General features: G+C 39.3%; 2 protein-coding genes across 14 annotated transcripts; both read left to right on the plus strand.

The window, feature by feature from the left end:
- The first annotated feature begins 925 nt into the window (after nt 1-925).
- Nucleotides 926-72,766, plus strand: ABCC9 (ATP binding cassette subfamily C member 9). 12 transcript variants are annotated; one of them, XM_048953286.1, is made up of 42 exons: nt 926-1,100; nt 2,463-2,502; nt 6,596-6,669; nt 8,155-8,320; nt 10,674-10,815; nt 11,199-11,320; nt 12,374-12,540; nt 13,939-14,181; nt 19,836-20,030; nt 23,203-23,361; nt 24,692-24,847; nt 27,747-27,881; nt 29,047-29,209; nt 29,813-29,853; nt 30,853-30,995; nt 33,614-33,722; nt 34,743-34,853; nt 35,820-35,892; nt 36,975-37,080; nt 40,799-40,837; nt 42,483-42,584; nt 43,875-43,959; nt 45,307-45,387; nt 46,338-46,475; nt 46,984-47,109; nt 47,686-47,782; nt 49,475-49,722; nt 50,691-50,839; nt 50,995-51,064; nt 51,851-52,008; nt 55,680-55,772; nt 58,404-58,506; nt 60,716-60,817; nt 63,580-63,700; nt 64,668-64,798; nt 66,183-66,261; nt 68,894-69,002; nt 69,216-69,319; nt 69,898-70,031; nt 70,390-70,452; nt 71,211-71,390; nt 72,533-72,644. In XM_048953286.1, the coding sequence occupies exons 4-41, from the start codon at nt 8,176-8,178 to the stop codon at nt 71,346-71,348; spliced, it is 4,680 nt and encodes a 1,559-aa protein (XP_048809243.1). In that variant the 5' UTR covers nt 926-1,100; nt 2,463-2,502; nt 6,596-6,669; nt 8,155-8,175; the 3' UTR covers nt 71,349-71,390; nt 72,533-72,644. The 12 variants fall into 12 exon arrangements, with proteins under 12 accessions (XP_048809243.1, XP_048809169.1, XP_048809159.1 ...); XM_048953212.1 differs by lacking the exon at nt 71,211-71,390 and having other exon boundaries at nt 2,367-2,502; nt 72,533-72,766; XM_048953202.1 differs by lacking the exon at nt 71,211-71,390 and having other exon boundaries at nt 72,533-72,766.
- An 8,788-nt stretch (nt 72,767-81,554) lies between these two features.
- KCNJ8 (potassium inwardly rectifying channel subfamily J member 8) lies at nt 81,555-89,678 on the plus strand. Of its 2 annotated transcripts, none has more exons than XM_048927720.1 (3): nt 81,555-81,914; nt 82,777-83,225; nt 86,823-89,678. In XM_048927720.1, the coding sequence occupies exons 2-3, from the start codon at nt 82,861-82,863 to the stop codon at nt 87,721-87,723; spliced, it is 1,266 nt and encodes a 421-aa protein (XP_048783677.1). In that variant the 5' UTR covers nt 81,555-81,914; nt 82,777-82,860; the 3' UTR covers nt 87,724-89,678. The 2 variants fall into 2 exon arrangements, with proteins under 2 accessions (XP_048783677.1, XP_048783668.1); XM_048927711.1 differs by lacking the exon at nt 81,555-81,914 and adding an exon at nt 82,274-82,505.
- The last annotated feature ends 13,027 nt before the right edge of the window (nt 89,679-102,705 follow it).

The following is a 102,705-nucleotide window of genomic DNA, read 5'->3' on the forward strand; positions in this document are numbered from 1 at the left end:
GATTTTTTAATAAAGAAACATATATGTTGGTTACTCTGAAAGCAATGTCTTGTCTTTATTTCCACAGAAATTATAACATATACAAAGAGCACAGTAACACTATTTGATAGAGCAAATTATCAGCTACAAAACCCTATTTTGCAACGTAGTCTCCACTATTAGCTGTGCATTTTCACCAGCAACCAAGAGCTGCATGTCCTTCTCGTAAAAATTTGCACCAGTGGAGGTGACCCACGGTCACTGTTGCCACTGCTAAGATACAGTGATGTCATGGGCCAACATAAAAAAATGGGAGGTATTACTTTCAGAGCAGCCTTTGTTCAAAGTAGCAGCTTTCAGTCCTGCCAAAATTGTAAATAAGGGCAATTGTGTGGAAGATTTTATCCCTGTAATAAGCACAGAACTTGTTTTGCCTTTTTTTTCAAGCTTAAAAAATAATCTATTTCAAAATAAAAAGCTGTCCAGTGCCTCAATTACTCTTTTCACTGTGATTAGTAGACAGATTTTAAGGTGAAGAGTATGGAGGAATCTAGGGTGAATGAAATATCTGAGTAGATTTACGCTTTCGCTTCCGCTCAAGATGATGGACAATATATATAATTATGTTGTCAAATTCAAATTAACTAAGCCAAATTCAAAAAAACCCTCAAAAGCTGAAGCTCCCATGCCTGCCAAAAGTTAGACTACCTTGTCCAAGTCAATTACGTTAGGATACCCATCTGGCCATAGCTTGTGCATTGCAGTGCAGCCTCTTGGATTCTTACCACTCCAGTTTGTAAAATTGAAAATAAAAGCAAGCAGAAGAGATCCCAGGGGACTGCGGCTGCAGGAGGCGAAAAATTGGTGCTTCTTGCTTGCCTGTCTCTTCCCAGCTTCCTGCCCCTTTTCGGCGTGTGAGAAAGACGAGCGGAGTTTGTGCGCTTTGGAAACTCGATAGGAGGCAGCAGCTGATCTCCCCATCACCAGCCTAAAAATAATTCACTCCAGGGCTTGGAGCTGCTTCGCTAAGTGGAGGAAAATCCTGCCGCCGGGATGATATTGATCACATAGCACAACCGAGTGAAAATTGGGGTTGGTATTTTGGTTTTGTGTTTGCAAAGGTAAGCTGCAGAGTTTGCTCTAACAGCCAGCAGGCGAGCGGGGCATGCAGTGACCCCCCCGTCGTCCCCACTAACTGCCTCCTCCTCCTCCTTTATATCTGTGGGACAGGGCTGCTCCTCGTTCTTTCCTGGGATTACGACTCAGATCTGTTTTCCTTTTCCTTTTCCATTCTCAGGCATTCTCAGGCTTTCCAGTCCCCTACCGCTGATGTTTTCTTTGCCGCTCTGCTCATGGTTCTGTTTCTTTTTTTAAACCGTCCTGTCTTAGCATGTGGAGTCATAGGTTTTGCAGCCGGCAGCATAGCACGTCAATGCGTGAAATTGAATTGCCTTAAGGAGCTTAAGAAAAAAGAAAAATAAATGTTTTGGATGCGTGAGAGCGCTGCTGATTTTGGTGTGCGATGCTTTTCAGAGTCAGTACCGCGTTTAGCCGTTTTGCTGATGGGATTTTCTCTGTGTTTGGGGCCTGATCCAAAACCTGCTGAAGTCAATGAGATTCCTTGCATTAGTTTTAGTGAGGTTTGGATCATGCTGCTGGTGTATGCCAGAGAGCGATGCAAATGCTGAAAAGCATCTGAAGTAATTTGTCACCTTAAGGCCCAAGGTAACCGGGACAGTGCTTAGTGAGGAGGCAGGGTCTATCTAGGGCAGTTGGTCACAGCTGAAATAGAAATGAAAAAGAAAACAATATTTTGTGCTGGACCATTTGGGATAAAAGATTTTTAATGAACAGCATTTTTTTGCCATTGCTGTAGTGCTACTCTTTGCAAATAATCATTATTTATAATTTACAGGTTCCATTAGATCAGGTGTTTTTAGGGAGGTAGGAAAAAAAAGCCAATAGGTTTATATCAGGCAAGGGAAAGATTCAGAGCACTAGCCTAAAATCTGTGGCAAGGCAGTAGGCCTTCCATAGGGCTCACCGAACTTCGTCATTTGAACTTTGGTAAAGTTTTCTCTGTATTCAGGAAGGAAAGAAAAAAGCTTGCTTTGGTGAAGACTCCATTATTCAGAAATTAAGAACCAACTACTTTTGCAAAACTCTGAGTACTTTCTCCGTTCTGCATCTCTATGTGTACACATACCCATGTATATATGTATACTTGTATATATGCATATGTGGCATATGTGGGCATATAATGCACATTATAAGTAAGACCAAAAAAAAAATTATGAACTGAGACCCGAGTATGCTCTGTAAGCTGATGTATTTTAATCGGGAAGTGCAGCTATTGATTTTTTTTTATTTTTTATTTTTTAATACAGACAGCAGAAATACTGAAACAAAAACTTTTCAAAAGTTTCATATTTCCCCCAACTAAGGTCCACCTGAGGACTGTATTTATGCTCTTTCCTTTTCAGTTGTATCTTGCAGAGCGTGCAGAACAGAGTGATAATCCAGGTAAGAGAAAACTCTTGAATATGAAGGCTTTAAGCCCAATTTAAAAGACCCTAAGATAATTAAAATATATTTAACTAGAATTCTTGCAGTTTTGCACTCAGTGAGGATGTTCTTATTGTTTTTATGAAAATTTACATTATCTGCCACTTTCCCATTGTATTCTTTTCTATAGCTTAGGTAAAATGTATCTCAGGATTTAACTCTATGCCTTAAGAATTCCATGTTTAAGTTTGTTAAAATTAGATTTGTAAGTGTTTAGGCTAAATGCTACATCACATTCATGCTTAATACTTTGTCCTATTTTTTTCTTCCCAAAATGCTTTTTGTTCCTGAAACTCTTTGGTACCTATTTCTGTTTACTATATTATGAAAATGTCTGTACACCTTAACCCACAACCAGAAAATCTCAGTTTGCCAGTGGTGAAGATCTTGGGATGAAAATGTAAATGCTTAAAGGGCATAAGTTTTTTTAGCTATTTCATTGCAGGGTGAGCTGCTGTTCAGATAGTTCACATCCCCATTAAATTAAACCAAAAGGGAATCAGATTCCCAAATGATGTCAAGGAGAGCTGAGACTCTGTGCGCTGGCACCATCATGGACCCATCCTCCTGACTGTTCTTTCCATTTCTCTCCTCTACAAAGTTCTGCTTTTTACTGTAACTTGCAGCTGGCTGCTCAACAAAGGCTGTTTTTAAGGGGAGAAAGAAAAACCACCCCTGATAATTTGTTACTAGTTCTAGTGTTTGTAAAGATTGAGGTTAAAGTGAGTGATTTGTCATTAATTTTGGAGAACAAAATCCTCCAGTGTACAAGAGATTAAAAAAAAAAAAAAATTACCTGACATTTGGCCACCTTATGGGAGTGCTGAATGAAGCTGGTACCCTGAGAGAGCATGCACTTATTATCAGAAGATCTTTATCACCCTAATGCATTCCCCCTGATTGAAATGCTAGGTTAAACCTAGCATGCTTGGCAACATTATTATGAAGTATAACATTCCTTCTATAATTAGCAGTGAAGTAGTGAAATAAATAGGGAGCGATATACTTACTCACTTTGGCACAATCAGCTGAGCACAATTTGATGGCCCACAGTGCTTAATAGAAAGAGAAGTTATAGCAGGGAAATCCTTTTTTTTTTTTTTTTTGGTAATAGCTATGAGTATTTTTTCTTCTGAAATGTGCGTACAAGGATCTCAGCAGATATGCTGAAAAGCTAGTGCAACCTGATCAGAAATAGTGGTCAATCACTTCAGATGGCCAACAAATTTCAAAACAATCTGTCCCTTCCTATATAGTCAAGTTTGGGTCATTTGTTTTGTTGTTTTAAAGTGGCTGTCAGGATTAACTTAGTGCAGCCATTGTTGATCAACAGACAAAGCTGTCTGCCTGTAAATAAGCCAACAGCTCCAAACATTACAAACTGGGCATAGGCTTAGAAAAAGGCTCTTGGTAATCTGTATGGGAAGACAAGGGCTATGTGCTTTCCAGTGGCAGCCCCTTCCTTTGAGAAATACAGGCAAAGATTTGCTAAGGAGCCAGTGGGGCCTTTTGCTGTGACTTATAGGTCCCCAGGTTTGTCTTGACTTAGGTAACACTGAAATTGAACTATGGCAACTGCCACAGCTCCGCTCTGATCTCATCTCAGGCTTGCAGCAAGCAAGGCTTCTTATCTAGGAAACAGTATCTAGCTGATAGAAGCCAGTTAATTCTGAGAGTTAATATTTGCATGGCTCCCCATTGTACTGTGTGGAGCTCAGCGTAGCAGGCAGCTGCCTAGAGCTGCTCCTGACGTGATAAGCACCTGGCTTTGCTACTTAATTCATCTGGTTAGAGCTCCTATAAGAAAAGTTCAGTGCTGCTTCCAGCATCACCAAGGAAGAGTTGACAGGCGGGTGTAGAAGGGAAACTGCTCCTGGGGAAGGTGATTACCTTCTGGAGAGTTGCAACAAGCCCTGCTTTTCTCTGTACTTCTCCTTGCAACATAAATCTCTTCAAATCACTCCTTTACCTCTGCATCCTAGCTTTCCCTCTTTGATCTCTCCCTCATATGCTCTGTAGTGTGAAAAGTCTGTTTCCACATATAAAAAGTCTCAATTTAATTATGTAATTGCATGATGCTTTGCACCAAGTGAAGCAAACAGCACTTCCTCATATAGGCAATATACATCCATTCACCTCTATACAGGAATTTTTATGACAGAACTTTGACATGGTCTTACTAAAGCCAATGGAAGAGAAGCCTAAACTATTACTAAGAATCTGAATTTGATCAAGTGTCAATCATGTTCCATTTTCTTTTCTAAATCTAGCTGTAGTTTTTGAGAAGGCTCCAAAGGGACTTCATTCCAGCCTTCCATTACCTGAAGGGATCTTACAAGCAGGAGGGGGACCAATCTTTTACATGGTCTAATAGTGATAGGACAGGGGGAATAGCTTTAAACTAAAAGAGGGGAGGTTTAGCTGAAATGTTAGGAGGAAATTCTTTACTCAGAGGTTGAGGCTCAGGCAGAGGCTGCCCAGAGAAGCTGTGGATGCCCCATCCCTGGAGGTATTCAAGGCCAAGCTGGATGGGGTCCTGGGCAGCCTGACCTGGTGAGTAACAGCCTTGCCCACAGCAGGAGGTTAGAATTGGGTGGGCTTTGATGTCCATTCCAACCCAAGCCATTCTATTATTCCATCATTTTGATGAGATTCAGCAGTAGGCAAAACTGAAAATTTTTATGATATTGCTAAATCTGATGTTCTTCCATTTCAAATTTCCATTTTGTGAAAAGAAATCTTATGGTATTACAGAACAGAAGAGATTAGAGCCTTTTCTTGGTGATATGTTGTCAAGATCTTCTGAATGGTCTTTCTTTCCAGTCTCAATTTTCTGAGTGGAAGAACATGTATCACCAGGAAGGAAGGAAGGAAGGAAGGAAATAAGGAAGGAAGAAAGGAAGGAAGGAAGGAAGGAAAGAAGGAAGGAGAGAAGGATCACAGGAATATTAATCTTTCCTACAGTTCTTATCTCTTCTGCTCCCTAACACTGCCATGTGGCACTAGAGATGTCCTGAAGTGGGTCCTGCTAAAAAGGGAAGTTGGACCTGTTAAGCATTTTATGAAGATGAAAAAATATTTTATGAGATGAAATCGCAAGCTGTATTGGGTCAACACTTTATCACTACACTGTCAGGAGTGCTTTAATAGATTTTAAACCAGGGAGACATTAATAAAGGTGGTCACTGGATGTGTGCTGCTTATGCATACCCTTGAAAGTAATCACCAGTATGATGGGCACTGTCTTTTTATGTTGATATCATTGACTGGATCAGATTCTCACCTCTAAAGGGCATAAAGGGCAGTGTTTTTTTTTAAGGCACTATATTGTCAAATTTACTTTATTCCAAAACTGGGCTCAACAAAGGTGCTATGAATCTTTCTTGATAACTTCTAGGGTCTACCACTTGAGATGTGAGGTGAAACTTCTACAGATTGGTGGTTAGGTGCTCTCCAAGATAAGAGAGAGTACTCTCCAAGTGGTCAATGATCCATTTCCCTTCCAGAAAAATGGAAAAAAACAACAGTTTCCATTAATTTCTCTTAGACTCAGTTTTGATCCTTTCTCCTAGATTTATTTTTGACTCTAAGCCAAAAACTACAATGGAAGTCAGTGATTCAGTGTTTGATGGAGCCCAGGATCCCCCCTGCTTTTCAGTATCAATCCAGCCACTAGACCAATAGCATCTATGCTGTCTCAGAAAAGAGCCCTATTTGTGGGAAAGGGAGGAAAATTCCCAGCAGAACTCCCTTGTACTTCTGACCTTCAATAAAATTGAGGAAACAACACATCTGATTTTCAAGAGATTATCATTGCCATTATGACACTCTTAAAGGAGACATGTCAAGCTTTTACAAATTAAAAACAAATAATCTCTTTGAAATATTCTAAGTTCCGAATTCTTTCAATAACTCCTCAGCCTGTTCAGAAAGAATTTATGTTAACATAATGCCTACTTTGCATTATTTACATCTTTTACTATTTTGAATATATTTTATATTAAAATATAATGACAGATTGATAGTGGTCATATCATGCTATTCATTCTAGGGAATGGGGCACATTATCTGTCAAATTTTGTTCCACTGAAATTGAATGAGTTGTCCATCAGCTCTTGCACCACAGTAAGTACATGTATCCATTTCTGCAGACCATGTCCACCATATAACCTGGAGTTATGCTCCACGAATCACTAATGTATTTGGAAAAGGGGCTGTATTCATCACCTTCTTCCCAATGAGACTAACTTTAGAAGTTTCACTGATGTGTTTCAGCATGAATTATGCTTTTTGGACCGAGCAAAAAGCTATTTAAAGTAAAAAATGGGGCTTAGCAGTGGCTCTTTGAACTCCATATTTTTTTTGAAGATCTTTATGTTTGTGTTCTCTCTAAGAGAGTAATTTAGCAGTTTATACTTGCCTTTCTATGCTTGTCTTTTTTGAACAAGTAAACTCATAAAACTAGTCTGAACTATTTGAGGAAATAAGGAAAACACTTTTCCCCATTGAACTAACTTTTTTTTAAAAACTGTATTGTATATTTTTTGCATGTATTGTTCTGATTCCACAAATCAGATGCCCATATTATTACAGAAAGATGTGTTCATGAAAGTATACAATATGCTTTGCTGAATTAAAGACATTTTTTCCATTTAGTATGTAAATCTGGAAAAACATGTTGTAAGAAAATAAATTTACACAACATATTCTACAGCACTATATTGCTAACTGTAAGTTTGGGGAAAATAAACCACCAAGAAAACATTTTGATTTGATCTTCCTATAAAGAAGAATGAATACAAGAATAATGCACAGATGAAAAACCCAGAAGCTGGCCATAACTCTAGATCATGCTGTGGCCCACACTGCATAAGTATGAATGTGTGAGTTTATCTTTAATTCCAAAGATACTCTCATAAGAGATTATGGGAGCCAGAGCTTCGCTTAGCTGAGACTAAGCACATGCATTAGGATTTGCAGGATCAAGCACAAATGCTGATTTACTGTCTACGCAATCTTCAGTACAACTCACTTTAAGAGCTTGGCACTTTATCTGGAATGAGTAGTCTATGTGACCATTCTTGTTCTATGAGATGGTACAAAAATGTAAAATGTTAGTGAATCCAAAGCTACCAAATCACAAATATCAAAGATTCAAGCTACAATGAAAATGTCATGCAACAAATTATGCAAACAGAATTACACAGTGTTGGCTTACCAAGGTAGCAGTAACACACAGGATTCAACTAATGTGAATTTGAGTTTTCTTAATACAATTGGAAATAGTTATTTCCAAACTCCCTTGTTTCAGCCTAACACTTGTTCATATAACACTAGAAGACACTGAAAGGTATATTTAGTGAATATGTACTCATTTAATATATTTGATAAAAGCACAGCCTTCATTCTCATGCATTTATACATGATCAGGTCACAAAACAATTTCAAAACACAACTAAATTATTCTCTGTCAGATGTTCGATGTGTGCTCCACATGTATCTCTTCATTTTATTTATTTCATGTTAAGCTAAAAGAAATGCTAGCAGTCTTGGTAGCCAGCTCGTACTTCAACACATCTCTTACATTCTCTCTCTCTTTTTTTTTTTTAGTAGGCAGACCTTCTGGAAGCAATGAGGCTCTCATTTTGTGGTAATGACAATGCTTCAGCATACAACATCACTGCTGGTGTGCTTAGAAATGTCTGCTTTGTGGATGCTCTCAACTTGGTTCCCCACGTCTTCTTGCTTTTTATCACCTTTCCAATTTTGTTCATCGGTGAGTTATTCAATGGAGCCATGCGATCCTACAAGCACTTGAACATGTATTTAAACTCATTTACTTGTTACTCATTTAAAACATTTACTTGTGATTGGAGGCCTCTGGTGCAAGCTATTAGGTGCTTTGTATTTACTTATTTTAAGAAAAGAAAGAATGGCTTAACACAGAGGACCTGAATTTTAGAAGTAAACAACATAGGAAGATCAATGGGATCCAGAGAAATCAGTTCCAAATGCTTTGAAACTTGTTTCTGGGAAAGCTTTCTTCAGATTTGAAAGTAGCAACTTGCAATCTTTGCTATTACTGGATGCTAGAAGACTGAGGACAGTGAGTCAGAATTCCCTTGAAGTTATGCAAATTTCAGAGAATGTCTTGGATCAAAGGCTAGGAGAAGCAGGAATAATTCTTTCTTTTGCCAACATTTGGTAACAAAAGGAGAGCAAAGGAGATGATCTTTTCCATGGGAATGAAAATAAGAAAAAACAAATCTCGCTCAAATAATTTAAGGTATTGTAAGAGCTCAAGTTTACATACTCTCATAAAAAAACTGTCTAAACTAGGACTCTAATTACATTTTTTCTCCACCGTTGTCTCTTTATCCTATGTATATGCAGTGGTGAAATAAATGCAGTTTAAAAATTTTTCAGGGCTGTCAAACATCATTCCATGTAATCAACTTGTATCAAGTTCTAATATTTTTGCAGATATTACCCAACTAAGATTGAAGTAGCATTGAAGTGGTCACTAAGAATTTACTCTATTGTCTATTAGTTGTAGGAAAAAAAGCATGATATCTTAAATTTTATGGAACGTATGTATGTATACAATTATTTTTCTTCTATTTTGTACCATGATTGTCAGGATAAATAGCTGTTGGAGAGAGCCTTAAGAGGGCAGAAGGAAATAAAATTAAAAGCAGCTTGGAAGAGACAAAGATAGGAGTAAGGTCAAAAAGTCTTGAAAGTTTGAAAGTTTGAAAGTCTTATTAATATAGGAAAATCTTTGAACTCTTATAGAGAGTGTTTGAGATAAACAGAAGGAAGACAGAAAATTTTGTTCCTGCAGTACTTTATGTGTTAAATAAGGATTAAACAGTGATAAACTATTTCCAAGAACTAATAAGCATGAATTCTTGTTTATGTTTCTGAGTCTCCTGATGAGAATGTAGGCATTAGGATACACTGTCTTTCCTCTAAGGGAGGGGATTTGGAACTAGGTGACCTTTATGGTCTCTTCCAACCCAAATCATTCTAGAATTCTGTGATCTTTGTGTAACAAAATCACATCCTGAATTTTAAACTCAGTCATGCAGTTACTGAAATACTGATGCTCACTATTTTTTTTTGTTTTGTTTTGTTTTGTTTCTTTAATTCCCTAAATTAGCTACTTTGGGGTCCATCTCCATGCTTCAGTAAGTCCACCAGTTAGTTATAGAATTTGCCTTACAGCAAGAGGGACACGTACAGGCCAAAGCATTTAGGCTAAGTTGTTCAGGACAGACCTATAGCAGGATGAGAAGGGACAGAAGACAATTTGCCTTACAGAGAAACATGCAGGACAGGCCTTGACATGCTAACCTCTCCTCAGCCCTCATCTCTTCCCAGCAATAGCACAGTTCTTGGAGTTCTGCTTGTAATCAGGGTGCTGGCTTCAGAGACAATCTCGTCTGAAGTGCATAGTTGATCTTTGAGGTGATGATTCTGAAATAAGCTTCAAAATTAATTCATTGATTAAACCAGCTGAATTCTGATGATCTACTGGGAGATTAGAATATGCAAAATGGAAAGAAAAAAAAAAAAGAAAACACCATCATTTCAGTTGTAGAATTGTAGAATCATTCAGGTTGGAAAAGACCTCTAAGATCATCCAGCCCAACCATTAATCCATCCCCACCATGCCCATTAACCATGTCCCCCAGTGCCACATCTTCTACCACGTCCCTCAGCAGCCTGTTCCAATGCCTCACCACTCTTTCTGAGACGAAATTTTTCCTAATGTCCAACCTGAACCTTCCATGCCAACCTCCATTTTGTGAGGGTGTAACTGAGAGGTTTTTATTGTCTTTCTCACCTTTGTTCTTGGCTAGGGGCCTCTTCCCTTTGATTTCTATTTTAGGAATTCTTTCGTCTAACTACAAAGTTAGATCTAAGTTATTAAGGGCTACCTGGCAACTCAGACAATCATGGATCATGTCTGGGTAATAACAACAGCCTCTCTCCATGGTCTCGTAGCTCTTCCGTGCTAATTCTAGACTATGAAGCATAACCTATGGCTTAGAGAAGGGAACAAATGACTACATCTCTGGCTGGCTGTATGATAACCTTCCTCCTCTACTACTATTATTTTCCAGGCTGGGGAAGCCAAAGCTCCAAAGTCCAGATTCACCATAATACATGGCTGCACTTCCCTGGGCATAATCTGCGATGGATTCTGACATTCACTCTCCTGTTCGTACATGTGTGTGAAATAGCAGAGGGCATAGTTTCTGATACGTAAGTGACAGTAACAGGGGGATATCCAGGCTAACTGAATTTGTCAGTGTACTCTCTTATCATGTGATATGCTTGCAAGTAAGATGTAGAGAGTTTTTGTCCTTTTTTTTTTCCCCCAAAAAGGATGGAGCACCATTTCAGAATCCTAGATTTTAATGGGACATTGAACCGATTGTTCTTAGCACTTCGTTATTCTTCTGTCAATATATAACAGCTAGTAAATATTGACAGAAGTTAATGCATTCACTTGGAAAAAAAACCACCTTTTTGTCACCAGTGAAGTCATATTTGTCATCTTAGTTACATTAGCAGAACACCTAGGAATGTAACAATGGTGTTACAATGTAACTGAAGTCACTAATTTATGTCTTTTCTAATTTCAGACAAATGAAATCTCGACATCTCCATCTCTTTCTACCAGCCATAATGGGATTTGTGGCTGCCACTGTATCCATAGTCTATTACCATAACATTGAAACATCTAACTTTCCAAAGTTACTGTTAGGTAAGTCCAAGTCTGATTATGTCCTTTTACAAAAACAGTAGTTTTGCCGGCTTAGATTGAAAAGGATGATAAAATGCAGGAGAATATTAAAAGGCTGAGGATAATTTTCTGTTCATAGAACTTGTATTATTGTAGGAGTTATTTTGCCTTTTATTACGTACACATTGAAAACTACTTTTAAAAATGATCACAGAAGGGAGAACACAGTGAGCCTATTGTATTTCTAGCATGAGCTTTGGGGTATTTTTTAAACACTGCTCATTATTTTATGTCCAAGATTTGTATTCATTCAAAATAGATATTTGGAAGGACTTCTTGAAATAGTAATCTGTTCAGAAGACATCCTGTGAAGATTGCTGTTTTTTTCTCAGCATCCTTTGCAGTTGACTCCAAGATTTTCCAGTCTAATGATTAATACCACCCCTTACTTTACCCAAACAGTAGTGGGGATCTGGAGGTTTGTCTTCAAGAAACACAGCTATCTTGATGTCTATCTCAGTCAGGAGATGGTCAGATGAATTTGACTAGACTTTGCAGCATAATGTTTCATGGGAATATACTGCCAAATTACTTACAACTCAACAGCCTGAACCAGTCATACAAACCAGAGTGCAGGATGTAATTAAACTACATGGATTCTTTCAAAATAAGCATGTTTCCAAGTGCACACCTGTGATGAATCCTACTTTTTCAAAAAGGCAATATGATATTTGTCACATTAAGTGACATTTACTTCATTTTAATAGTAAAGTTTCCTATCAGATTGTCTTCAGTGGACTTTTGTAATTGTGTGAAGATCCACAGTTGTGGATGCTTTTGAAAGGTGGCAACCCAGGAAAGAAAACAATGACTTGGAAAAAGAAAGTGGAATACAAATCTCTCCATTCTGTATTCCTGACTTCGTCTGACATCAGCCTGGGCCATCCTGCAGGCTTGTGATATAGATGGTTGCCATGTTTGCATTGAATTAAGCCATGGAATATTTCTGCTTGAGAGAGCTGCAACACAGCTGAAATATGTATTTATAATGATGCATGTGCATGTGTTTTACAGCTCTCTTTCTTTATTGGATAATGGCCTTTGTCACCAAAACTATCAAGCTAGTCAGATACTGCCAGGATGGTGTGCCTTTTTCTCAGCTGCGTTTCTGCATCACTGGAATTATGGTGATTCTCTACGGGCTGCTGATGGCTGTGGAGATCAATGTCATTCGAGTTAGGGTATGTGGTTTCTTGATCCATATCTGAATAAATATCTACAGATCCTGGGAGATGAAGATGTCATTAGCCCCAGTAACTGTCTCTCATCAAGTTTAGGTCCAAGTTTGGTGTCACTGTGAATGTCTAGTTAATGGATGCAATGCTCAGGGACACGATTTAGTAGTGGGTTATTAGAGTTAGGGTAATATGGTTAGGTTGCGGTTGGACTTGATGATCTTTTAAGGTCTTTACCTGAGCAATTCCATAATTCAATGATTCTATGAATTCTATAGATGTGACATCTCTTTAAAATATGTATCCTCAATTTAGGCCCTGATCTGGGCATGTATATGCATACAGACAGTGCATATGTATTTGTGTAGATAGATATACATATGCATTTGTGAATCTATAGCACCAATACAGTATGTGTGGGAAATTGTGTAATCTACACTCTATGTTAAGAGGTGAGGTGAGGTGAGGTGAGGTGAGGTGAGGTGAGGTGAGGTGAGGTGAGGTGAGGTGAGGTGAGGTGAGGTGAGGTGAGGCCCCACCTCAAGTACTGTGTTCAATTTTGGGCACCTCAGTTCAGAAAGGACATTAAAATGCTGGATCAGGTCCAAAGAAGGGCAACAAGGCTTGTGAAGGGCTTGGGTAATATGCCCTATGAGGAGTGACTGAAGGAACTGGGGCTGTTCAGTCTAGGGAAAAGGAGGCTGAGGGGAGACCTTATTGCTCTCTTCCAATACCTGAAAGGTGCTTACAGCAAGGGCAGGGTTGGTCTCTTCTCACTGGTGACAGGACGAGGGGAAATGGCCTCAAGTTGCACCAGGGTAAGTTTAGGATAGATATTAGTAAACACTCCTTTACAGAAAGGGTTGTGAAGCAGTGGAATGGGCTCCCCAGGGAGGTGTTTGAGTCACCATCACTGAATGTGTTTAAAAACCGTTTGGATGTGGTGTTCAGGGACATGATTTAGTGGAGGGCTGTTAGAGTTAGGGTTGTATGGTTAGGTTGTGGTTGGACTCGATGATCTTTAAGGTCTTTTCCAACCTGAGCGATTCTATGATTAATGCAGTTAAACTATATATGCAATGAAGGCATAAGCAAGCATATGTTTTGCCCACTGCAAATAAAAATATATCCCAAGAATTCTTTGTTGTTGTTATGCAGAGATAGATGGTACTTGGTAAGCTAAAAAACAGTGTCCACATCCCACAGTTGTTGATTTCTTAACAGTTACATTATCAGAATGGAAATACTCATGTTTAAAAGCAAATTCTTACCTAAATTCAGTGTATTATTACCTCCAAATACAACACTGTTTTTGTGACACTGCTGTTATATTATTATACATACTTAGAATTTCCTATAATAAGATATTTTCTGAAAACATGCTGTCCATTTTCTTCTCTCCAGAAGTATGTATTTTTCATGAACCCTCAGAAAGTGAAGCCACCAGAGGATCTACAAGATCTCGGAGTGAGGTTTCTTCAGCCATTTGTCAATTTGCTCTCAAAAGCAACTTACTGGTGGATGAATACACTTATTATATCTGCTCACAAGAAACCTGTGGACCTGAAGGCAATTGGGAAGCTTCCAATTGCAATGAGAGCGCTGACAAATTATGTTTGTCTCAAAGAAGCATATGAGGAACAAAAGGTAACCAAAGATGTCCATGTCACTATTTAGCCTTAAAAACTGTGGTGTCACTTTGAATTTCTTCTGCTTCATTGAAATCCTAGTTTTAGGAATTTTTAACTTAGGACTGTTTGTTCCAAGGTGAAATTTGTCATAGGAAGTTCTGGTGCCATAGTCACTGTTGGATTTTAAGTGAATTTACAGCAGGAAAGAGTTGCCAAATTGAGAGCAACTAGAAACCAAAACCATAACAGAATGGTCATTTGCTAGATTTCATTTTAAAAATAAAAGCTTTGTTTAAATCTTAGAGATTCATGACAGCATTTTAAACTAGAAAATGTCCTACTTTTCCATAGTTTCAATTGGAAACACTCATCTCCACTTTTTCTTCAGAAATCCTGTCTTATAAATATTGCACATTAAAGTAATTCTTGTCCTTTGCATTTGCAGGAGGGTACAAACTTATGGACAAACATGTCCATATTAGGTAAGGGCTTAGTTGTGATGTTTCCTCTGAGATGCACACTGGAAGGGAAGCGAATCCTTCCTTCTTTAGACAGTGGTATTTCAACAGAGAAATCTTTGGGCATAGGCAAGCATTACAGTAATTCTCTTTCCAGTAATTCTACCTTCATTTCAAAAACACATACCAAGAGAAGCAGGTGGATTGGCCCCAGGAAACAGCTAAGCACTCACCCAGCTGCTTGCCCACTCTCCTCTTGGTGGAACAGGGGAGAGAAGCACAAGAGCACAAGCTAAAAACTGGTGAGTCAAAATAAAGGCAACCTAAGAACTGAATCAGTGCTGTGTGAGCAAGAAAAACAGTACAGAGTTCACTGCTACTTCTCACCAGGAGTTAGATGTGTGGCTACTTTCTGATAAGCACAGTCTCAGCACGTGTGAAGGTTACTTGGGAAGACAAACACTATAATGACAAATATCCCTCCTTTCTTCTTCTTTGCCTAAGCTTTTATTGCCAAGCACAACATGATATGGAGTGGGATACCCCTTTGGTCAGTTGGGGTCAGCTGTCCTTGCTATGTCTTCTTCTCAAGGTCTTGTGCACCCCTAGCCTCACTGGTGACAGAGTAGGAAAAGGGGAGTCCTTGGTGGGATGTAAACATGGCTCAGCAACAGTTTGGTGTCTTAACAGCCGACTTTAGTTACAGATCCAAAAGACAGCATCATGAAAGCTGCTGTGAGGAAATGAACTCCATCCCAGCCAGACACAGTAAGAAAAACAAAGCTGGTTTTTGTTTACCTTCTGACTCAGTAGAGGAGATGTTTCCAGAGAAAGTTCTGCATACATTTAGGCAAAACTGTGAAATTTCATTTGTGGAGCCTGTCTCCCTGATTTGTACATACTTGTCAGTTCTTGAGCATAAACAGAAAGGATACGGGCAGTCAGAAGCCACTTTAGAAATATAGCACATAAGATTAAGGCATGTAAATCCCTTTCTTGTGCACACCAGGTAGATAGACTTATTAAGCAGTAAACAGTTCAGAATAGCAATGCAAGAAGAATAAGGCAAGAGCAGCTCTTTCCACCTGGTAGCTGGTGGAGATGCAGACTCTTTTCCATGCCTTCTGAAATGAAGCCCTAATGAATGCAATTATTTATATTCTAAATAGACTGAGGCTGCTTTGCATGCCAATGTATTTATTATTAGAGAGTCCAAGACCCTTCTGCTTAAAGCAGAAATCTACTAAGTCATTGGAATTGAGCTTTTCGCACCAAAGGAGAAATGCATCTCTTAGGCCAGATCCTCAAAGCAGAATTTGGTGACCATATCTTACTTAAAGAGGCCAGTGAGGCTTAGGCACCTACTTACCCCTTGGAACTAGAGGCTCTGTGCCTTTCTTTATGACAAATGTGCATGACTGAGTGCAAGCACTTGTCTGTATCTCATTTATATCTGCAGATACAGCATGTGTATGCATAAGTATGTGGCTCAGATGCCAAAAGGCAAGTGAACTCTGTTGTTGCTCATGTGCATTCACTGTTTAGCTTCACTGAATGCATGTCATGCACATATGAATACTTGCAATATTTTACCCATGGTAACATTCACCTACATTTGCAAAAACTGGCTGAGATCAGATTTCTTTTCTTCCTGTTAACCTGCATAATATCTCAAGATTACCATAACCTCCATTTGTGACAATATTCTAAAACAGGCAGTAACCCTGAAGTAAATGGATATTTTACTGATAATGTTGAAGTAAACTGAAAGACTAAAACCAGTGCAATGTTGTTTTTGTGCATGGCTGGGTTAGAAAACAGCCACAGAATTAGTTAAATTCTTCAGGGTGAGGCGTGATTGTAGTCTGGAAGAGATCCTTTGTCACTGTCTCTGCTGCCAGGGTGTATTTTACCCTGATCTTCCACAGCTGGGGCAGAGAGCCCCCCCAGATCCTCTGGATTAAGTTGGTTTACTCCTGCCTGTGCCTCCAGAGAGCTTATCTCATCTGCACTCCATGGCCATGCGGGATGAAGGATGTTGTTCCTTTCCAATCCCCTTTTATCACACCTTGATAAAAGACACTGAACATTAACATGGATGTTCTGTACTGTAAATTACCACTGAGACAGCTCACATGAAGTGTGTTGCTTTTAAGGCTTTTTCCTAAACCTTCTGCCTGAAATGAAAATTGAAACCAGGTACTCTACCAAAAAAAAAAAAAAAAAAAAGATCAGGGAATTCAGGTTAAATTTTGATGACTGCTTCTCAAAATCACTGTTTCTCCTAACCTGTGTCCCAAGCACAGGGACCAAACACTGAGTGGAACCTACTCTTTTTTCCTTTGCTGGCAGTAGGATTTTTTTTGAAATCTTTTTTCAAAGCACATTCATGCTGAATTATTGTTTATAGAATCTTAAAGTCAGGTAATTTTGTTTTAATAATTTAATAGTGATGTTATAACATAATATAAAGTAACATATTGAAAGGTAAATAATTGGAGATCAACATTCTAATTGTCTATTAATCTGGTAGTTGCTACAGCAGAAGGCATTCCAGCTCCTACAATAAGACACAGGTCATTTGTTACTGGTCTTGTGAGTAGTTTGTGCCTGGCAACGTACACAGCATATTGTAAGACAACGTCATATATGTCCTTTGAGATTGAAAGATACTATAAAATGACAGTTAAAACGTGTTTTCTTGGTAATCAAGCTTACTTACATATGCTGTTTGAGATTTTTCATAAACAACATATTGCCAAAATATGCATTAGAATTGGCTTTCCTTTCCATTTATTCTGCCATCAGAAATAAAAGATGAACATACTGCATTTCCTTGCTTTTTTAGATAATCTACCATAGAAATTGAAACACCTCATCTTACAGTATTTTTATCTCATCTTTCTAAGTGCACTGTATAAATTCTAACTGTGGATAGGGAGGTTGCTTTTGCAGAGTAAGCTGTTGTGTGTGTCATACGCATAGAGTTACACCCATGATCTTAAATTCATACACTCTCTTTAATACATGTTCACAGTTCCCAATATATTAAAGGACATTTTGGCTCAAGATGAAGATTTTTTTAATTTGATTAAGTATGTAAAGAAGTCTTAGAGATATGAAAGTAAATTCCTACAGCCAAAGTTTTGGATCAAAGTATTACACACCGTCCTAATGCTGAAAAAATTCCTGATTTCTGCTGTCACTTCATGGTGTTTTTGGGTTTCTCTTCAAGTGGTCTAGATGTTTCAAATTGCATATTGACGCATGCATCCCAGATTTGCACCACATAACGTAGTACACTGCAAGCCCACTAGAGGAAAATGCTGCAAAATTTTTCACCACTGGGAAAAAATCCACTCTTCTTTCTCCCCTCTTCACTTCAGATACTTCAGCTATCTTAAATTCCTGGTCAAGCAAAGAAGAAACAACAGTGTTAAACAATGGAATTAACAGCCTGAAAACCCACTCATAGCATTCAAATCTTACGATGTTTCCATCTTCCTGTTAATAACAAACATCTTTTCTTTAAAGACAATTATTTGAAGGCATAGGGAATGATTTCACAAATGTAAGTGTCAATATGTCAAGGAAAGAAAAGATTTGCAATTTTTTTCCAACCAGCTGGAGGGATGCTCAGGAGCGCTTGTATGCAGGAGTATCCAGCACCTACCAATGCAGTCAGGGTTGGTCCCAGCAGCAGGAACGCTGGCATGCTGTAGGGCAGAGCATGTGTAACACTTTCAAACCAGACCACTCTGTCAGTACTTTGATCTTAAAAGCAGGGAGTTGCATGCTAGCTCCTAGCTCTAAATTATTTCAATGAGAGTCTTGTCTGTCAGATTCTACCTGTATTTGTTTTTAATCTGCTTGTTTTATCTTCAAGTGACAAAATAACTTTAAAACAAGGTCTTTTAATAACCTTTAATAATAAGGTACTGAATAACCCATACCATTTCTATGCCATCTCTTCTTCTTGCCTACAGATGAGAAAAAAATCACTTCTGTGAAATGATGAACATGGAAACAACCTGTTAACAGTTTGTCCCTGGGCTGGCTATTTCCCTATACTGTGCTTCTTGCCATTATGCTGGTTATGACCAGCCTGGTCTAATCTCTAGAAACCAGGAAGCAGTTATCTGGCCCTCCCATACATCTGTACATTTTTGGCACCATGTGCATATTGTACCTCACTGTTGAAGTGTCATAAAAGGAAGAACTGTGAAAAGAGAAAACAAGACAGGGAGTAGCCAGACGGGGCACATACATGCTTGCCTTTCGTTGGATAATGTGTTGGGTCAGGGGCTTGTTATTACTGAGCTATACTTAAAATGTCTCTGTGAACACTCAAGAGGGCTTGGCTTCAGTTATAACTTGCAGGCATCTGTGCTACTTGAAAAATGACAGATGATTTTTTACTGTGTCAAAAGCTGTTGCCTGAGGCACAGGAAACCACTCTGCAGACCATGGATCTGTTAAGTAAAACTCTTTCTTCTTTAGATTAAAAGGACCTTGACAAAACCAGCACCCCTCTGACCGAGTTCAGAGATATGCATTGGTTGGTGTTCCAGTGCATGGGTGAAGATAACGCACAGATTCACAGAACTGAAGGCCCAGAAGGACCATTAGATGATTTAATCTCATCTCCCAGTACAGTTCATTACTTTTACCTTCTTGAGCCCAGTAATTAGCTATGAGCTGAAGTGTGTCTTCCTAGAAGGCATGTAAGAGAAAAATCCGGATAAATTAAATTAAACTATATTCTCATAGCTATCTCTCCATGTTTCTTCCTTCAACCTTTTTCTCATACCAGAAGCCTTTACTGAATGAAGTGGTTTCACATCTACTGTGAAAGTAAAGATTACCCATAAGAGTAAGGACTTGAAATGTCAGATCCTTTTCGGAGCGTGCATGTGACAAAGAGCAACATCTACATGGCAGTATGCTTAATCTATATTCACATTCTTGTGTTCAGAAAAGTGTCAGGATTTAGAGGGGAGAAACCACACTTAACAAGAGGAGGCAGAGTTTGGATTTGCTGTGAAGGGTGTCTGAAATCTGCCAATACCAACATCACATTTGCTGCTTCCTCTGCCCTTACAAACATACAGGAAACATTTAGGCATTCAGGCAGCAATGAAATGGAAACTGTTGCATGTTGCCAGGGAAGCCTCTTGTAGATGCATTGTCAACCTGTTTCTCTGTTTTCCAGAAAAAAGTAGCAGATCAGCCCAATCGACGTCCCTCGATATGGTTGGCGATATACAGTGCTTTTGGACGACCAATTCTTCTTAGCAGCACCTTCCGTTACTTGGCTGACTTGCTGGGTTTTGCTGGGCCTTTGTGCATTTCTGGCATTGTTCAAGGCTTCCAGAACACAACCTATAGCACAAATGCAACTGATGAGGTAACTTTACAACATTAATTGAAAGATTTTGTTTAGTGTTTGTTCTTGATTCATATCAGATATTTAATACTGTGTGTGCCCTAATATCTATGATCATCATAGTAAGTTTCATTATTTCTTTCAAGCAAATTATTTTTTTGTTAGAGACCATCAAGTTGAAGACCTAAGTAGTGAAAGTCTTCATCATGAATGCAACACAAGTAGTGCAACAGAAACGAGGCAGGCTTCCCCCAGTTGGAAGAGCTGGCTCTTCATGAAGTCAGTTCTGAACTTCCAAGGATAAGTAATAGCTTTTATGAATCTCTTCTCAGCTGTGCCTCCTCATTTCAGGCAGGATACCTGCTGGTAGCTCACCAGTGATGGATCCAGAAAAGAGGAATCTGTGGGTTCTGCCTAATTTCTGTCCCTCTATCCATTTGTCATTCATTGACAGGTTTGAGCAAGATGTAACCTTGTTTTCATCTGGGATCCGAGAGTATTCGCTCTCTGTGACTGATTGCACTGCTTGTTGCTATGATTAAATGCATTGGGCATGCAAAAGTTGATTATTCAGTGAACTCCTTGAATCTAGAGATGCACATTCAAGCTTCACTGAGACTTGTATTTGCAGAGGTAGTCTATCAGACAACTGAATAAGCCTCTGATACAGAACATTTTCTATCATAAGAACTAGAATTTGTTAAAAACTAGTGAAAAGATAAAGGCAAAATTATTTTACAAAATGACAGTAGACAAGACACAGGTAGGAAATTTTTCTCTTTCTTCTGATATGAAAATATACCATACACTTTATACAGTAAATGTTTATTTGAATTATATTTGAATGAGTGGATAGGTATGTAATGGAATAAAATTTTCCCTTTCAGATAGAGCACTTCACTGCCATCACTATCCAAACATCTTCTCCTTGGCTGCTTGTTCCCAACATTCATTTTTTTGACTGATACTCTGAGTTGGGCTAAATTTAAAGTCTAAATTTCAGCCATTGTGCTGACAACATAGAGTTTAATAACACAGCTTATCGAAAAAAGCTCTTTATCATATTTGAGCCTCAACATGTTGGATGTGAGCCACAGAATCAAATAGCAAAGTACGTCTTTTGCCTCAAAAATAGAGTTTTGGAGTTTTAGTTGCCTTGCTATAGAATTTTGTTATCTTTTTTTTTTTTTTATGTTGAGCATACAAGATAGCTTTGCTTGAAAATTTTCATTTCTGGATCTCCAATTTAGAAATTTGCACCTTTTCATTTTGCACTCTTCATTGAAGTGTTTTATTTTTAAATGTTTTAATCAACACTGGCTAAAGGGAAGATTAAAATAAAGTGGAAAACTTGAAAGCACTTCAACATTCTGGCTTTGTGACAGATAGTCACTATTTCTCTTGGATACATTTCAGAATACATTTGCTTTCAATTTGCATATTTTGATAAACTTTCCCTTGGTTGTTCTTGCCATTATGAGTCTCTCTTTAAATTCTCTCTAGCTTCAACTAATGCAAATGAATTTAATTTTACGGTTATTCCCCCTTAATTCCTTGTAATTCTATTTACATTGATAAAGGTGGCCACAAAATTTAGTTTGTTACTGTTATCCCTGCTATAAACTCATGGGAAAGTTAGATGATCCAGGATATTAAGAGAAATTGTATATGTATATATTGAAGCAACCCTCATTTCCAGGATTCTTTAGCTGATGAAGGAACCCTGTCCTGTTATTCCAGCAGGATTTAGATACTTTAGACTTTGGCACTTTTGAAATGTTTTTGGCTCATTAGGTGTTTACCAATGTTTGACTGCTTATACTGCTTTGGAAGTTTTATGGCTTGATTATTACAGCAGACAGGGATGGGAAACAATTCCCTGCAAGCCATATGACGGGTTCATCTCAGACCCAGACTACTCAGCCATTGGGTGTCTTTGATAGGTGGAGGAGAGTAGAATGAGATTAAGATGATAGGATGGGATGGGATGGGATGGGATGGGATGGGATGGGATAGGATAGGATAGGATAGAATAGAATAGGATAGAATAGAATAGAATAGAATAGAATAGAATAGAATAGAATAGAATAGAATAGAATAGAATAGAATAGTCCAATTTCCTGACCAATCTAGGGCCAACTGAAAGTTAAAGCATGAGGACATTGTACAAATGTCACGAGAACACAGGTAAACAGCATTAACCACCGCCTTAGGAAGCCTGTTCTGCTGCTTGACCATCTTCATAATTTTTCCTTAGTGCTCAGTCTTACCCTCTCCTGGTGAGGTGCCTGTGGTGAAGCAAGCCTACAAGCTCAGGTCTCTCTCCTGCCTTTAGTCCTTTTGCAGATGACAGTAATACAGAATGATGAGACTTTGAGAGTGTAGACATGCAGTTTATCTTCCAGTATTTACTAGACCTTTCATCTCAGCATCAGATTGGGCATTTCAGCAGAACAGGCTTTTCTTTTCTTCTTTTTTTAAGAAATCCAGTATATCCTGCTTCCAGCTGGATTGGAAATGCCAAAGAAACAGCCTTTCTAGCAGTATTTTGGTACATTTGTTTCCTCCTCTGACTGAAGCCAAACAGCACAGTGAACATACAAACTAGAAAAGGAAAACAAAATTATATAAACAATAATTTTTTCCCTTAGAGACATGTACATCTCATTTCATGGGAAATATTTGCAGATACATTTTTATATTATTCAGAATTCGCAGATATCATAAACTATTTCTGGAAGGAATTATTCCTACAATGTACAAATACAACATAATCAATATTGCAGTATCAATGCAATAAACCAGTCATGTTATCAAAAATAATTTATTTGTAGCTTCTTCATATGCAGGCAAAATTGTATTTCTATCCACCAAATCACCAGAGTTCCAATGAAAATCTAAGGAATAAGACAGACATGGCTGTCCCTCTCACTGTCCCTTTTCTGCTAACAAAAATTATTTCAGAAATGCTAAAAGTTGCACTCTTAAGTATTCGGAACATGAGCAGAGGGTTTAATTTCTATCCAATTACATAATATGTAGAACAGTGAGATCATTATAATTCCCGCAACTGTCCCAGAATACCATCAATATTATATATTATAAAGCAAGGACTGAATTTCCTAATATCTAGCATCTCAAAAGATAATCCATCCTATGTCGTTGTCATCATATTTTTCCTTTTCATTTGAAGGAACCATCGAATTCATATCTTTCCTCAGACGTTTTCCTCAAGAATGTTTATGTTTTGGCAGTTCTCCTCTTCCTGGCCCTTATCCTGCAGAGGACATTCCTGCAGGCCTCCTACTATGTGACTACAGAAACTGGCATCAATCTACGAGGTGCTTTATTGGTGAGCAGATCTGTTCCCATTATATGAATATGCTCCTCCTTCATTCTTTCATCTATCTTATCCTTTATGTAAAAACTCAGTTAACAGCTATAGTTTGAGAGAAGATGACTATATTTTTATGCAGAAAACTGGAAATGGTAATACCACTGCTAAACTGATGGCAGCAATTCTTTTTACCCAAAAATAGAACCATTATAATGATATGCAGAAGTGTAACACTCACTCTGCACACCTACAAACATATATTTGCAAAAAGTGTTAGTAATCTGGAGATAAGCAGCATTATTTTGCCTCTGTATTTACTTATGAGTTACTCTATCTGACTGCAACAGAGTTACCAGCCATATCCTTGCCCTAGCTATGTTTTACTGGGGCACTGTACGTGCAACATGATTCTGAACATTTATGCCCTTTTACAGAGAACCCTGTGTTTCTTCCCCCAAACTGTCTAAAGCCAGCATCCATTTACCCTTTATAAAAGTCATGTTTATGAACAAGAGCCAGAATTTCCAACTCAGTTTGGGCTGTAGCCAGGACATCTGCAGACAAAACTCCACAGACAGTAGCAGGAATTTGTGCAACACTGAAGTTGGAACTGATGTTTTCCCAGGTGTAGCTAACCACAGAATACTGTACCAGTGTGAAGGCTTCTCTCTGTGCTTGCACTGTGATTGATGCAGCTGTTTCAACAGAGGAGGGTACACTTGGTGAAGAAACAGCACCTCATCATTTCCTTATGCTTTTATGATTCCCAGTTGTCAAAATGGGAATTCTACAGAATCTACCCTGCTCACAGATAAAAGAGGGTGAAGAGCAAAAATCTTTTCTAAAATTTCCTTGAAGACACAACTGTGATACTTGATCATAGCTGCAACTAGTCTCACAATATTTGTCTTTAAAATTCTGGTAGATAACTAATTAACCTTAAACCCTGTTGTGCTCCGACATATTTTATGGAAATAGATGACCAGGTAAAGGAGAGAAGTATGAAGGAATATAAACTCAGCTATTGCACTGGAAATAATAATTTCCTTAACAGTGCCACAGAAAACCAGCCTCACCAAGTGTTTATTAAAAAAAATTCCTTGCTCAGTCTCCTGAACGTTCATGTTTTGTTGTCTTTGTTCTGTTTTGGATCTGCATCAAACAGCAATGCTTTAGGAGGTTTTAAAAGTCTGTTATCTCTCATTTTTTTTCTTGTTTTGCCTTGTCTCAAGTGAGAGAAAGGCTGTGCTAGGTAATTACCAACACTGCAGCTTGAAACATCCTGCTGCTGCTATTGTTTTCTAACGACTTCCTTTTCATAGATACCATTTTATTCCCTCCACAGGCAATGATATACGATAAGATCCTGCGGCTTTCCACATCCAACTTGTCCATGGGAGAGATGACACTGGGACAAATCAATAACTTGGTTGCCATAGAAACAAATCAATTAATGTGGTTCCTGTTCCTGTGCCCCAATTTGTGGGCTATGCCTGTTCAGGTAGAGCATCAAAATAAGGACATAATGCTGGGATCCTCCAGCCCATTAGAAAAGAGTATACATCTGTGAGACTACCACCTAATCCAAAAGGGAACCTCTAACAATGGACTTCACACTCATTTGCAAGGAAGAGAACTAACAAGCAGAAATGTGGCCCATCATCTCCCAGAGCTGGGAGATTGTCTCTCAGAGGGCTGGTAAAGTGAGGATTTTTTTATTGGGATTTTGCTGCCATGGGTACAATCTGTGACTTTATGGATGATAGATGATAGCCTGTTGTCTTTTCTCTGCTCACCCGTCTTCCCCTACTGACACAAATTGTTGCTTTTTCTTCTGCCGCGTGGAAGCAGCATCTCTGCAGTGCCAAGCATTGCGTTTGCAGTGCCTACTTGTAGCTGTGCTTAGTGGTAGGAATGAAAAGGAATTGAATTCTGCTCTATTGACTAATGGAAGGTCTGTTGGGCTGAACAAAATGCTCAGAGGAGCTCTGATCTAAACAAGCTTAGCTACTGCAAACATCTACAAGGCAGGGAAAGAAGGAAAAGCATGTGTGAGAAGGCAAGGTAAAAACTATTAATCTAAAGGAAATATTCAGAAGTGGCTAAATAGCTTAAGGACCTGAGCCATACTTATTTTCCACAGTGCCTGAACCCTATAACAACTCCAAAAGTTCAGTTTCTGGTGGAAATGGAATGGTTCTAACCTACGTATGACCCAACCAACTCCAAACAAGTTAAAAAAGGGGCAGAAGCCACACTTTTGCTGAAACTCCTGGAACTGTTCTAATAAGCTGTTGTAATAGTCAGCAATATGATTACTACTAATGGAAACAAATATTGCTTTTATGTGTATACTTTAGGATAGGGTAAGGTTTAGGTGATAAAATAATTCATGGAGAAAAAGACAAAAGAAGTTTGCGTAGTAACAGAAGTTTGAAATAATACAGAGGATTCTATTTTAAGTCATAAGTCAATAATGAGAGGGCTTATTTGGTTTCCTCAGGTTTATTTGGAAGTGTTGCTGCTAATACCGGAGTGTTTCTAAATGAACAGGTGGTCTGTTTCCTGTAGCTAGTGAATAATTGAATATACATTCCCATTAAATTTACCATTTACTGTTTCTTTAATAAACAGTTTCTGTCTCAGCTGCTGAAGAAATGTAATGGCATTCCTCACCAGTACTCTAACAGGTTTTTTTGAGGAAGTTTCTGTTTATTTTACTGGTTCCTGTAGTTCAGCCCCAGGGAATTAGAAGACTGAGCACAGGGACAGCTTGACCACAGCTTTGTTCAAGAATGAGCATAGCTTCACCCATGAATTTGCGCCTAATGAGTAACTTAGTGAGCATCTGTGACCTGGGCTATACAGGGCTCCTGCACTTAAGCTCTATTAATTGTAATGGTTATTTTACAGCTCTGCTTCAACAGTAAAAATAGAAGGAAAATATGCTACTATTTCCTTCTTAAAGTATTATAAAGCTGATGTCAGTGACACTTTTCTTGTTGTAAGATGTCAGAATGCCTGATGAGCTCAACTATCTGCTCTTTGGAAAAAAAGAAAAAAGGAAAAAAAAAAAAAAAAAAAAAAAAAAAGAAGATAAGGAAATAACCGTTGGTAAATAAGGGCTGGATTAGAACCATACTGCTCTTAAAAATAAATAAATAAATAAAAATGAGAGGACTATCCTGTCTTGCCTTATGCAAAGGAAATAAGCTTCAAGGAACGTCCCAAGAAACAGCTACTGTCAAATCTGTCCCCACCTCAGGAAGAACAAGCTATAGCAAATACCAAACTTTTATCTGCACAGCATGCCTAATGACAGTGTAACTGTCCATAGAATGCTGAGGACTGGTTAACCTTAGGAAATATATTGTGCATCTACCAATGTATGGCCTGTTGTCAAGGGCAACAACACATCGTAGGATGAAGCCCACTGTAAGAGTTAAGAGTTGAGATTTAAGCCCAAGTAGAAATGACCTGTAACCTTGTAGTATTCTGCTAAGAAAAAGGTATCTAGGTTCATTAGCTTACGTTGCAGATGCCTGAAAAGCTAAATAATGCTTTCAAAATGTCAAACTCCACTAGTAACTATTTCTGATACTGTCTAACAATATGGACTTCAAGAGAGATCTGACTCAAAGTAGGGAACTAATTCCAAATGTCCTGTTACCACTGAGGATATCTCTGTACTTTGAAGTGGAGCTTTATATAAAAATACTTAATGCTGTAGAACTTGTGTTAACTCTGTCACCAGAATCACAGTAATTGCATCAAAATCACTCCCAAGTGAACCTTTGTGGAAATTGTTCCTATCTTCTTTGTAGAGCTCAGCCAGCATCTTGGTACTTTCCTACAGAACTACGTAGTATTGAAGTAGAAGATCAGGGTTGTGTCACTCCCTGCACGTTTGTGCAGCTCTGTGCTTTGATGCCTGTCTCAGACGCGCCTCTGTCTCCAGTTGAAGAGGACCCAGAGGACAGAAGGCAAAAGTGATTCATGACAGTATTCAAGACCTTTGAATGCTTCCAGAGTGATGTAAGGAGATCTAGTGTAAATAAGACTTGAGGCCAGTGGTTCTGTCAAATGCTTAGGGGCAAGAACCAACCATTTTGATGCTGCTTCAGTTCTGTAGAAATATTGTCCAGAATCAGTACTGACAGGTACTAAAACAAAACATGTAGTTTGTGTTCAAAAATAAATATGTTAATTTTCTTTCTACAATTCAATGTTAATTTCACTTTCTAAATGTGAGCTCCTGAAACAAATTCTCACTTGATTCCTGTGAATCTTTTAGCTTTTTTCTTAGAAGAATATATGCATATATAATATTTGCTATCATTTGGATGTATTGAAATGTACATTTTCTTCCATGCTTCTTTTTTTTTTTTTTTTTTCCATAGATAATAATGGGCGTAATCCTACTTTATAATTTGCTTGGAATCAGTGCTTTGGTTGGTGCTGCTGTAATTGTACTGTTAGCACCAATACAGTACTTCATAGCTACCAAGTTGGCTGAGGCTCAGAAGAGCACACTGGTGAGTAATTTATTCTCGTGGTTCTTCTGATCTGGAAAGGACCTGTTCCCTGTGTTTGTCAGATAAGAATTCAAAAAAGTATGTTGGCCTTGACCTGCCTTCTCTGCAGAGACTGTTTTCTCCCAAATAGCACAGATTTATCTGAGTTCAATTCCATGAAAGGATATTATTCCTGAATTAAAATGTTGTATGTCATGGGATGTTACCAAATAGTACAAATGACAGATAAATTATGGGAGCACATTATTAAAGAATGTGTACAGTCCTCCTCTGAAATGGCTAGAGACTCTATACTCTCACTCCAAGCTTTTGCATTCTCTGAAACTCAGATGACATTGTTTGATTAATATCTATTGTACACTTTTTATCTTCTTGTCTATGTCACCGATTACAAATGTTTTTTAATGCTTTGTCCAATGCTTAACCTTATTCTCACAGTCTTTGAACTTTTTTGATCAACCTTTGATATGTGAGTCTTCAAATATGTAACGATCTTTGTTATCTTAATATTCAGTAAGCAAATTATAGGCAAGTAGGTTTAATTTTCAGTACGCTTCAGTTCTGTTGAGCTGCAATATCAAGAAAGGATTTATCTTCTATACTCTTTCAGAAATAGTCTCAATCTTTCTTTTTGTTTGTTTGTTTGTTTGTTTTTTCTGATTTCTGACTCACAAAATAACTCGGATTATGATTTTACCAAAACATATGAGCAATGTTTTCTGGAGAGGGGCAATTAGCTAGATTAGATAAATATATGAATAAACATCTCACCTACTTTCATGATCATTCTGTATGAATCCCAAAAGGAATCTTCTATCAGCAATTACACGTTTATCTATTCTTATGGCTATTCTTTGAATATCATCAACCTATTCTACCTTCCTGAGTTTCAACTTCTGTCTGAGGGGGTCAGATATTTTACTTCTCTACTTCTAATAGAGTCATTTAATTTCCCCTCTGATTGTAGGTATTTTAATATCTCCAAAGAGCCTGAAATTGCATGTTATTTTACTCAGTGTGACAACTGCCTGTGCAAATTCATAAACAAAATATATATATATATATCTTTAATGAACTTTACAACCAATTAAATGGAAAAAAAGCATTCTCATTAAAACTACAAACCATTATTGATTACTTATCCTTGTTTTCATTTGAAATGAAGGACTATTCTACAGAGAGATTAAAGAAAACCAATGAAATACTAAAAGGCATTAAATTATTAAAGCTGTACGCCTGGGAGCACATATTTTGTAAGAGCGTGGAGGAAACAAGAATGAAGGAACTCACCAGTCTCAAAACCTTTGCACTCCATACATCTCTTTCCAGTAAGTAACTGTTTTTAGCTTTCAGAAATGGATTCTCCATGTCGGCATTCCTTCTGACTTCAGCTAAAACAAGACATAACTGTGCCTATGACATTTTTTGAATGGGGAACATGCTTGAAACAAAATATATGATAAATATGTAGCATAGAAACTTGACAATATATCATTTTCATTTCTTTAGAAAGTTTTTTGTCACCTTAATTATGGCATTACAAATTGTAATAAAATCAGAAACTCAGATTACAGATTAGCAGATTACAGATTAGCAAAGATAAATAATTGTCAGATAGAAATTGTATTTCCTGTACTGAGGAAGAGCTGATAGGTGATTTAGTTTTGTGACATAACAATTATGCACATAAAACTTTTTATCCTAATTCACTGAAGTATACAAAGGAAATAATTATTTGGCTTGTTCATTTGTGTGTTAAAGATTTCTCTCTGTCATGGAAGGCAGTTTCTTCCTGCAGAAGGATTTTCATTTTTGGCATTTTAAGTATTTGAATTGGAAATAGACAGATTTTTCTTGTGTCATAGAACTAATTGTATGGCTATTTTATATATGTCATGTAAATCTGATGCTTATTCTTTTTCCATTCCTAGTTTTTATGAATGCAGCCATACCAATAGCAGCTGTTCTTGCAGTAAGAATTTTTCTTTTCACTTTTCTTTAAAAAGGGGGAGAGAAAAAGAGAGGGGAGGAAATAAAAAGACACTACTGCCACTGCAGGACCATTGTTACTGTTAATAAAACCAGCAGAAGAGTGCACCCACTGGCTGGAGGGTAGCGTTATTAGAAATGCCCATTCCAATGTACTGGTATTTCATCAGTTGGGATTTGGGTTCATAAACTAACTAACTAAAGACTAATGGAAATATAAGCTTTAATTGACAGAAAGAAAAAAAAAAAGAAAAAAAAAAAAAAGACCAGCTCAACATAATTGTATCAATTTGAAAGAAAACCTGTTTTTAGAAGCTCTCATTTTGAAGATTTTTAAGGTGGCTTTACTTTCCTGCTGTCTAACCATGAAAATCGTTCCTGTTACGAAGTGTATTGTAAGCCACCATTTCAGTATTCACGAAAGCATACTATGGATTTTAAGATGAAATAAATTTTTGATTGTACTCCGGCCATTTAAATCTCAATCTAACAAACTAGAGGGAGTACCGCCTGCTGTTCAGTAAGAATTCTTCATAAACCAAACTCTGAGGGCATTCCTCAGGTTGTGTTGGTGATATTTACCAGGATTGAGTGAAATATATCTATGGTGCTGTAACTGTGGGGAAAAAACCACAACATTTAGTACATTTCTACTGATTTGTCTGCATTGTATGCTTCCTCAAAACACTGAAATCAATTACAAAACTTCACAGTACTTAACGGTTTGACTTCACAAAGCTGAATGCTTTTATTTTATTAAGAGTTTTTTTTCATTTGCAAATGTCTGAGTCACTTGAAATCACTGGCAAGCTTTCTGAATCTTTTTTATTGTAACAGGAGTCACTTTTCCCTTCAATTTTCTGGAATTATGTCAGAGATATGCAGTTATTGGCCTTATTTAAGCAAAACATTTCCTTGCTTTCTTTACCCATCTTATTCAAGAGTCTTTATACATAATTTCCTGTTTCTTCTGACGTGACAGACTTTTGTGACTTATGCATACGCCACTGACAAGCCTCTGCAGCCTGCCCAGGCCTTTGCATCACTGTCGTTGTTCCACATCCTGGTCACACCATTGTTTCTGCTTTCCACTGTGGTTCGTTTTGCAGTCAAGGCTATCATAAGGTAAGTGGTCCCAGCTTACTGTATAAATAGTTTCTCTTGAATATCTACATTCAGTAATATAACAAGGAAGGTGTTACAGAAAAGGTTTTTTCTACTTGCTCACCTGGAACAGGGTTTAAAGGTGAGACTCACAATGTCCGTTGACAATATCTGAGAGAAAACAACAACAGTTTCTCTTCATTGAATGATACAGAGACAACTGAATGTTCTGTTCCTTTTATAATCCCCCAAATTTGGATGTCTAGATTCAGAGCCACACTGTTCTCTCTTGGGATGAAGATGCTTCCCTTCTCACATAGTGCTTCTATGGGCTATAGCCAACACAGAAGAAGATTAGAGAGGCTGATCTGAGCTGTCCCACAAGATTTGCCCTGGTGGTGCAGGGAAGAGCAACAGGCTAAACTTGACCTCCCCACAAAACGCATGGTGCTTTGAGTAAGAATTCAGTATTGACATACCTCTATTGTCCAACAGTAGCATGGATTCTCTTTGACAGGAAGGTGGTTGGAGGAACATTAGGTGCTGAAGGACTAAGTACACAAGAGAAACAGCACTACAGGTCTTTTTCTTATAAAGGAAATTCTGTTTTCTCCTGAATGGCAGTAGAGAGGTGCAGTAGAGGAAGGATGGCAAGGCAGACATTTGGGAGTTTAGTTGCTGAGTGCAAGAGATCTGCATGGCAGGACAGCGAAGATACTGGCACAAAGTGGAAAAGATTTCAAAAAAAGAAAAAGGGACTCATAAAATATGTTGCTTCATCAGAAGCATGTATGTGCCAGGCATTTGCTTCTGCAAATAACTTGACAAAACAGATTCTTGGTTATAGACCACTTAATATCGAGGGACCATATTTGTAGTAAGACAAATTTCAGACCTTCACTTATTGCATCAGAGGATGCAATATTCATGGTTATGTATGTAAATACTGTATGGAAGTAGTCATGGTTATGGGGCATTTTTGTAGACACTGCCAAGCTGTCCCAAGAGTAGAATCTGACACCTGATTAGCAGTAACGTGTCAGATGCCAAGCACTAGCATGACATGAAGATCATACTAGTCTTCCCAACATTTCCTTGGAATAGTAGTCAAGGGGACTTCAAGCTTCGTAGCTGTAATTTACCAGCACCACATTCACTCATTAAATAAAAAAAAACCAAATATTATTTATCAAAGCAGCAGGGGAATCATGTGAGAGATTTTCTCTATGCTGAAAATGATTTCTGCCTAGTGGAAAATACCAGCTCTCCCTTATAAATCATACTAGCCTCTACATCTTTGCACTACATTTAGCATAGCCTTGATGTCAAAATTGTGCTGACGTTTTCCTTATCACTGCTGGCCATCCCTCAGAACGTTACTTAATACCATATTTGCCTAAATAAACTCCAGCTTTTGACAGCCTTCTTTCCTGTAATCTTTCTCCCATGAGCATCACATCCTCCAAGTGAGGAATGAAGAATGTCCACCATCAATCAAATATATAACTATGCACTCATTTGTGTTCTAATTAAGCCCTAATATTTTGGTCCAAATTTCCATTTCATTTTAAAGAGTACTTCCAGTAACATGAAAGCTTTTGTACCTGTCCTCATTCAAACACAAAGTAATGATTGTTGTGTTGTTAGGGTGATGATCAGTGTGAGGTTTCTTTTCTACTTGAAGAGAAATTCTTGCTTGACACAGATATCCTTGCAAAAGACTGAAATACTATTACAGTAGTTAGACATCTAAGTTTTCTTTTTCAAAACAGAAGATATGAACAGCTATAATGGCAAGATGAAATAATGAATGTGTCTCCATAGCTTAAACAGCTATTGATAATTTCATGCAGAATAAACATACAGGCCTTGCAACAGGTCTACTTTCCCATTTTCATATTAATATTCAAATTGTTGATCTAAAGCCATATGTTCTCCTGCTTTCTCCTGCACCTTGATTTTAGTTTTTGCAAAGTGACATGATTTCACCATGGTAGGTGATTTCTTATATTGATCCCTTCTTCAGAATGATAGAGCCCTATACTTAGGGCTTACTTAAAGAAAATGGGACAGAAGGAGAATTATGTCCTTCTATGATGAAGAGTGCATTGAACATATGTGCTTTATTTCCCATGAAAGAGTTTTATGAAGTAGATTGAGAGAACTCTTGCTGTGCTGCTCTGAGGCTGGCTATGGCTGTGCAGTTTTGTGCATTATCCAGTCTTGTTAGAATGCTGTTTATGCCAAAGTTGTATTCAGGATGCACCTACTGCATTTGCATTTTCAGAGGATGTAGGCAAGTAAATTACTTTATGTAAGTCCTGTGTGTAGACATGGAAGAAGTACAGCAGAGAAAAATCTGCTGAGATGGAAATAATTCCCACAGAGCTTAAGCAGAAATCATATGACTTTAGATCTCCTCTTCAATTCCAGCTCCCGTACAGTGTTTAGTTATTTTCACGTGTCCTTTACTGCATATATAATTTTTCACTTGGGTAACAGATGGTCCAAAAGGCAAAGGAATGTATCCTGCAAACTTTTCTTGGAATACTTTTGGGTGTATCCTGCTGTCTGGGCTGGAAATGTACCCTTAGTATCTTGGGCTTATTTAACCATCCTGTGTTTGCTTTTTTTTTAAGTGTACAGAAGCTGAATGAGTTTCTCCTCAGTGATGAGATTGGAGATGACAGCTGGAGAGGTGGGGACAATTCTGTAGCTTATGAATCCTGTAAGAAGCACACAGGACTTGTAAGTTCTGTTTTTTGACAATGAATTTCAAACAGAGAGGCCTCAGAGCCCAGTGTGAGGCAAATGCCCTATTGATAGTGCTCAGGGGCTTGGGGTTCTTGCTTGATACTGTTCTTGACCAGTTTTGCCTCTTCTGTTTAGGGACTTGTGTTTCTATGGCATGAAGAGTCCTCAAATACATTGAAGCTCTACTGAATTGCCAATAGTAATAAAAATACCAGAACACACCAACAAACTTATGTGGGGATGATTCAGCCTTCTTAGTTTTCAAAATTAGTTCAGGTGCATTTTGTATAGTTATGGGGATTGTAGTGTATATTGTCAGTACAATCTCAGTCAGTACTTTGGATATTTTTAAGTAAGAACAATTCTTGCCTTGGGAAATGCAGAACTGGAGATCAAAAAAAACAACAGTAAAGTTTGTGGAATAGAAATTCATTCCATAATGCTGTTTCTAGATGTGCTAAACACAAGTGAATTTGAGTAAAATTTGAGGAATCATTTTAGCCAGAAACCAACTAGCCAACCTAAATACATAAATAAAATAGGCATTAAAAAAAACACCCACAAAATTTGGGAAAACACTTCAAATTTTTTCTAAAGCTAGCGAACTCAACTGTTTAAAACTGTATGTAATGATGTAATTTGAGATGTGACTAGAACTTGACAAAAGCAACCAAGAGCTAAGATGGTAGATCTACATGTCATTACACTTTTACTGATACAGCTTTGTTTGAAGCTACCTCAGGTAGGGCAGACCTACCTAGTGCTTTGAAGAGGCTGAGAGAGCTGAAATGTGAGATGGTTATGCATGGGAAAACAGCATGAAAAGATCAATTCCTGTGCTTCAGTTAAAAATATTTAAAATTTTGCAGTATTTACATGATAGATATTGAAAAGCATTTTCTTTTTGTGACCAAGAGTGTTGGGAGAAATGGGAACAGATTCTCTTTTTGCTAAGAAACCAAATGCTGTCCTTTCTTGCAAATTCCAACTTTTTTCTTTGGCTTCACTATGTAGCACACCAAGGCCATCAACAGGAGGCAGCCCTTAAGGTATCAGCTTGAAAACTATGAACAGTCATCAAGAAGGCAAACACGCCCTGTGGAGACAGATGACATCGCAATCAAGGTGGTCTGAAAACATCAATACAAACTTTACAAACACCAGATTCTTCTGCTCAGTCCTACAGCAGTACCAGAGAGAGTGCAATTGCTGCTGCTTTTCCAAAGAAAAATTGTCCAATCCAAGAGCAAGCCAAAAACCCCTAAATAAATTAGCACTTTAAACAAAAATGAAGTGAGAAGACTTCAGACCAACTCTTTCTACTGCTTCCTTATCTTCTTGGGAATAACAGGCAACATGAGTCTAAAGGAACAAAAACTAGAGAATCTATATGCAGAAATTAAGAGATTGTTTAGAGTTTCCCTTCTTATACTTCTATTTCGCTCATAGAATCAAGATCAAAACTTTTATGTCATTTTCTGTCATTTGTTATGACACGTAATTTACCATTACATTATTTTAAGTCATTTTGGACAGTTTTTTCCCATACATGTCCTTGTTTTCTATGCGAATAATGCTTCTTACCTCTGTTAACTCCAAAGGACATATGCACACAAAAACAAAACAAAACAAACAAACAAAATCAGCAGGTGTGTCCAGCATAAACCTTGAGAATATTCAGTTAGTGCTTTAGGAATCCATTCAGAATAGGCCATAATATCACAGTGTGCAGAATGACACGTTGCTTGATAAGCTATGGTATTTAGACCGTCACCTGTGAGATCCTATTATCTTTATTTTATTGTTTAATCTTTTACTTGACAAAATGAAAATGTCTAGCATAACAAAGTTGAACTCAAGAATACTACCTTATTGCAGTTCATACTGTATGTAATTTACGTGTATAGCTTCTTATATTCCTAATTTTGGCTGCCTTTGCTCACCTATCTTGCATTTTTTTGCATGTGTTTGAGCATATGTCATCATACCCCTAAGGCCTATGTTTATTAACATATTTTAAATCCAAACTAGACATTCTATTTTTCACTTCTCACATTTTTCTATGTCTGATACGTGACAATTTCTTTGTAGGTGACCAACGGATACTTTTCATGGGGAAGTGGTTTGGCTACCTTGTCCAATATAAATATCAGAATCCCAACAGGTAGTATAAAAGCACATCTTAAATATGAAATACATAACAGCAGAATGCTACTAATTCAATTTCTTAACATTACTACAAGCAATAAAACACTTTTTAAAAGAAAAAAAAATGAAAATCAAATGTTATACAAGGTTATAAACTATATTGGGTGTATAACTTTATCATTAACCTAGAATGCTTTTAATGATAAAAAAATCACATATTTTTGTATAATTTTATTGTTAATATTATATTTATAAGAACAGAAAGATCATAAACATTAAGAATAAATTTTAAAATGATAGTTGCAGAAAATGACATTATTATTTTGAATAAAATAGTCAAAAAAAAAAAAAAAAAAAAAAAGAGAGAGAGAAAGAGAGAATTGTAGATTCATTCAGGTCACGAGTACATCTAGTCCAGGATTTTGGTCAAAGCAGCAGGCAAAAGTTAGTGCACAAGGATACAGCAGTCAACTAGTATACTTTTCCTGCCTTTCTTCAATATTACAGTTTCCCACTCTAGAACTATTTTCATCTCAGTGCATTCCTTGACCTTCATGCCGTGATCTGTCAAGGAGTCTTTAATGAATTTATCTTTCAAGTTGTTCAGTTTGCCCCTTGTAAGGTTAGTGCCTCCACAATATTTTTTGGCTAGGAATTCCACATATTTACAGATTTGTTTCGGGAGACCTACATAGCAAGTGTGAAAACTATTATTTTTTATTTTGATGATGGTGGTGATGGTGAATGCTGTAAAATTCCTAATGCCACTGTAGGAAAGAACTGCAGGTAGGAAAGCAGAGCTGGGAAGAAGGAATAGTACAGCAAAGCAGAAAAAATAGAGGATCTTTCAGTTGCAGATTGTATGTGTCCAAACAATATTCTCATCCTTTTAGAGCTCAGTGTGTACTTGTATTTTCCATTAAAGTATATATCACAGATGAATTGATGCAATGTTGCCAGGTTACACAGTGGATGCTAACAATCTCATGTGCTGTAGAATTGGATCTAGCTATGTCTTGTAGACTTGAGAAGAATTGATTTTTTTCCTGTTCTATTGTAGTTGTTTTTTTTTTAAATTTTTTTTTATCATTATCATAGGTCAGATGACAATGATTGTGGGTCAAGTTGGCTGTGGCAAGTCCTCACTTCTCCTTGCTATATTAGGAGAGATGCAGACCCTGGAAGGAAAAGTTCACTGGAGCAAGTATGTATTATATAACTACTAATTGTTTGTTTTCAGTAAAGGAGAAGTTGGATTTTGCTGTGAGAAATGTAAATTTCATGTCTCAGAACTGCTTGTTAAAGAAATATCTATTTACATTACCTAGATCTTTTCCAAAAAACATCATCAGCAAACTCATGCTTTTTGTTGCTGTTTTGTTCATGGCTTAGAGCAGGTAGAGCAAAGTCAGAGCAGATAAAGTAGGGTGCCTTAGGAAGAGAAATAATCTAATCTGGTAATTAATATCTAGTATACTAGCCCTAGCAGGTGACCTGAGTAGAAAGAATATTTTACATAGAAAGAACAGAAAATTATCCAATCACCTTCTGTGATGGGAGTCAGCTCTAATTTACAGTAGTCATTATATGTGAATCTTGTTCACATCAAGATTGCAAAATCTTGTTGCAAAAAAACATGAAGTAAGAACAATAAGGTGCAATTCATATCTGTTGTGTTTCATCAGAAGTGTTTGTTGTCTAGTAACACTTTACATAATATTTTCAATGCAAGTTGTGCAAATAATGAGATTCTTCAAGAAGCATTGGAGGGATGGTAGAGTTAACCAATGTGAAAGGAAAACTGATGCTCTGATTTGGATTCCTACCTAGATTGTTAAATCAGCTTTGTTATGCTGCAACTGTACATAAGTAAGGGAATTACAGGTTGGAGCTTCTTTAGTTGAGAGGTATTATTTGGTGTACTGTATAGGAAAGGCTTACTTTACCACTTTGCTAGCTGAAGGAAAAAAAAGGATTAAATAATAAAATGTGAGGAATGCTGTCTCCCCTTCCTGATATCTGCCCAAGCCTCTCCTGTTTAATTCAGTGCTACTTTTTACAGTATGCACACAGAAAGCAGACTGAGGGTGCTAAATACTAAAGAGCAAAGGTTCTGAAAAAGTTATTGCTGAGGAGGGAATTGTGGATGGAGTCAGGCCTCTGGTTCTACATAGATTCAGAGTCAATGAATGAAAACTATGGGAGACAGCAACCTCCTTTCCAGCATAGTCTAGACAGAGGTTATTGTAGAGATGTGTTGTAACCCCAAGACTTTTTCTCTGGTTTTAAAGATCAGTTCTGTTTCCTTGAATCTACCAAGCCAAACTCTTCCTAAATAGCTCTTTCAGTTGAAAGGATGAATTTTGTCACAGAGACCGATATTATTTTTGCCCATATTGAAGTAAGTAACCTGCGTCATTATCTTTTTTCTTACAGCAATGTTGAAAGCTGGATATTTTTGCTTTCCTGTGTTAGCATGCATGCCATTTTCTTGTTCTCTAGCCATATTTCACTGTCAGCTATTCTAAACATATGATCTCACTGGAGTAATAGGTATAGTTGGAGCCAAGGCAAGACTAACTTCAGTGCAGACACATGTAAATTTCAGCTTTGATGGAAAAAAGAATATGTGACTTGCCATGGTTAATTTCTTTGAGATACATCATGGAAACACTGACCTCACAATGAGGTGGATTTTTTTCCTGTGTAAGTTAAGAAAAAAAGAAATCAGAAGAGCATACATAACAATTATTCCCACAACTGTTTTTTAATATGTGTTTGAGAGACGCAGATCAATTCCTATGGAAGGATATGAAATCTTAGATCAAAGAAATAGAGCAGTGTTTGAAAGATATGCATAAGGAATATGAAATAATGTTGAAGCTTCACAGTGTTCAAGAGGGTAGGATCATAGCATCAGTCTGCACACAACCAAATGAGTAACTCAAGTCTTTGCAAGCATCTCAAGCCTTACCAAGTATCTTTTTCATTGAAAACTATGACTTGGTACTGTGTCATAGCTGATGCAAGCATGGTTTTTGCTGATAATTTCAGACTGCCTGACAGGGAGATTAATACCTCAGTTATTTACCTGAGTAAGTGGACCCTATACCTTACAAAACCATAATAAAGATCCTATTTACTTCCTTAGATCCTTCTCCATGTGATTCAACATGCATGAATAATGTATCTATTGATCCAGGTAGGAAGTGCAGTCTAGGTGAATTCAGGTGTAACAATACAGTATAGTAATGATGTATCAGACTTCAGCCGCTGTTAATCCTGGAGCAATCCTGCAATACATTACTGTGAAAGTCCATCATGAGGCTTGAATGCTCTGTTGCCATCTGAACATATGGCAAACATAATACTGGTAAGGGATTGTAAGGGTTTTGTAGGGACTGTGCCCATTTTTTCTTAAATTTTACTTCTGAAGTCATCCCCAATGCATTCATGAAAGCATTATCCCTTTCCTTCTCCACTATTTTAATGCACTATTGTAAGTATAAAAGTCTGTGCTTTTTTAATAGAGGAAGTTTAGGTTTTCTTTTTTGTTTGGCTTGACCTAATTTCTGATCTCTCTTTATTCTCTCATTAGTCTTCATCTTTTGCTTCCCTTTAACTTTTTTTCCACTGTAGAGAAGGTGGGAAACTTCTATCATAAAAAACCAACTTTTATGAAGCAATATCTGTTTTGTGTTTCCTTTTGTGTCTCTCTGACTCTTCTGAGATAATCAGCAGGGCTAATCTAACATATTTTGTGGCAGTTGGTGCATGAAGAAAACACAGTGATTGCACACTTAAAGAAGCCTAAATTATCAAAGTTCTTAGAGAGCTGATGTGCAGCACATGAAGCAACGTGTGTCAGTTCTGGCACTTTGGGAAGATGCTTTACTGTGTGAGTCTGTCACAATAAGGCTAGAATTAGAATTTTTCTGCCCTCTACAAGACTTGGATCCTCTGTTTATAAGTGCAGCTGCAGTTATGGCATTCCAGCAGGCTAGCAGACATTTCCGTTGCAGTAGCAAAGTATTTCATGTGGAGGGTTTGTAGATTTGGGAAGAGAGGATTTGTTTGTTTTGCTCATTCAGTAGTTTGTTTTAAGTGAGACAAATAACACAACAGTATCATTTTCTTAGTCCTTTCTCTCTCTAGCCAATTTCCATTCACCTGGCATAAACTTACTCTTTAAGGATTTGCAGTTGCAGCGATGTGCCATCATTCCCAGCAGCAAGCATCTTTGCTGGTCTAGAACTCTTTTGGCTGGCATTCCATGCCCTTGACACCATTAATAAGTCAATTAATGGGCACAGAACACTGCAAAATCATTCATCAGATCCTTAAGAAATAGAGGCTGACTTCTTAAGAAAAGTCTAGGTGCTGCAGTGCTGTGTGGAGCTTGATGCAGTCTCTCTGCTACAAACCAGTTCAAAATTAGTGTTGGTTCAAAAGCAAAAACGTGTCACGTGCACCCTGCAGAATTTTATCTGCAGAACTTCTCTTTGGTCCAGAAGAAATCTGACATTAGAGTTGTTGCCAGCTTCCACGGGTCATTGGTGGAACAGTATGGAGGAACTAGTTTATTGCTTGTCAACCTTTCATATGCGTACGCAACATTAACAATGTCAGTTTGAACAGGCTGTAAGACACGTTTTTCATTTTTAATGTGTTTTCTAACAACATAGCTCGCCTGTTAAACCACTATGCACAATAGATATAAAGCTGTAGTACTTCCAAAACCTCTATGCCTTTGATTGAACCATGTTTATTTTCTCTTTAGAAGAAGAAAACACACATACATAAAAACTGATATTTTATTCTTAAAATTTGTACTTAACTAAGTTCCCCTGTATATAAAACTTGCACAGTAAGCTAGTCTTGGTGTTTTCTGCTTACTAAATGTCATTTGCCATAACTTGCAGTGTAAATGAAACTGAGCCTTCTTCTGAAGCATCCAGAAGGTATTATCTCTGTTTTTAGTGTGTCATAATGCGCTCATTTTTCAGAATTTCCTCAAACCTTCATCTTTGTACCCTCCAGCCATCTCTGTTTCCTTCCTGTTGATAATCATTTATTACAGAAATAACTGGCAAATTGTGCTAAATCCGGTGGATCCCGATCTTTCCCAGCCACTGTACCACTACCTCAGTCTGAAGTCCAGCACTTCAGAAAGGCCAAAGTCTTGCTTGAAAGACATTGAGCACTTCCAGCTCTTATTCAACATCACTGTGAGTTCACTGTGCTCCATAACTCACAAGATAAGGCCTCAAGATACAAGTCATCATTATGTGTACCCTCCCATGTGGGCATGTCTTCTGTTCAGCACTGGGTTTTGTGCTGCTGCTAACCCAGTTTGACAGCTGTGTGACAAAGCAAGGCACACGGTGTGCAAAGGGAGCTGGCTGTGGTCTACCTGAAATTAGCCTGTGATTCCAGCCCTGCTTTCTGTGAGATGGCCTGCAGGTTTAAAAGAAGGGCAAGCTAAATCAGTGATAAACAAGTAGTGGCACAGGTAGCTGTGGTTGGGACCCACACCATTATTTGATATCTGACTGTCCTAAGGACATATTTCATGCTAGTCCATATTGAATGCCTATGAACTGCTAAAATTTTGGGAACTACTGACTGTTTCTAACCAGCTATTACTCATACCCTAGCACCCTCTCTCTCAACAGCAAATCCTAGACACTTACATTCAAGGATACATCAAATATTTGGTCTGAAGCAATACAAAGAAAGATAAGTGTTTAGATTTACAAGCCATTAACAGTGCTTCCTCACACATCTCAGCATATCAAAAGAATGTCTAGTATTCACAAAATTTTTAGCCACAGTACATAGGCAAAACAGACAGAAATAAAGAATATTCATATTCTTACATATTTTATGAGGCTTTTAAACACAATGAAAAGTAAGTCTATTAAGTTCTTGGGATACTGTAATTGTAGAAACACAGAATCATTAAGGTTGGAAAAGACCACTAACATAATCAAGTCCAATCATCAGCCCAATGATTCCAATCATGCCTAATGATTCCTTCCAAGAACATATTGAACTGTCTTCTCTACCAGTACCATGTCAGTCACTGAGCAACTAACAGACTTAGAGGAAAAAATATTACCTGAAAAAAATCTGTATTTCATATGCACAGCCTGGTACAATAATCTAAAACTTCAGAAAGCAGTGAGTCAAGTATACTGATTACATCTGAACAATGCCTTTTCATTACCTATTCTAACGTTGGAGGAAAAGAAAGAAATAATCTCTTTTCTTTTTTTTTTTTTTTGTGATAATTTAATTATTCTGAATATTTGTAATCCTCTTTTGGATTGAAACTGCGTTTACTCAATTGAGGTAGGTATCAGCCATGTGTAGTAGAATAAAGTACATGGGATAACATAGGATACAGACTGTGCCACTAGGGGAGAGAGTGGGTGCTGCCCTAACAAAAGCATCTCATTTGCAGTTCTTCCCTTCACTTCTGTAACAATTGCTTTGTCTATGTGTTTCTCTGTATTTTTTATGAACACTTATTATTTCCTGATTCTCAGACACTTCATAATGTGGGTGCTCTGCTTTTTGCTAATGCTCTTTATTTATCTACAGTAAAAACAGATACTCAGTGGCTTATGCAGCTCAGAAGCCATGGCTATTGAATGCAACAGTGGAGGAAAACATTATCTTTGGGAGTCCATTTAATAAACAGAGGTAAATATCAATCCAGTCACAGAAAAAAAACAAACAAACAATAAACTCTGAGTGCTCCTTTTAAGGGGTTTTGGCTTCTCCTTCTGGCAGTGCGTATCTAAGATGTGTGTGAGGAATCACATGGCAGAAGTCATTCTCGTGGATACAGCAGAAGACATATGTACATTTTTCAAGTAGCTAAACTTAGGTGTTTTTAGAATCATTGAATCATAGAATCCTTAGAGTTGGAAGGGATCTCTGAAGGCCATCTAGTTCAACTTCCCTGCAATGAACAGGGACACCAGAGCTAGATCAGGTTGTCCAGGGCCTTATCCAGCCTTGCCTTTTTTTTTTTTTTAATGGAGCTTGAGGTTGCCAAAGGCATGTTTCCAGGGAGTTTATGTCCTTATCCTGCTGTGATCAGCTTGATGGAGCACTCACTTCACAAAAACAGTGCACAAATGCAGATAGGGTGCCTCCAGGAAATAACCTTAATTCTTCCTATAGAAAGAAGTACAGGAGAAGGGAATGTAAAAGCTGAGGTGTGGTTTCTGTTCTGCCTGACGAGTACTTGTGTCTTATGTCCTTCCAAAAAGGCCAGCTAACAAATGCAGTGGAAAAAATGACTTCAGTAAAACAAAAGCAATACTCGCTTTGTTTTAAGTTCTTAAAAATACATTTCATTCCTCTCAGTGTTTTCTTTGATAAGCTGCTTGGTTCCATTCCCATTTATGAAAGTTAAGAAACATCTCAAAATCCGAATAAGCTTCCAAAATGTCAGGGACTAGATTCTTCAGCTAGTTCATCAGCCTAACTTCATTCATATCAAAGGGGCAAAGCTGAATTACACCACTCAAATATTCTGATCTCAGACCTGATTCTGACCTGAGCCTAGCAACTTCACAACAAATTTCGAATATTTCTGAGTGGTTTTCTGATTCTGGAAAGATCAGAAGCACTGTAAGGATCCTCTGCCCTTTAATATCACACTGAAGCAAATGAAAAGGGGAAGAAAAATAACTCACTGAAAAATGCCTTCAAATACTCCAGAGTCCAACAAAACTGCTCAGTGGTGAGGAAGAACATAGTCAGTAATTGAGGTAACTGAATCTTTAAACAGCAAACTTGCCGATAAAGATCTCCAATAAATATGCATGTTAATTTTTACAGTGTTTTTGACTTACTTATTTTTGCAATTATCCAAATATCACAGAGCCATAGTAACTTAGCAGGAAATTTGAGTTGGAGGGTTTTTGTGTTAATGAAGTAAGTGGCTGGTTAAATAATGTAATGATCATATTGGTTTTATAGGTACAAAGCTGTTACAGATGCGTGTTCTCTGCAGCCTGACATTGACTTACTACCATTTGGTGATCAGACAGAAATTGGAGAAAGGGTAAATAACCTGAAGGCTTTCATATTTGCTTAGTCTGTGTTAAGAAGAGTCTCCCTGATGCTACTCATCTGTTCTGTGTTACACTGTCTGTACAGTGGTCTCGGAGTCGTGACACTGAGAAAGGTGTTATGGCACTAGACAATATTGTTTTGTAATCACTTATCTGGAGAGGACAGATGTAAATTTAAACAATGTCTTTTGTTTAAGAGATCATATTTTGCCTCCATATTTTGCATATATTGCTTTTTGTTGTGCCACGGAATGACTACACTGCATGTTTTAATACGCTGTGGAAAGCAGAGATCCTCAAGGGAATAGGTTTGTGCAGATTTTATAAGAAAATTGGGAAAGATTTATACTGGAGTTATTTCAGTGTGTTTATTGTTCACTGTGTAACAAACCTACATCTCTAGCCATCAGTAACAGAATAAATAGACTTTGAAATGAGGGGGGAAATGGCCTTTTATAGTGTGTTTGTATAGCAGAGTGCTGCTGCTGTAAGACCACATGAAATTTATACTCTGGTTTTGGTTCTACAGAAAAATAGGGTTACTTGGCACTGATCTTAAGTCAGAAGGGCTGTATTCCCAAAATCTTGGCAAGCCCATATCAACTGTAGTCTGAATATGTGTGAATGAGTTTATTTTAAAAAGCTAATTCTGGTATCCCAACAATGTATACATGGCCATATAAAGCTTGATTGAACATCATTTATTAAATACTTGAGCATCTAGACATGACTGAGTCCTGTACACCTACAGCACAGGTCTCAGTACAAAAACTTGTGAGTTTACTAACAGCTCAGGGTTGTGCATGACTGGTAGGTATTTCATCCTTGAACTACAGGGTAGACATGCTTGAAGCAAAAGTGCCATTTTAATGGTTGAGAAACTCTTGAAAAACAGAGAAAAAAAATCTTAGTGTGCTCCTTTTAAATAGCTGCACTTTGATTTTTATTTTTTTGACATTTAAAACAACATTTTGAAAGTCTTTTTTCCTTTTTCAGTTGTCTCCAAGGGGAAATTTTGATCACAGTCTCTCAAGTTTTGCTTGCAGAATTTGATGCTAGCACCAGTTGGATTTCGCAATCTAAGAAGCATACTGTGCTTAGAGAAGTTCTTCATAACTCATATTACTTATACTATTAACTATCCAAGATTAGTTGATTAATAGTCATTTTTTCTTTGACTTTTATGAGAGGATTATGTTTGTTTATCAATAGGATTAGCAATTTAACTCACCAATTGATTTTTATTGGAATTGTATAATTGTTAAAAACTCACATTTTCTAATTTCTGTCATAATGTTTACTCACAGTTGTGTATTTCTGATCTATTGCATCATTAGGGGATTAATTTAAGTGGTGGCCAACGACAGAGAATCTGTGTGGCTCGAGCACTCTATCAGAATACCAACATTGTCTTCTTGGTAAGATTTTTCTTTTTCATATGGAACATGAATAGTTCGTAATGAAGCTGTCATTCATTCTTTGTATTTACCTTTAGAAAAGTTTACATTAGCTCTAGAAAACTGTAGGGAATTATATTTGACTAAAAATCCAACTTACGGGGGATGAGAGATAAACCACCAAGAGACAATATCAAAACATATTGATAGAGGGAGACTGATGGAGGTGGTATCTACACTAGAGGAGATCGTATTGTCTTTTACTAACTCACAGTGGTACCTTGTATCAACATAATCCTGCTGAAATCAGCAGGATTTCTGTATAAGGAGAAGCACCATAATGCAACTAATTCTGAGCTATAAACAGACTGAGCGTGTAACAGTCTGCTGCAGAACTCTGTGGATTCAGGAAGATTTTCCATTCTCTGATAATAATTCCAGGGCATGCCAGAAATTTTAGAAGGCTCCTGTTCATGCAGGGCTTGGTCTTCTTCTTAGAGAGGCATTTGCACATCTGAGTATTATTTTATTACTGCTCATACTCACGCTAAGTCAGGACCAACCAAACCTACAGTTTAGATTGGGTGAAATTAGTGTAGTTACTGACTCAGCTTTACCTTAATAGGTAAAGTTGCTGGGTTCCAGCAGTTTCAAATTTGAATGGGAAATTTCAGATCTACCTGAAACTTCTGATCTACCTATTAGATTTACTCCACACTATTGGTGTGGCACCAGCACTGCAGACATCTAGACACAAAAACTCAAATGAATCTATTGCTATGAATTGAAGAATAATGGATTCTAGCTCACTGTTTCATCCTGCAGCCCTTTAACTAGCTCTTAGTTATTAGAAAAAGTTGAAATATTAGTAATGACAAATACTTTATACTTTAAAAGGATTATTGAAATTATAAATATATATTTTGCAAAACCTTGTTCTTTTTTTTTTTTTTTTTTTTATTTGATTGCAGGATGACCCATTCTCTGCTCTGGACATTCACTTAAGTGATCATTTAATGCAGGAAGGAATTTTGAAGTTTCTTCAAGAAGACAAGAGGACTCTTGTTCTGGTGACACATAAGTTACAGTATCTACCACATGCTGATTGGGTAAGGAAAGAGATATCATGATGCAGATTTGGTAATGGACAACATACATTTGAAGTTAACACTGTCAGTGCTTAACAACTCCACTATTGCACTATTGCTTTTGGTAATAGAGTGTCCCCTTAGTTCTATATATTTCTATGTATCATGTGTCTAACTGCAACATTACAAAATATGGATCTTACAATAGAAAAAAACACTTCTACTATTTTTTTTTTTTTTTTTTAATTGAAGCCACCAGAGAATTGTGACTCAATTGCAGTCATGCCTATAGCTTATTATGGCTTATCCATGTTTTTTTTACAAGTACAGATAAGACTGGTTTATAGAAGTTTCAGTTTTTGGGCTGTGTCAATAAACTTTAAAAATTATTATTGAATATTGAATACAATGAATACCAAAATGTGCATAATGGTAATGTCACCGATTCTAAGACATTCTGGTAGGATTCACATCAGTGATTATGCTATACATGTTGCTGAGTAGACTTACTGGATGCTTTTTCCCCTAGATCATAGCGATGAAGGATGGAATGGTGCTTAGGGAAGGGACTCTAAAGGATATCCAAAACAATGACATTGAGCTCTATGAACACTGGAAAACTTTGATGAATCGCCAAGATCAAGAATTGGAAAAGGTAAACAGGCAAGGATGGCAAAGAGATATTTTTCAGTTAATTAAAAAAACAAACAAAACAAACAAACAAACAAAAAACCTTAACATGTCAGGAAGCAAGTTTTAAACTAGGGACTAAGAGAAAAATACATGAACTGTGAGGAGCTTAAAGGAATGGAATAGATAGTCTGGGAAGTGTGTGGTACACCCATCATGAGCGGTTTTTAAGAACACATTAGGTTAACGTCTTTTTGGAATGTTGTACCAAACTGATCTACTTCAGCAAGGGGCAGACTAAGGGCTTTCCTAAATTCTTTCTTAGCTTTATGTTCTGTTATTGTCATAATCATTCAGGATTCCCTAAGAACTATTTTGAAAGGTTTTGTCATACCAGAATGAGCAAGGACAAGAGAAGGAATAAAGTGGTCAAATAAGGATTTTCTAAAAGATAAATTCTAAAATACTGTGCCTTTGTGTTCTGTGGCCTAACTGGTCCAAATAAAGTCTCTTTGAGGTTAATGTCAGTGCTAAGACAGTGGCAGACAGCTGTCTTATTTTTATTGTTTCTTATTTATATCTTTAAGTTTTCTTGTTACAGAATATGGAAGCTGACCAGACTACTCTGGAGAGAAAAACTCTTAGAAGGGCCATGTACCCCAGGGAATCCAAAGCACAACTGGAAGATGAAGATGAAGGTATGTTTTATCATTTCGTTTATTTATTCTATTAACATGTACATCATTGCCTTCCCACTTGAATATCCAAATCCAGAAGTTCATAGCAATAAAATAGGAAGATGTTACAGAGTGGCTGGATATCAGCAGCAGGCAACACAACCCATCGAGAACATCCTTGAGATGCCACACCAGGTGTAAATGGAGTAATTACTTTTGAAACAATTGGATGGTGCCAGGTAAAAGAAAAGGTGAACTGCAGTCTTCCTCTTAATAAGAGCATTAATCACAGGGAGTCTCATGGCAATGTTGGCTGGAATGACTGCAGAATGCAGATTTGCTATTTGCAGGCTCTTTATTGTGTCCTTGTGTTTAATCAGGCAAAATTCATGATAGATTGCCATTTAGGTCATAGGTCTCTGGGGCTTGGACAGCTGCATTTTGAAGAGAATCCCAATCATTGAGCAATAGGCAGAGCTGGATACCAAGTCCTTGAGATGGAAATATTACGGTGTCTTCTTATTTCTTTGGCAAATATGAGCAGAACACCTCTTACTATGTGCAATCATCAGTACACTTTATCAGTTGAATGCTTGGAGGAGTTTAAATTGAGGTCACTTTCAAGCTCCTCTGTACAGGAAAGCCTTGCCAGCAACCTAATCTCAGAAACTGGAAGCCATTGTCTCTTTGTGGAATGAGATAGAAAACACGGGGAAAAAAGATATGTCCTGACAGTCCATAGAATGTCTACAAAAATTAGACATCATTAAGAATATAAAACACACATCAGTAACTTCAGGGCTAAAACATAACCTGACAATAAGTTCTAGGTCATCCATACTTATTATGAGACTTAGGGAAAGTACATGAAGTCTCTGTGTCCCAAGAAGTATACAGTCTTCAAAAGTGTGAAATAGTAATAACAACTTTCAAGAAAATACTTGATGATTCATTTTTAATGTTCAAAGTCAGATGTAAGTTGTATTTCAGCTTGAGGCTGCCAAGAATTGCATTTACTGTTAGTTTACAGCTATCAAGCAAGAGCAGGTAATCATTTCTCTTTCCTAAGTGTGGCCTGGAAAAACTGTCAGATGCATTTTCTTTTTATTTTGAGAAAATATAAAATGTAAAATTTGTGCACATATGAAATACATATTTCCCATAGCAGGAGTCTACCATCAATTGTGTGATGATGTGAAAACTATTATACAGTCTATGGTAAGGCCTAGAAGAAACATTAATCCTAAATCTACGCTCTTTTAAAAAGACAAAATTTTAGTACATCTAAATAAAATAAGAGTAGAGTTCTTTCATGCAACAGATGACACAGCCTCTTGATTGGAAAACTTGAGTGAGCTTTCTGTACTCTTGCATATAACCCAAAGAATTCTACTGACAGTACAACAAAAGCTGCAGAACAGGTTGGATAAGTTTCTAGTTTCTACTATCAATACAGTCAGTACTGAAGGCTAGAATTATAAAAATATTTGATTAGCAAAACTGTCACTTGTCAAAGACAGTCTATAGATTACTTAAAGAGTATAGGGGAAGTCTTAAGAAGATACATCTAGAGCATTTTCTCTTTTCAAATGACAAATTGAATTTTGCCATTAAGAAGTAAAATTCAAAGAAAAAAAATGTCAACCACATACAGTAAGACCATATATAATTGTACTGAATCCAAGCTAACTTGATAAAATATCTGAGTCACAGAGGAAGAAGAGGAAGAAGATGAAGATGATAACATGTCAACTGTCCTGAGGCTCAGAACAAAGATGCCATGGAAAACCTGCTGGAGATATCTAACTTCTGGAGGATTTTTCTTGCTCTTTCTGATGATTTTCTCAAAGTTGTTGAAACACTCAGTTATAGTGGCTATAGATTATTGGCTTGCTACATGGACATCCATGGGCAATGCAAATGAATTCATGAATGATGATGATGTTCGGAGCACAGAAAAGGTGGGTCATACTTTGAGCTTGACTGAAAAAAATAATTTTAAAAAGAGAGAGAAAATGTTCTTAAGTAATTATTTGCCATTATCTCAAAACCAATTGGACTGGAAAGACAGATAGATATCGTAAAATCAATCATTAGATATAATGAATGAATAAATTATGCAAAAATATAGGGCAATTCAAATTTTATTAGTCTTTTCAAAATGATAAAATTGAACCAAAAGCATGTTTGAGGTTAGAAAAATGGTTGAAGAATGAGCAATCTCATACTAAACTTTTTCATCTGGATTTTTTAATTCCTATGACAATTATTCCATTTTTCTAAGTACTAACTATACACTTATGTCCCGCCAAAAAAGCAAGCAAACAAACAACCAAACAAAAAACAAAAAAAACCTCTTAAGATGTACTACTTATTTAGGATATGTTTATTGCTGTAAATTTGACTAGTCTATAAATATCTTATTAAAATCCATTTGCTAATTTTTTAGAAGTCTTAAGCATGTTATAGCCCTGACAGATTAATTGAGAATTTGCTCTGGGAATTTTAGTAATGCTTGAATTTAATAAGTGGAAGTTTCCAAAGTCTCCTCAGTGCCTCAGTTTGTGAAAGGTTCTACTCTGGTTGTCTGAGCTCCTTGGCTAACCATTTGCATACTTTTGTATTTACCCAGCTAGTCTATCTTCTCATAGTTTCATCACTTCAAGGTCGTGAAGGATACTTATCCATAGTTTGAAAGATCTTGGAACTGCCAGATATTCTAAATATGTGAACTTGATGTATTTCAGTTTCATGATAGCTCTTTTATTTCCCCCATAATGATATTAATATAATCAGAAAGTATTTGCAATGTGACAGATCAGCTATTTAGTACAAGGTAGTAGTTCCACAGAGCAACACCTTGGGAATTTCATAGCAGAAAAAATACTTGCATTTACTTCTATGACTGATGTCTTTGTCATTTTATTAGACTTACCATGTAGCTGTCTTCAGTATCCTCTCTGGAGCAGGGATTGTCCTATGCCTCATCACGTCTCTGACCGTGGAGTGGATGGGCCTCACAGCAGCCAAAAATCTACATCATAATCTCCTCAATAAAATCATCCTTGGACCAATCAGGTATAGCAAAAATAATGCTCGCCCTGCACATTTATTTCTACTGCTTAGCTATAGAAAATGTCTGTACACAGCCTTGTGTTCTGCCTGACCAAGACTTTTATCCAAAACTGGAATTCCAAATCAGATAACGTTTTTGTTTTTAATTTATTCCACAGGTTCTTTGATATGACTCCACTGGGGCTAATTCTAAATCGCTTTTCTGCTGATACAAATATAATTGATCAGGTAGACGTATCAATATATTCTATTTATTATATCTTGGCTTTGTAAATTTTCATTTAGCTAGTGAATATGACACATTGAAGTATTAATGAGGGAAAATAGAAGCTCTGAAATTGTATTAGACAAATTCAAAATATAAACTGTTTGCATATTTGTAGTAATGAGGGCATGCAAGTAATTAAAAGCAGTAGGAGATCTTAGTTCTTAATTTCTTCAAAAACAGACTAGTTGCTTCTGTTAAGAGATCTGAATTAGCAAAATACCAGATTTGGGGTTCAAATCAGGAAAACAGAAAATACAATATTACTTTTACTATGAGGAGTACATGTGAGGTAAGGAGATGGTCCATTGTGGCAGTAGCATATATGAATTTGGAGTATTCAGCTAAAGGAATGGCTACTTTCACTATGTCTATTTCTCAAAACATTTGGATGAGCTACAATCCTGAATATAAGAGTGATGAGAACATGAAAATAAAATTGAGAGGTTCTGTGAAAGTGTATGCTGTTTCTCTAAATATTTTATATGTCAATATTCACTTTCTTCTCTGTTATATAATTGAGGTGGAAATGGTCTTTGGACTACTGACCTCTAGAAAAAAAGAAATACTAAGTTATTTTTTTACTTCTGCACATACAGGCTCCTGGTATGAGGCAAGAATCAGTGAACCTATAGAAATGTCATTCCACTTTCCCTATGGCACTGAATAGGAAAAAGCATGTAGTGGTACTATTACGGTTTTGTTTGTTTGTTTGTTTTTGTCTTATACATTTTTTCTTTTTGCTCTAGCACATTCCTCCTACCCTGGAGTCTCTTACCCGGTCCACATTACTCTGCCTATCAGCCATTGGAATGATCTCATATGCCACTCCATGGTTCCTTGTCGCCCTTGTGCCCCTTGGGATAGCATTTTACTTCATCCAGAAATACTTCAGAGTTGCTTCCAAGTAAGTATTAAAAAACTGCCCCAAAAATTTCCTTCATAAAGTTGATACATAAGAACTGTATTGGAATGTGAGGTTATTGGAACTAGTAATGGGATAAAATGTGATAGTGAACATAGTGTCAGTGCATCTGATTCTGAGGTGTGAGTTTGAGCCATACGTTAGAGGATATTTCCAGCTGACTTGATGTCAAATACAGCATTTTGGGAAGTAACTAGTTGCTTCAGTTGTTTACATTATTCACTATGGAGATCAATGAACATGAATTTTATTAGTCAACTGAGACAGCTTACAGATGGCCAAAGCCTTGCTTTTGATCTTTTGAGAGTTAGTAGAGAATGGAAAATAACTTTCTGGATTAATGTCAGTCATTGCTTTTTCCTTATATTGGAAAAAATTTCTGCAGAACACTATTTCTACTCTACAGCAGCATCTCATATTCAGAATGGTCTGGCTGGTTCTGAAGAGTACATGGTTTCAGCAAGAAGAGCCTTAGAGTTCTGTTTTTAGTGCCAATATGTAGTTTATTAACACATCTTAAGCAAGTCATTCAAAGGTTTTTCTTTAATTCACTCAGTCAAGTTTCTTGTTTTCATTTTCTTCTTTTAATCAGCCAGACGTCTGCCTGACTTTACTCCATTTTCTGATACTTAAAAATGCACATCAAGGTGCCTGTTGACATGAAATGCATGGAAGCCATAATGACCTATGAGACAGCATTTGTCACTGCAGACCCTGTACCCACAGGAGGTACATGGTAAAGCATTAACTTGTTCTGTAGCATCCATCTAAGAGAGAGAGTGATTTCCAGAGAGAGTGATCCAATACAGCTGATTTCTTATTAGGTAGCCTGAAAAAGAATTGTGCCAGTTATTTCTGATTTTTAAATCAGTGCACCAGAGGGGGCATAAAGCAACATGCCAGTAATTTAGCTTCACTGTAGCCTACTTGTCTCCAGCTTTTCTCAGAATTTCCAAGGATGTTTTTTTCATAAGAAAATTCCATAATATCAGAATTGATAAAATACAAACTGTTTATTTCTGAAATGATTTGCTTAATTTGTGTAAGATTTGGTGTAAGCCTTGTTCTTTCCTCACTGTGTTTCCAACCTATTGCTGTGCAGGAAAGACCCATAGGTCTCAAGGTGGCTAAGGAACGTGGAAACCTGTATTTCTTTCATAAATTCTTTATGATCTTCTGAGTGTCACCCTTTCCTTCTACACTACATTATTTAAATTTCTTACTTAAAATACATGAGAGGAAACAAAGCCTGATGTCTTGGGCCCTTGGAATGTACTATGTTGTCTCTCTGTGATTTTATATAGGATCCATATATCTCCATCCATCTCCAGACCTGGTTTTTCCACAAGCTATATTGATAGCTGCAACATACAAGCCAGCAAGAACTTGGTTACCCCTGTAGGTCAGCACACACACACATATGCATCCATTGGCTCTGCAATTGCAAGTCTATAACAACCTCATTCATTTTATCTCCCTACAGTTTTCTGGGAAAACGTGCATCAGCAAGTGCTTTTTTGAAAGTGCTTCTAAATGAAATTATTTTAAATCATTTGTAAGGCATATAAGTTTTTGTTGTGTTCTTTCACTTCATTATAGAAATGAATAAATGCGATGGTTATTTGTAGAAAATATATTCGTGGGAAATGGAGGATGAATTAATAGCTTAGTCCAGTATTTATAACATACTTGCATGCAGTACTTTCCAGACATATAAGCTTCACTAAATTTTAGAAATGCAAATATTTACAGTATTTCTTACAGCACTTTGACTCTTTCTTGTATTTTTCCATTACATTTCTCAAAACTCTCTGTGTATTTTCCATCATAAATCTGAAATAGAGCATATTTGTCACCAAAACATAAGCAGCAAAATCAGTTCTGTATATTGTAACATTCAGCATCATGGAGCAGTTATTTCTGCTGACCTATCTAATATAGTGTGCAAACATAGTAGTATTTTAATAAGGAGTTTAAATATCTAATGTTCTGGCCTCTGTTCTGTTTATACTTCTACAGCTGGCTGGTATGCCAACAGTAGTGTGTTAAAGAAAGATGTATTTGTTTCTGTGCCTTGGAAAACATTCCTGTTCCGGGAGACTGGAACTTTTAAACACCATTGCTGTATTCAGGTTTTGAAAATAAGGAAGTTTCTCATTCACATATTTTCTCTATTGGTGCGATCTCTATTTCAACCACGGGGGCAGCCGTTGAAATACACTACAATTAGATCAGTTATACTCTGCCATTTTTTATGTTCAGCATGTTTTTGTACTTACAGATACTGAAAGTGAGGAAAGGTTTACTTGGAAAAGCATTATCATTGTCAGGCCAAGTGGTATGCTTACAATGAAATGGACGAGCTTGAAGATATACAAGCTCTGTTTCAAGATTAAGAGCCACAAATAATGTACTATGAAGTTTCAATTGTTCTGAGCTGATTATATTAATTATATTAAACTAGAATGTTTGAGAGTAAAAGTTGCTAGTTGCTGGCTACAATTGAAAGCAGGGTTTTACCAGGAGAGAGCTGCTGATGTTGCTGACGAAAGAAGCTTAGCTATGACCAAAGACTGGAGCCATGGAGATGGCTGGGATGTGATTCATAGAATCATAGAGTCACTGAGGCTGGAAAAGACCTACAGGATCACCCAGTCCAACCATCCACCTATCACCAATATTTCCCACTAAACCATGTCCCTCAACACAACATCTAAACATTCCTTGAACACCTCCAAGGTCAGTGACTCCACCACCTCCCTGGGCAGCCCATTCCAGCTCATGGCCACACTTTTGGAAAAGCAATATTTCCTAACATACAGCCTGAATCTCCCCTGGTGCAACTTGAGGCCATTTCCTCTAATCCTATCACTAGTTACATGAGAGAAGGAGCTGACGTGCAGCTCACCACAACCGCCCTTGAGGTAGTTATAGAGAGCAACAAGGTCTCCCCTGAGCCTCCCCTTCTCAGGACTGAACAATCCCAACTTCTTCAGCCGTTCCTCAATAAGGCCTGTGCTCCAGTTTCGTTGCCCTTCTCTGGACACGCTCCAGGGCCTCAATGTCTTTCTTGCAGTGAGGGACTCAAAACTGAACACAGTACTTCAGCCTTACCAGTGCTGAGTAGAGAGGGATGATCACTTCCCTCCTTCTGCTGGCAGCACTGTTTCTGATGCAAGCCAAGATGCCATTGGCCTTCTTGGCCACCTGGGCACACTGCTAGCTCATGTTCAGTTGAGCATCAACCAATACCCCGAGGTCCATTTCCTCTGTGTAGTCTTCCAGCCACTCTGCCCCTAGACTGTAATGTTGCCTGGGGTTGCTGTGTTCTATGTGCAGCACCTGGCATTTGTCCTTGTTGAACCTCATCCCATTGGCTTCAGCCCAGCAATCCAGATCCCTCTGTAGAGCCTCGCTACCCCCAGGCAGATCGATACTTCCTGCCAATTTGGTGTAATCTGCAAAAGTCCTCTGTAGCAAAAGAGAAATGTGAGCTTTCTGTGCCAGACTATAGAAATTCACTATAGAAATTGTAACTTGTGCAATTCTGAGAAGAATATGTACAATACAAAAAGTGTTGACTGTTGTCCATTATGAGGTGCTTTTTCTATGGACAGAGATGTAACAGCTGCTGTTTTGTTTTCCTACCCCAGGGATCTCCAGGAACTTGATGACAGCACCCAGCTACCATTACTCTGTCATTTCTCTGAAACAGCTGAAGGCCTTACCACTATCAGAGCATTCAGGTGAAAATGATCAGAGAGACGCTTGTGTTCTGCTATAACTCATGTAGCTTGCTTGGAGCATATCAGAGGGCAACTTATTTGATTTGGTAGACTTTAAGCAATCTTATAAAAGGGTAGCAGGGTTTGTTTTATTGTTTTGCTACACCTCTAAACACTTGTGTATGCACTCAACAACATAAGTATCTGTATTGGTTTCCACTGAATTAAAGATGATAACATTTTTAGAATGTGTTATTTAAATTTTTAAGATGTTTAGTCTAACCATGATTTACTTAGACTGTAAGAAACTCTCCTTTGCAGGGCAGGCACAGGCATCACTCCTCCAGTATTTGTGCTATATCTTATAAGCCTGGCACCTCAGGATGCACTACTACAGTACTTGCTAACTAGGAGATAAAATTTGCAACTAGAAAGGCTTTACATGAAAAACTATGGCAGAAGAGATCTTGATATTCTAAGACCTAACCTTCTCAACCAAATTCAAATATTAAATTCCAGAACATCCTGAGAATCTTTCTATTTGAATATGCATATATTTTTTCTAATTATTTTAGGAATTATAGACTAAATTTTCCTTGTATATCCACTACATCACAGCTAGCATAACTAACATACTTGATGTTGGCCCCTGATAAGCATAACTTGCACTTATTCTGCACACAGTAGAATTTCAACCTAGAGGAGATCATACTAGTGCTCTTTACACACATATTACATCCACTTCATCTCAACTAGAGACTTGTGATATTCTTCCCAGCTCTACTGACACCTGTACGTTTTAGACAGCATTGATCAGGCTGAATTTAAATAATGTGACACTTTCCAGCAGGAGACAATTGGGCAGTGTGGGATAGAGTCAAAAGTCTAGAAGATCAGTCTCATCTTCTCAATAAATTACACTGTTTCTGTGTAATTTCCTGTCTCTGTTTCATCACTTCAAGCTAGCTTTAGGACTATTAGTTCAGAGTGCTGCAGAAAGAACTGTAGTAGGACAAGCAAAAATATTTGCAGTGTGTTGAAGAGATGTGAGCCAGCAGTCAACAAAAAAGTGGCTTAACAAGACGTATCAATCAGAATGAAGTATTAAACCAGTAATTCATAATTAAAGCCTGATGCTGATGTGCGCTGAGTGCTTCTCAAGTCATTGAGAGTGGCCCTTCATCACACTATCTATTGAGAAAGATGAGGAGCTTATCATTTCTTGGGAGTTGTTCAACTCCTTGTTGTTTTACAAAACAGCTCTGTCAGCTTGGATGTCAGAGAGTAAAACACAGTCTTAGAAAATGAGTAGCCGTCATAACCATCACCTGAGTTTTCCATGAATCTCTGGTACAAACTAATACCATTTCATTTCCCCCTCTGTGCTCCTCTGTTAACCAAACCTGAATTATTCAGTGTTTTTTTGTCAGCAAGCTCATATTTACTAATAAACCCATTAGTCATTCTCTGTAGTTTGAGTTCAGTATGTTCCAGGATAAAATAGAGCAGCTATCCACGTAACTTACCACAAAGTAGCACAGTTGGATCAGTAAGCAAGTAAGCAATTTAAGTGACCTTTACTGTTTGTCATCTGATAGGATAAAAGTCTAAAACAGCCCAGAAGAGGAACTGGAGGTGGATGAAAAGATACAGATTAAGCATGTCAGATTTTCCATTAGGAAAACAGGAGTTTTGCTGCCAGGAAGGCAGACAAGCAGAATATTCAGTGAATCTTTGCTCCTCCCCACGTCATTGCTGTTACCACTTGTTGCTTTGGGAAGGTTGCTTGCTATGTTTATAAGCTATGCAGAGAGAAATGAAGTATCGCCAGGAAAAGGCAATAAATAAACAAATAAATAAATAGAAGAGGTTTCTGGCAGAACAAGGATTACAGGTGCTTCATGCCACAGCCATGAAACTTTGAAATATAAGAACTTTCCATGATAAAACAGGAGATAAGCTGCTGAATCAAATTTGGCAATTTTTTTCAAGTGATGGTATTGAATAGACAGTAGAATGTAAAACAAGGAAATGTTGTCCACCTGACTGCAGGCCAGACTCGAAAGTACTGTCAGGCATCATGAATGTGATGCATTTCTGTCAACAGAGACTCTGCCTATACCGTGCTTCTGCCATCATGTACCTTCACTTTCAGATGCTCTGATATTTTTCACCTGTTTTTAAACATGACAGGCATTACATGGGTGCAACAAGTGACAGTGGAGGTGACATCACTCATTTTTGTCATTCAGAAGCGATCTATGGGGATTGTTGACTACATGGGATCTATTCCCTCACTGCAGTTGGCTAAAATGCTTAGGCAGTTCATGGCTAGCTGAGAAAACAGCTGAGCAGAGTAGTTGAGAAGAATTGGTCCACAAATCAATCTACAGCCTACCAGTAAAACTGAAACCTCAGAGACATCACCCATGTCAAACATTCTAGAAGCTGCTAGGTAACTTCTACCTGGCCTGAAAGAGCCCTGGCAGAACGTATGGGTCCTCAGGGAAGAGCTTGTAACACGAAGCTTGGCAAAGACATAAGGACAAATAGCCTGTGGTTGAGGGAAGGAGCAGGAAAGAAGAGTTCAATGCTTCATCGTTTTGTGTTTGTGTGCAATGTGTTGTAATATAACAACTTTGCTCTTGGCAGGCATGAATCCAGGTTTAAACAACGCATGCTGGAACTAACAGATACGAACAACATTGCCTACTTATTTCTATCGGCTGCCAACAGATGGCTGGAGGTCAGGACGGTACGTTCAGTTTAGTCCCAGCCATGGTTTTCAAACTTTGGAAGCAAACAGAGACTTAGCCTGATGTGGAGGATAAGACAGTAACGGGAATTAATCTCGCGTTGAGATTATACACACTGATACTTAAAATAGATCAGGATTGTTTATGTTAAACACATTGGATTTTTTTCAGCTTTCTTGGACAGAAGTAAGAAAATATGAGCCTCCCTCATCTTTTGCTGTTGCGATGTCTACTGTCTGAAGAGAGTGCAAGAACAAACATTTACATAACTTGAAATAAGGCTTTCTCTACTACTGTGCAGCATCTGCAGACCTGCCCCTGTAACAGCTACTTTCAAAGCAGAGTGTGGCTTTTAAGTAATTTTGTGAGCCATGCAATCAGTCAGCCAGGGCTGTTACAGGCACCACAGTGTCTCCCCAGCAACAGGTTTAATCCCACAGCTGTGATTTAGAGGCTCTGTTTGCTGTGCCCTTACTTCTGCTGTGAGCCCATACTGTGTGTAATGTACAGAACTGTTCAATGTCACAAAAGACATAGCAGAGCTTGACTTCAACTTAAAAATGAATGACTCCTACCAATAGCACAGCCAGTGGCAGTGAGACAGGCTTCTGTTTTTTATAGTTCTCCAATAACAATGTGTGAGGAACTTCAGTGTGGCATGAGGGCAAGCAAAATCACTGTGTTTCCATTATATATCTGATGCTAAAAGAGCAGTGAATGAACAGAGTTGTGATTTGATTTTGCCAGGCACAAGTAGTTGAAAGGCACGACTCGTACTCACATCAAGGCTGTTATCCTCACCTTCACTGGTAGAGCAACAAAGTTGTGCTCCATTTCTTAAGATGTCAGACTTTCCCATTGTGCATGAAGCTATCAGCATGCGAGATCATGCTGAACTTGTTTCCACATCAAAGACAGATAAATAACAGACGCATCCAATCCTTGAATAAGCTGTGGCAATGCTTAATGTCTCAGTCTCAAACTTGCATATGTGTGGAGTGAAACTGATCAAAGAATATGCATTGCTTCATCGTCACATCAGAAATAATGTGGTCTCACCAAGGAATAGTTCATTTATCTCTGCCCAATAGTTCAGTGGTACTAATATCACTGAGAACTTCAGAAGGAATCAGTAGCAACTCGTCCCAGCTGCTCTTGAAGACTCAAGAGCACTCTACTTCTATTTCTTTGCAGTTAAGTTAGAGTCTATCATCTGATCATGGACACATCTTACAGATAAATGAACAACAAAGCCTTCATTTCAAATCTCTGAGGGAAAGACTCCAGGCAGGACATTATCAAATAGGAGGAAAAAAATGGATGGAAAATGCTAACTTTGTAATCCAAAGTAAATATCATGCAGGGAACAGTGGGAGAGTAGGAACACCAGCAGTCCCATGAATCAGGTACCTTCATGACTGCATGAGACCACTGTGTATCTGGCATTCACTTCAGAATGGAGATACACATCAAGAAAATTGTCTGAAGCTTGTGAAAAGCCTGAGAAGTCAGATCTGTCCAGTTCAATCTCCTCAGCAATTTCTGCAAGAGCAAGGCTTAACAGACCAGATGCAGCCCTACAACTACACTATTCTAATGCTTTGAGCTACTGCTACCAACAAGCAAATGGTTTCGCTGCAGGCTATGAGTGTATAGCAGGCTTAGGGATGTCTTCCCCATGCACAGTGTCCCACTACATAATGTAGACACTTTACACTTGTCTGCCCAAAAAACATGTACATTACTCATATAAATCGTGCCAAAATCCTTCATGGACTGATACTTCTATTTTGGAAGGTAAATGCATGTTTGAAAAGATGTGAAAGAGAGTGGAAAGGAGTGGAATTCATTTGCTTTAAAAGTTTGTAATTAAGGATGTTATGCCATTCTTATGATTTCTTTTCACGTGCTCATTACATTTTTTTATACATCCTCTTCTGGGAGAAGCTACATGGAGACACCTCAGCCCAAGTGGTTTTGCAGAAAATACTGGCCTGTTTCATCTGTGTCCAGCAAGTTCCTGTAGGCTGTTTTAGACACCAGAAATCCTGGTCTTTTCCAGGAAAAACAACCCAAATGTAAGGACTAGGTGTCATTACAGAAATAATCCTCAGTAAATTGAATGTGCTGTGCCAACAGAAGAAATTTTATTATCAGTGCATTTTAATGTTGTCTAGAATCTTACTCTCTCCCTCTGTCTCATTTTAGGATTATCTTGGTGCTTGCATAGTTCTTACTGCAGCTATCACTTCCATCACCGAAGGGCCAAACTCGGGGTTTGTGGGGCTAGGTCTCCTGTACGCTCTGACGGTAAGTATCAAAGCACAAGAACTTTGAGACCCATTATTCATTTTATGGTAATTTAAAAATTACTTATACATGATTATCTTCCAGCTTTCTTAATTGTTAAAAAAAAAAAAAAAAAAAAAAAACAATCTTGCAAATAATGGATTCAAGCCAAAGTTGAAAGAGTTCAGAGCAACTTGGACTTGCTTCAGATTTTATGAGCCAATTAAAAAAACACAACCATTCCCAGGCCCTGTGTGCTCCCAAGCAGAGCAGAAAAATTTAAAATGCGTAAGAGGACCTGCTGTGCACTTTGTTTTGCACAAGACAGTGTTGGTTGCACTTGTACATGGCAGAACCTGCCAGACGCTGCTACCTCACAGGCTGTCATAAACATTGGTAATGTTTAACCAAAGACCAATGTAATCATTGCTGAAGAAGCTGAAATGCCTGCTCTGCCTTTGGATGGATTCTACTCAGATACCCAATATTATTTGTCCAATTCTGAATCAATGTGGAGATTGGGATCTTTAAGGCTAGAAGGCATGGTCTATCATGACAAGTAGCAGTAGGAAAGAGGAGGTGGGGTTAGGAAAGACAAGATTTTGGTGACACAGTAACCAAATCATTTTAACTATATTGTGAGCAATTTAAGGTGAGTCATGGAGAAGTCCTTCATGGAAAAGTCCTTACAGGAGGTAGTAAAAGAGGCTGAGAGTGCATCATGGGCATAGCATGACTACTGTCATCACAGAGAGGCAAAAATATAATTGAATTCACCAAAACAGTGGGGATAAAAACAGGATGAGGATAGTGGCAGGAAGAATTTTTGAAGTCGTGGTTGGCATGGTACAAAGCCAGCTGCTTCATGCTCCAGTAGGTGGAAGGTGGTGTCATATAGAGGATATGGGTGTGGGTCTAGCACCAAGATTTGGCTTTACCCTTAAATGCTGGTAAGCCCATCGTTGCAGCAGATGATTCCTGGCAGCTGCCTTAGGGTGGCCTTAGATCCCCTTTGAGCCACTGTTACATCACTGTGAGCATCTGCCAGCAACTGAGAATCTGTCCCAGACTTTCAGCTTCATTCTGAAAACATTCCTGGTAATCCTGCTTCATTAGCAGAGATCTGGAAGCGCCAAGATGTCTGCATTGCCTTGGCTACTTTATGCTTAATCTGTATTTGCAAACAGATCATTAGCGCAAATTAGCCATTTACTGAAGTCTGGCAGAGTAGCAAAAGTGGGAACCTGTCTCTCTCCTCCCTCGCAATAGCACTAGTGAAACCATGGATGCAGCTGGATCATTGCCTGTCTCCTGACAGGTTTTGTATCATTTCTCTTTGGAGCTAAGAGAGGGATGATGTTTGGACCTGGATAAGTGCAAGCTTTGTAGTAACATGGTGTTTATAGTAGGCGTTCAGAAGCTTATTCTCTTCCCTTGTATAAACACTGCCAACTCTATTGCACAGCTGTGAAGAAGGCTGAAGCTATGGGTGGGGCCTTTGAGATGCCAGACTCTTTTATCAAATTTGACAGAACTATGATTGTAGATACATTTCTGAATCAAAAGCTGGACAGAGATGTGTGTTTCTGAACAACAAATAACTCACCACTCATCAGCAAGACAATCAACTAAATCCTCTAAATTCACAACAAATTTTATTGTTGACTCTTAGTGAAAAATATAAGGTATAAGGTAAATGGAAAAGAAGTGAAGCTGTGTGATTTATTCATAATAAACATCTTATTTGGCAGATTTAACAAGCAAATAAATGACAAAACCTTTCTCCAAGTGTATTTGTTTGTAGGGTGTTCTCATTAACTGAACTTTCTAAACCCTTATTCAGGTACCTAAGTGGCTCAATTTTTAAAGGTGCTTGACTATCAAGAGCTTCTAATAAGACCAGTTTTTCTTTTTTTATAGGGGCTTCTACATAGAGACTTAGGAACATTCATTTAGGAAATTGCTTTACAATTATCTGTCTTGACTTGTCAGTCCTCACTAGGAGTCAGCTTCTCTAAGCTACTGAGTATTGTTCAACAATTAATTATCAACAGTTAACTTGTTACTACAAGCAACACATTTATGATTTATCAAATCCTGCTTGACTACAACTGGTAATAAAAATAAATATAATAATATATAATATTATATATATATATAATCAAAATAAGATAATGAAATAACAATGAATTGATAATATATTTTTTCTCATATATTTCTATTAAAAAAAAAAAAAAAAAGCCAACAAGTTTTCCACAGAGATAAATGAATCATCTGAACATACACAGAAGGAAATAGAATTTAAGTGACCATCACATTCTTTTCAATATACTTGCAAACAGTCAACTTTCTTAATCTTTAGTTAGTCTTTGAAAGATTAGAAACTGCAGCATTTACAAACAGTGTTGCCAGTTTTGATTTCTTCTGTGTCTGTGTGCTTAAAGAAAGTGCCTTACAGTACTAGGGAGCAAATGACTGTCCTAGTCAGTCTCAGCTTGACTCTGGGGGTATGATGTTTCCATCCTTCTCCTCCAAAAAAGAAGGATGAGAATACCAAGCAGTAAATTAATATGTCAGGGTTGGTTTTTTTTGTTGGAGTATGACTGGTCTGTTATGTATGTGATGCTGTTGCACTGAGTCTAGGACTGTTGCAGTGTCAGTAATTGACCCATTGTTCTGATCAGGCCGAAGACTTTCACAAATTTATCTGACTTTTACTCACAAACATATAGGTGCACAGACAGAAATCTGAACCCTACCCTTTTTCTCTTTTTGTGATGTAGATAACCAACTATTTGAACTGGGTGGTGAGGAATCTGGCTGATCTGGAGGTGCAGATGGGTGCTGTAAAAAAAGTACATAGCTTCTTGAACATGGAGTCGGAGAACTATGATGGCTACTTGGGTACTGCACTCTAAATTTTTGTGGTTTGGTCTGTTGTTTTGTGTTGTTTTTTTTTTACTATGGCTTGTTTTTCCTCTAGGATTGTTAAAGCAAGGACTGATTTGAATGACAAAGGTAGACAAAAGGAGCCATAAGACATACAGACCAGTGCCTGTCAACAGAAATCAAAATGCAGGGATAAAAAGCATGACACTGAAGTACAATCAGAATGTTTCAGGGCAAAACATCTATGTAGCTAAACAGTAAATGAAAAGACAGATGAAAACTAGAAATGCATGAAAATCCCTTGCTTTCAGATGCATGATCTTTGCAGCAAATGGGGGCTACAAGACAAAGGCATGGTGGTACTCAGATTTCAGCAATTCTTCCCTGAGCCATTTTGCTACTATTTATTTTGCACATATTTCAGACTGGCTTTGTTGTTTCAGAAGTGCAGCGATGAAAAAGCTTGCAGGTCAGCAAGCTTCCTTGACAACCAAACTCCTTAGTCGAGACAAAACCTATCTACATGTTTGCAAATCAGGATGACATACGAGCTGTGATAATGTCAACAGCTCAAATTGTCATGCAGTAACAACATCCTTCCTTGCACTCTCCTTCCTCTGCCGGTTACTAACCTCAGAGCACGTTTACACTGCACTGACCTTTTCTGTTTGCTTTGCTTCTCCCCATTTCATTGCCAAGAGCTCCTTAGGCATTCACCCTCTCATCTTAGGTGCCATGATTGGAAAGATAAGTGCTAACATGACCATCAGGCAGTCCGGAAATCCCTTGGCAAACAGCCCAAGCATGCCATCCTAATAGAAGGCACTCCTTTACCCTAAGTGTATTTGGCATGAAACTGAAGGCTAGGTTTCTCAAATGGTTTCATGAAGGTGTCCAGAAAGAGGGAGGGAAAAAGGAACTGTCATAAGAAGTGACCTTCTGATAGCATTTGTTTTGTTTTATTCTGCTGTAACCATTCCAGACCCTTCTCAAGTCCCAAAAGACTGGCCCCAAGAGGGGGAAATCAAGATTGAAAATTTGTGTGTGCGATATGAAAACAACCTGAAGCCTGTTCTCAAACACGTTAAAGCTTATATCAAACCAGGACAAAAGGTACTGTACAATTTCATATGATCCTCCTTCTGGAGCAGGTTGCTCTTTATTTTCTAACATAGCAGAAGAGCAAGACTAACAATAATTTGCAGTGACAGTTATATGGACATGGGTCAGGAAACACACTGAGGGCATCATTTATTGGCTGAGATCTATTTTCCTTCCTAGACACCCATCTCTTTCCATGTCCACCCCCATTGCACAGAGTGAGTGTAGATGGTGAGATGAGAACAGGTGAACACTGAACAAGAGCTGAGAAAACACACAAGAACATCTTAAATTTCAGTATATAGTGTCATTGAAGTTCAGATGAAGAGTTCTGGTGTTTCAAAAGTCTTCCTGGGATCAATGTTTCCAATCATTATTTTGCCAAAGAGAACTATTTTGTTTAAGCATTTTTGCCTAAATATCCCAATATACCTGAAAATCTGTTATTATGTTAAATTTCAGCTACTGAATTGTTATAAAATGTTCAAATCAAAGTAATATTAAATGTTACATTGCCTCACAGATTGATTCAACAAGCAGAAATAATGAAATTCCTCATGAACCAAGCAAAAAATATTTTCCCCCATGTTTAAAATTGCATTTATTCTGAGGACAATACTAACATTGCAGAAATTGGAGTTTACACAGTAAAAGAAAAATTTAAAAGACAATTGCTCAGCCAAGTATATATGTTTAAGTTCCTTGTCCAATCAGGACATCATTCAGGATGCATACATGCAAACACATTGCATACAAATGAGAAACCCCACTGCATGCAAATTAGAAACATCATAAGGTCACACTGTGAAATAAATAGCACTCTTTTTTATCGACTTGAAACACCTAGCTTTTACTATGTGATTGATAGGATTGTTTAATAGGACAAGTGGGAATTTCTACCATGTGTTACATGAGTTCTTCAGTGCACAGATGAAACCGCTTCACCGTTCAGTTAAAGGTCTCTGTGGATTTCAGCACTGCACAAACCACAGGGAGAAATTAAACAGGTTTTGCTTTATATTATTTATTTCTGAGGATAGGGCATGGTCCATAGCAGCTGAAGCATCACTTTAAATTAACATTTGTTAAATTATGTGGGTTTTTTTCTGTTGTTGCCTTCTGCCTGGAGGACAGAGCAGTGTAATAATCTCTGCCTCACACTCCCATCAGTGACAGCCCACCCCCAGCTTTTACCTTTGTTTTACAAATCCTCACAATTCAATAACAGAACAGAGAGTGTGCTTGTCACAGTCTTCTGTTTTTATTCTAGTGTCTGCCACTGGCCATTGGGAAGAAACCTTTCTTCTCACTAGCAGCAGTCCAGTCCAGCTTTCTTAGAACCACAAGTCTGACTTACAGCTGTCTTTTATATGGAACATCTTGTTTTCTTTTGCAGGTTGGGATCTGTGGTCGTACTGGCAGTGGCAAGTCATCCCTGTCTTTAGCATTCTTCAGAATGGTGGACATATTTGATGGTCAGTTTTCATTGGAGTATATGTCTCCTGACTCACTCCCTTCTTATTTCTTCAGAGAAAGCTAGGACACTTTTTGATAGATTATATCCTATCTCTCAGTCTCAGAAGATACTCAGTAAGAATGGGGCTTGTTGTGCCTAATCACTCAAAGTACGAAGTGTCCTATTGTGAGTAGCACTTGGTTCTTCCAGGAAACATCATGTACAGATTATACTTCCACATTAAAAAAAAAATATATTTTTTATTTTTGGCATTTGCTCTAACAAAACAATATGCCATTTTTGAGATAAGAGGGAAAATATGCAACTCTCTAGAGCTCTAAATTTCTCCCTAAAGAATAACTGCATTAACTTGTTATAACTGTGATAATATTAGTGGAGTAGAAATGAACTCAACAAATCCTTTCCCTTGATAATTATTTTTTATTTTATAGCATTTTCCCACAACTACATCAGAAGCTGAATAAAGGTTTTGGAAACTTTTTGCTATGTTTCCATTCCTGCAGCATTTCACTCTCCTAGCTAATTGAAATGAACTAGTATGCAGCAATAGGCACCCTGCAGTTATAATAGAGATACGTGTGAGCTGTTGAGGCATATGGAAAACTACTGGAAATTCACTTTTTTTTTTTTTTTTAAACAAAGATTTCCATGTTTCTAATTTGGTCATTGTACATCAAATGTTTGCTAGGGAAATCCCAGTAAGATGTGGGAGGATAAATAATACTAATACTTGCTTTTGTGTGGTTCTGTGCCTGTTTGTATCTATGGCAATAGGTTTCTGATTCATGACTGGGGATCCTGGATATATAAATAGTGCAAACAATTGTATTTGTGCCCAACTTTCAGTTTCTTCCTACTTTAATCTTTCTTCTATATCTTTTCTTTATTCCTTCTGTGTCCCCAATTTTTCCCAGTGGGAATGCCTAAGTCTTTTCTAATTGACACCTGTTTGTCCTTTGTGCACAACCCTCTCCACGTCTTGGCTCAATCCGTATTTAGTTTCTAAGCTGGCTCACTTCTGATTGGAGTCCTGATTCTTAAAAAATTACATAACAAGATTTTGAGTAAATTTACTGAAGCCAAAATTTCATTCACGGTACCCACTTTGGTTCCATATGTCTTTGTTATTTTTTTAAAATATTTGTATTTTAAAATTTTTGTACGTTCCATGTTATTCCCCTATTCTCACTTCTTTATTTAGTGTGTTCCCTTTCTTGCCCTCTGTTTGAACCACCTATCTGTCTTCCTTGAGTACTTGTTACTTTCCTGGTTTCCCAACTCCTCCCTACTTCTTCCTAAAAGTCCCCTCTCCTTGGTTTCTACCACAAATACATTACCTTTCTCCCACAGCATGCCACAGTAACATTTATCACAGAGTAGCCTACAAAATGCAGTATCATAAAAACTTGGAATTACAAAGTGCCATACACGCAGCTTTGAAAATCCATGTATTTGCCAGTTTGTGGTTAGGTTCTCCCTAACAAATGAACATATTGCAGGCGCCTCCCAGGGCTGCATGCAGCCACTCCATGGAGTAATCCACAGGGAAGAGTTGAGCCTGATGAAAAATACCCCTTACAGTATCTTTATTCAATTTCCTCTGGTCCATTGCTGCCCCATATACAAAGGGAAGTTTCTATGTCCAGGGGAAGTCACTGACTTTGGTAGTTCCTGATTTTTCTTTAAGGAGCCAAGGAAAGAGCTTCCTTCTACCCTTCCTACTTTCTTCTGCTCACAGAGTACCCATCCCCAGTTTCTCTGGTACGTTTCTCCAGTCTCTCCACTCTGAATATTTGCAATTGCCACAGCTAGCACACCATAAGTCAGATTTTCAGATGAGATCCATATGCTCTTTGACCTGAAGTAGTGACTAGAAACGGAAAAATCTTACTTTACTAAGTCTCTCAGCTGTTGCAACAACTTCTTGTGTGGGAATGAACTACTGGTTTAAGGAGTGATTAATGTGACTTCTTCCAGTAATCTTATGCTAGAAGAACACTATGTAGCTAGTTCACAATCAAATATTTAAGTAAAACTGATATGTAAGAATCACCATGAATGGTATTAAAATGCCTTGGAGTATGATATCCTTTTTTTTTTTTTCTGATCTGCCTCATGTTAAAAAGTTATGTTGTCCTACTCAGCCTTGAGTTCCAAAGAAATTTTTGGCTCCTAATGTATTGACTGTAGATAAATACATGTATTATGCAAAAGAAATAAGCACAGAGATTACAGACCTCCTGCTACTGTTAAAGTCAAGAACAGAGGAAGATACAAAATGTGGCTAATTACTGTTACTCTTATTCTCACTCTGGCTGTAAACATTAGGTTTCCTCATAATAAATTATCCTTCCAGTGCTACTATTAATTACATAACACAGAAGCCACTAATTTCCTTTAAAGGAATTTTGGGGGGGGAAAGAAATATGGAAAGGCAGCAATGTCACCCAAAGGCTGGATTTCCTCTGGGTTGTGTTTCTACATGCATTCACCTTCTCCATGTCTGTGTAACGACACTGAGAGAATGCAGGGGCATGCTGTCTCATCATCTGGAGCCCAGCCAAAGTATTTGCTTTATCTTTCTGATTGTGCAATTCCCTCATATGCCCTCTGCTCGTTGTTTTAAACAGGGAGGATAGTGATTGACGGAATAGACATCAGCAAATTGCCTCTTCACACTCTCCGTTCCCGACTCTCCATTATCCTCCAGGATCCGATACTGTTCAGTGGTTCCATCCGGTGGGTGTATGCAAAAAGAGCAGCAGTGTGTTTGTGATGGGTGATGTGGGCAGGAAGGGATGGAAAAGGGAATAAGCCTTCCTAGATCACCACAGTCTAGCCATAGTCCATGGGGAATTAAGTGAGGTACACAGTTCCACTTTGTTCTTTTGCAGAGGACCTGCATGAATTGTAACTGTAGTGACAAGACCCCTATTTTGTTTTTCTTTGCAGCTTCAATTTGGATCCAGAATGCAAGTGCACTGATGATAGACTCTGGGAAGCTCTGGAGATTGCTCAGCTGAAGAACATGGTCAAATCATTGCCAGGAGGCCTTGGTATGTCCAAATCACTAGGAATATAGATCAATAATGGCATTATACATGCATAAATGTGTACACATGTAAATAGCTACATGGGATCTTACACTCTGAAACATCATGTAGCAGTTAACAGGTACCTCATGAATATTCTGTCTCTATGCCAGAGCAAATAACCTTACTAAAAATCGGAACAAGAGTCTGGTTTTCCATTCACTGCAGACAAATCCTGTGGCACCTCAACATTAAAGATGGGTAATTTGTCAGAAAAGAGTTTTAAAAAAGAGTTTCTTCTTTGGCTCCTTCAATAGAATCTTGCTTGGCCAGCAGAGTTTTAGCTCTTGAACACAAAGCATTTTCCTTTTCATTTGAGACCTGGCTCATGAAGAAAGCTCGCCTATTTCCTTCCATAATGTGTGTATGACATTACTAAGATGATTATCTTGTATCCTACTAGATTTAACTATTTGGGTCATTTGCTTAAATACATTGGCTTTTTCAGGGATTTTGTTTCACGCTGGAGTAGTGCACAGAGCTTTCATGGTGCCCTCTCAAAAACATTGTGTTCTGATTTTACTAATTGGTTTTTATTATAGATGCAATGGTAACAGAAGGAGGAGAGAACTTCAGTGTAGGGCAAAGACAGCTCTTTTGCCTGGCCCGAGCCTTTGTTCGCAAGAGCAGCATTCTTATCATGGATGAAGCCACAGCATCTATAGACATGGCCACAGTGAGTATAGCAATTTGCTCCATTGCCACATGGATCTACTGGGAGAAGAGGCATCATCTGACCCAGAAGTTAGCCATGAGATCTATTTAGCAGAGAAAACTGTCAGTTTGCCATGTGTTTAGTTTCAGTTGTTTCTGTTGGTGTGTTTGGGGTTTGATTATTACTGTGAGAGATTAAAAGAATAAAAGTAATATTTTAGAGAGTCTGCTTTTACCTATGCAGCATTTCATTGCTGGGATTCTGGTTCACAGATGAAAGGTGGTGTGGAATATGAGTCTGACTTTTTGATATTTGAAGGCACATAACAAAGTAAAATATAGGAGAACGAAATAACTGAGGTAAGCCTTTTGTTTTGTAGGAAAATATTCTGCAGAAGGTCGTGATGACTGCCTTTGCAGACCGCACAGTTGTAACAATAGCGGTAAGTACTAATACTAGCAGATGCTCTGTTCTTATTTCTCAAGCAGTTATTCTTGACTTTAACCAGCTAAACATCACTATGAAAGCAAGGTAAAACTAAAACCCAAAGTCAGAATATTCCCAGATGTTGCAACAGGATAAGATGCATACTGTCAGCCTGAAATTTTGTACTGAGTGATATCTTGCAGGTGGGCCAAATGAAAGCACTGAGATATAAAGGACTTTATAGGGAACTTTAGCATCTGCATTGCCTCCAAGAAAATTTAAAGTTATTCTCATTAACAAAATGAAACCAAAGCTATGGGCTAAACAATTATTGAAAGTTGCTTCGAAAGAGAGATAAATATGTGTTTCAGCAGCTGTTTCATTTGCTTTGTCTGGAATCCAGTCTTGTGGTTAGAGATTAGAGTTATGTCTCTTGGAGTCTGGTTTCAAGACTGTCAGTGACTAGTTTGTGTAAATGAATGACTTAACCCAGGCTCATTTACAACAGGCTGTAAGATTCTTAGATATGTAAATGCTGAATATGCTAACAGTAAGCTTATTCCTTTCCAGTTAAATGCCATTCAAACATTCAGTATTGTCATTCTCACTGGAATTTCACTTCACCTTTCCTTTGCCTTTCCAAACTTGATGTCTCAAGCAAAATGGCACATATTAATATTTAGCCTTCCTTGCACAGCTGACTTCATTTCCTTCCGCTCTTCACTCATGGCTGCTCCTTCCTTCACCCACCTGTTTTTCTTTTCTTTTTTCCAGCATCGTGTATCTCACATCTTGGACGCCCATATTGTCCTAGTCCTTTCTGATGGTTTTCTAGTTGAATGTGACACTGCCTCAAACTTACTCCTCAAGGAGGACGGCCTGTTCACCACTTTGGTGAAGACTCACAAGTAGACTCTCTCAGTCCACACTGTTCACAAGACTTCTGACTATTTGGTAGTTATTTTTACCTCTTTAGTTTCCTTTCATTCTGCTTCCTTTCTACTGCACAGCTTCTGAGATGACAGTGTAAGAACATTTTTTATTATGAGGCTTCTGGATTTGTTTCATTTCTTCACTATTTTCTTGAATTACATTTAACAAAAGCCTGGACGTGCAACTAACATTGAATCTATAATGCTAAACAAATCCATTCCTTCAATTAATCCCTAAATTTCAGCCGCTTCAGTGCAATGTCTTATTTTTAGAACTAGTCCTTGTCTTATTTTTAGAACTAGTCCTATCTGTACCTGACTGGCCACTTCTTAGTAATACGTTTCTATACCGAATCACTGCATCTTGCAACCAGTTCTCTTTAAGATTTATGACCACGAGTAAGCCTTCATATCATCCCCAATTGCCATATCTTAATGTGGATTTTAGAAAACTATTCTTTGATTTCTGGCTTGCTTGTGCCCTAACTTGCTATCATCAGTCTTGTAAGTCTGTGCCAGGAGAGTTGAATGGGTGGTCCTTTGTGGAGTGAGGTGTTGGACTTGATCCTTAAGAATACCTTCCAACTCAAGATATTCAATGATTTCATGATTCTATGATATTTGCATTGCACTGAAATCAAACTCTACCTCCTGTTACCTATAGGACCAACCTATTCCCTGCAGCAAGAACCAATTTAATATTGGAGGGAGCTAACTGATCTGCAGAAGGAAACAACCTAGGAGTGTCCTAATATGCATGCAGCATGGGCAGGCAGGGTACACAGCCAAGGAGTGGAGCAGGATGCCACGCCACCTGACAGTGCAGGCATACCCAGGATGTTTCTCGCCTGTATTTCCTTAAGGGGAAGATATATTTCAGTGATGCTGGAGGATCTCTTCCAACAGCTGTCTTGTCCATAATAGCAATTAGCTGACTGAAAATGAAGCATGTGCATGCGTAAGTGTTTTCAGGCCAAGTGCCAGAAGCTGTGAAGTAATTTGAGATCTCTTCAGATTAAAGATGTAGTACAAGGACCTACTGCAAATACCGCTGTAAACAAAGAAAGCCTTTTATCGACTTCATACACCCTGGATTAGGCCCATTAATGAAACGCAGTGAGAACTGTCATAATTAAAACTTCTGTATGCTTTTCTTTGTGGCAGCATCGGGTCCACACTATCCTAACGGCAGACCTGGTCATTGTCATGAAGCGAGGGAACATTTTAGAATATGATACGCCTGAGAACCTGCTTTCTCAAGAGGATGGCATCTTTGCTTCATTTGTCCGGGCTGACATGTGAAGAACCACATGATGTGTTTTAAAAGCTTATTTTTAAACAAATGAAATGCATATTTTTTAATTCAGTGTAACATCACTTTCAGCTTTTTTTTTTTTTTTCAGAGCTTCTTCTTTATTCACAATTCCATCTCCCAAAATAATAAATCCCATTGCAATGCATGTATTTCTCAAAGCAATAAAAATGTCACTTAATTCAAAAGCCATTAAACTTCATGCTCACACGCACGCACACACACACACAGGCAGAAGTCTTGATTTCCTGGAAATCTGGCATTTTTATTAGACTCGATGACCTTATTTTCTTTTGTAGAGAGCAAAAGAAAATGCAGTGCTCTTACAAGCTGCATATGTTATTCTGGAACCAAGAATAAAATCGTGCCGTTTGTCAAGGAAGCAAGAGACCCCCAGAAGAATGCTATCCCCAGAGGGGAAAAGTTAAAAGACAACAAATCTAAACCCATAACTCTTGGGGCAATCTGCTGCATTCCAAAAGCATAAACTTTGCTCTTCAAGTTATAGGGGATGAGCAGTGAATGAGGGAAAGGAAATTCATCAGAAATAAGGAAACTCTTCCTGCCCTTCACATTAGTTCACACACCGTAGTTTGCACAGTATTGCTTTTTTTATGCAGTGATAACTTACCCCTGCAGTCAGTTCCTACATCCCTATTTGTTCTACAGAATTCTTTGAACCAAGGATACAAAACATCTTGGAATTCTGCATGCTTTGATAGGCTTATAGAAGAATACATTTTGCACAGTATCTTAAGTATCTTATCTTTTTTATTGAAATTAATCTGAATGTATAAAGTTGATATTAATCAATCTTTTTAAAAATTTCCACTAAAATATTCTACTTAAAATGGCGTGTAATCAGCCAACCACTAATTGTTGTATATGTCTTAAGCCCTTCAAATTATTTTTTTATGTTGGAACAATTATCAAACGAATTCTGCATCTTCAAGATTTTAGGTCACTTACATTCATATTTACCTCATACAGCTTCGATAAGATTGCCCACACTTGGCTAATGCACAGGGCTAGATTCTGAATCATGATAATTGCCCGGTGGACAATAAATCTGTAGGAGCTTCACAGACATTCTTTCAAAGGCAGAGTCTGAAATGCCTGCTTCAATTGTAATATTCAATGTGATCTTATTTATCTATTTTTATGAGGTTTAGAATGAACATGAAATGCACTTAAGCTTATTGTTAGAGTAATGAAAACAACGTGAAACAATACCTGGCAAAAGAAAAGTAAGACTTGAAATTCAGATTGCATTTAGTCTGATGATACAATGGTTTATCTCTTTTTTTCATCTTATTCAAAATAAAATCTTCATGATACAACTAAACACAAAACTCAGCTTGGAACATTTTAATAGGGAAAGTACTTCTGTGATTTCCCTGCTGTGAGAAGTTATTGCTCTTCTCTCCATTAATACCCTGTGTTGAACTCTGTCTTACAAAGAAAATAAAAAAATAAAGCAGATGTTTACAGTGGAAAAGCATGCTGTTACGCAGATTTCAAAGCAAAGTGGCCAGCATCAATCTTGATTTAATTTCATTGTCTTCGGAGAAAAATTAATTGGATTCATTGTTGTCAGTTTCGGTCAGTATGAAGTAGAAATAACTTTGTTTATCTGCATAACTTTGATGATGATGCGGTCCTGATTTATTTCAAATGGTGCTAATCAGTTCAATGAAATGCTATTTTACACTATATTAAGTGGCTTTGAGGGGCTGGAATTGTGTCAGGCATTCCTAAATAACTTTAAAGAGCCCCCGTATTAATTCCTCTTTCCTCTTACATTTGTTCCAAAGGCAGCACAGAGGTAAGAATCCCCTCCTTTGCTCATTCATCCCCCCAGAGATATGGAGCTTATTGAACACTGCTATTTCAATATGTAGAAAAGAAAATGAATTATGGGCTGAGCATGCCTCAGTCATTTTGCTGGAGGGATGCAGGAGTACTGACTGTAGCGCTACATACTTGTGGTCAAAGAGTTTGCCAATTATTGGAGCATATCCCTAACAGGTTTAAAGGCACAGCTTAGTTCCTCAAGCAATTAATCCTATTCAGCATACACAGGTTCCAAGAAAAGAAAAAAAAAACCAAATTGTTGTAGACCTAAGAGATCTCCTTGCATTATAGCCACTGTGTGCATGTTATAGACTCACAAAGGCCGTAGGCTGAACTTCCACTTCTCTGTGTTTCCCACCACTGGAAAAAAAGAGTCATGAATGGTTCTGTGCCCTTCCTGTATGTGGCCTTTCATCATAGCAGTAATAGCTAGCTGCTTATTGCTGCTTCTTCTACACCAGAAATGCCCCATACAACCACTGTGTCTATTACTGAGCCAAAATGCTAATGTGCTGTGAATCCAATCATAGAATTTTAAGCTGTGTTTGAGGCAGGACCGTAAGACTCTGCTGTCAACACTGCTGACAGCTAGGAAAGGGAAGCTTCTGCTTGCTCAAGATCCAGCACAGTGGCTGCTGGGATTCATCTGAGGAGAGCCATTTTCCTAAGGTTTTTTCAGGTTTTGCAGCCTGAGAACGTCCATAAGTCTAAGCCACTTGTGATCTGCTAATTGCTATTTATGATTCAAGAATTTGGGGAGCATTACAATTATTTGGACTTGACATTTCAAACAATGCAGTTACCAAATAAGATAACTGTGTGGGGTTTCTAGCCATGTACATACCACAGAGGAAGCACTGATCCATGGCATTTCCTGTGAGGCAGACAGTCCCAGCAAATTTTGGGACAGCTCTGATAAGCCAGGGATGTAAGCAAGACAGAGTCTGAAGAGAGAAATCATTGCTTTGTTAGGAAAATTGGTATGCAGAGGAGGTACCTCAAGTTGTAAACTCATTGCAGACCTTCATTTCTAAGAGCTTGTCTCCTTTTTCCAGCTAGCACTTAATATAAGCTAGGTGAAAGAATGTATTATCAAGGGTTCCTCAGGCACTTGGAACAGCCACGTCTGTTTTCCTGTAAACTGCCAGAACACCTCTGCTATAATTTAAGACACCTCCACAAAACTCAGTCTGTACAAACAGCAAATATGGCCCAGCTGATCTGGCATCTCATTACATGTACAAACAATGCCAGCAAAAATAATAGTAGTGAATTATGTTTGTTTTCTGAAACAACAGATGACATCAATTTTGAATGTGGTCAAGCAAGTCTCTTCAGATTCTTATACAATGCAGTGTCTGATTTAATTGTTTTCTTTTTGCTTTCTAAAGCAAAGGCTTTACTGTAAAAAGATGCTGATGCACTCAGATATGATGCTGCTCCTGTGTCATGAGAAGATGAAGGTGGCATCACACACACATTTTACACAAGCTACAGGCATTATATCACAAAGTGGAATATAATTTATTTCAGGCAAAAGCTACTTTTATTTAAAATATGGTGGATAAAGACTATTTTTATTATCAGGAAGGGAATTTTTTCAATGTGACTATCAAGCAGCAAAAGCTGGGGCATGTTGTACTTGTAAGCACTGCAGCCTGACATCTATAATGTAACAGTGCCAGTAGAAATCACTTCTAAAATATATAGTGAAACCACATGGCTACTTGTTAAAACTTCTCTGGAGCAATGATTCCCCTATAAAATGTGTTAAAAAGCAAAAATGAATTTGCCAGATTAGTTTAATAAAATCATCAAGCAGGGTCTTTTTCAAGCCTTATTTTAAGTCCCAATAAGTTTTATAAACTCCCCGACATGAACTCATGGTGGTGGCACGTGAAGAGCATTTCAGCTTCTTTGGAAATAAATCATTCAGAGGCAAAAGAAAAAAAGTCTGAAAACAAAACCGTAAATCAAATTCCTCATTGCCATGCAAACATCCCAATCATTTCCACACTGTTTTTTTACTGCTCTGTTTTTTCTCCACCAGAACCGACCTGTGTGTAAAATTGCGGGGCAAGATTATCAGGTTTTCAAATTATCAACGAATTGTTGTGAGGCAGAAGTTCTCCAACTCCTACAAATTAGCGATGTGCTGACGCTGTTTTGGCAGGACAGATTTGAGAATTGGCTTCTGTGAAGCTGTGGAGTTTGGAGAAGCTTCCAAATGTAATCCTTCAAGAGAAGAGATTTTTTAAAAAGTCTTAATCAATTTAGTACACAGTTACTATTAATTACTCACTGTTGATTCTATCTGTCTGGTGTTAGACGCTACCCACGGAAAGACAACAGACATTCCTGGCTAGCGATTTTCACTCCTCTGGTACAACAAGCCACATTCTGATCAGACCATAAGTAAACAGTAAAAAAGACCTGCATTGTTAACAAAAATTTGTTTCTATTTGCTGCATTGACATTCACCCCGTGCAAGATGCCTTCTTTGATTTTCACTCCACATAGAGATTTCCATCCTACAAATTACTTATAACAATGCAGCATTCAGCTCAGATGCTACCATAACAGGCATATCACATAGGCACATTTCACAGTCCAGTGCATTCATTCCCCTGTATGCATATTAGTCATTTTTATACAAAAATACATAGTTGTACATCCATGGGATAAGAGGTATAAATAAGTAACAAACAGTACCAGCTAGTACTGCCCATAAGACTGTCTCTCAGCTATTCCCATGACGTTTCTTACCTCTCCCCTTATTTTACTTCAGGCTTTGCTGGCTGTACCAGCTTGCATCCATAAATACCACTTAAACATCCAGTAAAATATTTAACCATGTAACTAAGGAACTAATGCAGCTCAGTGTAAATGACATGGTCCAGAACCACCATCCTTCAGCATCACAGTTACAGATGCCCCAAAGCTGTGCATACTTTGACATGCAGAAAGTTACAGATTCATGGCCGACAGCTATCAGTGCCTTTATCGCACTGGCTGGATTAGGCCATTGCCCTTTCAGCAATGCCAGCTATGGCTGTTAGAGCCCTCTATCAGAGGCAGGAACCTGAAGTTCTGAGAGGATCTTTATCCTGCAGGTTTCTAAGAGCAAATCATTTGGATCTGGGACCATCTACTGTTCCAGGTCCCACCACAGTATGAAATCAGAGGGCCCAGAGCTGCCAGTTATTCTGTGATACACTCTGAAGACAAGAGATGGCATCTATCTTCTGTCAATAGCATATCTCCATTTCACTCCCACTGCAGCCATCAGATAGCTGCTGGATCAATCGCTTGTAGGCAAAGCGGACAGGAGCACAGAGATGGAGATTCAAAACACTCCACAGCTCTGTGGAACTTTATGGAGACAAAATCAAATTATGACAAGGATTGCTGGCTCCTGTTACACAAGAGGAATGGGCAGAATGTGGACAAGGAGCTCAAATGGAAAACCTTTGAAACTTGCCTCTGTTGCTCCAGATACCAGCAGAGGAAAAGGAGAAAAGAAATGGCAGTTACCATTTGTCACAGCCCAAGCAATACGAGCATATATACTCTCCTACTTTCTGGTTTTCCATAATTCTGGCACAGAGAAATGACACAGTGGTTGTTCTGTTATATCTGGCACCCTTCCATCTTAAGCAGCTTTGCCAGTCCCTAGAGCCAACTTTTGGGCTCTACTACACCATAAAGTAGAACAGGCCAGAACAGAGCCGGCTATTTGCCATGAGGAAACTGGGCACAGTCCACCCATGAGAGCAACCACATAGCTAAAACCTCAGCTACCTCAAAAGAAGAACGCCTTGTCCATCCCACAGACTTAAAACAGCCTCTGAACCACACCTGGGGCATTCAGGAGAACAACATTTTACAAGGCAGACAACAATAGGACAAGTGGGGGTAGTTTTAAACAAGGGGGGAGATTTAGATTAAATGTTGGGAGGGAATTCTTTACTCAGAGGGCAGTGAGGCAGTGGCACTGGCTACCCAGAAAAGCTGTGGATACCCCATCCACAGAGGCATTTGGGGCCAGGTTGGATGATGCCCTGGGCAGCCTGATCTAATGGGTGGCAGCCCTGCCTGCAACACAGGATTGGAACTGTGAGAGGCTTTAAGGTCCCTTCCACCCAAACCATACTGTGATTCTATGATTCTGTGGTTCTACATACAATCTGTCCCACAGTGGCTATTGCCAACTCACCGTGTAGTAAGAGACTGACTTGTTATTGCCAGGTGTGACAGTACAGTATTTCAGTACCTGGATCTAATAGCTTGAACTGAGAGATGTGGGAACCAATTCCTGCTGTGAGATGAAAAATGAGATGATTTCCTAGCTCTGCCAGGCAAGGATACCATGACCTAAGGTCTGGCTCGGGTAAAACAGACACTACTGTCCCTGAAATGCTGGTGTTGTAACATGCTTAGTCTCTACAAATCTGAGTCTCAACAATGTGTAGCCTTTGGGTTTCTCTATAAACTAGAGATTTGGAAAGAAACAAACACACAGCTAAAATTACAAAGATAGGGAGATGGATAAGTAATATGGAGCTGGGAGAAGTCTTGGTGGGTTTTGCACATGGATGTAATGTGATGTGATCATCTCCAGAGGGAATGAGGCTAGGACTTTGGGCAGTATATCCTGGAGCATAAGGCATTTATTTCAACTACCCCTTCCTTGGCTCAGCCACGTCCCCCGAGCAGAGGTGGAGTAAGGAAAGCAGAGGCTAAAAGATGTTGGATTTCATAAATCAGGTCACTGTAGGGATGATGCAGTTTGGATGTGATAACCTTTTCTCTCCTTTCCCTCCTCTGTGCCAACTCTGCAGGAGCCCCAGCCCACAGGCTTCATGGGCTGCTCTCCCACACTATGGAGTTAAAAAGCATTGCTCTAAGGCCATGTCCTCCCTCATGGATACATGCTGGAGGCTGGAATGCTGATCCCCTGCAGCTCCAGGAGAGCTCACAAAGGAGGCAGCATTTCTAGGAGTGGCCAGGGAGCAGGGGGCTAGGGATTTGTGTTGCAAGCAGGAAAAGGAAGCAGAAGAGACTGGCTCTGAGCACTGCTGCCCCCCTCAAAACGCGTTCCTATGTGAGCAGGCTTGGCCCCGGTTTGCTCAGTGCAGGAGGATGCATGTGTTGTCACATGTTCCATAACGTCTTGTCCCAAATCTCCCTGGAGGAGGACCACTACAGTGACAGAGGAAGCCAAAAGGAATGACTATTTCTCTAAGAAGTGGCTCAGATCTCATCAACACATATCATTTCCAAACCAGACAGTTTTCATGCAAAATGAATTCTCTGCCAGCAAAGCCCCAGGACATCTGCAGACTCTACTATGTAACTTAGCAATATTGGACAAGGGGCATGAATTATATGCATTTGGATGATAAAGACTGTTTTTCGTCCTGCTGCTCTTGCATAAAAGAAGAAAAAAGAAAAAAAGGTTGTTTTGGGGTAACAGATGCCCTTAGTTTGCAGTTTCTGCTCTTTCATGTTTGATGGATCTACTGCCAGTTCAGCTGGGAAGAATTCATCCACACTGTCCGAATAAGGCTTATCAACTTTGTGTCTTTGTGGAAGCCTTGTGCTGAGTGCTTGACATCTTTGGACGCCTGCAGAGCCATCCTATCTCTAAGCTAAGACTAGAATTTCAAACAGAACCTATTACAAAGCAGGATTTTCTCAAAGAGCTGGGCACAGCCATAATGTGGAAATTTCAGATTCGTGTCTGAGCACTTTACTTAATCCTTTTTTGATAGGCATAATTCTAAAGTGATATTTGCTATCATACCAGTAACTCATGTGGGTGGAGGACAAATGAAACACCAGAAAGGGAGAAGCATGATGGGCCCTAGTACATCTGAACCCAAACGTGCAAGCAATTCTGACCATTTGTTCCCTAAGCAGGCTGTGTTCACAGCACTCAGACACCGTGTTCCCAACCAGAAGGGCCAGAAAAGGTTTCAGAAGATTTTCCCAGCTATTACTGAACTCTCAGACTTTCATGTGCATGTAGCAACCAAGCAAGTATTTAAAAGGGCAAAGGGGAACATTTTTGGTAGCTGTCACTCTCTGGAGCATATTCATGCACTCTAGTCTGGGGAGGCGTGTGCTGTGCTCAAAATCATGTTGCACATTATTGAACTAGGAAGAGGGAAACATTCTTGCTGACAGTCTTCCTGGCCTTGACATCCCAGTGGCCATTGCCCGGCAGGTTTCCTTGAAGCTGGTTGCAGGTGGAAAAGCAGAGGCTGCGTCCCTTTCAGTGCAGGTGTATTGAAACAGCCATTTCCAACAGTTACATAAAGCAAGATGCACTTCTGGAGGCTGCACCCAACAAGAAGTCAGCTCTTATGTCCAGCCTCTGCCCCTCCACATGCGGCAGGTACAGTTCCAGCTCACCCAGCCTGGACCACCATGTGCCACAGCCACCACCAGCACCAATCCGCAGACACCCACCCAAGTCTGTGTGCTGAAACTCACCCAGCTCTGTGGGCTGGCATGTGAGCCTGGTTACCATCCTAAGCAATTGCTTTAAATCTGATTTCATGTGGGAGCTGTCACCTGTCTGAAGCTGATGTCTAACCTGGATGTGCAGCTAATTGCCTAACAAGACTGGGACTGTGAGTCTGTTTCCTTAATTCTGCATGGCTGGTGTTACGTAAGGATAGTGCTAAAGAAGTAACCAGGAGTTGCTTGTCTATTTGAAGTGGAGCTCACACTGACTAAACGTTATACCCTGTAGGTCATCCCCTTGAGTGATGTACAGAAAACTCACACTGCACACACACACACACACACATATGCAGGCAGGCATTCCTTGGGCATGGAGGAGTTAAGCACACGATATCTCTGCACTTTGCTATACTGAGATCTAAATTTAGATCTTTTTGCAAAGCTGAAGTCATGTTTATTCTTCCTGCTACAAACTTTAAGACCTCAGGGGTGAAAAAAAAAAAAAAGAAAAAAAAAAAAAAAAGAAAAAAAAAAGAAAAGAACAGAAAAGAAAAGAAAAGAAAAGAAAAGAAAAGAAAAGAAAAGAAAAGAAAAGAAAAGAAAAGAAAAGAAAAGAAAAGAAAAGAAAAGAAAAGAAAAGAAAAGAAAAGAAAAGAAAAGCTGTGACTTCCAAGAATGCAAGTTTCCATTAAACACCAGTGCCAAAACCATAAACCTCGACCTGCGGGAGCATGAGTGAACCTCTGCGAGTCGTTTTTGACGCTGCACTAATTTTGCTTATATAAATACCCATCCATCAACTCCCCTTACAGCGGCTGAGGATTAGAGCGGCCCTACGCAGTGCCCATCCGAGTCAATGCGACCTGCGCGCCGTACAAAGCAATGTCTCTTTTCCTCCTGCCGCAACAGGTAACCGCGTTTGTCGGGGGAAGGCCGTCAGGCTCCGACCCCGCTCCTCCAATCGCTTACGCTCCTCCAGCCTGCGAGCTGAGACCTGAGCTGCCACAAAGCTGGGAAAGAGAAGCTCCGGGCTCACCAGAGCGCAGCCAGAGACGGGCTCTGCCCAAAGGCAGCACGGACACCCACACCCCGCCGGCCCGGCCCAGCACTGCGGCCCCAGGGCGGGCGTCCGTAGCTCCTGCCCGCTCCCGAGAGCTCCCAGCAGCCCCGCGAAGCGCCGCCGCGCTCCGGCAGCCGTCTGGGGACACGGCTGGGGATAAAAGCGGGGCCGCCCCGCCTCATCCCGGAAAGGAAGGAGGGCTGACTGGGGAACGGGAACGCCCGCACGGCGCGGTCCTGCCTCCAGCTCGCGGCTCGGCTCCCTGCGATGGTGCCGAAGGACGGGACGGAGGCTGTGCGGCCGGAAGGGATCTCCGCGGGCCGGCCTCGGTTCAGAGCGGAGCGGTCTGGTTCTTTACGCCCCGAAGGATGCGAGTGACCGAGTGTCCGTGCTGCGGACACACCCGGGTATCTCCTGGAGAGCCGAGGACCCGACCTGTTGTACGTCGCGTTACTTTAGGGCGAGTTTGCGGGAGGGTCCTGCAGCATGCCTTCTGCAGGGAGTGCCGGGAATGCAGATAGCATCCCCGGTGTCCTTTGGAAGCTGGCACCCGTCGCTCGTACAAAGAGGATGGGCTGGCGTGGGGAGGGTGTGCTGTGGAGTAAAGCCACTTGTCACACTCAATATCAAAGCTGCTGATGTGGGAGTACCCAAGCAGAGCTTCTTGCTGAAGCACCTCTGCAGCATCTGACCAATTTTCTCTTTTCTCAGGGGAGGCAGTGAGCTCCACGGAGACACACCGCAGGGAGCGTCCCCCGTTTTGCATCTCGCTAGGTGGACTATGGTGGCAGGAAAATGTTGGCTCGGAAGAGTATCATTCCTGAGGAGTATGTGCTGGCACGGATCGCTGCTGAGAACCTGCGCAAGCCGCGCATCCGGGACCGGCCACGCAAAGCCCGCTTCATCGCCAAGAATGGAGCATGCAACCTGGCCCACAAGAACATCCGAGAGCAAGGGCGATTCCTGCAAGACATCTTCACCACCTTGGTGGACCTGAAATGGCGTCACACGCTGGTCATCTTCACCATGTCCTTCCTGTGCAGCTGGCTGCTCTTTGCCATGATGTGGTGGCTGGTGGCTTTTGCCCACGGTGACATGGACCCGAGCACAGAGAACGCTGCAAACAACACCAAGTGGACTCCGTGCGTGACATGTGTCAGGTACAGAGCAGTCGGGGCGACAGCAAAAGGGGGGGACATGGCTGCCTGCTGTCCCATCAATGACTGAAATGCAGTTTTTGGTTTACACGAACCATTATGTTTGGTTGAGACAATTGAAAAGTGCGGTGTTTTCCTCTAGATTACGTAAATTCAGCAAGCCTTCTGGGCTTGGAAAATGCTGTACTGTAGATTTCTTTGATTCCTTACAGGATCTGAAAGAGAGGGAGACCTGCTGCTTTTCATGTGTCTCCACACTCTGTGGGTGACATACCTTGCCTGTCAAGATAAGAGCCTGCTACAAGAGTGGGTATGTGTTACATGTATCGTAATGTTGTCTGTGGCAGCAGGAGCCTCCCAAGCATGGTGTGAGCTGTGAGCCGTGCTGGTGGAAGGTGGCCCGCTCCAAAAGCAGTGCCTGGGAGGCAGGCACCCGCCATAGGTGTCAGCTGGCAAGAAATGTGCTGCTTAGGGCCAAACAAGGTGTGTTTCAGGATGACACTTATGAGACAGCTCCATAATGCCTGGCCTTTGATGAGGCCAGCAGTTTGAAGGACGAACTGCTTCCATGATGTGCATGATTTATCGGATAGTGAAAGCTTAAGGGAATTCTGGGTTAAATGTCAGCTGTTAAGAAAAGTATTTTCCTCTCTGTCCCCAGATGACAATTTTCAAGGCTCTGGCAAGCTGACGCATATCTACACAGGACAGGAGGAGCATTTGTTAATGGGAAGTGAGAGTAGACAATAAGATCATTCTGTCATCTCATCAGTAACAGGTCTTTTTATAGCAGCAGGTGCTTTTAAGCAGGACGATCTGGATTCAGGGTGGCCAGGCTGCCCTATAGCAGCTGCTTTGACACTGTGCAGTGACTGTGTGAGGGGCTGAGAGTTTCTGCTTCTCTTTTAACTTTCTGTTGCACATAGTTTTTGAGGTACCTTAGCAAGCTTGAGGGCACCTCAGATCTGATTCATGAGGCAATGGAGATTTCATTCTCCCTTTTTTTTTGACACTGTTTTGCTAAATGGGAAATTTCCAAAGGGAAGATAAAGTGGAGATTTTCCAGGCTGACCTTCATCAAGCTCGGGATCTGGAGCAGATGGCTGTCTTATTTCCTTTCCATTAAGGGGTCAGAAACAGTTGCCTCTGACATGAGACATCATGATCCAGCTGGCTCCCACTGGGGATGTCCTTCAGGTTATCACTCCCTGTCTTTCTGGTGTACTGCTCCCAGAGGGAAGTGTGTGTGAGATTTGCCCAACCCCACCAATTTTCTGGAGTCCTCTGGGAGGATGTCACCCTACTTGGTGGAGGCCCTCTCAACATGTATCCCCATGGTGCTTCTGGGCCACTCCACAGAGCCTGGTCTGACTGCTGAGGTCATCGTGCCACCAGGACAAAGCAGAGCCATAGCCCCTGCTATCTCCCTATAGCCCCAAATGCAGAATCCCTGTGCCAGCAGTGTCCTCCCTGCCACAGAGGCTGTCTGAGGGCTGGCAATGAGCAGAGCCTATGAATTGGTGCCTTTGAGCTTAGGCCCTTGGCAAACAACACCTGTCGCACTCTCCTGTTGATTACCTGAGGTGTTTCAGCCAACAGCTGCCTATGTATCCATGGAAAATCTTTTCCCTACATCTTTTTAAACCTGGCCACCACCTTGGACACAATATCAAATAATACAATCTGAAATGACAATGTGATTGCTGATATTTTTAAGAGTACAGAGTTGCTGGATTTAAAACGTACTTGATATTGTGTATATGTATATTATATGGATTAACAAATAATATTAATATAATATCCATCAAAATAGTGGCAAATATTTTTTTTTAATTCACTTTCCTGAGATTTAGGCTCTAGATGTTTCAAGAGAGCTTTTTTGGATGGGCGCCATTACAAATTTATAGGAAAATCTGGCATTAGGAAATTTTAACCACTGCTGCAGGGAACTTGCACAGAACTTCCATTTTTCAAAGTACTGCAGAATTTCTAAGGCTAGTAGCACTTTTGCTATGCAAAGCAAATGTTATCCAAAGAGAAAACCTGTTGCAGAGCTCTAAAGCGAGGGACTTGGCAATAATGTGGTTTAACATTCATGGCTCCCTCTTCGCTTGTTCATCATGCTGTACAAACTTGTTGCCTCTGATACTGCCACTCCAAAAAGGTGGGGTTCTTTTCCTTTTTTTTAATGATGAGTATCAAAGGGAGTCAGAATATTTCATTGCACAGAGTTTTAAGTTGAAATAAATTTAATTAAGATTTAGCTGGAAGCTTTATTCTGCATGTAGATGACTACTCATTAACATAGAAATCATTCCATGAATGAATGAACTCCTTCATCCCTGATTTCTTCAGTATAAAAGACAAGAATAAACTCCTTAGTGTGAGGGAATCTGCCAAAGATTAACAAAACAGAAAAGGAAAAAATAGACTAAGTTATTTCAAAGATGTCTGTGCAGAGACTGGCTGGTTTTCTGAAAGATGACCATTCTCATTCTACAGAACATTATCTCTGATATTGACTGTTCTATTTCAATGTCTCTACTTGATCCCAGGCCTTAGAACCATCTTCATGGACAGGATATATATTTTCCATAGGTAAAGCCACACACTTGGAGATGCTTCAAATGTTTGTGGATTGCACTGTGCTGAAAGGATCGCTGTGTTAGTTCATGAGACCCTGTGTGCAAAATATCTACTGCATAAAACCCAGGGTACAAGTGTGGAGTATAAGAGACTTTTGTGAAGGAAGTATCAGTTTATACAGGGAAGTGAAAAAGCCTGGTGTATATTCAAGAAGTCATATTGTGCACTATTATAAATAATGTGTTCTGGAAAGTTTGCAGACAGCATCCTCTGATGTCCAACAGTATAGTATACTAGGGATACACTTCTGCAACCCACTGCTGTGTTGAAGTTTTCCAGCTAGCTTTGCCACGGCAGTGAGCTTAACCCAAACCCTGGACACATCACTGTCTGTCAGCTGGGATGTGCCCTCCCTCTGCAGCCTGATTCTGTGGGCTCAGACACAAGGCATGCAAGAGTCTGGGAGGTGTGATAAAGCTGGGAGTGTCCCCTTTCCCTCCAGGAAAACTTGCTAAAGGGGCTCATGACAAAGAGAGTCAGGTTTTGAAAATGAAGTCCTGCAGCTTTCCCAGTTTTCTTTTCCTGTGCAGGCTGGTGGGAGAACCTCAGTGTGCCAGCCAGTTGCTCACTGGTTTGTCTCCAAAACCACCACTCCCTGCCAAGAGCTTCATTGGATGTAGAACGTGGAAAGTCATGCTGGGAGGTAAAGCACTGCCAGCTAACATGGTGTGCAACGTTTTTCTGGACAGAGAATCTAGTGAGCTTCTTAGGGTCATCTAGAATTGCAAATGGTCTTCTAGGAGCTCAGGCTCTTACGTCTTCCCTCTCAAAATTATATGCATCACTGATCATACAAACACTGAATCACCGAACATGCAATGTTAACAGAAGGCTTAAATTTACAAGAGCTGCAAAAATAGGCACTTAAGTTTGTTTCTACTAAGCGTATGCTAATAGCTTATCAGTTTATGTTTGACGAGCTTTGAGTTAACTTTGTACAATCTTCCTCTCCAGGTCTTTCACCTCTGCTTTCCTCTTCTCCATTGAAGTTCAGGTGACCATTGGTTTTGGGGGCAGGATGATGACGGAGGAATGTCCCTTGGCCATCACAGTCTTGATCCTACAGAATATTGTGGGCCTAATAATCAATGCTGTCATGTTGGGCTGCATCTTCATGAAAACCGCTCAAGCTCACAGGCGGGCAGAGACCTTGATTTTCAGTCGGCAGGCAGTCATTGCTGTTCGAAATGGCAAACTTTGCTTCATGTTTCGAGTAGGAGACCTGAGGAAGAGCATGATCATTAGCGCCTCCGTGAGAATTCAGGTTGTGAGGAAGACTACCACCCCTGAGGGAGAAGTCATACCTATTCACCAAGTAGATATCCCCGTGGATAACCCCATTGAAAGTAACAATATTTTCCTGGTGGCTCCCTTAATCATTTGTCATGTCATAGACAAGCGCAGTCCTCTTTACGATATCTCCGCTGCTGACCTGGCGCTCCAGGATCTGGAGCTTATAGTGATACTTGAAGGAGTGGTGGAGACAACTGGCATCACAACGCAGGCGAGAACCTCCTACATAGCAGAGGAGATCCTGTGGGGTCACCGCTTTGTGCCCATTGTCACTGAAGAGGAAGGCGTTTACGCGGTTGACTACTCCAAATTTGGCAACACAGTCAAAGTGGCAGCACCACGTTGCAGCGCACGAGAGCTTGATGAAAAGCCCTCAATTCTCATCCAGACCCTGCAGAAGAGCGAGCTGTCCCACCAGAACTCCCTGCGGAAACGCAACTCTATGAGGAGGAACAACTCCATTCGGAGGAGCAACTCCATGCGGAGAACCAACCCTTCCCTCATGGTGCCCAAAGTGCAGTTCATCACACCCGAGGGGAGCCAGAGTGCCTCCGAAACGTGATGCACAGCCTTGTGTGGGGTCAGGGGGAGGTTCAAAAATAAATTTCATTCTACTGAAGAAAATGAGAGTGCAGAAAAGAACTGGGCAAGGACTATTTATTCCATTACTTACTGAAAGCACTACCTAATGGCATTAGGAAACACGTTAGCACTTAGTGTATGAATTAATAAAAATGGCACGTACACTAAAGAAAACACAGTTCACTTATGTAATATAATGTGTATTTATACTTCTCCTAATGGCATGCTAATTTTCTTTTTTATCATAGTTTTTCTATCAAAGGCCTCTTTCTTATCTTTTTCCACTGCCTGTCACAAAGTGTGTTTTTATCCTGTAGAAGGGGTTACCCACCCACAGGCAAAGTGTTTTAGTTCAAAACAGCTTCGTATTGACAGCTTGCACTTATTTTGTGTGAGATATTTGGATATCAGTTTTTTAAGGGTTGATCCCTTATTCTCTTGAAAGGACTAGCTAAATTCCTCAATGAACAGGAGAAGAGGCAGGATTTTCCAGTCATTTTTCTAGATCCTTTCTTTCCATTTTTTTATAGCAGAGATGTTTTGAAAGCAGTCCCAGTAGGTGAAGTGACCTGGCCATGCCAGAAGAGAGCTTCTGCAGCTCTGAGCAGCACTAGGATTAAAAACAACATTTCAGCAGACCCACAAAATAGTACAACCTCTTGCAAGGTGCTGTTCTTGTCCTGCAGGTAGGATATAGTGCTGCAGGGCAGTATGTGTGTTGTATCTGCAACCCACACTGAGAGATTGCAGTGTTCCCAGCCTCCCATTGAGCATCTGTGGTGCTAAGGCTGAAAAAAGCACACAGCTTTTCAACGTTCTCCTTGTACTGGTTGAAGACCAAATCCCGTTGTTGTTTTTATTAGTTTTGCAGATTAACATGCTGAAGGCAAGAAATCTATTTCCTTCACTTACATTACTTTTTGTAGGATTAAGTCTGTTTGCTTCAGGAAAAGGTTGTTTGTTTGTTTGTTTTTCCCCAGTGTGACTTCATGAGTGGGAATGAAAGGGGATCATGGCAGTAATATTACAAGTAATAACATTTTCAAAGCCATCTGAGTAGTTTTCAGGCGATGCAGCTGAAGTACTACCCTTTAGCAATGTCGCACTCGTGTTTTTATACAAAATGACATTGAAAGTTGGTGGTGAGCAACTTTTCAAATCACGGGGGGTATTTATTTCTTATCTAGAACCTTTGCCAAAATGTCACCACAAGATTTTCTAGAAGAATAAGTACAGGTAAAGCAACTAATTGTGTCACATTTGGTAATGCTAAATGGATGGATGCTTCTTTCCCCTGTGAAAACCAAGTGTAATTATGGATAAATTCTTGTTCACAGAAGTTGCCTTAATGTCTCTGGCTCAGGAAAAGTACTATTTTTGTGCTGACTCAGTAAGACACTCAACCACTTAAATACTCCTGTGATTTTAAATATCTGCTTACTTCTTCCAGGTTACACAGTCAACGGCAATGCTTGATTCTCATTCTCTTTGGAAGCTAGTTCATCAGCACTTGTACAGTCAGTTTGTAGCTTCTTTAAGAGTTGGATGGTGGCATGGAAGGGCATGGCTGTGTAGTGTAGACTCCTTATATGCAGAGCAGGTGCTGTCTATGAAATAAACACCAACAAAATGTTTCATTCGAAGCACTAACAGAAATTGAAGTTTCTGCTAAAAGTGTTTATTCCTGTCCTGCCCATTAGTGTTCTGGAAGGATGTCTGGTGAACATCTGGAGATATTAATCTGTCCGTTGTGTGTCCAAACAATGAACATCTGTAGCTTCCAAGAAGAGTCAGAATGAACATATACAGTTTGTCTCTGGTCTGCATTTGCTGGCCTGTGAATTTCTGTGATGCAGCCTGCTTGCAATACAATTAAGTCAAATGCTGTACAAAAGCAAATTTTCTACAAAATAAAAAAGTGACTATAATGATTTATTCCGTCTCTGATTTTCTGCTCATGTCTTTTTTTCTTTCTATTCTCCATTCATTTTTCTGGATTATTTGTCCTACTTGTCCCTCTTCCTTTTCCACAGACTCTTCGAGTATTAATTTAATATTTTTTTTAAATTTTCCTAGTCTTTCAAGAGTTTCTCTGTTTTAAATAGGAAAATGCCTTTGTACTCCCTGTGAATAGCCAGAAGATTTAGAGTTAGTGTGGTGGGGACATGGAAAGCAAACAGAGAGCACTCAGAGAGAATATAAAGCATAGTGCTACGGGGCTGAATCCATCTTCCAAGTAATGGTATTTGGAGGAAGCTTGCCCCAGTGGCAGGTCACTCCACAGTCACTGTCAGGTTTCCTTGTGCTCTCTTCCAACACATCTGCAGTGAGCCAGGGTCAGGGCAGGACCTGAGATGGGCACACCCTGAGCCAGGGGGGTAAATAGGAGCCTAGAGGAGGTACAGCAGACTGCAGACATCCCAAGCACCCTTCCTGGGCAGCCCCAGTTCTGCCACCAAACTTGCCTGGAACCTTGCCTATGTCATACTTCTAGCTCCTGCAAAAATGATCCCACTCCTGAGCATTGCATCACAGGTACGTGCAGCGCTATGATAGTTTGCCCTTACAAGCAAGCCGTGTGGCTCCATCCACAGAAGAGTTATCTCAGCCTTTCTGGGACACTCAAGGCATCACATGGCGAAGGATTCAGATTTAGCTAATATCTCACACACAGAATAGGCCTTCACCATAAAGCCACATCTTACTGTAAGACCCTGGGTCACTTTAGAGGCATAGGCCTCAGCATGCCTTACCACCAGCTTGAAGGCATTTCACAAAGGCACATACTTTCCCCTTTGCATGAAATTCAGGCAAGGCACTATGCTTTTGCTTTTCCATCTGGAAAGCAGTTATGTGCACTCCACTCTTGCTGACAGAAGAAACACTGCTAATTTTGCATATCTTTTCTTCCTCCACAAACTAAGATTAAGGACATTTTGTGAAATCAGTTTTCTGGCTTTTCAGTGATTATTATTAGCAAATGCTTGCTGATGCAAGCTGAAAAAGTAGTTTGTGTAAGACCAGAAAGGAACTTTGTCTGGAGAAAAACATGAGATATTGTATGATGAAAGGAATAAAGCTTTCATTATTTTTGATAAATGATACTCTCCACGGAGCACGATATTTTCAAAACACTGGTGAGGGTTTGGAAGGCACTGTCAAACAATAAATCACATCCCTCTAGACTCTGGTTTTGTGCTCCACTGCCATTAGCAACGAGGTTTTGTAGCCATGTAGCCATGGCACAGCGTCCTACAACTGTGCGTCAGCCCTGTCTGCAGATGCCTGCGGTCACATAACAAGTTACACTAGGGATTCGTGGGGAGCTGGGTGCTGCCTGGACTCAGGAGCTGTGGTCACCAGTCTCAATGGGCAACAATGCTGGAGTTCGTGATCATAAGGTTGGGGCTGAAAGTATCAAGGACCTGGCATCCTCATGACAGCCAGATCTGTGGACAGGAGGTGGATGGCCTCTGCTGGAGCTCCCCATGCACCAGAAACTCTGCCAGAGCCCTTGGATGGTGACATGTCCCCAAGAGCGGATTGGTAAGGGTTGTGCCCTCCCGGATGCTTTGTCCTTCAGTGTCTTTCATAGCAAGGTGTAAAGGACCAGTAGGCAGGATGTGACACAAGGTGGTGGGGGAAGCTCTTTCTGTCTGTAACAGAAGGCACTGAAACACAAAAAGAGAAATTCCCATTTCTCTACATTGCCTCTCTGAATTTCTTGCAAAGCCAGGTGAGAGTTAATATTTTCCTTCAACTGATGCTTATGTCAAAACATATTTTCTGTATGTGTGTTTACATCACATCGAGACTAATCTAAAATGATAGACAAGAATTTCTAATACCCCTAGCGAATTAATAATGCTGCTTCTCCCTATCTCTCTGAATTATGTTTCCTACTTCCCCTTAAGAATTCTTTGAACTTGAAAAAAAAGATTTCTCATGTGATAACTGGACAGTAAAGATAAAATGTGTTCCCACATTCTTTCATTGGACAGTGTAGAGAGATTTACCACGTGAGACAAAATCAGTGCTGTCCAAGAGAAACAGCCTCTGAGACTGAGGCACTCACAGTTTGGACATGTCAGCAAGGGGCTTGGATTAAAAGAAACCCTTGAAAATAGTAAGTATGCAATACTCTCAGACCACTGATAAGTTACTAGTTAACAGTGGAGACACAATATGCTGGAAACATCACGCTATACTGCAACATAAAGTAAAAAAAACTGCTTTCAAGGAAATTATGGTCTGAACTTCAACTAATGCTACCAATGATTTAAAATTAAAAAAGGAAGACTAAAAAAGTGATAGAATCTCTGTTCACATCTAACAGAGATTTAACAATTTTTTTTTGCCTGTGTTCTAAAAAAAGAGTTGTCCCACATGAAGAAATTTCTTTCACCCACAAACCTGGTCTGTTTTTCTGGAAGATGCACATTATCCTCAACACACTTTTCTGGATTCAGTGCAGTAGCTGTGCATGATGCCAGGGCCTATGCTGCTCGGGGAGCCAGATGGGAAGACCTAATGGTCCCTTCTGGGCTCTGCATTTATGAATAGGGAGAGTTAATAAGTTTGGATCAAGGGAAAGGCTTCTTCTGATTCCAAAGTTCTAAATTAATCTCCCACTGAGGAAACAAACTTGCAAAATAAAAAACAATGTTAGGCAACACCAAATTGTTGATTTGTTTAGACAAATGTATTTCAGTGCTAATTGCGGATACCTCAGATGTCACTGACAAATGTCCCTGCACAGGTTATCACTGGATAACCTGTAAAAATTGGGGTATCTTATCATTACAGGAGTTTACTTTTTTTTCCTACTGCTTTTAAATTTAGGTTACTAGCAAGGGCAAGAAAGAAAACATCTGTGTGGGCCAACTGTGTGTCTTAGTTTTATGGTCTGAAGCCTGCTGCAAAAGCCATTAAATTGAGGAGTGGCACAGGACTGCAAAGGGCTGTTGTGGTTTGGAGCTCCAAGTCTTCCTCACTCAGGGAGCATCACTGCTCTCCACAAGTGCTATTTCTATAACCACAATAGCAACAGAAATTAATTGCATCCTTCCACGGCACAGCCTCTTTATTCTTCAGGGCATGTTTTTTGATGTTAGGCCTTTGAATCTGGGTGATCTGGGTTGGCCTGTCAAAACATGGTTACTTCTGCTCACTGTCATCATTTTTACATTCAGTCAAAGCCAGAACTGGATCAATAAAACACTGCTGAGTTTCAGGGAGAGCAAGTTATAATTGTTAGCCCCTTGGGTAGTCAGTTTTGTGTCTCACAGCATTTAAAAGATATATCAAATAATTAAAAAATGTTCTACGCTCAATCTTAGCCAGAGTTTCTAAAGTAAGTTATAAACAGATACTATTCCTGGCAGATCAGATTAAACTGTTTGTGATGTGCTAATTTTTCCATACACGGTATCTCAACATATTCTCGCAATTTTTAGTATTAACTTGAGAGAATAAAATGGTTTCTGAACTAAAAGTCTCCTCATGGTCAGTCTCTTTGTATTGCCTATACATCAACACGAAAAAAATGGGATGCAAATCTGAATGGAACTTTTGAAATACTTAATATAAACTAGTTTTAAAGACACAAGGATCCTTCAGTTTATATTGGTACTAAGCATGCCCTTATCATATTCTGGTTTATCATTTTATCATATGTCATATTTTCTGTTTCCTTTTGGGGACAAGAATCTGTTCAAATATCAATTCAGATATTCTTAAAGAGTAGCAGGCAATGAACATAGTGTGTGTTCACATTTTGCTCAAATACTACAAAATTGTTTTTCATGTAATATCACATAGTATTGTGTCCAGTTCTGGAGCCGCCAACACAAGACATGGAGCTGTTGGAGTGGGTCCAGAGGAGGGCCACAAAGATGGTCAGAGGGCTGGAGCATCTCTCCTACGAGAACAGACTGAGACAGCAGGGGCTCTTCAGCCTGGAGAAGAGAAGTATCTCAGGAGACCTGATAGCAGCCTTCCAGTACCTGAAGGGGGCCTTCAGGAAAGCTGGGGAGTGACATTTATAAGGGCATGTAGTGACAGGACAAGGGGAAATGGTTCTAAACTGGAAGAGGGTAGATTTAGACAAGATATTAGGAAGAAATTCTTTACTCTGTGAGGGTGGAACAGTGGAACATGTTGCCCAGCGAGGTTGTGAATGCCCCCTCCCTGGAAGCATTCAAGACCAGGCTGGATGGGGCTTTGAGCAACTTGGTCTAGAGAGAGGTGTCCCTGACTATAGCAGGGAGTTGGAACTTGATGATGTTAAAGGTCCCTTCCAATCCAGGCCATTCTATGAATCTATGATCATATTTCCTTGAATGTTTGTAGTAAATCTTGTAGCTGAGGCAAAGTTTTTCAGTATGTTCTTTTTCAGAGACTAAAGAAACATAAAACCTTTCCACAATCCAATTTATTGTTGTACATCTTCTGGAATGACCCCAAGAAAACAAATAGGTAAGCATGACTATATTTATTAATCTGTATCAGTACTTAAATGTGAGCACAGTTTTGAAGCATAGGTTCATCATGGAAGGAGTAAAGATTTGTTCAGCACTAAAACTGGGGCAACTTTTTGCCTGCATAAGGAAGTTACTCAGTTAAATCCCTGCGAAAGCATTACTGTTCCTTAAGAGATGTAAGAAGCTGCCATCCTTCCTTTTGGGCAATGGACCCCTTCTCTTTGCACGTCAGATGTACCCATTGTGGCTCTGCCTGCAGTAGGTGTGGTGTAAGCACTCTTTATTTCCTCCAGGCAGGACAAGTTGGGCCCATTTTCCATTAAAGTGGTTGATCTTGCAGCAAAGTAGATAAAGGATGAGTACTTCTCTGTTAAGATGACTAAAATCAAGATTTCCCAACTGTGCTCTGAGTGATAAGTGGAACAATCTTCAAAGTAGAGTTGGTAGAAACTTCACCGATGGCAACGCTAAAATGAGACCATACGCAGACATGTACAAGCTGTAATAAATAATCGGGGAAACACGTAGGCCAAGTCAACTGTATCTTTCTCATTTCAAAGGTCAACGTCTGAACATTTGTTCACTGAAAGGAGGTTAGTGATGTCCACAAAATAAAAAGACCATCTCAAGTAGATGACTGCACCTTCCACAGGGCATACAACTGACTGCATATCACACAGCTAGCAGCTAGTAATAACTCCTTGGGGTCTTCCCAACATAGTACATCTGTGTATATTATTACATTCTTTCCTATTCCACTTTGAGCATATTAACTCCTCAGTAAATTCCTTAAACTTAAATTCTCCTTGTATACATAAGCAAATCAAAGGACAGAAACTAGTTTAACTTGTTATTTATAGAAATTGAAGATGTAAGTGTTTGCACTGCCAGATTTGGCAGAAGGGATTCTCCAGGTTGTAGTTAATATGACATTCCAGCCAACAGTTTCCCCTTTAAGCTTGGTGTTCAGGACACACAGCCCAGGAATCCTCAGTCTAAGAGTTTTGTCTCATGTGCTTCAGTGAGGAAAAAACATCACTGTGCCAATTATCCATTTGGACTTCTCTCCCACCCAGAGTCTTGAATAAACTCATTGACCTTTGAGCCAAGCTACCAGCTCCATCTGTTCTGGCAAATGTTAAGGAAGGTTCAACACAGCAGAAGATGCATTTTTTTGTTTGGAAGAACAGGCTGTGAAGGGGAAATTTTCATCCTTATTAGGGCAACGTAGCAGTGATTAATGTGACATGATGTCACAGGAGAAGCACTGGTTTTGAGACTGATTGTTGTTTGTAACTCGTTGTAATGTGTTGGTTTAGATTTCTGTCAAGCGTTTCAGAGAGCTTTACTTGACCACTTTTCTCCTTAAAGTTTCCAAATTGGCTAGCACATGGATGCAGAGTCAGAGATGGTACTGCCCATGTGCCATCTGGAAAGAAAGAGGGCAGGATAGTTAAAGTGAAGCTTCTTTTCCTTCCCCCATTAGAATTTCCAGGCGTTTCATACTGGCACTTTACAAATGTCACTTTGAGCATTAAAAAGAGGATGTAAACAGTAGTTTTTTCACAACTGTGAAAACACGCACATGCAAAGGTTGTTTATGTTTTGTTCCTGAACTTTTTTTTTTTTTTTTGTGAAAAACTGAAAGGTTGTCTTAGTAGTAAAAGATTTCAAACTCCCTTTGAAAAACTTCCAAAGATGGGGAAAGGTCTGGCAAGACATGTGAGGAGTGTCTGAGGCCCCTTGGTGTGCTCAGCCCAGAGCAGAGGAGCTGAGGGTAGGCCTGATGGCGGCTGCAGCTCCTCACAGGGAGCGGAGGGGCAGCGCTGAGCTCTGCTGTGTGACAGCGACAGGGCCAAGGGAACGGCATGGAGATGTCAGGGGAGGGCAGCTGGGGGTCAGGGACAGGGGCTGCAGCACAGGGCGGTGGGCATGGAACGGGCTGCACAGGGCTGTGGGCATGGCAACAAATGCTGGATTTTAAGAAGTGTCTGGACAAGGTTTGAATTTTGGGTGGTCTTGTGTGGAATCGGGAATTGGGCACTATGACCATCATTTGGGTCTCTTCCAACTCAGGATATTCTATGATTATATGATTCTGAGAAATTGTAAAGATGCCCTGTCAATTCAGCTCAGTGAAACTGCCGTACATGCAGACCCACCTGCCCAATATCTCAATCGTGATGTACACATACAAAAAAGAGGTACAAGCGCACTTTGCAAGGAGTGATATTTATTAGCAAAGACATGGTAGATTAACCAAAAGGTTTAATTCAAAAGGTCCAAGATTTTAAAGGTTAACACTCCATGCACTCGTGGCCCCAGGGAGCTCCACTAGCGCAGATGGTGTTGTATGAGGAGCAGTACATATCATGCAGAACAAGTTCTTCCAGTCATGAAAAGCAGTAGTGACCACACAGCTACGTGCCTGCCCGCTCACATCAGTCAGGGACTCACTTCCAAGTGGGTTGCGTGCTGTGACCATGCGAACATCACAGCAACGGGAGGGATCAGGCCCAGATCTTCTTTCTGTCAAAAGCACATGTGCCTAATATCTCCTGGGGAATACTCTCTCTGAGCTGCCAGAAGCATGGTTTGAAGGACTGTGAAAGACAACCCAGAGTCCTGGTTTGTCTTTGTTCCCTTCCATGGCTTTTGCTTTTTCTCTTGCTAAACAATTGATTATTGTGCAGAAGGGTCTTGCACACACTCTGACTCTGAATATTCTCTTCTGCCCTCTGAATGAACTTGATTCTCTGTACTAAACAGTGGATAGTGAATGCTGAACCAGTTTCTAGAGTGCAGCTACGGTGAATCAGCTTAATAAGGGTCTGGTGGGCAAAAGAAGCAGAAAAATCAAGAATGGTAGGAAAAGCCATCCTTCAGCATGTGTTCTATTGAAAAAATACAACAGGGAAAGATGGATTCTGAGGGAAACAGAAATCAAACTACTGCAGCAGTCTTGAGGGAAGACATCATCCATGGGAGAAGGAGATGACACCTCCAGGAAACCTGGCTAATGTGGGAATGCACTAGAGAGGTCAAGGAATGACTGGCCTTTAAGGAAAGCAGAAGAGAACATCAGCTTTTCGCAGTTTTAAAATTATTTCTCTCAAAATGTCTTATTCTTCTTGGTAAAGTAAATGTGATTCTGATTATTTCAGATATGAATGATTCAAGACCTCTGGAAGGGAAATCTGCAGGTGCTGGATGTCAGCCGCTGTGCTGGCTAGTACATGATAACACACAGGTACCAAATTAAGTATGAATAAGTATGAATGAATGAGAGCATCATTATAAAACAGATGATTCTCTTATTCACTGAAATAGGCAGAAACATCTTGGCACTGTTGAAATCCTAAGCAGTTCAGAGATTTCTGTACATTTGCCTTAAGTCACCTCTAAACTAGGATGGTTCTCAAGGAGGACTTTGAAGCTGAATATGTTTAAAGTCCAAGAGCTTAAAGTCCAAGCAGGAAGGACAACTCTGAATAGTGGCAGGATTTCCAGATCATAACTTGCCTAGAAGGGGACTTTTCCCAATCCCAATTCATCCCTTCCCGGACAGTGTTGATGTACATCTTCTAATCCCAGAGAGTTATTGACTTACATACAAACACAAACATCTTTGTTCAGACATCTCTGTGCAACCTCTGCAGGAAATGAAAATGGCAGGAAGTTTCCTGCTGTCCTTTCTGTATAACTGAAGTGTGCTTTTGTTTCATACTCTGACATATTAAGAATTTTGTCATCATTATTATACGAGGGTGGCTCTGAAAGCAATGTCTCCTATTTTATTATGTTGGCCCGACATTGGAGTTGGATGTAGGTGGTATGGCAGTAGTGGTTGAACCTTCCCACCGTCCCTATTTTGTACCTTCTTGTTCAGTATTGTTTTTGAATTACTTGCCTGCTTTTCAAGAGCAACAGTATTCCAGACACTGCAGAACAGTTTGATGCTATTTGAAATGATGGATGTGCTCTTCCACTGGCTGCTTCATAATAAAACTCCCACTTTATTGTATTGTTGTTTTTTTAAAGAAAAGGAAGGAAAGGGGTGGGGGGAAGGGGGGAAAGGGGGAAAAGGGGAAAGGGGGAGAGAGGGAGGGAGAGAGGAAGGAGGGAGTGAGGGGAGAAGGAAGGAAGGAAGGAAGGAAGGAAGGAAGGAAGGAAGGAAGGAAGGAAGGAAGGAAGGAAGGAAGGAAGGAAGGAAGGAAGGAAGGAAGGAAGGAAGGAAGGAAGGAAGGAAGGAAGGAAGGAAGGAAGGAAGGAAGGAAGGAAGGAAGGAAGGAAGGAAGTTCAATAATTTAGAAAATCAGACATACAATAGATGCCCCCCTTAGCTGAAAGCTGCAATTAGTTCTGACATAATCTGAACTTCTGTTTTTAATCCTAATTCCTAGCTGCCACAGCGTGGTCTTCTGTGGAGGACTTCAGGCTTTCCAGATGAAATTTGGAAATCTATTTTACAAGTATTATTTACAGTAACTTTGCCATATTTCCAGCAGATAGAACAAATACGTGTTTTCATTTTATAAACAAAGCAGGGAAAGTCTCTGTTTCAGTGAAAGTGCCCTGCAGTTCAGTACTATGCACATTGGAGCTGCACCAGTCATTACTCACACCTTATGCCATGGATGCTGCTCTTGTTTTCACTCAGGTCTGCTGGCTCCTGCCCCCAAATTCCCAATGAGAAAACCCATGGGAGCAGGCATGGACAGCCCATTACAGAACTGGGGATTCCAGAGACCCATGCAATGCCCACTACAAAGCAGCTCAGCCCAGTCACTCAAACAGGCGCTGGGAGAACAAACCCCTGTATATTTATTATTGTAAGCCAGTGTAGCCTGAAGCATAAAGGAAAGAGCCTTGCTGTTACATAATTACATGTACTACTTGACATCAGGGAAAGAAGAATGACTTCTCTCATCTGAGCAAAAGCCGAGTAATCACTTGAGAAACAAAATGTCAAACAAGAAGCATCTCCAGGGTACTGAGCATTCCCAGAGGAAGTAAGAGACACATTTCTGCTTGGGAGAATTTCCCACCACCAGCGGAAAGCAAAGCTGTCACGAGGTTTACATAACAAAAAATGAACAGATCACAGTACAGCAGATCAGTTAAGGGCTTTTTGACGCAAGATTTGCTTTTTTTTTTATTTTATTTTTTATTTTATTTTTTATTTTTTGGTATCACAGAATGAATTACCTACAAACAGTATTTTGGAATATTTTCCTACTGATGTGACTTTCCTTTTGCTATTTGAAACAGAAGAGCCCTGTCTGAGGTTTGCAATGCAGAATCTCATTGGTATCAAAATGAGATAACAAACCACACATCACTTTCTGACATGCACTCTTCTATTGTGAGAAAGGAATTGAAAACAACCATAGGATTTTAATAACTGAAATTACAGGAGATGGTTTTCTGCTGTTCCTACAGAACATGCCCCAGAAAACAGGAAAGGGAGGATTTGTCTTTCTCTGTGCATCAGCCAGAGTTGGATTGTCATGAAACACCTAGGCACTCAAAATAAGTGCACTATTTTGACATAGCATTTCCTTACCTAGTGCTAAAACTCTCACACATGAAGAAGAATAACAACTCTGCTTTCCCTGTATAATAAAATTATGTTCTGGAAAATGACTACACTCTTAAATAATCCCCTTTTCTTTCCTTAGTCCAGTCTGCAGTTTGGTTACCCCAGGTTCACAGGCACACCTCTGCTTTTCCTCTGTCTACAGTCAGCTCTGTTCACTGCTACTTTTTGTCCCCATGTGTGCAAGGGACAGCTCAGGTCACCCATTCTCCTGGAAGTAGTGTGCCTGTGGTGCCACGAGTCATCAGCTAAGGCATACAGTGATGTTATACAATTCCAAGAAATGTTTTTTTTTAAATCATTGAAAACCCATAGACTGTGAGGAGATAAGGGAGATAAGGCTTAAATATGGAGCCAAAACTCTTCCACTCTTCAGGTCTCCAGGGTCAAGGGGGTTGATTTTATTTCTCTCTGGGATAAGAAAGCCTAACCATGCTCAACACTATGCGTTCTTAAACTGTTATGGCCTAAAATGTGATTAAAGATGGTAGATTTCTTGTTTTAAATCTGATGATTTAGTGCAGACTTTACAGTCATGGTAAGACACTACTGTGGTTTAATCTGTCATACTTTTGTACGACATCAAGGAATAATGGGTGGAGACGCATTTTTGATTTGTCTTTTTCTTATGGCATCTTTCATTGAATTTATACAAAGCTTTGCAGGAAAAATGCTTATCTCACCACCTGAAAGAGTCACACTGTTGCTGACAGAATATAGAAAAGGGTGAAATTCTAGGCACAAGAATCAATTTTCAGTACTGATCAATTCTTCTTACTGAAAGCTGCTTATCAGACTGGCTTTGCAAGAAAAAAAATCATATACATCCATAGACATTATTTTCTGTCCATAAAATAAAAAACTGGGAGAATTGGAATAAACATTCTTTGCTCAGTGTATATATCTATACAAATACATTCATATATGTATCTAAGCAACAATTTAAGCAGTGAAAGTTAACAGATACACTCCATTAGTCCTGAATATTGATCTTCCAAAACCTACAACTTATTTTCTCTGAAAACCTTCAAGGGGTTTTGAAAGACGGATACTGAATTCTGTTGCAGTGTTGCTTAGATGGAAGAGCGCAGAGCAGATCAAGACTCGCGTCAGATGTATGATATATTCTCTCTCCTATAGGACAGCATTGAGAAATAAACCACTGATACAGAATGTCATCCTTCAGTAATAAAGAGCTCTTAGTTCATGCTTAATTTTAGAAGAGAAGGCATATTACAGAATATTTCTTGTTGCATTCTATAAGAAGGGCCAATTTTTGCAATTCATTCTTTGAACTTCCCAGTAAGTGTATTATTCCATATGGCAGTAATGTCCTGTACCTGTAAGCCATTTCTCATACTGAAAGATAAGTGGATAGCATTAAAACACAACCCAGTTACCTTCCTCCTGCGTTTGTATCTTATTGGGCTGTGGCAGAGAGAGTTAGTCAGGGGCAAATAGAGGTGTTCAATAAACATACCCATCATTCAGTTTGATGAAAACAGTGGATGGATGAACAAACTTCCCTAGCTATTACGAGTGGCTGGGAGCACTGAATTCTTCAGTATCATTGCTCTGTCACTTCAGGGAGTTTGTTTCCACATAAATCAAATGTTAACCAGACAGAGTAAAACTGTTCTCACTGTCACAAAGAAGGCAGCTGGCCAACTCAAAAGGACTAAAACTCTGTTCCTCTGGGACATATTGAAATGGTCATTACAAGACAATATTTATTTATAAACACACTTGGCCCCATCAATTGGGCTTGAATATATAGAGGAATGGAGCTTATTAGTAAGATAAAGCTTTCCCATGACCTATAGAGGACACTGCATAGGGACCACAGATGTTCTGTATTAGAAATGCTGGAAAATTTATGTCAATGGCCATGAAAAGCTCAGTTTGAAAAGAAGTAAATAAATAAATAAGAAGGTCATCAGCAAAGACAAGGTTAAGGACACTGGAAAATGGATCTTCCGGGATATGTAACTTTTATTTATTTATTTAGGTGGAACAGATCCTGTCCTTGACTACATGTGTCTCTCCTTAGGAAATCTGCTGAAGCTACCAGATTGCTGAAGTTCAGTGAATTTTCAGAGAGCCTCTGCAGTGGCCGTGTCTGTCATGTGAGTGAACATACACACACGTTTGCCTTTTTAATGGGATCCACACAAGTAACAACAGGAAAGTGCCAGGGAGAGCAATACTTTGGAAGACAATCCATACCGATTTCCATGCAGAAGTACAGAGAAAAATGGTGTCTATATGGACTCAGCTTTGCTGCATTAATCACAAAGCTTCTTACCACACAATTCATAGCCTAGTTTCAAAACTGAAAGCCAGAAAAAGCTACTAAAAAAAAGTCATAGTATCTAATTCAATTTCTATTTAGCATGGCCTGCTTCTTCAGATTCTAGAAGCTGGCCTGTCTAAGACAAAGGATCACCTCCTTATACCAGCTCTGAATCTTGTCCTAACTAAATGCAAACTATCAAGTCTTACTGGGATTGAAGCCCAGAATCAAAGGTTTTGTGTATATATGGCTTCAATCTGTGCTCATGAAAGTTAATGAACACAGGCTGATGTTTGCACAGCTGCAAGTTCACTGTACACCTTTGGTCTGGCTCACAGCCTCCCTCTGCTTCCCAGCTGCTTCTTCCTCCACACAACATGGAACAATTAGACCAGCTTCTCCTCACATACCATTGTGGCAAGGAACCTTTCTGTCACACACCAGATCCTTCAGCAGTCTCAGTCCTCCCTCTGCCAGAGGGTGCTGGCTACTTGCCTCCAGATAGAACCATGCAGAACCAGAGAGACAGTCAGTATGGACAACCAGATTCTCCAGCTACTAAAACAGCCATCCTATGTCCAGATGCAC

The sequence above is a fragment of the Lagopus muta genome, chromosome 1 (assembly GCF_023343835.1).
Source record: "Lagopus muta isolate bLagMut1 chromosome 1, bLagMut1 primary, whole genome shotgun sequence".
Taxonomy (NCBI): domain Eukaryota; kingdom Metazoa; phylum Chordata; class Aves; order Galliformes; family Phasianidae; genus Lagopus; species Lagopus muta.

Excerpts from the sequence above, each read along its gene's own strand:
- KCNJ8 (XM_048927720.1), top strand. The coding sequence starts at position 82,861 with ATGTTGGCTCGGAAGAGTATCATTCCTGAGGAGTATGTGCTGGCACGG. Across the intron at positions 83,226-86,822 it reads CCGTGCGTGACATGTGTCAG|GTCTTTCACCTCTGCTTTCC; the intron begins GTACAGAGCAGT and ends CTTCCTCTCCAG.
- ABCC9 (XM_048953212.1), top strand. The coding sequence starts at position 8,176 with ATGAGGCTCTCATTTTGTGGTAATGACAATGCTTCAGCATACAACATC. Across the intron at positions 47,110-47,685 it reads AAGATCAAGAATTGGAAAAG|AATATGGAAGCTGACCAGAC; the intron begins GTAAACAGGCAA and ends TTCTTGTTACAG. Across the intron at positions 66,262-68,893 it reads AATGGTGGACATATTTGATG|GGAGGATAGTGATTGACGGA; the intron begins GTCAGTTTTCAT and ends TGTTTTAAACAG.